The sequence below is a fragment of the Arvicola amphibius genome, chromosome 1 (assembly GCF_903992535.2).
Source record: "Arvicola amphibius chromosome 1, mArvAmp1.2, whole genome shotgun sequence".
Classification (NCBI taxonomy): Eukaryota; Metazoa; Chordata; class Mammalia; order Rodentia; family Cricetidae; genus Arvicola; species Arvicola amphibius.
Window position 1 is genome coordinate 139,604,934 of NC_052047.1, and position 144,179 is coordinate 139,749,112.

Below are 144,179 nucleotides of genomic sequence, written 5' to 3' on the forward strand. Positions count from 1 at the left end.
TATTGCTGTGAAGAGTCACCATGATCGTGCTTATAAAGGAAAACATTTAACTGGGACTGGCTTACAGTTCAAAGGTTTAGTTCACTATCATCATGGCGGGAAGCATGGCAGCATGCAGGCAGACATGGTTCTGGAGTGGTATCTGAGAGTCCTACGTCTGGATCCCCAGGCAGCAGGAAGAGAGGGCACTATTGGACCTGGGCTGAGCTTCTGAAACCTCAAAACCCACACCTGATCCAACAAGGTCACACCTCCTAATAGTGCCACTCGCTGTGAGCCTTTGGGGGACAATTTTAATCAAAGCACCACATATGACTTGACCTGGGTTGTGCCCCTTAATGGCTTGTTTCAGTCCCTTATCCAATAAGGAGCCAGCAGCTCTTGGAGCAGAATGAGAGTGAGCAGGGAAGGAGCGAGAATTAGGGGAGACGACCCTTCCCTTGGCCACTGGTCTCCCATTGCTTATTGATGGCGATGGCTGGTCCCTGGGAGCTTCATCTCCTGAGGTGAGGCCTGTGTCTCCCGTGGGTCCCGCTTTGCTGACACTGTCACCCCAAGACACAGTCACACAGATGCTCCTATTGCTTCCTAAGAGTGCTCACATGGAATGAACACCAGGGCAGGGCTTACACAGCCAAGTTCAAGGGCAGGCTGTGTTGGCTTTGCCTGATGTGTAAGCGGTTTGATCAGGTCGATTGCTGAAATTGTAAGCCATGGTTAATAATGATCTCAGCTGACAGGATCTAGAATGACCTAGGAGACAAATCTCTGGGCATGCCTATGAGGTATCTTCTAGGTAGGCTTCATTGATGAGGAATGATCCATCCTAAATGTGGATGTGGGTGACACCATTTTGTGCTCTGAAGTCATGGACTGAAGAAAGGATAAATTAAGCTATGAGCTGGCGTTCATCTTTCTGCTTCCTCACTCAGTACAATACGACCACTGCTTACATGGGAGCTGCCATGCTCTCTTGGCCATCTTGGGCCGCACCCTCAAACTGTGAGTCAAAATAAATCCTCCCTTCCTTAAGTGGTTTTGTTATGCATTGGGTCACACTGGTGGGGAAAGCAACTGACACACCATAACACAAGTGTCTGGAGACTTTTGCAGGCATGGTTGGCCTCTAGCATCTATTTTATTTTAGTAATAAAAGGGTCACAAATAATAACAACTAGGAATTCTCTGATTCAAGAAGAATTGTCCCTGGCCGGTTTCTAAGTGGAGCCGTCTGTCTGCTTCCTCAGAGCCTATGTCCTTACTTCACAGCCAAGGACACTTGTGCTCAGCGAGCGACTCACTTCAAGTCACACATTTTGTCAATAGTTAAGGTGTGCTTTTTACCTTTTATGTCTCTAAAGCTACACCAGACTCCCGTTAAGTAGCTGTCTCCATCTTGTTCCGGCTCTACCTATCCCCTGGGTCTTACATCCCACACGACTGCAAAATCACCAAGTTCTCATTGTGCTTAAACAACGTACTGAGGCATCATGAGGCAGCTGCTCAGTCTCCCTGGGGACCAACTCCTTGGCTGATGTTTACAAGGATCCGAAGAAGGGGACCACCGTGTGCTGTCAGAGCCCAGCATTTGCAGCAGTTGACACAGTCTGAATTAAAGCCCCAGCCAGCCCTCCCACCTGACTGTTTAGTGAAAGGTGAGTCAAGCAGTGGTTCTCACTGAGCACCGTGTGCAGGTGGAGGGCACAGAGGGCATGGAGGGTGGAGGGAGCGGAGGGCACAGAGGGTGGGAGGACTTGGAAGGTGGAGGGTGAAGAGGGTGGAGGGCAGGGAGGGCAGAGGGCACGGAGGGTGGAATGGGAGTTGGCACCTGTCTCAGCAGTCCTTCAAGAAAGTAGCAGATCTCAACAGGGCATACGGAGACCACCCAAGGCCTCTGAGAGTTGTCTTTTTTGTTTTACTTTCCCACTCCAGAGTAGTTTTGGGCTTAGAGGAAAGTTGCAGAGATGGTACGGGGTCTCTGGGTCCTCCTCGCTTGGTTCCCCCATGTTTGCAGCCACCTCTCTGTTTGTCCATGTGCACTGCTGTCTGCACTCCAGACTTTATCTGCACGTCACCAGCTGCTCCACCAGGACTCAACCCAGGATATGACATTGCTCTGTCTCCTTGGCTGCATCATGGTTTCTCAGATTCCGCTTTTTAGAGGTGTTTTTCTTGATTTCACTGGCCTCTCATTACTGGTCATGGGCTTGCAGAATCTTGCTCAGCTTCTTGTTATGATGGCATGATGAACTTTCAGAAGAAGCTTACAGAGGGAAGTGCCGGCACCACACCCTGTCTGGGTCCCTGTCTGGGACCTGACTCAATGGTGTTGTTCAGCAGGCTTGTTTAGGATGTCTTGGCCAGGCGGCCTGGCTCACGACTCTTTCCTTTCTGCTCAGGAGCTAGTGGCTGAGTTCAGCTTCATTTAATGAGGAGAGATGAAAATGTCACTTGGAACATTGAATGATTTAAAGTAAATCCTGTTTCCTTTTCTATTACTTACTTATTCATGCACTCATCAGTATCAATAACGGCTCATGCATATTTTGTTTATATTTTGGGTTGTCATCTGGGGCCCTGTGCCACACAAGTCCTCTCAGGGTTAGCAGTTGGAAGGTTTTCAGGTGGCTTCCTTTGTCCTCTGTTTTGCCCTGTTCTTTGGTTTTTTTTGAGCACAGTGTTACTTCTTGGTACTTTAAGGCACTTCATGCTCATCTTTTACTTTTTCTGGCTTTAGAATCATCAAGCTGATGCTGCCTGACTGTCCACTTGAGGCCTGTCTAGCTCAGCAACAGAACAGACATGTATCCATACTGCTGTGTCTACCTCTAACCCAGCAACACTGGTCCTTTTTGGCCTCCTCCTTGCCCATCTGGAATAAGCTCTCTGCCTGGACATTCCCGACTACCTCCACCCATCCCCCATCACTCACAGATCTTCCTCAATATACAGGAAAAGCAGCCTGTCATGGACCTTGTTGGGAGTGAAGGAGTGGCTCCAAGATCCTGGCAAAGGGAACTGTGTTCTCTATGACTGAAGATTACAGGGAGCCGAGTGTGGCTTGGTGTATTAGGGTGCTGGACTGCCGTGGCTAATTAGGTGACTTGAACAATTCCAGCTCCTTTTCTCACCGTTCTGGAGGTGCATGCCCACGACCAAGGTTCTGGTGGGGTGGGTTTCCGGCAAAGTCTCTCCCTGTGATTTGCCGAAGGTCTTCTCCCGGTATCCTCATCTGTTTGTCTATGTGTGATTGTGTCTTGATTCCCTCATGTCATAAGGACAGGAGTCACCCAGATCAGGGCCACGCATGATGAACCTGGATATGAATCTGTTCATTACAGAACTGTCCTCAGATGCAGCCCCATTCTGAGTACAGAGCTCCAGGACTTACGAACTTAAGAGGCCACAGCTGAGCCCCCATCACCCATGAAGGGCCTAGGGCACTCGAGGAAGTGGCTGTGAGGTGACAGTTGAAGGACAGAAGCACAGTGGAGCTCGGGGTGGACAGTTTGCTGTGAGTAGATACTAGAGCTTTTGGCAGCCCATGTCCCCATACAGTGGCTCAGGCCTTGCCTCTACTTTCTCCTTAAAATATTGTTTAGAGTCTCCCTTTGAGAAGTGCATCTAGTTCCCATTGAAGTCTGGAAAGCATAGTGTTTTGGGTAAAGTGTCACCAAGAGCAGCATAGTCAGCTTGGTCAGAAAGCTGGTTTCTGGGAGCCCCAGCATGGGACTGTGAGGAGGCAGAGAGAGCATAGGAACCTGGGAAGCAGAGCCCAGAGAAATGTGAACAGATCTGTGTACCAGACTTTTTCTTTTGGGCCACCAGCCATCTCCCAAATCACAACGTGGAGACTTATAAGTTTTGAATGTTTGACCTAGCTTAGGCACGTTTCTGGCTAGCTCTTTAACTTAAATCAACTGATTTCCCTTTTGCCCCAGGGCTTATTACCTTTCTTTTATATATCTTAATTTCACCGCTTCTCTAGGTCTGTCTGGCATCTGCCTGGCTTCTTGCCCTGGGGATGTCCTATGTTCTCTCCTCCTTCTCTCATTCCGCCTCTTCTTGAGCCTAGGTTTCTTCTATTTATTCTCTCTGCCCAGAAGCCCCGCCTACCCCTCTCCTGCCTATCTATTGGCCACTCAGCTTTTTCTTAGACCAATCAGATGCCTTAGGCAGGCAAGGTAAAGCAGATGCAGCACATCTTTACATAATTAAACACAGTCCTTACATCCTTAAACAAATGCATCATAAACAAAAGTAACATGCTTTTACACCCTTAAAGAGATATTCCGCAGCATAAACAAATGTAGCACATCTTTGCCCAGTTAAAGTCACATTCCCCAGTAGATCTGTCAGACATACCTTCTTATTATGGGTAGATGGGGAGGGTTCAGCCAGTCAGCAAGCTGCACCTTCCTGATTAGGGCCACCTGGGAACAAGCCTTCCTTAACTGGGAGAGAAGAAACCTTGCTGCGGTCTGAAGCGCCCATCCCTGCACAGTTCTAAAGAGTCAAGTGAGTGTAATGGCATGCAGTGTTTAAATGTGATTAGCCCGAGTCTCAGAAGACATGACAGAAGGACAGCTGCGCGTGGTGGGTACTCTTCATTTTCAACTGGTTTACAGGCCCGCAGAGCATGAGCCAGCCCAAGTTTCCAAGTGGCAGATTCATCAAAAGTAAGGCTCGTTAATCAAACCTAACGGCCTCTGATATGTTTCTGTGAGTTTCAGATTCATTTGGGATAATTGTCTTCTCAATGTACGATTTTCCTACAGAAGTCAGACGATGTGTACAGTTGGAGGGAGACTCTCAGTAGATGGATGTCTGAGTGTAATTTTAAAGAAGGCACATGGAAGGAAGTTTGATTAAATGAACTTTTACGGCTTTGGTTTTCTAAACAATGGAAGTTAATTGCAGGGGAGTGTGCTTGCCCCTGCGCGGAATCTTCCATCCAACCGAGCAATTCGCGAAAACCCAAAATGTTAGTCTTGCATTTATTCATTATGCAAATACAGCATATAAAATATTCCATCAAGCACTTTCAGTAGTCAGCCAAACACATCTTTTTTATTATTAGATCAGGAAACTCAAATACAGTTACTGTTTATTGGTTTAATTAACATATTGAAAATACAATTTGGTTTAAACTTCTCTTGTCAAAGCTGGAAACAGCATCGGCGGTTTTATAGAGTTTGAGATTCTATTCTTTAAGGCAAGTAGCTGTGCTTCCTATTAATGTCCTTGTTATTTATTTAGGTCCAGCCAGAAAGGCAGCTGTGGGTTGAAAGCATTCATTTAGAGGCCAGTGGTGTTTTCTGTTTGTCTGATGCCAATCTAATACTGCCCACTAGGAAAGTAATTTCATTCTCCTTGTTGGGACAGAAATCTCTAAAGCAAATTACTATCGGACGTTCCCGCCCTTGAAGGCTGTGATAATAAGACCCAGGGCTAACACAAGTCTCATGCTCAGGCTGACTTTCTCAGTGGCCAGTGCTGAGCAGGGCTAGGGATGGGAGTTCAGTCTAGGCAGATAGCCCCCCTCCAAGAGGAGCGGCAGTGAGGAGGTGGGAGGAGTATCTGAGTGGAAGGTGAATCAAGAGATGGATAGGAGTCACCTGTGCAGTATCTGAGCTCCAGGAGCTGTTCTGAGCCTCGGGGTGTGTGTGTGCATGTGTGTGCGTGTGTGTATGTGCGCGCGCGCGCGCGCGCGTGTGTGTGTGCGCGTGTGTGCGCGTGTGCGTGTGTGTGTGTGTGTGTGTGTGTGTGTGTGTGTAGTGGAGGGGAGCAATGACAAGTCTTGAATATCTCCTTCCTCAGAGCCTTTTCAAAAATTCAGATATTTATTTTTAGAAGAACGAGGCTAGCATGAAAGCTTTGGTCATTAACATGCCCCGGCCCGGAGGGAGAGACGGAGGTCTCAGGTAGGGGAATGGGAAGGACTGTCTTGCTGAGGCTGAGCAGATAGGCTAACTGGGAAAGAAGGTCCCAGGGCTGTATAAACAGACCTATCCCCAGGGGAGTCAAACATTTTCAAAGATCACCCAGACAAAACCTTTTTATTATTATATCCAAAGTTCAAATGCATTTTTTATTGGTTTCATCAAGATGTTGAAAATCGGTTTGGGAGTGAACTTAGGCTTTTCCTCATCCAAACTCAAAACAGCAGCAGCCAGAGGAAAAGGAGCCCATGACACTTATTCTGACCTCTGATCTTCCCACCCCAGTCTCTCTGCGAACCCTAAGGCAGGTACATTTACCCTACAGAGGTGATACTGGGGTTAGGAGCTGTGCACTTGCTGAATTCTTTCTCTGGAAAGATACTGTGGCAGTTTGAATAAAAATGGTCTCCATAGGCTCACAGGGAATGATTGGAGGAGGTGTATCACTTGGCTTTGAGGTTTCAGATGCTCAAGCTAGGCCCAGTGTCAGTCTCTTTCCCAGTTGCTTGCTGGTCCAGATGTAGAACTCTCAGGTGCCTCTCAAGCACCGTGTCTGCCTGCATGCCACCATGCTTCTGCCATGATGACAATGGACCAGACCTCTGAACTGTAAGCCAGCCCCGATTAAATGTTTTCCTTTATAAGAGTTGCTGTGGTCCTAGTGTCTCTTCACAGCAATAGAAACCCTAACTAACATAGGTACTGACCATTCAAGCTTGTGAGCAAGCTTCAAGACAAGTAGCTTCCATCTTGAAGTAGGGCAGGAGCAGGACTTTGAAGGAGTGCCTTAGAATGAGAAAGCTGGCTTCCCCATTTCAGCAGCTTGGGAGAGGCCCACAGCTCTGGGCCTGAGGTGGGACATTCAAGGGTTGCCTCAGAGTTGAACCTTCTCCTGCCACCGTGATCCAGTTCCAGGGGCCTGATACTTGGCATTGTGATTGGGCCCTACTGGGATGCCAGAAGCCAACCCACCAACCTTCCCACTTGCATTAGAGGTCCATCCCAAGCAACCCCAGCTCTTCGTGGCTCCCTTCTCCTTTCTGTCCTCTAAGGGAGCCCGCCTTCCATTGCCATCATGACAAGTCTCTCCATGAGGAAACCATAGACTCTTTAAGAACGGTTCAGAGAGCTCTATGCAAGGCCTGTGTGGTGCCTCTTGTTGTTTGATCCTGCCACCTTGGTCAGGATGATACCTCTGGACTCTGGAGTGTCTATCTCCTTCTGGGGATAGACAGATTATGGCTTCCTGTTTGTCTTGTCCCTGTATCCCTCTACAGGGCCGTTAGAGTTTTGTTCTGTTGCCACGCTAAAATACTCTCATCAAAAGCAACTTAGGGAGGAAAGGTTTTTATTTCATCTTACAGGTTACAGCCCATCACTGAGGGAAGTCATGGCAGAAGTCAAGCAGGAATTTGAAGCATAAATTCCTTTGTGGTTTTATTGCTTATGAACTTTCTCCCAGGTCCACCGTTAGCTAGCTTTCTTATACAGCCCAGAATTGCCTGCTCAGGGATTGGTACCATCCACAATGGACTGATCCCTCCTATATCAATTAACAGTCAAGACAATCTCCTGCCCAAGACATGACACAAGCCAACTAATATGGATAATCACTCAATTGAGTTTCCCTTCTCAGATAGTTCTAGGATGAGACAATTGACAGCTAAACTAAGACAAAGGGTCTTAAAGAAGTTTCCAGAAACTGTTGGAGCAGTGGAAAGAGTCTCTGAACAAGTGACAGGTTTTATGTGCCTCCTACACACAGAAACAACCAGGAACGCTCCAGGCCTCTAACACACAGGGCATGCCAAGGCTCTTTGTTTCCCTAAGTTAAACTTGTTTCTTGTTTGCTGAGAGTGAGTCTTGAACTCAAAACCTCTTTGCCTTTGGAGTGCGGGGATTATAGAGGTATGCCATGAAGCCCAAATTAAATCTAGTTTTTAAATCATCTAGATGTTTGGCAGACTGAAGCAAGTCTGGGGGGATTTTGGAGGGCCCGCTTTCCCTTGGAATCTTACAAGGACTTGTTCATTGTCAAGTGCTTGAGACAGCATGGGAAGGGCAGTGATCCTAAAGTGTGCGGTGATCATTGCTTCTGCAGGAACCCTGCCCTCTTCTTCCTGGGAGTCAGCTCTCCCTAGGGTTGTAATCTTATATTCTTGAGTCAATATCCCTGGGGAACTACCTTCTCTGGGAACCCCTTCCCTGGGGATCCTCATCCATATCTTACTGCTAGGTTGGAAGCATGGATGATGGCAGACATGCTTGGTGCCAGAAGACCATGTCTTCTGTGTCCTTATAGAGAGCGGGGGTGGGGGGATGTAGGGGAAGCTCAACCTTCTTTGCTAGGGCAACATGTTTACAGAGCAAACCAAGGACAGAGCCATTCACCATGTTGGCCTCCTGCCACAACAGAGATCAAGGCATCAAGCACCGGTAGCCAGGGTCACAGCCTTCTCTGACCATATTGGAAGCCCACATAGGCCATCAGGCTATGCTGTGCTGGAGGGTGGGGCAAGAATCCCCTTTATCAATCTTCCATGTGCCACACTGGGGTGAGAGCTGCTTATCTCCTACCTTTGTCCTCGCCTCTCCCCTAATTGAACCATCCATCTGCCTCCCACTCAGCTGTGCCACTGGGCCCACCTAGTCCTCCAGGAAAAGCTTTCTCTCTGTCCAGCTGCCAAGCATCTGTATGTGGCTTCTGATCTGAGCCTTTCATTGTGCTGTGAGTCACTCACAGTGGGCACAGACTTTTGCTTCCTTGCCCAGGTCTCTGGCTCTGCCTGGGCTTTACCTCCCTGGCCTCCCACTAGAGGGCTGCTTCAAGTCTTGCTTGGGGACCCCAGTTGGAGCCCTTCTGTAGGCCTGGCCTCATCAAATGCACTGTAGACCTAGGCCCTGATGGTGGCCACCTTCTACTGTGAGTATAGTGGCAGCCACATTGTGACTGGGCCTACTGTCTGCCTTGGACCTGGATGCATCTCCATACAGGAAGACTCTTAGCTAGCTATCAGCAGCATTGCCAGGACTGGGGCTCTAGGAGCTAAGTTTGTGTGTTGATGCCATATGTTGTCACGTCCGTGTTTCAGGGAAGGATCTAGAGCATGTCTGAGAGGCCTGAACAGTGCTGATCTCCTTTCTTATAGTTCTCTTGGATGGACACGGGGTCCAGCTGTCAAGTTTTTCGGACTCTGGCCTTGGGATGTCTTGTCTCTGTCCCTGTGTGCTATCATGGTGGCCGCAGGTAAGTCTGATAAAATATGACCCAGTGCCTTCTGAAACCAAGCTGTCTTTCCGGGGTAACTCCTGTTGTCTGATGGCTCTTGTGGAACCCCCTTGCACTAATCTCTCTCTGCCCTTGCAATTCTGAATCATTGAGAATGAGCAATCTCCGACTTCTCTCCAGCTCTATCCTTCCTGAAGTTCAAATGAAATACACTGGTGCTCACTCCAGGCCCCCAGGGCTTGGGTGGCCTCACCCTTAGAGAAAGCTAAGAAAGTTCCCAGGAGCTTGTAGTTTGGACACCTTGAGGGCAAGGAGGAGGCAGGAAGATCAGCACAGCTGCCTCTCCCCTGGCCTGTGCCACGCGGCAGTAAACTTGTTTGTTCAAGCTTCTGTGTCAGAGAACATACTGAGGACATCCTAGGGTTGATCTTCAATTCCTGTCTATCCTCTCACTATCTGGGTCCTTGTTTTCAATATCAAAATTAAAATCTACTATTTTATTATTTTATACAGATTATTTTACCTGCATATATGCCTGTGAATTATATGTAAACAGTGTTCTAGGAGACCAAAAGAGGGCATCAGATCTTCTGGAACTGGAGTTACAGACAGTTGTGAGCCATGACATACATACTGGGAATCGAACCCGTGTCCTCTGGAAGAGCAGCCAGTGCTCTGAACTACTGAGTCATCTTTCCAATCCCACCATCTAGTTCTTGTTCACCCACTCTGCAACCTCGATGACGTCAGGTCCTGTAATCTACCGAGTGGGAAACACATCTGCTAATTGAGGTCTTCAGTTCAGTTAATTGGAAGCTGATTGCTCCTGAGGCCACAGGCTGTCAGTCACAGGGCACATTTATTTGAGGCCGAGTCTTTCTTTGCTTGTTCTGCTCTGGGCAGCCACTGATACTGGAGGAAAGGAAGGCAGAGGGGCCTGGGGAATCAGAGGCTGTGGAAAACTCCCTCATTATCATAACATCTTGTCCCTTCTTGTTTATGTGGGGGATGTGGCCAGCCCTCAGAGCTGGGGAGCAAGGAAAGGCTCTGCTTGTTCCACTAGGGCTCCGGCACGTTTTGGGGCCCTATAAATACGAGGTTGATGTGAACTACTTTCTCTCCATAAACTACTCCCCCCCCCCACTGCTTTGTTCTGCATTTAAAGTGTCAGCAAATCTCTTATTTGATGATCATGTTTCTTTTTCTAGTACCTCCCCGCCCTTCCCATTTGTACAACCTTCTTTGCTCTGGAGCGAGAGCCTGTTCCCCGAGCCAGCGTGCTTCTAAAATATAAACAGAAAAGCTTTGAAAATTAACAGGACATCTGAGGCTTGAGTTAGTTGTAAAAATTCTCCAAGAGTACAGTCTGTGTAAACAAATGCCTTGGCTTCGGCTCCAGCTGGGTTTTGGGGAGTCGTTTAACTATCTCTCCGTGGCTCTCAGAACTAGCCTTACTTTTCAGCCTGAGCCAGCGGGAGAGCAGAGGCGCTGGTCTTAGGATTTGGGTTTCAAAGCATTGGGGAGATCCTAGCTGGGAGAGGCAGAGACAGCCTTGGGGCCTTCTGAGTGACAGCTTGGTGGTGGTGGTGGGGGATACAGAACACAGAGTTTGGAGAGGGAGAAGGGAGCCTTTGGAAGGCAGGCAGTTGCAGAGGAAGGGTGGGGAGGTTAGTAGGAGATGTGGTCATCCCAGATGAGGGCTGACTGGGCTTGAAGCAATGAGGCCAGCGGTCCTCAGGGCATCTGGTGAGTGTCTCAACACTAAGCACCGGTGCTTATGCTGTCTCCTTTGGTCCTCAGGGGAACCTGATGGGACCAATCTTATTAATACCTATGGAACACGGCTGGGCAGAACTTGCTTCTCAAGAGTGGAGAGAAGAAAAAGAAGGGTTAGCAGGAGGACTAGGCAGGTTCTAGAAGGGAGGATGCCAAATAGCATAGCTATTGGTATCCAGGAAGTTGGGAGGACATGGGTGCAGGAGATTCATGTGTGGTGACAAAGCTTTGGGAAAAGTCAAGGGATAAAGCTGGGAACAAGGGAGACAACTTTTGCCAGCTTTGAGGGTCCCAGGCTCTGCAGACGAAGCGTGTGAAGACACAGTCTTCAGGAAAACACACTTTGTGCCACTGGGTGACCCTGTTCCCTCAGACAGGTGCTATTGGTGCAGCATTTATTTTTAGGAGGATTTCCTCCGAGCACTGGCTGCAGACAGAGTTCCGGTAACATGGTCTGTGGGTATTTGTAGCTGCCTCAAACACCACAAGGGTAATTAATTTCGTTTGGTTGCAGGTCATTTTAGATGAGTGGGAATCAAATGTGGAGAAACAGTGTGCTGTGTACGAATGTGTGCTTCCCTGGGAGAACGGTGCCTCCATAACGCACAGCCATGCTCAAGGCAAAATGTCCCATGGTATCCTCCTGAAAAGGGGCTAATCCCAAGTGAGCCCACACAGAAGGACAGGAGCACCATAGTCACAATTTCTGGCAGACATGTGACTGGGATCAGGCACCAGAGGTTAACTCAGGCAGGGATCTTTGTGCTGGATTGTGGTGGCCACCTCTTTCTTTGAGTGACATGCTCACTTCTGCGGCACCCCAGGCAGAGCCCACCCTACCTTTAGCATCGGCCAATGTTCCTTAAAGAAGAGAGTCTCTCTAAGACGTGGTACCTTAGGTTTGGGTGCTGCTGTACAGGGATGGGTTTGCTGCAGATGGGGCAGCAGGGAGCTCACCAAGGAGACTCCAGGGTCTTCCTAGGACCCTGTTGGGAAGCAAGAAAATCTTTTTTGAGAAAGGAGACGTGGTTAGAGGGAGGAGACAGTGACTGAGTCAAACCCATGATATGTAGAAAAGTAGATTCAGAGATACAGTTTGTGAACACAGGTCAGCTTACCATTCTGGAAGGCTTGAGTCAACACTAGATTTGGGCTTAGCCCTGAGTGAGAATCAGGAGTGAATGTATTTTCTGGCTTTACATACACACTGAAGGCTTCCCATGACAGCAGGTGTAGATGGATTTTTCACTGGGCAGCCAGCTCACAAAAAATGACATGGAGACTTATTGCTAATGATGAAAGTTTGGCCTTAGCTTAAGCTTGTCCTAATTAGTTCTTATAACTTAAATTGAGCCAGGCGGTGGTGGCGCATGTCTTTAATCCCAGCACTCAGGAGGCAGAGGCAGGCAGATCTCTGTGAGTTCGAGACCAGCCTGGTCTACAAGAGCCAGCTCCAGGACAGGCTCTAAAGCTGCAGAGAAAACCTGTCTCGAAAAAAAAAAATAAAAAAATTAAATTGACCCATATCTTTTAATCTACATTTTTTTTTAAATAACATGGCTTGGTTACCTTTACCAGACTCCACCTTCTTCCTGATGTTCTCTCTCTTCCCAGAAGTCTCCTCTATTTCTCCCGCCTAGCTATTGGCCATTCAGCTTTTTATTACACCAATCACAGCAATGCATTTTCACAGTGAACAAATACCTCACCACAAGCATGCACTTAGAAAATCAGGGGGAGAGGTCTTGGAGAACAAGGACAGTTTGAATGGGTGTCCTTGTCTGGGGGCAGGGCATCTAGGATCCTGGAGACTTTCTTTCCTTTACCTGGCTGACTTGGAGTTAGCTACCTGCATATTTAATATTTCATCTGCTTTGATAGGTCCCCAGAGGCTGACATAGCAAGGCTACCAAGCCACAGAATAAATGACCTTAGTACCACTGCCATTAGATCCATATGGATTCATAGTCAGAGTGCAGAGAATGGATCTGGACTCTGCTCCATGTCTGTCTAGCAGCTGTTGAGACACGGAAAGAGAGAGAGAGAGAGAGAGAAAGAGAGAGAGAGAGAGAGAGAGAGAGAGAGAGAGAGAGAGAGAGGCACTAGTGACTGGCTTCTGCAGGCTGTGTTGGATAGAAACAGTGTAGGATGCTGGATGAAGCAGGTACAGTTCCTGCCTCTGTACCACCATTCCTGCCTCTTGATCAATGATACCATCTGCTCCTGGGTGGCAGTGGAGCTGGCCAAGGAGCTGTGACTGTTCCCTTTCTGGGCAACTGCTTAGGCACACACTCCAGCGTGCCTACACCACGTGCCAATCTCAGCCCTTTCCAGAAGAGCTTTGCTTTCAACTCTGCCTAGCCGGTGCCAACCACTGCACTGTGTCTTCCATCCTAGCGGGATACCACAAATGGAAGTGTCTAAGAGCAAGGGCATCCGTGTCCCTACCCTGCCACAACAGGTCACCACAGCATCTGCAGCTGGAACAATACACTCTGACTGTTTGCATTTCTGGAGAGCAGAGGCTAGCAGCAAGGGAGGAGTCTATGTCCAGGGTCGCCTCAGCTGAAATGAGGGGCTGGCTAGGGCCGCTGGCCACCTGGAATTTGTGATACTCTAGCAAGCTCACTGAATGCTGGCAGCTATGCCTTTTCTCTTTTGGTGCCTGCCATGAGGGATTGCATTCTCCTTAAATTTCTGTTTTATCTATTTCCTCTTTCCTCTTCTGTGTCTTCAAGTCTCTGTGCTGACTTTACCCAGATAGCCTGGGGTAATTTGATCAGTGACATCAGTTCCCCTGTGTCTTAGTTAGGGTTATGGCTGTTGTGATAAAACACCTTGACCAAAACATCTTGGGGCGGAAAGGGTTTATTTGGCTTACACTTCCACAGCACTGTTCCTCATTGAAGGAAGTCAGAACAGGAACTCAAATAGAGCAGGGATCTGGGGGCAGAAACTGATGCAGAGACCATGGAGAGGTGCTGCTTACTGGTTTGCTCCCCATGCTCAGCCTGCTTTTTGATCTAACCCAGGTTCAGCAGCCTAGGAATGGTTCCACCCACAAGGGGCTGAGCCTGCCCCCATCAATCACTAATTAAGAAAATGCCTTACAGGCTTGCCTACAGTCCAACTGTAAAGAGACAAGTTCTTGGTTGAGGCTCCCTGCTCTCCAATAACTCTAGCTTGTATAAAGTTGACATAAAACCAGCCAGCACACCATGCTGAACAGAATGGCGGAATGATGCCAGAGAACACAGGTCAGGAGCCTTCCTGCCGTAGTGGGCATTGCAACTGTCCACACGCAGTGGAGAAGCAGACCTCTGCCCAGCTACCGACATGGCAGGGGCTCTCACTGGCCAGGACAATGATGTGACATGAACCCTAGTTCTATCCTAGTCCATTCCCAGTTCTCCTTAATCTCCTGGCATACTTCCCCCTGCCCACTTGCTGTATGGCCGTGGACAAGGCTGAAAACCTTTATGTAGGGCTCAAGCCACAGGCTGCATGCCACACATGTGACCCCCTATCGCAGGCGGGGTGCCTGGAGGCTGCTCTTCCGCTCATGGCTACCCTTCAAGCACCAAAAGAGCAAGTGAACATGGCCGTTTCTTTTTTATTTTTATTTTTTTAAAGATTTATTTATTCTGTATACAACATTCTGCCTCCATGTATGCCTGCAGACCAGAAGAGGATGCCAAATCTCATTACAGATGGTTGTGAGCCACCATGTGGTTGCTGGGAATTGAACTCAGGTCCTCTGGAAGAACAGTTAATGCTCTTAACCACTGAGCCATCTCTCCAGCCCATGGCTGTTTCTTAAACGTTCTTCATGGAAGAGATTCTGGGCTTTATGATTCTCCCGTGAATCTTAAAAACCGTTCTGGTTTGGTTAGACTTATTTCTCTACGGGTGTGAGCGTGTGACAGAACATGCCTGTGGAGGTCAGAGGGCAACCTGTAGAAGTCAGTTCCTTCCTCGTCCTATGTTAGTCCCAGGAACTGGATGCAGGTCACTTAGTGGGAAGCACCCTTCTCCACTGAGCCAGTCCCTGCAGTGACCCTGCAGGTAGCAGTCATAAGCCTCATCTCTAGTCTCTCTTGGGGATTAACAGACACTCAAGGGTAAATTATGAGATGATGTGGGTGGTCTCTGGAACGTGGTGGGAGTGTACAATTGCTCTATTGATACGCTTATCTTCTGAGGGCTGCTTGAGCGCCATGCATGCAAGCTTCTTCTTGGTGGGGAGGAGGAAGGACCGGTTTTATGGGTCAATATGACAGGGCTATGGAATAGAAAGGGCCCAGGATTAAGTTTGAATCACAAGGTTATGCGGAAAAGAGAAGCTTAGGATTGAGCTCAGGAAATATAAGTTGTGACCCCAATAGGCTGGTATACAGGGCAGGTATGGGGATGGGGTGCAGGTTAGTTTTCTTGTCAGCTTGACACAGCACAGGCCCCTGGGAAGAGGGAACCTCAACTGAGAAAACGCCTCTTCCATCAGATTGGCCTGTAAGCAAAGTCTGTGTGTGTGGGGGTTCTTGATTGAAGTGGGATGGTCCAGCTCACTGTGGGTGGTGCCACCCCTGAGAGGATGGCTTTTGGATGGTATAAGTAAAAAGGCTGAACAAGCCGTGAGGACCTAGGAAGCAGCCCTCCTCTACGGCCTCGGTTTCAGTTCCTGCCTCTGGGTTCTTGTCTTGAGTTCCTGTCCCAACTTTCCTCAGTGATGGATCTGTAACCTGAGTGCTGTAAAGTGGGAGAAACCCTTTCCTCCCCATGCTGCATCTGGCCATGGTGTTTATTACAGCAATAGAAATGTAACTAGGACAGATGGGGTGTGTTGGGAGGGGCTTGGATGTTTGGCTCAGTGGATGTGGATGGGCACCGGGGCATGGCCCTGGATCATACTGCTGGTTGATGAACAAGGAGTCAATTGGAAGAGTTTGAAGAACCAATGTGCAACACAAACACAAGAGCACCATCTGGCCTGGGACAGGGACGGGCTGGCTACAGGGACAAAGGACTTGAAGAGATTGAGCCTCAGCAGGGACCAAGACAAGTGGTGTGTAGCATCCGTGCTACTTACTACGTGTATTATGGTCCTGTAGCACCTGTATCACGCGTACTACAGTACTGTGCTTGTAGCGTATTACCTGCACCACGGGACAGTTCACAAGCTGAGCAAGGCCTGGAGATTGACACACACACACAGACAGAGAGACAGAGACACGGGTCACCCTTGAATTCCCTAAGAATGCTCCCTTTATTGTACTCATGGGCAGCTTATATAGTGCTCTGGCCACTCCCCAGCTCTCCGAATCTTTCAGCTGCAGATCCACCAGAAGCCACTCCCCTGCCATCAGAGTCTCGTGCTCAGAGCAGCTGCAGGCTGCTCAGAGCAGAGAAAAAATGTTGTTTACAGGAAATTCAGGGTCTGGTGGTCAGCAGTCCCCAACAGGGGTGTATGAGCCGTGGGAGCTGGCCATTGCAAGAGAACCATTAGGCTCAGGGGGAGGAGTTCCACAGGCAGAGAGCCCCCCCCCCCCCGAAGGAGGAAGGGGAGGGGGAGGACCCACATTCTCCCTGCGGCCCAGCTGCTTTCCCTGCAAAGGGCATTTAGCAAAGTGGCTTTTATGTCCAAATTAGTTAGCAAAAGTGGTTTAAATCTAAGGGAAGTCATTTCCTGTCACTTCTCCATCATTGTGAAGTTGCTTCTGGCAGCTGGCCACCAGATGGCCCCGTGCTTCGTATTCAGCACAAGCAGACATCTGACAATGGCCAATCAGAAACGAGTCCCTTTTCTGCAAGCAAAGGAAGGATGGGAACATCAGCCCTCTTTGATGAATCAACCTGAAACCTAAGCCAAACTGTTCTTAATATCTGATTCAGGAACTCAGCTGTGTTGAGGTATAAAGTTTACACAAATCAAAGTGCTCGCCTATAGTTTGCATTTAAAAATATTCTAATTAAAAAAGATGTGTGTGTGTGTGTGTGTGTGTGTGTGTGTGTGTGTGTTTATGCTCATGTGTATGGTACTGGCAGAGGACAGAAGAGGGTATGGTTTCCCCTGGAGCTGGAGTTACAGGTTGGAGTTAGATACTGGTACTGGGAAGCTAACTCAGGACTTCTGGAAGTATGTGCTCTTAACCACCGAGCCAGCTATTCAGTCCCTATGTGTGGGTCAAGGTAAGTCTTGATATACTTAGACACCTAGGCCCCACAGACACATGGAAGATACTGAACCTTCCCTTCTAACAGACAGAGTCCTTGGCACCATCCACACAGGCTTCTCCTGGCCCAGAGAGGTGCTGGAGGTGAAAAGTAGAAGCTCTGTAGCTTTAAGTGGAGTGATCAGAGATTGCATTTCACGCCTGGCTATTTCTCTTTTTCTGAACACGTTTGAGATGCATCCATACTACTTCACCCAGGACCTTAAGAATTTCTCCTGGCTTCTTCGAGAAATGATTTTAGCTTTTGTCTGTACGCCTACGACTGATTTGAGTTTACTTTGTAGGAGGTGTGAGGTGGGGTTGAGGGTTTTCTGCTTGTGCCTTACCTACAACCAATTGCCCCAGCACCTCTAGGAAGGACTGTCTTTGGTGCATCTTTTCATAAGTCAATGCTGTCTTTGTTGTAAGTCTATCTGTGGCTCCTCATTCCACTCCATATTCATGTCTGCCTTTCCCCTAGTACCACAGATTTCTCACTGCTGAAGCTTTACAGGAAGCTGAGACTAGCATGTCTCGCTGGGAGATTTAGTGTGCTTTAACACTACAGTTTGACTTGCCAGACAGAGTGTTCCAAAATAAACATACAGTTCATGGTGGGATAGTGCGGGTTTGTTTTTCTCATAATTACATATGAAGTTGAGTATTCTTCTTTCAAGGTCTGTGAAGAATCGTGTTGGGATTTTGATGGGGATTGCATTGAATCTATAGATTGCTTTTGGTAGAATTTATTATGTTGATCTTACCTATTTAAGAGCATTGGAGATCTTTCCATTTTCTGGCATCTTCTTTAATTCCTTTCTTCAAAGACTTAAAGTTCTTGTTTAACTTGTTTAACAGGTCTTTCACTTCTTTGGTTAGTATTACCCCAAGATATTTTGTTATTTGTGGCTATTGTGAAGGGTGATGTTTCTCTGATTTCTTTCTCAGCTTCTTTATCATTTGTATACAGGAGGGTTACTGATATTTTTTAATTTATCTTGTATCCTGCCCACATTACTGAAGGTATTCATCAGCTGTAGGAGTTTCCTGGTAGAGTTTTTGGGGTCACTTATGTATACTATCATATCATCTGTAAAGAATGAAAATTTGACTTCTTACTTTCCAATTTGTATCCCCTTGATCTCCTTTTGTTGTCTTATTGTTCTAGCTAGATCTTCAAGAACTATGTTGAATAGATATGAAGTGTACAGCCTTGTCTTTTTTCCGATTTCAATGAAATTGCTTTGAGTTTCTCTCCATATAATTTGATGTTGACTGTCAGCTTGCTGTATATTGTTTTTATTATGTTTAGATATGTTCCTTGTGTCCCTGGTGTCTCCAAGACCTTTATCATGAAAAGGTGTTGGATTTTGTCCAATGCTTTTCAGCATCTAATGAGATGATCATATGGTTTTTTCTTTCAGTTTATTTATATGGTGGATTACATTGGCAGATTTTCATATGTTGAACCATCCCTGCATCTCTGGGATGAAGCTAACTTGATTATGGTGGATGATTTTTTGATGTGTTCTTGGATTTGGTTTGCCAATATTTTATTGAGTATTTTTGCATCAATGTTATTGAGGGAAGTCGGTCTGTAATTCTCTTTCTTGGTTGAGTTTTTATGTGGTTTTAGTATCAGGGGAACTGTAGCCTCATAAAAAGAGTTTAGTAGTGTTCCTTCTGTTTCTCTTATGTGGAATACTTTGAGGAGTATAGGTATTAGCTCTTCTTTGAAGTTATGGTAGAATTCTACATGGAAACCATCCAGCCCTGGGCTTTTATTGGTTGGGAGACTTTTGATGACTGCTTCTATTTTCTTGCAGACTATAGGTTTATATTTAAACTATTTAAATTGTTCACCTCGTCTTGATTTAATTTCAGTATGTAGTACCTATCTAGAAAATTGTCCATTTCTTTTACATTTTACAATTTTGTGGAACACAGGTTTTTGTAGTATGACTTAATAACTCTCTAATTTCCTCCGTGTCTGTTGTTATTTGCATGTTATTTGTTAATTTGCATGTTCCCTCTCTGCCTTTTGATTAGTTTGGATAAAGATTTGTCTATCTTGTTGATTTTCCCTAAGAACCAGCTCTTTGTTTCATTAATTCTTGTATTATTTCTTTGTTTCCATTTTATTGATTTCAGCCCTCAATTTGATTATTTCCTGTCTTCTACTCCTCTTGGGCGAGTCTGCTTCTTTTTTTTTTCTAGAACTTTCAGAAGTGAGCTGTTAAGTCACTCGTGTGAGATTTCTCACTTTCTTTATGTGAGCACTTAGTGCTATGAACTTTCCTCTTAGCACTGCTTTCATAGTGTCTCATAGGTTTGGGTATGTTGTGCCTTCATTTTTGTTGAATTCTAGGAAGTCTTTAGTTTCTCTCTTTATTTCTTCCTTGACCCAGGGGTGATTCAATTGAACACTGTTCAATTTCCTAGAGTTTGTAGGCTTTCTGAGAGTAGTGTTGTTAAATTCTAACTTTAAACCATGGTGATCCAATAAGATCCAGGGGGTTATTCCAGTTTTTTTTTTTTTTTTTTTTGTATCTGCTGAGGTTTGTTTTGTTGCTCAGTATTTGGTGAGTATAATTATACTTCTTTATTTAAGATTTATTTACTTTTTAAAATTATGTGCATATATAAGTATCTGATGTAGGTATATGCCCGTGACTGCAGTTGCCTACAGAATCCAGAAGAGAGTGTTGTATTCTCTGGTGCTGGAGTTCCAGGTTCTTGTGAGCTGCCTGACATGGGTGCTGGGAACTAAACTTGGGTTATCTGCAACAGTAGTACATGCTCTTAACTGCTGATTCGCCTTTACAACTCCTTATTTATTTATTTTTTTAAACAAACATGTTACACTTTAGTTAATTAACTGATTAATTGTGTGTGCATGCACATGTAAACACATTAGCCCCATAGAGCATACATAGAGGTCATAGGAGCCAGCTCTCTCTTTTTACCATGTTGTTACCTGGAATGGAACCCATATCATCAAGTTTAGCAGCAAGTGCCTTGACATGTTGAGCCACCTTGCCAGCCCTATAATTATATTTCTGCTATGAGCAAATATTAATGAACAATTGAATAGTGAAATGAAATATAGTGTATAATAGCACCCGCTTCTGAAAAAAGTATTTTCACACTTGTACTATCTAAGCATGGTCTCATCATCAGTTTGACATACCTGGGAAGAGGGAACTTCAACTGAAGAATTGCCTCCATCAGTTTGGCCTGTGAGCTTGTTGTCTATGGGGCATTGTCTTGATGGCTAGTTGATGTATGAGGGTCCAGCCTGCTGCGGATGGTACCAACTGTAGACAGATGGGCCTGGGCCATATAAGAAAGCTAACTTAGTAAGCCAGAAGGAGCAAGCCAGTAAGTAATGTTTCTCCACTATGGTCTGTGCTCCAGTTCCTGCCTTCAGGGTCCTGCCTTGGCTTCCCTGGAAGACAGACCATAATCTGTAAGCTAAACTAAAACCTTTCCTTCCCAAAGTTGTTTTAGGTTGGTCTGTGGTTTGTCATAGTAACAGAGAAGCAAGGAAGGACAGCGGTTCCGTTGCTTGTGAATAAAACGCTTTCTTTCTCTCTTTTATCTATATGCCTTTTATGAAGTTTCCTGCTTTTTGCACTTGCAGAATTTCCAGTACAACGCTAAATGAAAAGGTTGAGAGGAAATCTTGTCCCTCCTTGCTGACTCCAAGTCAGTCCTTCAATGCAGGTGTGATGTTGACTTGGGCTTTTGTAGCTGCCTCTGTCAGGATGAGAGAATTCCATTTCTAATTTGCTGAGAGACTTTATCATGAGTGGATGTTGATTTTTGCCAAATGAGTTTTCTATCTCCACAGAGGGTCTGTGTTTTTCTCCTTTATGGAGAATGGCATTGTTTGATTTTAAAATGCTAAACCAACTTCATATTCCTAGCTTAAACCCCAGTTGTCACGATTCATCATCCATTTTGCATAAGTCTACATTTCATTTGCTTATTTTTTTTTTGCTAGGGATTTTAAGCATGTATACATAAGCATATTGAACTATCATCCTTACAATATATTTTCTGTAATGTCTTTGTCTGGTTTTGTTAACAGAGTAATTCTAATTCTACTAAGTGTGTTTCATCAGATTCTGTTTTCTGGAAGTGTCTGTGCTGTTTCCTAAGTGTTAAGTGGAATTCACCTGTGAGACCATTGGTCTTGGAGTTTCCTAACAGGAATCCCTATAGCTACATATTACATTTTGATTTAGAACTATCCAGGGCATTCCAGAGCTAGTGTAGCTCCGTTCTAAAGACTGGTTTCTCTGCACTCTCTTCTGAGTCTGCCGTGATGCTCAGACTTCTCTCATCTGCCTGGAGGAAGATGGTCAGTTTGAGTTCAGTGTGAACTCTGAGTACCATTCTCCTGCCAGCATGCTGCTCCATGGTTTCCTTGGTGAGCCTATCCTGCATATCCTGGGACTCAATCTGGCCTTCCCTGTGTGCTGACTAGCAGACAGTCAATCTGCTGGGGGTCCATTTATAGAGGTGTTCCTTTGCAGAGCTCCCTCCCATATGAACTCTGGCCCCAAGTTCAGCTGCTCTGCTCTCCCTGAACACTGATATCTTTACCAGACAGAGGCCAACCTCTGGATGTTTCTTAGCACCCGAGTGGCCTGATGGCAGCCTCCTACCACACCTCAGGCCCTGTAAGGCCTGCCTCATCTGCTCTCTCTTCAGTCAGGGATTACAGTACTGCACTGTTTCTACTTATTTACTTGAAAACAGTAGTTTGATGTATTTTGTCTGTGTTCCTAGTAGTTTCCTGTCGCCGTTTGTCCTTCACGTCCAGGGACAGAAGTTTGAGTTTCTGCAGTTCTGTTGGAAGATGGCAGCTGCTGGGGCTGTGACTACTGTATTCCTTGCAGGGATGTGGAGCTTCGGGGTGAGAAGGGAAACTTTGGGAGAACCATCCTGTTGATGGTGGTAGATGCTTGATCATGTCAGGGTCAAGTTATAATGTAATCCAACCAATGGGGAAATGACCCCACCAAAGGAGGGGGGGATAACCCAATCAATGGGGAAGTAACCCAACCACTGGGGGAGTAATCCAACCAGTGGGGGAATAACCCAACTAATGGGAACAGCTAAGTCCTGGACATAGACAGAACACAGGGCCTTACACACTAGTTCTCAAGTGGTTTTCTGCTTTGGATGCCCCTAGACAATCTTGGGGGCTTGGGAACACATGTGCCAGGGCTACTCCTGAGCAGCAGAAGTAAAAGGTTTGAGATAGGCGCGTGCCATATGCTCTCAGGTCATTCTGATGTATTCCTGGTTTAGGAGCATCGGTTTAGGAATATTTCTTATCTGGCCAGTGTGATGATCCGTGTTAGTTGTCAATATGATAGGCTCTAGAATCAACCAGGGGACAAGCCTCCAGGCCCACCTGTGAGGGAGTTAGCTCCCGCATGTGCCTGAAGGATTGCGTTTGCTTAACTCAACTGGGAAAGAAGATCCTCCCTAGAAGGGGGCAGCACCGTTCTCCAAGCCTGTGCACAAAGATCCGGATAAGAAGCAGAAAGTGAGCTGAGCACAAGTAGGTGCGATTTTTTTTCGCTGCTTCAAGATCTCACTGCCTTGATGTCCCCACTATGATGGACTCTATCAAACCATGAGCCACGGTGATCCCCTTCCTTCTGAAGTTGCCCTTGCTAGGGTATTTTACCACAGCAAGAGGAAGAGTAAGATGGAACATTTTAAAATGTGAAACCAAGGGCACAAGAATAACAACAACTCGAGGCATGTTAGTGCTTCTTCCCATGCCGAGCTGGACTTTAATCTACAGAGCTACTGTCCTTAGCTCTGACCATACATGGGACAGCCTACGATGAGATGTAAGCTATTTCATTCTATTGCAGGGGCTCTTTACTCTTGTTCTTGCCATTTGAAAACCTTGTTTTATATTGAATTATATATATATATATATATATATATAGTGTGTGTGTGTGTGTGTGTGTGTGTATGTGTGCATGTGTGTGTCACAGCATGCTTGTGGAGATCAAAGGACAACTTGTGGGAGTCTATTATTCTCTTCTATCATGTGGGTCCTGAGAGTTGAAATCTGGTTGGCAGGCTCCTGTGCCTGCTAAGTCACTCAATGGTCCTAGTTTTGCCTTTTAGATGGTCTCCCTGGAGGCAGGCAGTGGGAGGATTCACGTGAAAGCCAGGATGGATACCTTATGCCCTGCTATCCTGAGACATAGGAGGTAACCAGAACACATGGAGAAGGTTGATGCCATGTTTACTAGCCCTTCTTCTGCATGGTGCTGGGCTGGTGGACACTGGGGATGGCACTGACAAAAAAACATAAAGAGCAAAATAAGGAAACGAGAGTGAGAAGGAAAGGGTAGGAGAGAGGGGGTGGTCACCATCTTTCCCACGAGGATGATGAGCTGCTGGAGCTGAGTCTCAAGGAAGTGAAGTGGAGCACAAGGGTGTGGTGGCTGTGCTCTCTGCCTATTGGAAGCTGTTCTGGGACCCGCCTTTCCCTACTTCAGCAGAGGAGAAACCAGCTTCTTAAGTGGGTTAAAGGGTCTTAGTTCTTTAGGCTCAGTGGCTATATCTCTGGATTAAGCTGCTAGCTGGTGTATGAGCAGCACTGAGGCCACACCCACTGTGAGGGTGCACGGGGCTTCGGCCTCTGCTACCCACAGCTTGCAGCTCTGGAACCTTTCTTCTGCCAACCCTCTCTACCTCCATTGGCTTCTCCATTTCTTTCATACCAATTGTCTTTGCATTCTATTTTTTTTTTTTTTGCCTCATCCTTCTCCACTTTCTCATGGTTCATTTTCTGGAAATGTGAGTTCTTTGTTCCCGTTATTCTCATAGTCTGGGTATATTTGCATGTTAATGTGTGTGAGTGTTTGTGTATGAATGTATGTGTGTGCATGTATATGTGTGAGAGGTTCTGTGTGTGCATGTAAGTGCCTGTGTGTATTTGTGCATGTGTATGTGTTAGTTACATTTTCCCTTGTCTTTCTCATAAATCAGTAATGATGGCTGGTGACAGGAAGGTCTGCATTCCCATCACGAGTGTGGCTACCTGTGGTCTCTTTTGATGGTGCCCCACTCATGGCCATTGCTTCCCAGGGGTATTCCAGGCACATTAGGTCTGACAACTAGGGTCATCTCTTCATCACACCTTTCTTCTTGTTGGAAGCACAGATTAGAAGCTTCTCGCTGCCTTTTCAGTTATTCCAGAAGAGCGTCACATGGAAAAGACAGGGAGAGTTGTTGCTTCTCCTTATCCCATAGATTCAAAGGCCTTACACATTTTTCCAAAAGAGAGTTCACCTTACTTGTCTCAGTTAAAATGGCTGTAGAATCCAAACTTTCTTTAGCTCACTGTCTCCCTTTGCCTTCTGGTTGAAATTCCATTTCCCAGTTGTATAATGTAGGTTCTGGCTTGCATTGTGGACAGGGCACAGCCATGTCCAGCCCTTTGTCCCCCTCCACGTCCCCCCTACTTGATCTCTCAATCAGTTGCTGATTCCTACATCCTTTTATCCTGACTCTGTTCCCCACTGGGGAATACAGCTATCTCACTGGGACTGTTTCCCATTGGGGAATACAGCTATCATCTCAGTGGGACTATTCTCTACTAGGAATGTACAGTTATCTTTCTGACACTGTTCCCCACTAGGGATGTATAGTTGATTGTTCCCCACTAGGGATGCACAGTTGATTGTTCCCCACTAGGGATGTACAGTCGATTGTTCCCCACTAGGGATGTACAGTCGATTGTTCCCCACTAGGGATGTACAGTCGATTGTTCCCCACTAGGGATGTACAGTCGATTGTTCCCCACTAGGGATGTACAGTTTTCTTTCTGTGATTTACAATTACCTGAATGAATTCCTAAGAGGTTTAGTCATTGAATTAAAACACAGTTATAGTCCTTTGAATTTTAAGAATAAATTTTTAATTTTGGCTTATAGGTACATGAAATATTTACCTGTTTCCACAGTCAAATCTAACCAACAAGGTCTGCTCATAAAATCTATGCTTGCTTCCCTGCTCTCTTTTCCCCAAAGGAAGGCATTATAATTATCTCTTGATTTAGTTTTCCACTGTTTTGTTCTTAGACACTCAAACTTACATTTGTATGCTCTAAAAATACCTCCTTTTCCCTCTTCCTCCCCGTTTCACTTGTCCCTTTCTCCCTCCCTTGTTTTCTACCCCACTTTCACTTCTGTGTGTGAAGGATCAAATCTCGGGCCTTGTGCCTAATAAACACATGGTCCGCCACCAAGTGCCACCTCAGCCTCTTTCCCCTCCCTGACAGGACATGCTTTTTTTTTCTTTTTCATTTAAGAATGTCTTGGAAAACACTCCATAGAAATATATGGAGAAATCGCCTTTTCCCAGCTGTGCTCCGTTCTGTGCTTGTATTATTGTTGAATCCACCATCCCCCATTAAGAATGTTTTGTCTAAATATAGGCTCTTCCCATTAAATGGTCTATGTGCTTATGTCTAATACATGTTATGACATCTTCTTTTCCTCCTCATCCCTTCCTCTTATTTTGAAAAATATTTATTTTTATTTGTTTATTTTTCTCCTTTATTCTTGAGGTTATAATATAATCACCCCCATCATTTCCCCCTTCCATTTTCTTCCTTCAAGCCATCCCATATAACCCTCCTACTCTCTTTCAAATTCATGGCCTCTTCCTTGATTTACTGTTATTGAATGCATGCAAGCATACACATCTATATATATATATATATATACATATATATATATATATATATATTCTTAAATATAACCTGTTTGGTCCATATAATGACACTTGTCTGTATATTTCGAGGGATGACTGTTTGGCACTGGACAACCGAATGTTGTACTCTTCACTGGGGAAGACCACCTCTCCCACTTCCAGGCTTTCTCCATTGCTTTCAGTTCTTTGTGTAGGGTTAAGGCCTTGTGGGCTTTTCCTTGCCCACCTTGGTATTGGTGTTGGCCTTGTTCAGCTCACATTTGGGCCGTCATGTTGGTGAGACATTATGGGTGTAGCTTCTGACATTGTTAGGAGACACACTCTCACGGCAAACTCCCTGATCCTATGGCTCTTAAAACCTTCCTGCCCCATTTTTTGCTGTTTCCTGAGCCTTAGGTGAGGGAGTGTTTGTAGGTGTATCCATTGGGGACTGGGCTCCACAACTCTGTATTTTGTTTGGTTGTGGTTTTTTTGTATTGTTCTCCAATATGTTGCAAAGAGGAGTTCCCTGGATGGGGCGGAAGACTACACTTAGGTATGGGTATAAGGATGAATGTTTATAGATTATTCTTAGGGATTGTGCTGGCTTGGTAAATAGTGGTTGTAGATTAGATTCCCCTCCAACAACCATGATTTCAGTAGAACTAAAGAGCTATGTTTCCAGAACCAGGCATAGTCTTCCTCTTATTGAATGGGTCTTAAGACAAATTAGAGAGCTGTTGGTTTCTGTTGGGAGCATGAAAATCTTCGTGCCCACAGATCTCCAGGGAAACCAGGAATGTTAATTATGCATAGGTGTTTCCTCAAAGGAGGAAATACCTGTTCTTCCATCTAGAAGGCTGGGAATTGGGAGTAATTAACAGCTTGGTGATTGGTGTTATCTGTTAGACCAGGCCATATCAAACCTTCACAACCAGAACTAGAGGTAGCTAGTTGCTTAAATGACCCTTATCTGTATATCCAGAGGCTCCCCCAAGTTCTCACAACCAGGACCTAATAGCCCAAATGTTCACTGAGCTATCTGTCTGACAAAGACCATGCCAGATCCTTCCCTAATCCCTTAATCTAAGACAGGTAGCCTATCTCTAGAATCTATTTTCTTGGAAGAAATAGCAAACATTTTGAGTTGAGTTCCAATGTAATTATGCTTCCTTGTGCGGGGGGGGGGGGGGAATTGTATTACGCCAGAAAACTTTCCCCCAAATTATACTGGGTTTGAATAGGCTGGTAAAACTGCCTGGCATTAGACTTTCTAGAAGTCAGGCTAAACCAAGTTTTCATTCTCACCTCTTCGCGGTTCGTTTCCCTGCCTGCCATGACACCTGCAGGGACCCCTCTCAGGTTACACCCAAGGGATGCAAACCATGCTGCCCCTTTAGGGTAATCGTGCAGTGTGTGTGGTTCATGGGCATCACAGCTGGGCAGGATTTCTGGTTACCTCCCTCCTTTGGAAGCTTGTACGATGCCTTTTCCTGGTATCACATTCTGAATTAGGATTCTCTAAGGAACAGATCTGATAGAATGGACCAAGACATGGGGGCTTTATCCAAGTGGCTTCTAGGCTGCGGTCTGAGTGGTCCTCTCCTAATAGGAAGAGCAATGATTCAGTAGTCGCTCAGTCCACGAGACTGATTGTCTTAGCAGCCTGGTGCTGGAATCTCATGGACGTCATAGAGAGCTGCCAGTTTTCACTCCACGCTGGAATCCCCAAGAAGTGGTTTCTAGTGAAGAAATGGCTCAGAAATAGACGAGAAGAACTTGCCAGTGCGAGTGAGAGCAAGCAGACAGAAAGCTGAAGTTTTCCCTTCCCACGTTCTTTTTGTGGGCGGCCACATATTTTAAATTCTGTGTACCTGTGTGTATAGGTGTGTGAATATGTGCGCATGAGTGCAGGCGCTCTCAGGGGCTGGAGGAGTTGGATCCCCTGGAGCTAGAATGACAGGTAGTTGTGAGCCACCCAGCACGGGTGCTGCTGGGAAGAGAACTCAGGTCTTCTGCGAGAGAGAAGTACGTGCGAGCGCTGCTGAGACCTCTTTCCAGCCCGTCCTCCTATTTTGAGGTGCTGGACTTGATCCCAGAGCCTAGCACCTGCTGGGTACACTCTTTACTGCTGAACTATGTCCTGTCTATAACAGGTTTCCGGAGACACAGTCTGTGGATCCAGGTGTCACTGCTTGTTTAAGCTCTTGAAGCTTTGCCGCATCCCCCCACCCCTCCAACGGCTTTGATAGTCATGCGGTAAAATAAGAGATTAGGCCATTTCTATCGCACTTGCTAGCTCTCGGCTCCCAACAAGCACGGTGTTGTCCTCATAAACCGAAATTGTTTTTCATTTTTTATTTTTATTGAGAGGTACTATTTGTCCATCTTTATGGCGCACATTTGGTAATTCAACACACCTTCAAATGAGTCATAAGCAAATCGGGGCAATGAGTATTTCCTTCTCCTAAGACATTCATCATGTTTATGTGAAGGGGTGTTTGTGAGAAACCGTGGATTCACCTGGGGAACAGCACTTCCCCACTCCGGGAGGCAAATGGACACATCACTATCTCCTGTGATAACCTATTAGGCTGCTCAGGTGGAGGCAGCACACCATGGGGGGGAGGAGAGAGAGAGAGAGGGAAAGAGAGAGAGAGGTGCTCTGCAGATGGCTCAGCCATTAAGCATATTTGTTGCTCTTCCAGAGAATCAGCATTTGGTTCTCAGAACCTTTGTCAGGTGACTCACAACCACCCATAACTTCAGCTTCAGGACATCTGCAATCTGACACCTCCTTTCCGGCCTCTGTGGGCACCTTCTCTCCCTTGGGTATATACATACACAAGCCCCCCAACACTAATACACACATATACTACACACACCAATACATCTACCACAATGCTACATGTATGCACTGTGCACACCACTACACACACACACACACACACCACAATAAATCCTTTTTTTTAAAGAGAGGAAGGAGCCAAGGTACTTCTCCACAACCCATCTCATTTCAGTTAGCTACCATCTCTTAAAGGCTCCATGTCCCAACGGTGCAGAGTGCTGGAAACTAAGCCTTGTAGACCTGACTTGGGGGCATTCCTCATGCAGGGTGTACCACTTTTCCTGCATGATCTGTTCTTAGTTCATGAGGGCAGGAACTTCTAGACTTCTGAAACCCTGTGGATTGTACAGCTGAAACGGCTGCCAGCAGAATAGAAGCATGAGCAGGGCAGGAGAGTAAGGGATTAAGCCGCTTAGCCGTCAGCATTACGACTAAAAACAAGACTGTAGAGCTCGGTTTCTCTCTAGCCACACATCATGCCACACTGAAGTCGGAGCAGACAGCTGTGTTTTGGGATTTCCCTACATCAGCAGGTTTTCTTTGTGTGCTGGGGCCGCCAGCTCGATCCCCTGTTAAGTTTTTCTTTTAGGTTGTTTTAATTTTTAGGGATGGCCATTTTTTCTTTTTCATGTCTGTATTACATAGTTCCAAATTCAAAAATTTAAACTAGGGGACACCCACTCCTATTCACCAGATGGCTCTGACTCCTTTTTCTCGCTCTTCAGCCCTATTGAAAATGCTTGCCTTGTTTCTTTTATTTTGAACTGTTTTTTGATAATACATGTAAATGTTCACACACCCTTTGTACAGCAGACTTTATGCCCCAGCGTGGAGGATGGGTTAGCTTCTTGCGGCTGTTATAATGGTCCTCAGTTGTGCTAGATACATCAGAACTCTATTTCTTCAAAATTCTGGAGGCTAGGGCTCCAAAATCATGTTAACAGGTCAGTATTCCTTCTCAGGGGCCCGGGGAAGAATCCTTTCTTCTCTTTCAGGTTTCTGGCCAATGCTTGGCACTCATTGACTTATGGCTCTGTCGCTCACTCTAGCTTCTGCCCCCATCATCAACTACCCTTTCCCATGGTGCCTTTGTCCTAAAATTTACCTTTCCCCATGAGGATACCATGGGTTTGGATCCTTCTCTACTCGACTAGGACCTCCTCATATTAACTTTCCTTAAACCTCCAAGGAGCCTATATTAGAGTTTTCTAGAAGGACAGAACCAACAGGATGAATATATTCAAACATATATAAAAGAATTTATTAAGCCAGTTTATGTTAGAATAGTATCAGCAGCTGTCTCATGCTGCTGAGGCTGGGTACCAGTAGGTACAAGTACCATAGGGCTGGGCTAGGTGCTTCCATAACCCCAATCTGATGCCTAAAACCTACAAGGTTCTGGAGAACCACTTAGTCACTTGTGGAAGCCTGGAAACACCGAGCCTGAGACCAGCAATGGACTGCTATCATCAGCAATGGGGTTAGGGTTAGTCAATTCGGTGGCAAGAGGGAAGAAGGCCAAAGGGCAAAAGACACTTGGTCTTCCTTCCACCATGGCCCTTTTATCTGGGCTGCTACCAGAAGGGTCCTTCCACACTCAGGATGGCTTTTCCATATCAATTAAAGCAGTCAGGGCAATTCTTCCTAGGTAAAACCCTGGGCTGCAGCCCAGAGCCATACAAGCAAAAATAACTCATAAAGGGGCTCTCTTCTCTGGTCTCATCTAGAGCTGCCCGGGTTAGCAGACCCTTTGTGCATCGCAGAGGAAATGTCATGGTTGAGAAAGAGAACTTTGACAGTCAGATGTACCAAACAGCAGTGAATGTCATCTCATGGCCCAAGTTCATGTGCCTTAAAATAAGTGTTCCAATAAACAGGGCTGACCTTTTAATGAAAACCCAGGGCAGAATGTCACCTGATATAGTCTGGTCTGTGACCAACAGAGTAATTTATTGTGACTTGCTGTGAAAGCACTTCCAGGAAATGCATCTGGGCTGGAGGTCACCATGTCGGTAAGCTAACAGGCTACTCTGCGATAAGAGCCATGTGCTCTGCTGGCAGATTTAATATGATTTTTATCTTGTTTATTGATGCTGTCAGTACAGATAAAGGGGCTTAGGTACTCCAACAATAGGGATTAGCCGGGCAGGGTGTTGTTTGTATTAACGTAGAGTACGTGGGGATCCTGTTTTACATTTAGAGGACCAGGTACTCAATGCCCCAGACACAGAAGGATTAAAATCAGGATTGGGAATCGGCTGTCATTGCATAGCAGCCTCTTTTGGGTTCTAATGGCCCATATAACCACTTTTCTAGAAATAATCCTGACTGTGGGTTTGCCTAATGGTGCATGACTTACCTGTGAATTCTGCAGTCCAGGCAGCCTAGCCAATTGGTGAGCTCTGGGTTAAGTGAGAGAACTTGTCTCAAAATGGTGGAGATGGATTGCCCTGGGAAGGGGAAGTAGATGAGGTCTGTGTAAACTGGAGGTGGGGAAGGGGTAGAGGGGAAAGGATGGGGGTTAAAAACATGAGGGATTGGGATGGTTAGAGTAGGGAAGGGACAGAGAGGGAGAGCAACAAAAGAGATATCTTGATAGAGGGGGCCATGATGGGGTTAGGGAGAAATCTGGTGCTAGGGAAAGTCCCAGGAATCCACGAGGATGACCCCAGCTAGAGTCCTAGCAGTAGAGGAGAGGGCACCCGAACTGGCCTTCTCCTGTAATCAGATTGGTGATGACCCTAATTGTCATCATAGAACCTTCATCTGTAACTGATGGAAGCAGATGCAGAGACCCACAGCCAAGTGTAGTGAGGAGCTGCGGGCTGCGTTCCTGCTGCCTGGCTCTTGGCTGCCTGGCTAGCTTATACCCTGAAATAACAACACACAAACTGTATTCATTTAAACACTGCCTGGCCCATTAGTTTCAGCCTCTTACTCACATCTTGATTAACCCATATCTAATAATCTGTGTAGCACCACGAAGTAGTGCCTTACCGGGAAAGATTCTAGTGTATGTCCATCTTGGGCCGGAGCTTCATCGCGTCTGGCTCAGAGAGAAGAGGCATGGCATCTGTCTCACTTAGGAGAGGCGTGGCATCTGACTGAGCCATCTACCTCACTTCCTTCTTCCTGTTCTGTCTACTCCACCCACCTAAGGGCTGGCCCATTAAATGGGCCAAGGCAGTTTTCTTTATTAACAAATGAAATCAACACAAACAGAAGACTCTCCCAAATCAGCTAAGCACTGTGCTAAGCTCTGGGGGTCCAGATGAAGAGAGGGAAGAGGGATTATTATATAAGCAAGGAGTGGGTGTCCAAGATCATGATGGGAAAACCTGCAGAGACTGCTGACCCGAGGTTGTGGAAGCTCATGAACTCTAGACCAACAGTTCGGAGGCCTGCATGGGATCAGCCTAGGACCTCTGCATGTGAATGACAGTTGTGTAGCTTGGTTCATTTGTAGGACCCCTAGCAGTGGGATCCCTGGTGCATGAACTGACTCTTCTATTCCCTATGGTGGAACGCCTTGCTCAGACTTGATGCAACATTGGGGAGCTTGGGGTCCTGCCTCAACTTGATATGCCATGCTTTGTTGACTCCCATGGGAGGCCTTACCTTTTCTGAGATGCGAATGGGGGAAGGGTAGAAAGGAAGTAGAAGAAGATAATGGGAGGAGAGGAGAGAGGGGAAACTGTGATTGGTATGTAAAATAAGTAAAAAATAATAAAAATTCAACCAAAGATAAATAATATGGAAAGGCAAGAGAGATGGATTGGTGATGAAGAACATTTAACTGCTCTTGTAAGGGACCCAGGGTTGGAACCTAGCACCCACATGGAAGCTCACAAACACTTGTGATTCCAGTTGCAGAGGATCCGATGTCATCTTCTGATGTCTGCAGCCTCCTGCATGTGTGTGGCCCATATACATGTACTAAGGTGCACATGTATACACAGACAGATAAATAAATATTAAAAGAATAAGATCGAGAGCAATCGAGGAAGACACCCAACTTGACCTCCACCTCCACATGCACACACATGCACATACATGTGCTTGGACACACATAAACATAGTACACACACACATACACTATACACACTCAAAATTGTGTCTATAGTCTACTTTGGTGCCCATTTATGGGAGATGCTTAAGAACTTTGGTGACTAAATTAGAAGGTTTTCTCAGGGTCTTGAAGTCTTGTGGGAGTGTTGGTCATTGACTCCTGGTCTATTTTACTAAGCTCCTTGAAGGACCAGTTCTAGCCCGTCGCCCAGTGACAGAATTGTGGAATTGTGGAACTGCTGGCTCGAGGCATGGAATAGACAGACACTATTCAAGCAGGCTCTGGCCACTGCAAGGAAAATAATGAGAAGCAACACTGTAGTTTTCCTCCTCCCAGAGGCTTATTTTCTCTCCTTTTTACATAAGATTCCCCATCACTACTTTTTTTTTTTTAAACCAAAACTAACCTACTAAACGTAGCTTTGCAAAAATTGCTTGTTCAGAACTTTACAAGCTGCAAAATGTATTATTGCAATCTGTAGTTATATAATAAACAGCCACAGAACTATGTAACAATTCCCAGTATGAAATAATCATAAAACCCAATATTACTTTTCCCCGGCATAGCCTATATTTTTTAATAAACTGTCACTTCGCCTGCTCTCTGCAAGCCCCACGCTTCCTGTGCAGCCTGAGTTGTGCGCCTTGTCTCATCTTGCGTGGAACAGCAAGAGCTGTATCGTATCTTCCCAGGCGAACTGCCCAGGGATTTACAAATGATAAACAAGTTCTCTTTTAAGTCAGCCTGAACTTTCCAGAATGATTCAAATGCCAAGTGCTTCTTGGGAGGACACAGACAGATGGCTGCCCCAGTAGAGTGGATTCCCTGGCCTCAAATGTGAGAGTGCTGTCCTTTGAAAGAGGTCTTACCAGTTGTGGCTGTGGCCTAGGGTGTGGCCCAGCCTGGACACTCCCTTCACCTGGGATCCCCTCCCTGAAGTCTACAGGGCTGGTCACTTGCTGCTGTTCCAGCACACGACAGGGTATCCTCTTGCATAACCTGTTCAACCTTTCATTTTCTTTGTATATATTTAACAAATGGTGAGAGGTGTCTTCCAGAGCTGTGTGGGGGTGAGAACCAGCTTTAAGAACTCAAGCTAAGCCTGCTGAGCTGTCTTCCAGCTCCACTCCAGGTTTTGGAACCCTTGTTTGCTCTCAGATGGGGAAGGACTGTATGCAGTAGGACAGAGTGCTCCAGCTCTGGCTTCTCCACCTGGGGGCAGCAGGAGTTTAGGATGGAGCCGGGCTCCCCAGGTTTCTATCTCAGTTTGAAGTCTTCTTTCCTTCTTTGCATCACAGGTTTGCTGTGCCCAGCGGAGGGGCATTTTTTTTTTTTTTTTTTGCCTGTGTTGCCTGCTTTGTGTTTAACATAGTTCCCACGGAGCCTTCTGGGCTGGGGCTGGAGCCTTCTGGGCTGGGGCTGGGGCTGGCTGCTGCTGAGGGGCTATGATCTTAGGGACAGTCTCAGGGATGGGATTGATGGAGAATGAGCTGCAGGGGACTCTGGAAGAGCCTGTGTGGTCTGCTGTCCTGGGCCTGGAGTGGTGGCCTCCTTCCTCTGTGTGGGGCCAAGTGCTTTGCTGAAGACATCTAAGTTGTTCCCTGATGGAGCAGGCTGACCACTCTCTCTCTGCTTTGCTTTTTCATCCCTCTTGGTCAAGTCAGAACCCACAGGGAGCGTGGAGGTCAGGAATGTCAGGTCAAGGAGCAGTTTGCACACAGCCATGATGGCTCCATTCAGCAGTGGTGAGGGGTTAGGAGTCCTGGCAGGTCCTGGAGCTTTGTGCATTTTAGAAGGCATTGCTGGAATGCCCAGGTGGAGAGAGGGCCTTAAAAACATCTTAACCAATCCCGGTTAGATTTGAACTACCGGCCTCTTAGTTAACATCTGGAATGACCTCACCAGTTGTTTGAGAAACAAAGTTGAGCCCACATCCTTTTAGCGGAGGAAAGCCACTCTGTAGAGAAAGGTACCAGGAGTGACAGATTCACAATGAAGTGACAGCAGCAAACTACAGTGTTACACAGTCACTAACGGCTGGCGTCTGGATGGCAGGCAGACAGTTCCTCTAAGGATGCATTGCTGCAGAGGAAGCCTTGTCCTTCCCTCTAGCACCGCGGCGGCTCTCAATCTTCCTAATGCTGCGACCCTTTAGTACAGTTCCTCATCTTAGGGTGGCCCCCAAACATAAAATTGTTTTCTTTTCTTTTTTAAAATATTTATTTATTTGTTTTGTATACAATATTCTGTCTGTGTGTATGCCTTCAGGCCAGAAGAGGGCACCAGACCCCATTACAGATGGTTGTGAGCCACCATGTGGTTGTTGGGAATGGAACTCAGGACCTTTGGAAAGAGCAGGCAGCATTCTTAACCACTGAGCCATCTCTCCAGCCCATGAAATTGTTTTCATTGCTAATTCATAACTGTGATTTTGTTACTGTTATGAATCATAATGTCAATCAATATCTGTGTATTCTGATGGTCTTAGGTGACATCTGTGAAACGGTTATTAGTTTCCCCCTCCCCCCCGCAGAAAAAGGGTCTCAAGCCACAGGTTGAGAACCCCTGCTCTAGTAGTCTGGTGTTTTAGGGCCGAGCCTGCATTGTTCTTCTGAACAGCGTATACACCTTGTGACTGACCCACACCTGTGCTGCCTGGCTCGGACTGGAAAAGGTGGCAACGCTGGAGCCCATAGCTGTCAGATTCCTACATTTGGAAACATCAGTGGAATTGCTGATGGAGCTCTGGCGTTGGTAGGAAAGGCTCGGCCCTGCAGATCTCCAGGTGGGATGTACCCTGTGCTTGGCCGGCCTTAGCGCAGGGCTTGCTGTTAGCACCTGTGCTGGCCAGAGTTCCCTCTTCTCTGGGAAATGGTGGGAGAATACAACACAGAAACTCTGGTAGCCACTCTGCGGGGCATTTCCTTGGATGCATCAGCCCATTTTGCTGAGTGCTGGGCTCCCAGGTTTGGCTCTGTGCATTTAGACATTTTTATAGAGAGTTTGTTAAACAAATGAATAGTTTAGTTGTTGTTGTTGTTTTTTTTTTTATCAGATCAGCAGGTCAATTATTAGCAATTCAGTAGTGGAGGGCAAAGCCTTCTTCCCCTTATCATCTGCTCCAGGAACAGCACAGACATTGGTGTCTTGGGTGCCATTTCACGTAAATGATGTCATATGAAAGCGTTTTGAAGACTGGGAATGTGGCTCAGTTAGTAGAATGCTTGCTTAGCTTGAATAAACCTCTAGGTTCAATCCCCAACACCACAAAAACCAGGGGCGGTAGAACAAACTGTGATTCCAGCTTTCAGCAGGCAGAGGAAGGAGGGTCACAAGTTCAAGGCCATATAGCATATTCTAGGCCATTCAGGGCTGTATAAGAACCCACCTGCAACTCTCCGCAATAAAAAGTCACCGGCATATGTGTGCCCATGATTGAAGGAACACATTCTGGTCTGCTTATTGTACTTCTCACCCATCATGCCTAGAATGACTCTTTTGTCATTCTAGAATTGCCACTTAGGTATCCCTTCCCTGTCCACTAAGAGCTACCAGGAATAACATCAAATGCATGACCCATAATTTGAACACAACCCTTGGTGGTAGCTCTGAGTCAGTTCTTGCTTCAGATCCTGGCACAGAACCTTGAGGCTCCACAGAGCCACGGCTGTTGCTTAGAGCATCCTCCATGTTCAGTACCAGGCTCAGATTGACAGGTCGGGGGCTTGAGACTGCTGAAGAGTTCTCCAAAGAGAAGGTCGTGATGACGGGCACCAGGCCTCGTGTGCACAGTACACCTTAAAGGGCCCTTTCCTGATTCTTGCCAACAGGGACAGCTAGTCGCCATAACCTCAAGTTTAGGAATCCAATAATTATTCGGTGGTTTGAATTTTTTTCAAGACAATGCCCCGCTATGGAGCTCTGGCTGGTTTGGAACTCACTACATAGAACAGTTTGGCCTTGCACCCACAGAGATCTTCTTGCCCCTGCCTCTCAAGCAGCTGAATAAAAAGGCAAGGACCACTATATCTCACTAAATGTTGCTTTAAAAGAAGAGTTATGCAATGGTTCTGAAATAAGCCAAATCCAGAAAGACGTGAGGGCACTAGATTTAAATACATATACAATGTCATATATCTGACACATACTATTTCACAATAGTACAAAAGAAGGGAACTACTTTGCAGAAGGGGATCAGTGGGAGGGTGAGGGGAGTCATGGGAGAAGGATTGGGTACCAACATGAGCAAAATGTGATGATCTGTATTCATGAAAATGTCTCAGAAAAACCCATTATTTTTTATGCTTACTAAAAAAAATGAAAGTGTTTTCTCTCCTACCCCATGTGAGAAGGGATGGGTAACTGATGGCTTCTGCTAAGGGAGAGTTTATCTATCTATCTATCTATCTATCTATCTATCTATCTATCTATCTATCTATCTATCATCTATCTATCTATCTATCTATCTATCTATCTATCTATCTATCATCTATCTATCTATCTATCATCTATCTATCATCTATCTATCTATCTATCTATCTATCTATCTATCTATCTATCTATCTATCTATCATCTATCTATCTATCATCTATCTATCTATCTATCTATCTATCTATCTATCTATCTATCTATCTATCATCTATCTATCTATCATCTATCTATCTATCTATCTATCTATCTATCTATCTATCTATCATCTATCTATCTATCTATCTATCTATCATCTATCTATCTATCTATCTATCTATCTATCTATCTATCATCTATCTATCTATCATCTATCTATCTATCTATCTATCATCTATCTATCTATCTATCTATCTATCTATCTATCTATCTATCTATCTGTCATCTATCTATCTCTATCTATCTATCTATCTATCTATCTATCTATCTATCTATCTATCTATCTATCTATCATCTATCTATCTATCATCTATCTATCTATCTATCATCTATCTACCTACCTATCTGTCTATCTGTCTGTCTGTCTGTCTATCATCTATCTATCTATCATGTATTTTTTTCTAGGATCATCCCTGTAGGGCTGCATTTATTTATTTATTTTAAAAATACAACAAAACAAAAACTATCATATCAGAGTTGGGCAGAACAAACAGTAGGAAAAGAGTACAAGAGAAGGCATAAGAATCAGAGACCCCCTCATTCAAACACTCAGGAATGCCCCCCAAAGCTAAACTGGAAGCCATAATATATATGTAGGCCAGTGCATGCTGCTTCAGTTTCTGTGAGTTCATATGAGATTTTTTAATGTTAATTTAGTGGTCCTTGTTGTCTTGGTGTCTCTATTCCTTCTGGCTCTTACACTCTTTCTGTCTCTCCTCCACGGGGTTCCTTGAGCTCTGAGGGAAGGTATTTGATGGAGAGTGTACTAAATGAGTATACTAAACACTCATTTAGGGTTAAGTTCTAAGTTCTTTCATTCTTTGGGTAATGTCTGGGCGTGGGTCTCTGGATTTCTTTCCATCTGCTCCAGCAGGAAGCGTCTCTTATGATGATGAACTAGACACTGATCTAAGAATGTCGTTATATATAAGAATGTCGTTAGAAGTCATTTTATCACTACTTTTCTTTTTCCTCCTCCTCCTCCTCCTCTTTCTCGTCCTCCTTCTCCTCCTCCTCCTCCTCCTCCTCCTCCTCCTCTTTCTTGTCCTCCTTCTCCTCCTCCTCCTCCTCTTTCTCCTCCTCCTCTTTCTCCTCCTCCTCTTTCTCCTCCTCCTCTTTCTCCTCCTCGTCCCTCTCCCTCCTTCTCCTCCTCCTCCTCTTTCTCGTCCTCCTTCTCCTCCTCCTCCTCCTCCTCCTCCTCCTCCTCCTCCTCCTCCTCCTCCTCCTTCTTCCCAGTAGTATTTGGTTTAATCTTAAGCTCCTGGGCTGTCTAGTCTCTGGTTCTTGGTCACCTAATCAGTATCAGATATGGGTTCCATCTTGTGGAATGGGCTTTAAGACAAATCAGACATTAATTGGTTACTCCCATAAGCATTGCACCACCATTGCCCTTGTGTCTTTCAGGCACGACGTCATTGTTCTAAGGGTTTGTGGCTGGCTTGGTGTTTAGATTTTTCTTTTGCCAGCATGCAGGGTATCTTCCTGGACTAAAGACTCTAGAGCATAGCAATCAAGGCTCTTTGTAGGCACCAGCTTGACTTCTCTATGTTCAATGTGTTATATAGGTGTTGTCTTCAGCAATGGGGCCTTGCATCTGTTTTTGGAGAGCAACCTATTGTCTTGCCAACAACTTGAGTTGCTTGGGGATTCCTATGGGACTTCTTTGGTCAACAGCTTGATAAGATCTATCGCAATCCTGGCATTGGAAACTTCATTTGCTGACAAGAGATGGCCAGTTAGGACTCTGTCTCCCCCATTATTTGACAATTTCATTTAGATCACTTTCATAGATGTATATATTTTAGGAAGTTTATACTGTACTAGGTTTCAGTTGCCCCTTAATTTTAGTTGTCTGTCCCCATATTCCCCCCTCAACCCTTCTCTTCACTCCCCCTCCCACTTGTCCCTCCCATTTCAGTCCCTCCATACGTCTTATTCTATTTACCTGTCCCAACAAGATCTATCTGTTCCCTCTATTCTGTAACTGTATACCTACACTCTGTGGCTCTATGAATTATTATATCTTGGTTATCATTGACTTAATAGCTAACATCTGTATATAAAAGAATACATACCACATTTGCCTTTCTGGGTCTGAGATATCTCACTCAGGATGATTTTTTTTCTCGTTCCACCCATTTGCTTGCAAATTCTATGTTGTCATTTTTAATAGCTGAGCAATATTCCAGTGTGCAAATGCATCACATTTTCTTTATTAATTATTTTGTTGAAAGACGTCCAGGTTGTTTCCAATTTCTTACCGTTATGAATAAGGCAGCAGTAAACATGGTTGATCAATGTCTTTGTGGCAGGATGGAGCATCATTTGGGTATACGCCCAAGAGAAGTATAGCAGAATCTTGAGAAAGATTAATCCCTATCTTCCTCAGGAGCCATCACACCGATTTCCATAGTGGGTGTACAAATTTGCACTCTCACCAGCAGTGGATGAGTGTTCCTCTTATTTCACATCCTCACCAGCAGGAGCTGTCATCTGTTTTGTTGATCTTAGCCATTCTGACAGGTGTAAGATGAAATCTCAAAGTAGTTTTGATTTGCATTTCCCTAATGGCTAAAGATGTTGAACACTTATCTAAGTGTTCTTCAACCAGTTGAGTCTCTATTGAGGATTCTGTTTAGATCTGTACCCCATTTTAATTGGGTTATGTGTTTTATTGATATCTAGTTTCTTATAAATTTTGGATATTAGCCCTCTATTGGATATGTAGTTAGTAAAAATCTTTGTCCATCCTGTAAGCTGACACTTTGTCTAAATAATGATGTTCTTTGCTATGCAGAAGTTTTTTTTTGAGGTCCCATTTGTTAATTGTTTATCTTAGTGCCTGTACTAACAGTATACTGTTCAGAAAGCCTTTTCCTATGCTAATGAGTTCAAGGCTAGTCCCCACTTTTTTTTTATTAGGATCAGTGTATCTATGTTGTTTTATGTTGAAATCTTTGATCCACTTGGAGTTGAGTTTTGTGCAGGATGATATTTATTTTGAGTCTTCTACATGCAGTCACCCAGTTTGACCAGCACCATTTGTTGAAGATGCTGTCTTTTTTCAAGTGTATATTTATGGCCTCTTCATCATCAAAGATCAGGTATCCATAAGTGTGTGGATTTATGTCTGGGTCTTCAGTTAGATTACATTGATAAACATGTCTTGATTTGTGACAATACCATACAGTTTTTATTACTATAGTTTTGTTGTACAGCTCAAAATCAGGGATGGTGATAACCCCACCAGTTCTTTTATTATTCAGGAATTGTTTCAGATATCCTTGCTTTTTTTGTGTTTCCATATGAAGCTGAAAATTGTCCTTTCAAGATCTGTGAAGAATTATGTTGGGATTTTCATATAATCAGATGTTTCTCTCCAGCCTGTCAGTTCTCAAATACCTGGCAGCCACTTCCCAAATTTCCACACAGAGGCTTATATTAATTATAAGTGCTCGGCTCATAGCTCAGGTTTGTTACTACTTAACTCTTAGACTTAAATTAACCCATAATTCTTATCTATGCTTAGCCATGTGGCTTGGTACCTTTTCTTAGTAAGATATTCTCTTCTTGCTTCCTCTGCATCTGGCTGGTGACTGCGTCTCTCTGCCTTTCCTCTTCCCAGAATTCTTAGTCTGTTCGCCCCACCTCTACTTCCCGCCTGGCTACTGGCCAATCAGCACTTTGTTAAACCAATTTGAGTGACAAATCTTTACAGTGTACAAGAGGATTATTCCACAGTGTTTTGATGGTGAGTGCATTACATCTGTAGATTGCTTTTGGTAAGATGTACCTTTTTTTACTATGTTAATCTTACCAATACGTGCATGAGAGATCTTTCCATCTTCTGGTATCTTTTTCAGTTTCTTTCCTCGTGGTTTTAAGTTTTTAATTATGCAAGTCTTTCACTTGCTTGATTAGAGTTACCCCAAGATATTTTATTTTATTTGAGATTGTTGTAAAAGATGTTTTTTCTCCTGATTTCTTCTCAGTCTATTTTTCATCTGTATATAGGAAGGCTACTGATAGTTTTCAGTTAGTTTTACATCTAGCTGCTTTGTTGAAAGTATTTATAAGCTGTAGGAGTTCCCTGATGAAAATTTTTGGGTCACTTACATATTTTATCACATCATCTGCAAATCAAGATACCTGACTTCTTCCCTTCCTACTCATATCCCTTTTGTCTCCTTCAGTTGCCTATTTGCTGTAGCTAACTCGTTGAGTACTATATTGAATAGATAGGGAGAGAGTGGACAACCTTGTCTTGTTGCTGAATTTAGTGAAATTGCTTTCAGTTGCTCTCCATTTAAGTTGATGTTGGCTATGGGCTTGCTATAAATTACCTTTATTATGCTGAGGTTGGTCCCTTGTATCCCTAATCTCTCCAAGACTTTTTTTTTTTGTATGACTGCTCTGTCTGCATGTGTGTCTGCAGGCCAGAAGAGGGCATCAGATCCCACTATAAATGGCTGTGAGCCTCCATGTAGTTACTAGGTATTGAACTCAGGACCTCCGTAAGAACAACCAGGGCTCTTAATCCCTGGGCCATCTCTCCCAGCCTCCAAAACTTTTATTATAAAAAGGTGTTGGATTTTGTCGAAGGCCTTTTCTGCATCTAATGAAAGGATCATGTGGTTTTTGTCTTTCAGTTTGTTTATATGTTGAAGTACATATTGATTTATTGGTTTACATATGTTGAACCCTCCCTGCACCTCTGGAATGAAGCCTACTTGATCATGGTGAATGATCCTTTTGATGTGTTCTTGGATTCTGCTTGCTACTATTTTATTGAGAACCCTCACATCCATGTTCATAAAGAAATTGGCATATAATTTTCTTTCTTTGTTGAGTCTTTATTTGGTTTGAGTATCAGGGTCACTGTGGCATAACAAAATGAATTTAACAATGTTACTTGAGGAGTATTGGCATTAAGTCTTCTTTGAAAGATCTGATAGGATTCAGCCATAAAACCATGTGATATTGGGATTTTTTTGGGGGGGTTGGGAGACTTTTTTTTTAAAAAAAAGATTTATTTATTTATTATGTATAGTGTTCTGCTTGCATGTATACCTGAAGGTCAGAAGAGGGCACCATATCTCATGATAGGTGGTTGTGAGCCACCATGTGGTTGCTGGGAATTAAACTTGGGACCTCCGGAAGAGCAGATAGTGATCTTAACCTCTGAGCCATTTCTCCAGCCCAGTTGGGAGACTTTTAATGACTGCTTTTATTTCACTAGGAGTTATAGATCTGTTTAAATTGCTTATCTGATCTTGATTTAACTTTGCTAAATGGTATGTATCAAGAAAAATTATCCATTTCTTTTAGATTTTCCAATTTGATAGAGTACAAATTTTTATATGTCCTTATGATTCTCTGAATTTCCTGTGTTTTTTGTTATGTCCCCTTTTCATTTCTAATTTTGCTAATTTGGATATTCTTTCTCTGCCTTTTAGTTAATTTGGATAAAATTTGTCAATCTTATTGATTCACTCACAGAATCAACTCTTTGCTTCATTGATTCTTTGTATTGGTTTTGCTTGTTTGCTTGTTTCAATATTTTTGATTTTAGCCCCGAGTTAGATTATTTCTTAAAATCTACTCCTTTCGGGTGTGATTCCTTCTTTGTTCTAGAGATTCAGGTGTACTGTTAAGTTGCTAGTATGTGATTTTTCCAGTTTTTTTATGTATGCACTTAGTGCTATGAACTTTCCTCTTAGAACTACCTTTATTGTGTCCCATAAAGTTTGTGTGTTCATTTTTAATTAAATTTTAGAAGGTCTTTAATTTCTACCTTGACCCATTTTTCATTCAGTAGAGAGTTGTTCAATTTTATAAATTTGTAAGCTTTCTGTTATTTCTGTTGGTATTGATATCCAGCTTTAATCTCTGGTGGTCAGCTGGGATTTAGAGTGTTATTTCAATTTTTTTATATCTATTGAGACTTGCTTTGTGTCAGAGTGTGTGGTCAATTTTGGAGAAAGTTCCATGAGGGGCTGAGAAGAAAGTATATTCTTTTGTGTTTGAGTGAAGTGTTCTATAAAAGTCTGTTAGGCCCATTTGATTTATGTGTTGGCTAGCTCCAACATTTTCTGTTTAGTTTTTGTCTGGGTGACCTGTGTATTGGTGAGAGTAGGATATTAAAGTCTCCCACTCTCAGTGTGTGAGAGTTAGTATGGGACTTAAGCTGCAGTAGAGTATCTTTTACAAACTTGGGTGCCCTTGTGTTTGGGTCATAGATGTTAAGAATTGAAATATCTTCTTGGTGGATTTTTCCTTTGATGAGTATGCAGTGTCTTTGCCTATCTCTTCTGATTAGTTTTGGTTTGAAGTCTATTTTGTCAGATATTAAAATGGCTATATAAGCTTGCTTCTTAGGTCCATTTTCATGGTATATCTTTTTCTAACCCTGTACCCTAAAGTGATATCTATCCTTGATGTGAAGGTATGTTTTTTGGATACAGAAGAAGCATGGATCCTGTTTTCACATCTATTCTACTAGTTGGTGTCTTTTTATTGGGGAATTAAGACTGTTAATGTTGAGAGATATCAATGACCAATGATTGTTAATTCCTGTTACTCTGCTGTTATTGTTGCATGCGTATGCACACACACACTTCTCTTCTTTTGACTTTGATGGTCTGGGATCATTTATTTCCTGAGTTTTCCTGAATATAGCTAACCTGCTTAGGTTGAACTTTTTCTTCTAGCACCTTCTGTAGGGTTGACTTTGTAAATATATATCTATCTATGGTGACTGAAAGTTTTACTGAGTATAGTACACTGGGCTGCCATCTGCAGTTCCTTAGAGTCTGTACCACATTTGTCTGAACCCTTCTGGTTTTAAAAGTCTCCATTAGGAAGTTAGGGGTAATTCTAACAGGTCTGTCTTTCTCTGCTTCATGGCCATTTTCCCTTGCAGCTTTTAGCATTCCTTCTTTGTTCTGTACATTTAGTGTTTTGGTTATTATGTGCCAAGGGGTCTTTTATTTTATGGTCCAGTCTATTTGGTGTTATAAAAGCTTCTTGTATTTTTTTAGGCATCTCCTTCTTTAGGTTAGGAAAACGTTCTTTTGTGATCTTATTGAAAATACTTTCTGGGCCTTTGAGCTGGAATTCTCCTTCTTCTATTCCAATTATTCTTAGTTATGCTCTTTTCATAGTGTTTCAGATTTTCTGACTGTTTTGTGCCAAGAAATTTTTAGATTTAAAGTTTTCTTGGACTAAAACATTTACTTCTTGTATTTTGTCTTCAATGTTGAGATTTCCTCTTCCATCTTTGGTATACTATTGGTGAAGCTTGCCTCTGTTGTTCCTGTTTGAGTTCCTAAAGTTTCCATTTCCAGAATTCCCTGACTATGTTTTCTTTATTGATTCTATTTCCATTTTCAGATCTTGAACCTTTCCTTCCATTGTTTATGTCTTCATAGTTGTCTTTAAGTGGCTTAATCATTTCCTCTGTAAGGATCTCTAACATCTTAATACAGGATGTTTTGAGGTCTTTTTCTTGTCTTTCAGCTATGCAGGAATAGTCAGGGCCTGCTGTCATAGGGATGCTGGCTCTAGTGGAGACATATGTCCTGGATACCTCTGATTATGTTTTTATGCTGGTATCTAGGCATCTGGATTGGGAAGGTTGTAGTTCTAGATGCTTCTATCTGGTCTTGTCTTTATCGGGTGGGTGTTTTCTACGTTGGTTTCTGTTTTCTCTCTGGTTCTTAGGACGGGTGTGGGGAGTGTGTTTTACCTGGTAGGAAATTTTTCTGGGGTCCTGATAGATTGCAACTCCTTCCTTGGCAGGAATGGCCTTTCAGGAGAGTCAATTTATTTGCTGGTGTGGCCTCCGTCAGGCTGCCTATGCTCTGGTGGATGACTCACAGCCATGTGCACATGGGCAACACTGCCTGGAATTTGGTTGGTTTATAAAAAAGAAGAGGACATGGAGTTGGAGTGGAGAGTAGGAATGGGTATGATTCAAATGCATTGTATACATGCATGGAATTATTAAGAATAAACACAAACTCTTACACACAATAATTCCTCCTTAGACATTCAAATTATGTCCAACAGTGAGAGTTTTGCACATCTTAAATAATATTTCAAATGAAATAGCAGGAGCCTCCCATCTCCGCTCCACCTTGTGGCCACAGAAAATAATTGATGGCCTTACTCAGTTTCTCCCTGAAGGATACATTACCTATGGCTGTTTTCAAGACAAAGGAAGCATTTTCTGATGTGCATCTGAGAAGTAAATAGGGCTGAGCCAAACCTTTGTAGAGCCTGTACTTGGTGCTGACATCACACTCTCAGATGTGTGTAGAAGGAAGCAGTGGGGCTGCGTCCCGCCACCCGGCCACCGGCTAGCTTTACCCAAAATAATTACACGGAAACTGTATTCTTTTAAAACACTGCCTGGTCCATAGTTTCAGCCTCTTATTGGTTAATTCTCACATCTTCCTTTAACCCATATTTAGTAATCTGTGTAGCACCACGAGGTGTGGCTTACCAGGAGAGATCTTAACCTGTGTCCATCTCGGAGAGGAGAAGCATGGAGACTCACTATGGTGACTGAAGCGTCTCCCCACTCCTGCTACCCAGCATTCTGTTCTGTCTACTCCGCCTACCTAATTTTCTGTTCTCTTAAAGGGCCAAGGCAGTATTTTTATTAATAATGAAAGTAACACATAGACACTCCTCCATCAAATGTGCTAACTTCTCTACTTTTCCAACATAAGAAATGGTTCTCAGAATGGTCATGTGTCTTGTCATGGCCACCATCTATGGGTGGCAGAGCCAGAGGGGACCCTAACTACTGTGCTTTACCTAACTCCAGTTAGTGCCAGATTTTTCTACATGAGGACTCTGTAGCAGATGTACTTGTAGCGCGAATTCTAGTTAATATTAATAATAAAAACCAGAGTCAGATATTAGGAGATGAAAGCTGAAAGATCAGGGAAGCAGAACAGTCAGCTACTAGAGTTTTTTGTACCTCTACTGAATCCTGAGATGGAAGGGGACAAGATCCTGTGTATGTAAATCTTCCTCAGAATGAATCCTGAGCTCCCGTCTCCTCCAACCTTATATTCCTCTCTCTGCCCAGCCATATCTCTTCTCTTCTCCACCTCCCTGGTGCTGGGGTTAAAGATGTGAACCACCGCCACCTGGCTCTGTTTCTCTTTTGGACTCGATCAATCTTGTGTAGCCCAGGGTGGCCTTGAACTCACAGAGATCTGTTTTGCTCTGTCTCCCAAGTGCTGGGATTAAAAGTGTGTGCCACCACTGCCTGGCCTCTGTGGCTTGCTAGTAGCTAGCTCTGCACTCTGATCTTCAGGCAAACATTATTTGTTTGATTGCAAGCAAAATATCACCACATATATGGAAGGCTTTTCTTTGTATATGGGTGTGTATGGAGTTGCTGAGCCAGCAGTGATCCCTGTGGAAATGGGGGTCAACCTCATGCACAGATTTTACCTAAGCCACCATTTCAAGCTCTGTTGCATGCTCAACCAAAAGGTTTCCATTATGCTTTTCAACTTTTCAAGCCAGGGGGTGGGGTGAAAGCTGGAAATGAAGTCATGTACATGCCTGATACATTATTAATAAAGCAGACAAAAAACAAAAAAAGCAATAAGAGTTTTTGAAAAGTAATTTTAACTTTGATGTAGCCACATAGATTTTAGAGGGGAAATAGGGTCATTTTAAACCATGTTCTCTGAGTCTTCAAATGAGGCCGAGAAATGTATAATGAAGCCCAAAGGAAAGAATTTTGACAGGTGAAAACCTAAATCTCTTCCCGAAGAGTAAAATATTTGGTAAAATATTTTTCTTGTAAGTGTTCTCAGCAGTGTAGGGAATTCTTGAATGACAGCTTTGAGTCATGCCCTTTCAGACGTGCAGGGTGGGTGATGCTGGGGCTGTGGGCTGCAAGGGGCAGTTTCTGTCTCCGGAGGGTTAAGGCTGCCCTGCCTTCAAAGTCTGAGCTGTCTCAAGTGTGAGGCACAGGACACGCTTGTCACCTGCTCTTAAAGTGTCCGGCTTTGGAAATTCCCAAGTTGATAAAGCAATTAATGGCTTGATTACTTAATGTGGATTGCTGGGGACTCTTACAGAAGCCCGGTGCTGTTCATTGTCTCATAGCTCTGGCAGTTATAATTCTAGAGCCAGGGTTTCTTTCCTTGTGCGACTCCAGGGATAATCATTCCTAGTCTTTTCCAGCTTCCTGGTGACCCTTGGTAGTCCTGGGCTTGTGACATCATCACTCCTGTCTCTGCCTCTGCCTTCACATATGACTCCCTTCACCCCCACTGCACATTTGAATATAAACCATAGATATGGGTGCAGGGGTCATCTTAGCTCAGTATGACCAAATTCCATCTGCAATGACGTATTTCAAAATGAGGTCACATTCTGAATGGGAGATGGATGTGACTCTTGGTGGTCAGAGCACTAATCCATTACACGTATTTATTTATTTAATAAATAAAGCATCTAGCTTACAGAAAAGTAAATCCAGTGTGCATGTGTTATATACAAAGTTCATTTAAATGAAGGAATTTGGATGTCTTGAATGTCCACGCCTAGTAAGTAACTGTGAGACTACACTTTAGCTCCTGTAGCAATTGCAAAGGCAGGACAAATCAAAGAAGTGGGACCACCCCTGAACAGCGACCATGGAGTCAACTATTTCCAGTGTCCTTGGCCTTTAGAGGCTCCATGGCCTTTATGGCATTGACCATATCGTTGTCAGAGACTTGACACTGGCCTCGTCGTATTTCCTCCTAGTATCTAGGGCTTTGAGTATGTTTCAAGTAGATCCCATCCGTGTCCTACTGAGTATGCAGAGTGGGCATCCCAGGCCATAGCATGGAATACACGAGGGTTGCCATCCTATAGCAGGTGGCATCGTGCTGAGAACACCACAGTGCTGAGACTGGGGAAGTTTTGGGATAGTCCCGGGGCAAGGACTGCATGCAGTTTTCAGAAGTGGGTGGATGTGTGACTTAGTCTTACCAACTATTAAGAGTTTAATCCTTAAAGCCAGAGTAGTGGGTTCTTTTTTGTTATTTTCCTTTAATTACCTTATTAATATTATATATTTTTCTTATTTTTATAACCAGTTGGGTTTTTCTTCAATCATAGTTTAACAACATAGAATTCTAACACTATGGGCAGTATATCAAACTCCATGTCCCAAAGTTTGCAGAGGTAAAAGCTGCACTTCTGAGGGTGAGGAGGGCAAAGGACTGGCCGTGGTTGAAGGTGGTTGAAGATGTACTATGAGTCAGGGAAGGAGAGTTAGGCCATTGTGGGAAGAGGGCCCTACTTTCCTCTGGATCCCTCTGGTTCTGATAATAATGCTTCGTGTGGCATCCTGAGCAGGTCTTCGCTGTTTTAGGGGCACATTTGTATCTTACTTCTGTCAAACTAAGTTCCTTTCTTAGATGAGCAAACCTCAAGGGGGCTATGTGAGGTTAGGCAGCTCTTAGCCCATGCACCTCCTGAAAAGCACGAATGCTCCTGGGGTAAGGTAGAGTGACCTGCTATCTGATAGCTAAGGTTGAGTCAAGGCTCTGCCCTATGGGCTTCTTTAACCATAATTACCTCCTTAAAGTTTCCACCTTAAACTGGGTCATGCCGGAGGAGACAGGGCTTCTGCATATGTGTTAGGTGACTTTTCCTGAGGTGTGAACAAACTGACCCTAGATAGGACACCAATGACAGATCCAAGTAGTAATTCATAGAAAGACCAGCTTAGTGGACAAATGAGTTTATTAGGACATCATAGTATTAATGCTCAACTTGAAATACCCTAGAATAACCTGAATAGAGTCTCAAGGTTGGAATGTGGACATATCTGTAAAGAGACTATATTAATTTATGTGGGAAAGCCCAGCCCACTGTGGGTGACACCATTCCCTGGGAAGGTAGTCCTGGACTGTATAAAGAAGAAGCTAGCTGGGCATGAGAGAGAGAGAGAGAGAGAGAGAGAGAGAGAGAAATATTCCTGTATTCCTGTATGATTCCTTCTTCCAGATAGACTGACTTGGAAGTGTAAGTCAAATAAACCCTTTTCTTTCCTAGGTTTTTTTTTAGTCAAGGTGTTTTATAATCATCACTTACAGGTCTGGGGAATAAAGAGTGATTTATAGGTCTGTGGATGACTCACAGCTGCATTATGGAAAAGCCCCAGCAAGGGTGACAGTTCAGCAAAGCCGCATGGCTTTGGACGCTGTCTGGTAGAAGGCCTCCTGAACTGCTCCACTCGCACTGGGCACTGCAGCTTATGCTTGGCAGGCTCACTACTGGGGTCATGGGACTTTGCTTCCTTTCACAAGAGCCCGCTGCACCCCTGCCCCTGACATCTATGTCTCTGTGACCTACACAGTCCTCTGACATCCCGTCTGGTCCCACCATCTGCACTGATCCTCTTATTCTTTTCTGGGTTCAGGGCAGGAAAAAAGAAATCAGTTAGCGTTTGCTCTGCAGTATCCGAGCAGAAGTCCTGTAGATCTACAGCCTGCCAAATGTCAGGGATGGCGAGCAGATTAGGGGACCAGCATGCAGGCAGCAGCAGCCATGCCTTTGAATTCCTGTGACCCAAACAGCCTGCCTCATGTGTGTTTGACTTTATCCCCAGCAAGACCACAGAGTTAAACTTCTTTTTCCCATAGAAAACCTTAGAAAGGGTCTTCAAAACCGGAGTACAAAAGTTCAAATAACACACACATGGGATGGTGAGTGTTGTCACCTGACAGGCTCTCAATACCTAAAGAGATAAGCCTCCATGTACACCTGTGAGATGTTGTTTAGCTCTGAATATGCCTGTAAGAGAGTACCTGGCTGAGGTTCATTGATGCTGGGAGACCTAACTCACCTGTGGACAGGACCATTCCCTGGGTGGGTGGGGGGTCTTGGTCTGGGTAAAATGGAGAAACTGAGATAAGCATAAGTGGTCACTGCTCCCTGCTTTCCAAGCATGACTAAAAAGTGACCAGCTGCTGCCTTGACAGCCCGTCCCCATGATGGACATCCTTGGGCTCTTCTGCTGCCTTGACACTCTGTCCCCATGATGGACACCCTTGGGCTCTTTTGCTGCCTTGACACCCCATGTCCATGGTGGACACGGTGAGCCAGGGTCAGTCCTTTCTCCCCTATGTTGTTTTGGCCAGACTATTTTATCACAGCAACAGGAAGTGACCGGCACAGCTAACCAGTTTCATTTTGAACATAGGGAAAATACAGCATGGAGGGGAAGGGATATCAAGAGGCTAGGAGCATCCAATAGCAACAAATAGCGAGTGCCTTGTTTCTGGATAAATGGAACCCAGGAAAGTGATGCAGAAAGGCAGACGCTTAGCCCCGGTCTGTGTTATCATCTGCTATAGATTTTGAGATGTGAGAAAAATATTGCTTATTCTTCCGTGCTGTCGATGCGGAGTTTCATACACCATTGTTTCACTTGGGTGCTGTGTTCAGGCCTCTGCTTCCTGTTCTTTTCTGTTGCTCAGACTCATGTTATGACCTTAGTATCTTATCTCATCAACTATCAAATAATAAAGCAAGCCAAGAGGGGATCCATTCTAATTACTTCCTTGAAGTTTTATGGGTAATGTATATGGGCTTCGCAAGCCTGCGGGTGAATAACCTTCCCTACGCCGGAGCACTCCATCCTCTGATGAGCATAATTAATGCCCGAGTCCATAAAAGAGCTATGTGTGCCTCATAAAACTCAGAGAAGGCATAAAACCCCTCTTGTGCCCAGGGTTGCCATGGTTACTGTTTGGGGAACACTTTATTATCGATTCCCAGCCCCCTCCCCAGGGTAGTCATCCACAGATTTGTGGGTTTGTGGGTCTCAGTGTACCTCTGGTGCGCCTCTTGTTTTAGCTCTACTGTTGCCAGGTGGGTGCCTGGAGGCTGCCCACTAAGATGTAGGAATGTGACCAACTGTGTGGTCATGGGGACATCTTGGTGACATTGGAAGTTAGACAAGATATGTCAATGTAAAAGGTACTAGATATCAACACATAGACAAGACAGACCTGTGAAGGAAAGGGGTACTTGAATCTGTGGCTGGTTCCACACCTTCTGAAGGCCAAGTTCTTTGAAGTCCAGGGACTGACTGAACTGTCCTGGCTGAACTGCATGACAGGAGTGCTGGTCCTTATATTCTTGATTTCCATCCTTGCCTAAGCCAGTGGACCCTAGTCTGAAGGTCAGTAGAACGAAAGCCATGGCTTGAACTCCAGAGTCATACAGAATGGGGTTTAGTGTCCATGGACTCACAGAGCTGGGGTGGAGCCTGGTTCTGATCAATGCCAACACTAAGACTTTAGATTAGTCCCATAGCCTCTCAGTGCCTCAGTGTACTCATCTGAGAAATGGAGGCAGTAGTAATACTGTCCTTGTATTCTTGTGAAAATCAATCAAGATGAAGCGTGGTGTTAGCATTTAGCATGAATGCACAACGGACCAGCTCCTAGTTGTTATTTTCTACTCTCCTTGTTGGTTTTATTTTTTTCCCATGGTTTATTTTTTTATATTTAAAAATTTCCATCTCCTCCCCTCCTCCTCCCCCTTCCCTCCCCTCCTCCTCCCCCTTCCCTCCCCTCTTTCTCCCCCTTCCCTCCCCTCCCCTCCACCCATACCTCCCCTCCCTCCCTCTCAAGGCCAAGGAGCCATCAGGGTTCCCTACTCTATGCTAAGACCAAGGTCCTCCCAACTCCCCCCAGGTCCAGGAAGGTGATCGACCAAGCTGAGAAGGCTCCCACAGAGCCCGTCCATGCAGAAGAATCAGAGCCCAGCGCCATTGTCCTTTGCTTCTCAGTCAGCCCCCACTGTTGGCCACATTCAGAGAGACGGGTTTGGTCGCATGATCCATCAGTCCGATTCCAACTGGAGTTGGTGATCTCCCATTAGTTCTGTCCCACCGTCTCCATGAGTGAACGCACCCCTCACGTTCCTGACTTTCTTTCTCATGTTCTCTCTCCTTCTGCTCCTCATCAGGACCTTGGGAGTTCAGTCCGGTGCTCCAATGTGGGGCTCTGTCATTTTCTTCATCTATCGTCAGGTGGAGGTTCTATGGTAAGTTGACCCTGTACAGTCACTTTCCCCTTGGGCTGGCCCTGAAAACTGGGCCCTTCTCAGTTGATGATGATAAACTTTCAGCTTTCTGCTAGTCTGGACAAGAATAATGGTGACCATGGCCCCTTAGAGGGGCTGTGGAAAGATGAAAGAGGAGGGGCTGGGGAAAACCTTCAAGGTCATTGGGTGTAAAAACATCCCCACACAACATCTTGCTGTTTTTCCCTTGGAGAAATATATCCAGAATTTGCCTGTCAATGGCTCCCATGGCCATGCAGCAGACAGAGCTGCAAGGGAGTCAAGCAATAGGTGTGCTGGCTCCAGTTTGGGAAGGTCCGATGTTGGTGGGTAGCTCTGATACAGCCATACTGAAGACGGATATATTGTGCATGCCTCAGGAGGGCCGGGACTAGGAGAAGAGAACAGTGCTTCTCTTCCCAGAGCAGAGTCAAGAAGAAGTGATTTGGAGCAAGGTGGATGAGGAAAGGGGCTGCAGCCAGACCCTGACTTTTAGCCTACATGGGCAATGTAGAAGAGCCTCACAGGCCTGACTTTGAATCAGAGGAAGAGGGTGCAGGGAGGGCTCAGCCTGAAGTGTTGATGCCAGTGGGCAAGGAAAGAGGGAACAATGCTGGCAGATCTGCCTCATGCTAGGCTTGCTTTCATGGGTTAAGCTAGTGCCCCTGAGCAGCGTCACTCCTGTACAGTGGCAGCTGCTCTGCATTCTGGCCTTCAGGATCCACATCCATCTGCTGCGGCACAGCCCTCCTCCCCTCAGTGGGGGAGGCCAATCAGAACAGAGACAAGCACAGGGTGTTCTGAGTCACTATGCATGGTGGTGCTACTGGTGACCCTATAAGGCAGTGCAATGATATCCAACAGTTGCCTATGGGTGTGTGAGGAAGAACAGGCCCGGCTCATGACAGTACCCATACCCATGTGATGTGTGTTTGGTTGTATGTTATAGATATGTCTCTAACCCTTATAGCTTTTGGTGAGAGAAGAGTGTTTCTCTGTAGGTAAGGAACCCAACTTTGGGATGGATCTATGAGCAGAGCTTCTCGTTGGGGGGACTGTTGACTCCCTGTCTCTCACTTGCTGGGAATGTAACCAGGTTTCTAAGCAGAGAGCCCTGACAGGAGGGCCGATTCCATAAAGAGGAACACTTGTGCCCCTCCCTTGGCTGGCTACCAGACCATTGCTTCTACTCACTTGCAAAATTAGTGTGTTTACCAGAAACACAGTGTGTAGTGTTTAAAACTGACTCCCAAAGGAAGGATGTGTAAGACTTCCACCCCATATCATCCACAGGGAAGAAGTCAGGGACAACACAGTCCACCAGGCCTGAAATGGAGGGGAATCTCACACCTCACATACCTGATTCTTTTATCTTTCAAAATGTAGGCTCTTTACCATTTAATTTTCCTTAGCCTCGACCTGAATGAAAACTATTTCTGTTACAGGAAGAGAGACACCCTGGGGTCCAGATCCCCTCCAACATGGAAAGGACTGGTTAACCTGTCTTCCACTTAAATTTACATCTCCTCTAGCCCTTTGCTTATGGTTTTCTATGAATTTTTATATGGCCACAGGCACAGGAGGTAGGAAATTAGAACCACCCTAGTTTGGCCAAACTGCAAATAAATCCATTTTCCATTACCGATTTCTATTTCCTAATTTCTCTTAAAATACAGGGGAAGTAGGTGGCAGGTTTATAGATTGCAGTACTCATAGCAGGAATATATCATTGGAATTCTTCCATGCCCAGGCAGCTCTCCAGTCCTGTGGACCTCACCAAATCTGTGCTGATGAACATGGGAATCATCCAAATACATTAATTTAAATGGAACAAAGCCAAAGGTCGTTTCGTCAATTACATCAGTCACATTTCATATGTGTGAAAGCCACTTGTGTCTAGGCTGTCTCTTTGGAGTGGAAGACATTGGTGCAGAAAGTTGTGGCTGGCAGCGTGGGACTAAATGGCCCAGGATTGTTATCTTAAGCGAGCCAGTGGCTTTTTAAAAGGTTGATCGTTTATTACTTTTCTCTTTGCTGTGACAAACTATCTTTCAAAAGCAGCTTGAGGAAGGAGAGGTTTATTTTGGTCTGTGATTTGTGGGGATAAAGTCCACATGGAAAGAAAGGCGAGGGGGAGGAACCCGATGAGGCTGGCCAGTCATCCTTGACTGCATCCACGTCAGGGAAGCAGAGAGAGACCAATGCTGGTGCTTAGTTCAGTTTGTTCTTTTCCCCTTTCATTTCAGTATGAGACCCACATCCTCAGCACCAGTCCCACCCATGAGGGATCTTCCCTCCCCAGTTAAACCTCTCTGGAAGCATGCCGAGGTGGGTTTTCTTGGTGTTTCCAAATCCAGTCAAGTTAGCAAACACGATTAAGCAGTCTATTCCCCTTCTTGGGGAGGGAAGGAACTAAAATACTTGACCCGTCCATCTGAAAGGCAGAGGTTCTTTCTGCTCACTGGGCTGAAACTCTGCTAAGACCACTCTGCCCTAAGGGGACGGGGACATATTCCCAACTTCTGGAAGGCCTAGGATGCACGTTCCTGCGAGACTCTGCCATCCATGCTCCCTGTGTTTGTCTTTGCATGCAGGGTCAGGCCTTGGTCTGCTTTTTTCCTTGCAGGCAGGAAAGGGATATAAATTCCTGTTTGAAGCCTGGTTTGTAAAATGCAATTTAACACTAATTAAAGCGCTGTTTCCATTTTCCCAAAATTGGTCGTATGTATTATTTCCTGTGGTTGCTCTAACTTGGTGCCTTAAAAACCATAGTTGAATTTTCATGTGTAGTTCTGGGGTTCCGAAGTCAGGAATTACCCTCACCGAGCCAAAAGGGGCCTGTATGGTGGTGTGCCACCCTCCCTGGTGCGCGTGGTGTGCCAGGGAGAAGCCTTGCTTCTTGCCTTTTTCAAATATCTGGAGCTGTAGTCCTTCCACGCATGGGTTCCTGGTCCCTTTCAGTCTACTTCTTCCCTCAAAAATGATAGCGTGTCAGCATCTCACTTCACTTGGAACACACACAGCCTTCTTCCCTTGTCTTGAATATCCCTGTCCCCTCCTTTTAAAGGACCCTTCCAATTAGGGCTTATGTGGATAATCCAGTATAATCTTTTCGACTTTGGGGCTCTTTGCGGTTAAGACATGGGGCAGCAGCACACCTGCCCAAATCTTGGTGAAGCATGTGTTTCTTACCCCTCAGGGGTCCTCAGGACAGCTAGATGAGTCTGCTTGCTCTGGACTAGGCTTGACTGGGCTCATCTGGGCTGACTTTTGTGTCTGTGGTCATCTGGCAGGTTGGTTGGTGTAGGTTGGTCTCATCAGAAATAACGTTCTTCTACTCTGTGTCTTATAGCCCGGCATCTCTGTGCACAGACTCATCCCAAGGCTCATGTAGCTTTGCATCCCACTGCTGCTACAGAGACCAGTGAGGAAGCAGAAACACAAAGTACTGTTTAGCTTCTTGGAACGAAGTTCGCTGCTGTTGCACTGGTCAAAAGTGTCCCCAAATCCAGCATCAGAGGGGACCACAAAGTTAGAGGGCAAAGAAGAGGAAAGAAAGGTTCCCTTATCAACTCTGCAGGCTACAGTGGCCTCTAGAGTCAGGATCATGACTTCTGAGTTCTGTTTCTATTTGCTCTGAGTCCTTGCTTCCTTATTGCATAGGATACCAAATTCATGTCATTGAGATGCTATGTGTGTCTAATAAAGTAATACAGTAAAAGCCCTCAGTAAAATGCTGGGGACATGATTAAAGCCAATAAATATAATCTACTAATTATCTCCACAGGAAAGGAAATAATGAACAATGTGCACAGCCATTACCATTTTTGCTCGTGTCGCTACGGAGGCCATTTTGCTGTCAAAGCTCCCTCTTCTTTCTTCCTGTGATGGAAGAGGACACATTAGAATGTGAACCTGGGAAACATTCAACTGGAAGCCTTCATTGGATCTCAATTCAAGCAGAAGCAGAGATGGGCTAGCTAGCAGAACTGTTTAAATGGACACAAATCCAAGAAGAGGTGTGTGCACTTTGTCTTTCAAATAAAATCTAATTTTGTTTTTTTTTTTGTGTGTGCTCCCATGTGGAATTAGTGGTTTTAATAGCAGATTTATAATTGGCCTTAAGTGTCACTTATTAAAAGCAATGATTTTACACATTGGCATGTCAGATGGAAATGCACAAAGCCTGTCTTTAAGAGTTAGTGCTTGGGCGCCTTCCCCCCTTGTGCCAACAGTGCCAGGCGAAGACGGGGTGTGATTATGTTGGAAGCCGCCCAGTGTTTGAGCTTGTGAAGAATGAAGGCTTTTGAACTTTAATTTGGCGTTGAGTAACTTCAGTGAAACATATCTAAAGCGAAGAGGCTTTGGGGAATTCTATTGTTCCTGAACTTGGAGGAAAATGGGATGAATATGCAAGAAATGACAGCCGCTCAAACTAATTCCACACAGCTGGTGCCTTCCCAAATCAGATTTTTCGGTAGTTTCTCGTCTGCTGCTTAAAGGCACTGAGCTGGTGAGGCTGGGCTTGCAGGTGCACCTCATCTTCAGAGCTTTCCTGAGGACCAGTTGGCCTCAGCCAGAGATACCAGATGTGCTACCATGACAAGGAAGCTCCACCTTTCTCCTGACTTCTGTCTAGAACCCTCCAGGGCGTTTCCCAGCAATCTGAGAAGTCCTTTCTGACAACCCTAACTCCCCTTTGTCTTTGTGTCTCTACAGGCTTCTGTGGGGTTCTAGAGAAATGCTTGAAATTATAATTGGTTTTCCTGAGCCCCCAATCCATGCTTTTTCTTTATTTATTTCTGCATCTCTTTTATTCTTCTTCTCACTTGAGTGACCATGGTGGGGGCCAGATGTTGGGGTGACAAAACTCATGGTTATCCTCAGAGAAACAGGAATCCAAATTTCATGGCGGCAAAGCACAGATTCTGGACTTAGACGGGGAAGGGCGATATCTCTGTACCTTTGTAAGCACAGTGCCTGCTACGAAGACATTCCTTGATTGGTGTTGCTTGCTCTATGCTTGGTGACTAGCTTTTTAAAAGGATGAGACTGTAATTCTCAAGTGGTGAGAATTAGCTTTTTTCCCCCATGGATCTACCAGTCCATGGTCTCAGCATGGGTCTACTTTGGTATACTTCTGTAGGAAGTAGGTTGGGTTTTCCCTAAGCAGATGCTAAAGACAGAATTTCAGGGGCAGGAACATGAGTTGGGTAGAAACAGAAGCGGAAGTGTAACCTAAACCATCCCGGCAGGGCTCTGAGTTATGTGACCCATCTCAGGTCATGGCATTGGGCTCTGCCACCCTCACTTAGATCAGTCTCTGACTTCTCTAGGAAGGCTGTCCCCAAACATAGTAAACAGCTGACTCTCTAGAAAGGAAGCCACTGCCCAAAAGAACTGTCATCCTCCATAGTATAGTTGCTCATTGACTGAACACAGACTCGGGCAGAGGTGTCCTGGCTGGTTGGTGGGATCTAGAGGGATCTTGCTCACTGTGACCTCAGGTTGCACGGCTGTCTGCAGATGTGCCGCCTCTGATGGTAGGCAGGTAGAACTGGCTTGCAGAGCCCCATCACTGCAGCAGGTCATCCGAAGAGGTAAAAATACTGCGGAGCATCTCTATGGCTACCACAGCTGGTCCCTTGTACCTCTGTAACCATTTTCCTATGTATATTATTGGAGAAGGGGCTTGAAGACCTCAGAGTTCTCTTTTCTGGAGGAGAAAGGGAGTGAGGAACTGTTCTTACAGTTTTATTGACCTTAGAGTCAAGTCTGAAGCTCACTGATGTCCCCTTCAAGATCTCTTCTAGATAGGTACTGCCTCAACACAAGCCCCAAAGCAGCAAGACCAGTTAGCCTTGGGACAAAGCCTGTAAGACTGTGAACCACAGTCAAACTTTCCTCTTCCTAGGTTCCTTATCTCAGATACTTTGTTACCAGAATGGTAACAAGTTTAATCATCATTTGCTAGTTGCACATTTGGCTCATTAAACAATGAACAAAATTTATTATAAATGAAATTATTTGCTAGTGCTTAGAATATATAATCATTTACTGTGATTTCTGGCTTAATTTTTGCGGTAAGGTTTTTGATAGCACAACTTGAAAACCTGGATTTCACAGGGGAAGTAGGTATGAAGTATTTAAAGGGAGGATCAGCTCATCAAAGCTTTCCTACTGGGGTGCCAGGGCTGCCTGAGTGTAAGCAGCACAGACTGGTTGACTTGGCTGGTGGGATTTCCTCCTGCTAACTCTGGAGATTGGAAATCCAAGACCAAAGCATTAACTGGGCTGTTTTCCCTAGAGGCCTCTTCCTCTGTGTGGTGGTTTGAATAAAAATGACCCTCAGAGGCCCATAGAGAGGGGCAGTATTAAGAGGTGTGGACTTGTTGGAGGAAGTGTGTTACTGGGGGTGGGCTTTGATGTTTTGGAAACTCAAGCCAGGGGCCCACTCTCTCTTCTTGCTGCTTGCCTCTCTGGATGTAGAATTCTAGGCTCTTTCTACAGCACCATGTCTGCCTGCATGCTGCCTTGCTTCCTACCATGATGAAAACGGACTAAGCTTCTGAATCTGTAAGCCAGCTCCAATTAAATGTTTTCATTCATAAGAGATTCTGTTGTCGCGGTGTTTCTTCACAGCAATAGAAACCCAAACTAAGATGCCTTGGTTGGTAGACAATGTATGTCCCCATAGGCTCTATATGTCCCTACATGTTCTTTGCTCTGTGCTATTCTCTTAGGAGGACACTTATTGCCAAGTACAGTCATATTCTGAGGAGCCAAAGGTAGAGCCACATACCTGAATTCTTGGAAGACACAGTTCAACCCCCAAAAGAAAACTTCTGCGGTCTCGAAGGTTAAGTCATGCCAGGGCGACTGGCATCAAGTCCCTTAGAGAAACGAGCGATGCACATGTTCATCCCAGAACCATTTTGTTTGTAAGCAATGATGTCATTGAGTCAGGAATATCATGCAGCCTAATGACAGGAAACAGGTTTGATGAGGTAGGCTTTTTGTTCTGTTCCAAGGGGAGGTCAGGAGGCTGTTGTCACCAGAAGCCTCTTTTGGTCCCCTCCCTCCATTTCAGTGGAATATTAAATTATTATGAAATCTCTTCGTCTCTCACTTAGCTTCTTGAGGATGGTTTGGATTTCTGATGGGTGGAGGTGGCCATGGCCTCAACAGCTACCCCTGAACATTGAAGACTTTGAGGAAAGTCAGACGGTGTCTGGCTTTGTGTCTTCCAGCTCAATAGCCAGTGCTGGGGTCTGCACTCTCTTACCTAAGGCCTGTTTGTGCTACCAGGGAATACTTGATCTGGTCTCGCTTATCTCCTTAGAGAAGTCTTCTGCTGGTGACTGACACAGAAGGGTAGGTGAGGCCCACGTTCCTGTGTCTCTAGGTATGGGACACTTTGGCTCCAGGTATCTTCTCTGTGGGACATCATAGCTCCCCATGGGATTAAGCACTGTGTTCCATGCACGACTTGACTAGTGAGTGACACTGTTATTTTGTCTTCTCCTAGTTCACTGTCCTGCTGTCCCCTCCAAGCCTGCTACTTCTTGGATCACAATTTCAGGCAAAAGCTCAACACTCAAATATTTGTGTTAAGGTGGACTTCTAGGAACCCCAGCTAAAGACTAGGTGACTCTCCCACTTTTTATAATGCTCCAATGCCTGTTCAAAATGAACTACCTTTTTAATTTTGTGAATGAACCTTCCTACACCCCACATCTTCCAGAACACCTTATCCCTACACTGCTGAGCTTTGAGGAGAGCTGAACCAACACTACACTGTCATTATCTGGGAAATACTCTGGGCCTGGAGACCGTTTGTGATCTTTTACCTGAGAGGCTAAAATACCAAGGCCACCCATGAAGTGACATGGGGCAGGAGATGGTATGACATCCATATACCAATCTCCTTATTGTGGACACTATTAAGGCCTCTGCCCTCCAAAGCTGTAAATTAGCTTTTCTCCTTCAAGTGCAACCCTGTGGGAGAAACCTGCTTCCCTTTGGCCATTCACACTGTCTTTCCATGCGTTTGTCCCCTAATTCATCAGACCCTGACCTAGTGATAGACTGTTATAGAACTTCGAATTTACCCTAGAAAGACGAAGACTCCAAATGAATAGAGGAGTGAGAGGTGACATACAACACACATTAACCAGCGGTCCCCATTGCTGGTTATCTCACAGCAGAGGATAGAAGCAACGGGCGGCCAGTTTTCAAGAGGATACCTAAAGGAGAACATTGGGGTTTAGCGGAAGAGCACAGATGTCCCTGTGAGACACGGACACATGGTCCAGCAACCCCACTCCTGGGTTATGCCCTGAGGAAATGACGTTATCATGCTGAAGAGGAACCTGCTCTCCCATGTTCACTACAGCACAATCTGTGGCCAGGATGTGGAATCCGTTGTGTGCATCATGGATGGGTGGTTAAAAAAGTACAAAGTGTTATTATATACACAGTAGAATACTACGTGCAGTGGAAGCCTGTCATTTATACCTGAGGAACACATGCTATTGAGTGGAATAAACAGAAGTCACAAAGACAGATCCCACATGTTTAGAGTACAGCTAAAGAAGTTGATTTAATAAAAGAGAATGGTACAGTAGTGATCAGAAGCTGGGACGGGGCAAGGCAAGGGGACTTATAGAAGAAGCTGGTTAATGGGTTAAAAAAAAAAACTATGGTTAGGTAGGAGGGATTAGTTCTGTGGTCCTGCTGCACAGTTAGGCAATGGGAGTTAATGCTAAGATACTGCTTTTTTTTTCAAAATTTAGGAAATGGTTTTTCACTCTCTCCATTACAAAACTGATACATGTTTAAGATGGTAGCTATTTTAATATTGTAATTTGATCTTTACACGGTGCACAGGGCACATGATCGAAGCATGGTGCTGTGCTCTACGAATGCAACTATTATGTCAGTTAAAAGCTGAATAAAACCCCTCAGTTCTCCAAAGCAGCCCACATAGGGTTTCTCCTCATACTGAAGCAAACTAGAGCTGTTTTCCAGATGCCAGGTGGACCCAGGTGTGTGAACCTGGCCCATTTGCCAGGAAGCCAGTAACGGTGTCTGGGCCTGATGTATGACCATTTTCTTATGGAGGGGGCTCTTGGAACCACATTTCTCTTTCTGTAAGAGCACCATTTTTATTCTTGAGAACGTCATTTTCATACTTGGTTGAAAATCCTGCTCCACTCTGCTGAGGAAAGCAACCCTACCACTGCAGCACATGCCCTTGGGTGTTAGGGGAGATTCCCCCAGGTCCACAAGGGAGTGTTGAGGTCTTACAGCAATGAAGAGGAATCGGCAGTCCAAAAACACAGGTGTGGCCAGTGAGTGCTTCCAACAGAACAGTCCCCCTACTTATGGCCGAGAGCTGACCTCCCAGACAGAGGGAGGCCTGCTGTATACAGCAGGAGATATGTTCATGTTTTATTTATGAAACACACCTTTCAAAAAACCATTAATCTAGAACTTTTCATTAAATAGATTCATACTTGTATGCCCCCCCTCAAAACCCTACCAAGGTGGAGAAAGAACTAGAACTTAGTTTTTATTCTGTGACTGTGATCTAATACTCCGAGAAAAGCAACTCATTTTGGTTTACAGTTCCAGAGGTACAGTGTCCATCACGGTAAGAAAGGCGGAAGTGTGAGCTCAGCCGATCACATCGTACCAGCAGCCAGGAAATAGAGAGAGAAGAGGGAGTGGGGCCTGAGTGTAACTCCTTAAGGCCCACCCCGGTGAGCTTCTTCCTTCAATGTGACTCCAGCTTTGGCAACACCATCCGGGGAGAACATGAGTTGAACTCTTCTTCTCTTCTTCTTCTTTTTTTTTTTTTTTGCTAATGACAAAATGCATAAAAACACACAAGTACAGTTAGGTAAATGTAAAAAGTGGAATGAAAAGTAAAACCACCAAGCTTTTGAAAACCATGATCAAAATACTACTAAAAGACATTAAAAGATAAAAAGGGGAAACACAAGTAATAAAGAGGAAGTTTTGTGGCAGCCCCTTCCTGGGTCATCGAAAGTTGAAGTCACGCAGACTGGGTGTGTGTGTTGGATTCCCCTGAAGTTAGAGTCTTTTGTCTTTCCTAAGATTTAGGATGCTGCTGATCCTGGATGAGTCAGGTATTCTGTGCCCGGCAGACTGTCTTCCTGTTAGGAGAATTCCTCCATTGGGTACCAGCAGCCTTGTTGACCTCACTTGGCTTTGTGGTCTGTGGATTTCGTAGGTTCTCTTGTGCTCCTGATGCTCCCCAGTTTGTACACCTTGTGGGAGCTAACGCGCTAGCCGAGGATGTCTCTACCTGTGTTGCAGACTGGGGGGATCAGAGCATTGAGAGCTGTGCAGGGTGACCAGTACTGGTGCTTTCAAAACCTGGTGAAATTGGATACTCTTTGGAAAGTCTAAGTTTGTGGAATCGGAATGCTCTAGTTCTACTGGAGCTTCTGGGTTCCCAATCTGGCTGGCAGTGAACCTCATGGCAAATAGATGACTTCAGAAACTGGGCCATTGACTGATCCCAGACGCTGCATTGTTAGACACTGCATATGCAGACGCTGCATAGGCTCAGGGCACAGACTCAGCAGCTAGCCACTGGGGACGAGGCACCACACACTGATCTTCACTGCCTGGACTCTCCTCCTACCGCCTGAAGGTCTCCAATGTGCCACACCCTCTCCTTCTGCACAGCTGCTGCCTGCAGCTGTTTCTGTTGTGATTGAAACTGCCAGGCTGGGATGGCAGCCCACTCTTAAAAAACAGGTTCCCTCTCAAAATGATGCCCAGTCACAGATCTGTAAGTCCTATCAGAGGAGTCACTGTCTCTCTGAACCAACTAATTCCAGGCTTACAGGAACCACGTTGGCTTGTCCTGTGGGTAGGACTGCTCATGCCTTCACCAAGGCCATCCGGTTTATACTTTGGGTGAGGCTTCTGGGGTTCCTGCCTCCCACCAGGGAGCCTGGAGCTATGTGCCACTTTCTCCCTTCTGCTGGGTTGCCTTCTTTTTCTTCTCTCCAGCAAACCTAACATCTCTTTTGCAACATCAGATGTTCGTCCAATATTCTGCTTCCAAAGAGTTTATATTTTGTCTTTAGGACTTGGCTCATTCACTTTGTCATGCGGAGGCGGCTTCTAGTTAACCCTCCAATTCCATTGACTATTAATCGGAACTTTAAAAGGGATAATCTCACTCCAAGAGATTTGCTTTAGGGAGATACCTAGAAAGTGTACAAAGATTAAACAGTAAATTGTTAATTTACAGTATTCTGGAAGTCTGCCAGGAGGGAATTGACTATATAAATTAGTGAAAAAAAAAACCCAATACCTTCAGAAGACAGGAATCTGGAATCTGCCCCCACTTCTTTGGCAGTTGACAATGGTGGCCAAGGAGCAAGATCACCTGGACTCATCTCTGAGCTGTGCCCCCTACTAGCCGAGTGTCCTCAGGCACATATGAAGTGCTGTGGGCCCTGCTTTCTCATTGGAAAGCATGGTGTTGTGGGGATTATGCTAGCCCTTGTAAGGCGTATAGGACTTGGCATTCATTCTTCTGCCATGAGAAGAGATCTATAGAAATTTGCCATCTCACATGGCAAAGCTCTGTAGACATAAACATGCCGTGGGATAGTATGCAGATGATCATTCTAATTTTGCATCCTATGCGTATGTACACGCCACACTTGTACCAACATGTCAATGCGCTTGTTAGGAAGTACATGGTACATGGTTTTCATCAAATCATGTATTTAATCAAGTGTCAGGTGTTTCTGTAACCCTTGGGAATACTTTCAAATTCCTGATTCTGTCACATATTCACTTGCTGGGCAGCTGCCTATTGAGCATGCTGTACCAGTGGGGACTAAGACAGCCACTCTTGTCACAGAGATGATGAGGACTGGGCATATAATTACCTTAATCAAATTCCAGTAGGAGTGAATACGGGGCAGGGCAGCTGCCTGAGAGTGCAGAAGGGACCTAGCCTGGAGCTTGGGAGCCTTGGCTAGAAGTCCTTTGACCTGAGAGATGAGGGAATAACAAGGACACAAGGAAGGAGGAGCAGAGTCTTAAGGCCTTGAGTTACCATGTGCCCTGTAAGAGAAATGACTAGGAAGCCCCTAGGATAACGATGGGCTCATGTGGCGGGAGGATATTACGGAAGCGGAAATATAGTTAAAGCAGCCAGCCAGCCAGATACTCAAACAGAGGTTGGATGCAATTAAGCTAGGGTGTGAACTCATTTCATTAGTTTCTCAGAGCAAAATGGTTGGGCGAGAGTGTCCAGAGATACTGCCAGGAGGCCCCGAATTCATCGAGGGGAGAAATGAGGTGGCCAGCGTGAGGATGCTGCTTCCAACGGGGAGAGGAACCGACTTCCTGGAGGGGTGATCTAACTGAAATCCAGGAATTTTCCCAGTTAGCTCTCTTTAAAAACAATTCAGCCAACACAGTCAGCATGGCCAATGGACACAGGTGGTGGGAAGCTGCACCCACATCCCCTGGAGAGCCACCTTGTGGCTGCGTTGCCTACATTCTGTAGCAACATCTATGCCGGATGTCTAAGGTCCAGGTCTAGGAGACATCCAGAGGTGAGCGCTCTCTTGCTCTGCTTGCTGCGTGATGGTCTTTTCCATTCAATGTCTGTCTCACCCATGCAGACCCCAGGTGACTTCAGCACCATGTACCTTAGAAGATGCTGCAGCCCGAGAAAGGGCTTCAGGCCTACCTTGTACTTTCTGCAGTGGAGAGGACCACTAAGCTTAGGGGGGGAGACAGAGGAGGGGACTTGGCAGGCCTTGTTCACAGCTGTGTCCCCAAGCTGGTGGTGTGATGCTAGTGTCCTAGCTAGAGGTCAGCGGCAGGTTGATCACCTGTAGCTCTCCTTGTGCAAGCATCAGAACAAGCCTGCCTCATGACCCCTAACAGCTGTCATTCTGGGCTGGACTGCAGCCTAAAGTCAGGGCAGTATAAACTCAAGGAAAAGAGGTAATTGTTCTCCCATGGTGATCCTTGCATGCTCGAGGTGAGACGCGAACACTGATTATACCTGCTATACCTTAACAGCTGGGAATTTTTATTGGCATATATTATATACGTGCATGTGTGTTTAAGGCTGATAGTGCTGAGTACAGCTATTTCAGTTTTGGTTTTGTTAGTATAGCCATTTATGTCTCTTTTATCGACGTTTACCCTGAAGTGTGAGGGCTTGGCGTATGGTGTGGTGTTGCCCCCAGTGGGTAATGGTGGAGGTGTCCGGGTACCTTACAGATTAAGCAGAGGGTCAGAAGCAGCTGTGAGCAGAATCCCGTTCCTGTGTGTGTAGCCTGGTCTTCTAGGATGGGCCTACCGCGTGTATGAAGTGTTCCCTCCTGAAGGACCATTTGCTGAACTGAAAGTCAATGAGAACTCAGAAGGGGCCCTGTGCTGGTTTTGCTTCAGTATAACAGTATGCAGGGGCCTTCTGCTAGCTTTGTTTCAGTACAACAGTATGCAACTTCCAGGGCAGAAAGCAGCTGGAGGGAGAGCGATTTCATTTGTTTGTAGTTCGTACATCCCAGCATCAGGGAGCTCGAGGGAGCTGGTTCAATCACATCCAGGCAAGAGCTGAGAGACAATGAATGCATTTATACTCACCTGTGCTCAGCCCCCTCTCTACATTTCTTTATACATCCCAGAACCTAAAGCCAGAGAATGGCAGCCGGCAGCGGGCAGGCTTTCCTACCTCTGTTAATATGACTGGGACAAAACCTCCACAGACAAAGGCAAATCTGATCTGACGATCCCTCACTGAGACTCTCTTCCCAGGTGATTCTAGATCATGTCAAGTTGATTAGGAACATTAGCCAACCCAGGCTTTGTAGAACTGAGAAAGTGAAGGAGGAGATGAAGAAAAAAAATCATTCTAGGAACTTCTCCCTAAAGTTGACTCGGTCCCGAGTGCTTAAGCGAAATTGATTTAAGGATAATGGGTTAGTTTGTTCGTCGGAGAAAATTTTAAGATAGGAGAGAGTTCAGGCTAGGTTCGAGGAAGCAGCTATGACTGTTGAAGAGCTCATACTATGAAAAGAACACCCCGTGCCTCCCATGGGACAATAGGAAAGGTGACCTGTTGGCAAAATCCCATCCGTTAGAGTCTTTAGATTGTGAGCATCCAATTTATTTAAAAGCATAAAGCCTAGGCTGACAAAGCAACTGCCTAGGAAAATGTTTCTTTTTTTTTCTTAGGGTCAGCATATGGTCACTGTAATATATGGCTGTGTTCTAAGGGGGCCGAGTTCCCTGCTGAGCTGGTGACAGAGACTGGCAGCAGCATCCGTAGGGTACTGGTTTTGAAGGTGTGAAAGATGCCAAGACTGGAGGGGTCATGGAGAGATGCTGGATCCGTGCAGTGTGGAATGTGGTTGGAGTCCTGGCAAAGAGGCCCCTAGAGTCCATTAAAAAGTGATGCCTAAGCTGCGTTGGTGACCCTAGCGTATTGAAGATGTCAGGACCATAGGATGCGCCCAGAGAAAAGCTGCAGGCATGGCTTGGAGATGGTCCAAGAGAGCTGCCAGGGTGGGGCCAGCCAAGCACTTTGGAGTTCAGTCTGTGTCATCATAAACCTCAGGTATCAGACACCCAGTTGCAAGGCTTGATGTTTTCCCTGATGGGTTTTGGTATTGCTTTGGTCTGATTGTTCCTTGTTGTGCCCTGGTCCTTCCATTTTGGAATAGTGAGTGTTTAAATCATGCCTTTATATGTTGTAAGTATGAACCTGGTTTTCATTTTATAGGAACCCACAGTGAAAAAACTTTGGTCTTTTCAAGGGTCGGGATTATTAAAGACCATGAGTTCTTTTAAAGTTGGATTAAAAGGGTTTTATAACAGAAATGACTCTATGGGAACAAGAACTGGAGGGTTATGGCTTCAGAGGGATACTTTTGGGTGTCAAGTTGGCAAGGGGTGGCATTATAATAGTTAATGTTAAATGTTGCCTTGACAGAATTTAGAGTTTAGAACTAGGAGGCAGCTCTCGAGTGGGCCACGCCTGTGGGGTCGAATACAGTAGTCGCTGTGGGAAGACCCATCTTGACTGTGGTGGGACTATCCCACCCACAGGGGCTCTTAGACAATAAAAAAAAGTGAGCTGAGCACTGGCTGGCATTCATCCTTTGTTTACAGGTGATGGATACGGTGTGACCAGCTGCCCAAGCTCCTGCTGCGCTGGCCACCTCACTGCGATGGACTGCACCTTGAATGATAAGTTCAAGTGACCCCTTCCTAAGTCGCTTTTGTCAGAGTACTTTAGCACAGCAATGGGAAAAGAAATCAAGACAAATTGTGCAGAGACTAACTTAGCTACAGTGTCAAAATAAAAAGGAGACTATACAGTTGTCTTTTAGCTATGAGACAGTGTTTTGTGGAAAAGTCAAAGACATGTAACCTTCCCTTGTGAACCTCATGTTTGTGAGTCAAAAGAAATCTAGTTGAGAGAGTGCAGAGAACACACACCACACAATCAGAACTGCACGGAGCTGTTAGCCCTGGACAGATGAGGCGATGCTGAACTGAGGCCATCACTCACCCTAAAAGCGAACTAAGCTGAAAACCACCAACAACCAACATCCTTGCAACAAGATGATGTCTACATGGCAAACTGTTGACCCCAAGCCTGGGAAGACAGAGAGGAGCATGGGAGTCACTACGGAACCATAGACAGAAATTCACATAACTAAAATGTACAAATGGTGCCGCCCCAGTCCCCCTGCTTTAGTCTTAGCTTATCCCTAGACCTTTGTTCAAATGGGTTCCAAACGCATTTCACGGTGGCCTCTTCTGGATGTCACTAAACGAACAGGTAAGAGCATCCTGGAATACACTGTTCGTGATCTGCTGAGGATGACATCTCCAGTGTCACAAGGCTAGAATGCCAGCAAGTGACAACAGCTCTTTTTCTCACACTGTCACTGGTGCAGAAAGAAAATGAAAGTCAACCAAGAGTGCCAGGATTGACCCCCAGTGAATTAGCCCTGGGATAGAGAATGGAGTTCAGGGAGATGGCTCAGTGGTAAAGTTCCTGTTGTGGAAGTTTGTAAACCCGAGTGCAGACCTCTGTACTTACCTAGAAGCTTAACAGTTGTGTGTGCCTGTAACCCGGGGGAGCCAGGCTAGCCAAAAACGCAGACTCAAGGTTCACTGAGAGACTTTGTTAAAAAAAATACATGGTACACAGTAGAGAAGGATACCTGATGTTAACTTCTGGTTTCCATACATATAGGTACATGTATGTACACACACACACACACACACTACATACACACATAGACACATTTACACACACATTCACATACATGTACACTTACACAAACATATGCTCACACACATTCACATGCAACACACATACCAAATATACATATACATATACACTCTCACGCACCCACACACTCACATACACGTACACAGACCTACACACTCACACATATACTTACGCATGCATACATTCTCACACACACACTCTCACATACATGCACTCACACACACATATACACACTCACACACATAACCACACATATACTCACACATTCACATACACTCACATTAGGAGCATTTAGGAGAAATCCCTTACAGGTGATTTGGAAGTATTCATTGTGTGAGGAAGAGGGGAGAGTGAAGCTTCGTCTGGGCTGTGTTGAGCTTGAGGTGTCTATGCTGGCTCCAGAGGCAGTTGCCATGGTCTCCAGTCGAAGATATCAAGGTTGGCACAGACATAGAAGGAACCTGGAAGAACCTTCCTTTGGCTTTCCGTAGGTGACATACTTGGAGGAAACTCCATTTCCCATGAGCCTCAACCATGAGACTGTTCATTTTCAGGATGTCATTTGGTCTAAGATGTCTTTAGTCTTACCTTTGCAGTTTGAAAAGAAAGTTGGGTGGGAATGCACTGAATGGTTGGTCCTGCCTCTGCAACCTCTGCCTCCACATGCCGTGGCTCTTAATGGGATTCTCATCAGACCAGGCCATTTCATCCCTGAGTGTGCTGAGACCTTGATCTGTTGGAGCGTTGCTTCCAAACCTAATCCTTTGAGTTCTGTGGCTGGGTGTAATCCCGCTCGCTGGGGAGTGGCTCCCCTACTTCACAGCTAATCTTCATCTGACCCAGTTGTGGATTTTCTTTTGAGGCCACTCTCACTTCTGTGGTCTCTGAAGGCAGCTCTCTGCCACGCCTCATTTTAATCCTGTAAGCAGCGCATTAATGTCTGCCTCGGAGGGTATTTTCTCAGTAGTTATCAGGTGTGTGCCCTGACTTCTTACATAGCAATCCTTGCTCACTACGCATTTCCCTTCTTGATTGGGGTAAACCCTCAAGGGATAAAAGCTGACCTCGATGTCCTCCTCAGATTCCGAGACTCCCCAGGCTGTTACTGATGAGTGTTGAGCAGCCACATAACCCTGGGCTAACATTTTCTCGACTCTGACATTTAGACGTAAGGCCTTGTGCTTTACCAGGTTGCAAGGACAGAGCGAGGTTTACACACAGGACTCCTGACTTGGGGCAGGTGACCCCCATATGGGATGCTTGCTACTTCTTAGACTTTTGGTCAGATTGTTGGGTGGGGCTTGTGAAGGTTTTCATCACATATGAAATGAGCTCTTTCTTTAAATAAATTAAATACAAGGTGATAGCTCAGACATTTATTATCTGTCATATTCGAAACAGTCAAATATATTCCACAAAATTTTCTTAGACTCGGTGTAAGAACTGTGCAGACCGGCTATGGCGACTCCCTGCCTTCTTGTGTTCTGCACTCTGAGGCATTTTTTTTTAATGTTCTTTGCCTCACCAACCCTGCTCTGGTAAAGGGCATAGCGCTGGCTGGCTTCCACATCCTTTGTGGTCTTCCTGATGTTTCCAATGCTTTGGGGTGACTGCCCTCTGTGGTCCCAGATTGTCTCCACCTTAGAAGAGTGACTGTTTTTGCTGACATCCCTTCATCTGCTCACTACCTAATGATATATTTTGTTTCCCATGAGACTATGGATAAAGAGGGCAGGTGCTACATGTAGGGGACACCAGACAGGAGCAGAGAAGCGAGGACAGCAGCAGGTATGGCATCCCACCCGGCCTCATCACAGCTTAAGAAAAGCGTTTGGCTCCTGGGGGATTGGAGGCCAAAGCATGAACCCTTAGCATGTCAGTATGAGAAGGCAGGGTGAGGGGGCACAGAGGGGCATGCTGGTTACTCTGCTTATACTTTGCACATGCCCTGGTATTCTGGCCCCACATGCCCTTGTGATATGGGAGAGTCTTCTGTTTGTGTTGATTTCATTCGTTAATAAAGAAAACTGCCTTGGCCCATTTAATAGGCCCGCCCTTAGGTGGGTGGAGTAGACAGAACAGGAAGAAGGAAGTGAGGTAGATGGCTCAGTCAGATGCCATGTCTCTCCTAAGTGAGACAGATGCCATGCCTCTCCTCTCTGAGCCAGACATGATGAAGCTCTGGCCCAAGATGGACGTATGCTAGAATCTTCCCGGTAAGGCACCACTTTGTGGTGCTACACAGATTATTAGATATGGGGTTAATCAAGATGTGAGTAAGAGGCTGGAACTAATGGGCCAGCCAGTGTTTAAATGAATACAGTTTGTGTGTTGTTATTTCGGGGCATAAGCTAGCCAGGCGGCCAGGTTCTGGGCGGCAGGAATGCAGCCTGCTTGCTCCTCACTACACCCTTGCATTGTGGCCCTATGTGCCCTTGCATGCTGACCCACCTTTCTAGCCAGATCTTCTAGCATATCCACTCTGATGGATTTAAAGGACCTATGCTGTCAAAGAGTCTGACTGTATTGATTTCTTTGTTGTGGTTCTTACTTCTGTTTGTAATCTTTTTAATTGAATGTTGACCATCACGTATACAATGGGGAGAACTGTGTTAAATAAAAGTTGCATTGGAAGTGGGCTTGTCTCTTCCCCTGGAGAGGCCATTACTGTGAAGGGGTGATGAGGTACAGAGAAGAGATCAGAGAATGGGATCTCCTGGTGTCATCATGGTAACTGTAACTGTACAGCCTTCTAATTCTTCCTGCAGCAGTTGTTAGTCTGGGTGGCTGACAGGGCTGGGGTGATGGGACTGTTCCATGCTTAGGTCTCAGCTAAGAATGCATGTATAAACTCACCTCAGGGTTTTTTTTTCCTCCCAGGTAGATGCTGTGGCTTGTGACTTGCTTCTAAGCTCCCTGTGATGGGTAGGGACTGCTCTGGTTTGGTCCTGCTCTATCGTCTTTGAACCTGAGCTTGAACCATCCCTGTTCCTCTTCAAGATGATGATCAAAGTCCAGTGGGAGATGCCTTCTGTCCACCTCTCCGGAGGCAGCTGACTCTCCTTGGCTTTAGTGTGGGATTCTGGGCTCACACATCTTCTTGCCCTTCCCTTAGTCTCACAAAGGTTAGCGTCCAGGTTTTTCCAGTTCATTAGATGTTTGGTCACTCACTGGTCATGGACTTTTGTGTTGTGAGGTAGAAGGACTGGGGGTAGGATGATCTTGATTGCCAACCTTCCTGGATTGAGAGCTGACTCAGTGTTTAGTACAGTACAAACACAAGGGGCAGAGACACCATGAACCAAACCCTCTGGAACTCTAAGCCCAAAAGAGCCATTTCTCTCTTGACCTGTTCTGTCAGATACCTGGTCACAGCAATGAGACAGCTCTTAGTACAGGCCTGGGGGTGGCTCTGTGTCTACCCCTGTGCTTGCCTGTGTAGCTGACCTGGCTCTCTCTTTCATCCAGACTCATTTTCTCATAAACACCCCTGGGCCGTATCTAGGACACAGACAGTACCTCATGGTGGTCAGTGCTGGCTTTCAGAAATTGCTGAGCTTTTGTGCCGATTTGTTTTTATCTTTACACAAGGCAGACTTCTTCCTGTGTATTTTCCAGCATGTCTTGGTGCTCCTTGGTGGCATTTCAGGCTTCTTAGCTTCCCTGTGATCTGAGCATTAGACAGCTCCAGGGAAAGCCTGAAATACAGTTTATCTGGCTTTTCTTTTTGCTTGAACGCGGTTCTTTCCAGATTCCTCCATCCCTGGTGTGAGTGAGAACAGAAACGACAACTTTCAAATTATTTCTTTCTTGGTAAAATTTGCTCATGTGTAAAGATTGTTTCTTGTGGTCTAAAAAATGCCTCAAGCATGGTTACTTCCCAATTTATAAAGTTAAATTAATTGATTGGTTGATTGATTGTGAGCGTGTGTGTGTGTGTGTGTGTGTGTGTGTGTGTGTGTGTGTATGTGTGTCTATCCATCCATACATATGGAGGTCAAAAGACAAGATGTGGGAGTCAATTCTCTCCTTCCAACCTCCTGGGTCCCAGAGATCAAACTCATGCCATTAGGGTTGGTTGCACGCGCCTTTGCCTGCTGAGCCAACTCGCTGGCGCCCCACTTGGCAGTTTCGTCGTGATGAAACACATTTGTTCACGTTAGGTGTTTATTATTTAATACATAACTCTGTGGTAATGCTGTTTAAGTTACAGGGTCACATCTTATTTTTAAAACTAGTTATACTGGCTTCAAAGAATAGGAATGATTTTTCATTCGTCATGAGGTTTGATTCTTGTATATTTTTACTTAAAAATTTGGGCATAAAGTGGAGACTGGAAGGTGAAGGGATGTTTAAGCATCCGTCTACGTCAGCTCAGCCCTTCATTGCCTTGCATCAACAACAGCCTTTGAGGATGGATCAATTTCAGGAAGAAAAAAAAAAAAACCACCTCCCAAGCAAAGGTTTCTCAAAAAACTTGCCTGATCTTATGAAAACTGTTATTAATTTAAACCGAAATTTATAAATGTCAACCAAGTCCTTTGGTCTCCAGGGATGGCTAACTCAGGGGCTTGCAGTCTGGGGTTAGTGTGTCGGAATGAGGACAATTAGGTAGCTATTCCAGGGTCCAGCAGGACAGAAAGTTAACCAGCTACAAACCTTGGTGGTCCTGCCATCACCGAACTCCAGCCTTCTTATTGCCTTATCGTCCAGCAGGATAGAAAGTAAGCAAGGGTCAAATCAATCCAGCTGTCCCCCTAGATCCAGCCCCTGGTGACCACTCTTGAGGTGCTCGGTGTCCCCACTGCTGGTCTTTCACGTTCACCCTTTAGGTGTTTCCATTCATGTTCTGGGGGTGCCGTGATAACACCAATGGAGGCATCCATTGACAGCATCCACATACATATGAGACTGTCCCAGACACAGGAGAGACAGCAGGAACAGTCAACATTCACCCTGGGAGTTCCCAGACACAGGAGAGACATTAGGAACAGTCAACATTCACCTGGGAGTTCCCAGACACAGGAGAGACATTAGGAACAGTCAACATTCACTCCAGGAGTTCCCAGACACAGGAGAGACATTAGGAACAGTCAACATTCACTCCAGGAGTTCCCAGACACAGGAGAGACATTAGGAACAGTCAACATTCACTCCAGGAGTTCCCAGACACAGGAGAGACATCAGGGAACAGTCAATATTCACCTGGGAGTTCCCAGATGCCAGTAGGGACATGGGTTAATATCAGAAGAGAAGGTCAGTGAGGAGACCACGGAGGAGGGAAGAGAAGAAACACTAGTATCTCACTCTCCAGAGAGTGGCTGAGGATTGTAGGTTTGCAGATTTTAGGGTTTCAAATACTTTCCCTTGAACCTGTTTCCAGGGTTAAAAGGTCGAAGGAGAAGGAGTGGCAGGTCAGTGTCCCCATGCTTCTGCCATGGCTCACATGCATTGAGGGGCAGGGTACTAGGAAGCAAAACTTACTGATGAAGGAAGCGACTAGATCTATATTTGCTTCTCTGAAGCACTAGGAAGCAAAGAGATCCGTGTGGGTCTTCTTCCTCCCCCTTCCCACTCCCAAGTTGGAACATCTGGCAAAGAGATGTGTGCCTTGGACAGCACAAGTAGCGACTTCTCAATGAAGGTGAGGTCAGGGCAGCAGGGACATGCACTTAATCTGTGGATAAGCTGATGACTGTCGGAGTGAGCAGACACATTAACAGAGTACAGGTTTCAAAACTCATCTCTGAGTCTGGACATTAGGGCCTAGGACCCAAAATGACGGTGCTAATTGAACACAGAGGACCTTGCCTGGCAGTGAGCGACTGTGTGCATACAGTTTGGATGAGAAGGCCAGCCCTAGGCTGTCTCACACTGAAGGCCAGAGACTGATTCCCGTGCTCTTTTCTGTTGTGCCAAGATGCACATCCTTTCCCAGATCAGAAACCTGTTAGGTGAGCACTGAACACCTCAAGTCCAGGAAGCCCTAGATGGAAGAGGCTAAGCTTCTCATACCCAGTGTTCATGTGGGCAGCATCTAACTGTGCCCCGGGTCAACAGAAGGACTGTTCTTCATCATCACCTAGATCAACTATTCAATCATTCATTCATCAGCACCTGTTAACAGCATGGATGGAATGGTGAGTACCACATTCCAAGTCACTGTGGACCTATTATTAATTGGTAACTGGCATCTGGTCTAGGGTCCACACGGTGTCAATGTAACTCGGTCCAGCAGAACAGTGTGGTCCATTTCATGTTTGTTGGATTAACACAGCCAGCAGCAAACAGCACAGGTCCAAAAACAGATACAACATTGAAAACATTGTGTACCTAGAAAGCAAAATAATGACAGAAGTATGTGGATCTCTGCCCCCAAAACTATAGAGTCTGCAGAAAAATTTAAAAGACCCAAGTAAATGGAAAGGCAGAACATGCTCACGGATTAGAAAGCCATTATTGCAAAGGTGACATTTCTGCCCAGAACGAAACAGAAATCCATTATGATTTCAAAGAAAATCACAGAAGTCTTGTATAAGTGCACGAGCTGATTTAAGAATATGGAAATGCAAAGCCCACACATCTCCAGCACAGCAAATGAGTGGGGCGGGAGGGTCTCCCAGGTGGCGGGGCATATTTAGGAAGGTACAATGACTAAGTAGTGATGGAGGGAGGGATAAATGACACCAAGGGAGAATCTGGGAAGCTTTTGTGGCAGGCTGCGTGGTGGGGAGCTGTCTTAGCTAGGGTTTCTATTGCCGTGAAGAGACATGGCAACTCTTACAAGGAAAACATTTAATTCGGGCTGGCTTACAAGTTTAGAGGTTTAGTCCTTCATGGTGGTGGCGGGCAGCGTGGCAGCACTTAGGCAGATGGGGTGCTGGAGGAGGAGCTGTGAGTTCTTCATCAGATAGGCAGGCAACAAGAAGAGAAAGTGAGCTGCTGGGCCTGGCTTGAGCTTCTGAAAACTCAAAGCTTACCCCCCCACCCCCAGTGACACACTTCCTCCAATAAGGCCACTCCCTGTAAGCCTATGGGAGTCATTTTTGTTAAAACCACCACAGGAGCCCTTCTCAATGTTGGGGCACACTGGTACCAATGACAAGAAACAGTGTAGCATTTAATGGCTTTGTAATGCCACATTAGAAGATCCATAGATTCAAATGTGAAAAATACTTTGGAGGAAAATACATTATTAGGAAAGAATTCAGCTACCAGGATTTCAAAGAGCGTAAGTTGTAGAAATCATTTGACAATATTATCATGAAACTTTATTAATAGAGTTAGGAAAGTTTCTGTTCCTCAAGGTGTCACGCTGACTCTACAAAAGCATGATCATTTGAATCTGAACTTGATCCACAGACTCATGTGTTGAACACTTTGTTTTTAGGGGATGGTAATGATTTTAGAATTTCTGGACACTTAGGAAGTGGAGCCTTGTGGGAGGAGGCAGGCATCTGGGGCATGTTCTTTAGAGCTGTGTCTTATCTCTGGCCCCTCTCTGAGTTGCTTTCCGATGTAAAATGCTCTGCTCCCCTGTGCCCTTCCTGTGGTGATGGACAGCAGCCCCTGAAACCAGGGGCTAAAATAAGGAAGTCTTTCCTCCAAGTTGCTAGGGTATTTTGCTCATAGTTCTGCAGCAGTAACTTAGAAAAGTGGTACCACAGAGTATGAGTCTTTGCTGTAACTATTTGACAGTATATATAGCAACCTTTGAACTGATTTTTTGGAAGAGTTTGGGAGAGTTGGAAGAAGCAGGTGACAAAATCCCTAGGGCGCTATAAGCAGAAATTGTTGAGCAATTCCAGTGGAAGCTCAGAGTACCATATTGCCAATGAAGATGCGGACTGCATGGACTTTGTGCACAAGGGTTTAGAGGGAAATGATCCCTAGACTGTAAATTGGACTAGAGGCCAACGTAGACTTTATTGAGATTTTGACTGTGTTACAAGGCTGAGAGAGGCCAAGTTGAATAGTTAAAGACTGATTATTTTGGTATAAGATATTTCAAAACAGTATAACATTTGGGTTATGGTATGGGTATCTCTGATTGCTTTTAGTCAATTTCACAGTGAGTATTAAGGGTAAAATTAGAGCAGAAATAATAGAAAAGAGGTAGTTTGGTGCTAACGGGAGCAGGCTTAAAGTTTCAGACACAGTGGGTGTTGAAGAGATAGATAGATAGACAGGTAGGTAGATAGATAGATAGGTAGGCAGGTAGATAATATGAAGTTGATAAAGGAAAGGCAGAAGGGAACAGGGGAGGATTTGGAAGGGAATAAGTGGAGGTAGATTTAATAAAAACAAATTACATTTATGTGTGGAATTCTCACATAATAAGAAAGAAAAAAAGCCAAATGGGGAGTGCTTTGTGTAAGAGCAAAGGGAAGAAGCTGGAGGGTGTCTCTGGAATTGGCTGGATTCGCCTGTCTCGGAGTAGAGGATAGTTAAGTTTTAACCTGTTTGAAAGTCTGCTGTACAGAGGGCTCCACGACACACTGCAGATTTCTAGACTCCTAGGACAGTTTTCCTCAGCTGTCTAGGCACTCAGAGCTGCTGCAGCTGTAGTCCAGAGGGTCCAGACCCCTGCTAGAGCTGAAGACAGACCTTGGTAGCATCCATGCAGGTCCTTGGTGGCAGGTATGCAGAACACAAGAGTTGTGGGTCATGGAAGCTTCCACTCAGATTCTGAAGGAAGGGCTGAATTTTGATATTCAGAAACTCACAGCTAAGAATTTACCCTGAGTCTCTCAAACTTTCAAATAGTATTAGAAATGTTGAGGCTTTGTGGAATCTTGGAGATGGACCGAATGCATTTTGCTTTATGAGCAGAACAGTGTTGTCCATGGGCCTTTGGGAATGGGAATGCAATGTGCTGGTCTAAATAGCACGTTTTGAATGCATAGTCCCCAGCTGGTGGTGGAATTTTGGACCTTTTGGATTTTTCAGGAAGCAGATCCTTGGGGTAGGTATGTCCTGAGGGCTGTGTCTTGCCAGAAGCTCGGTTCTGCTATGTCTCTCAATCCCACCATAATGGACTATAGCCTCTGAAGGCATCAATTAAAATGAACAATTTGCATTATTAACTTGTTCTTTCAGGTATTTTGTCTCATCTATTCAACAGTGCAGGCACAGATCTGGAGATGGACAAAAGGCTTATACAAAATATAGAGGAAGTACTTTGTATTTATTTTTTTCTTTTTAAAATAAATATTTATTTCTGAGGTGCTCAGAAGAAGGGATATTCTTTTGCATTGGGTGAAATGTTCTGTAGATATCCGTTAGGAGGACTTGCCTCATAACATCTATTTGATCCAGCATTTCTCTATTTAGTCTATATGGATGACCTGTCCATTGGTGAGCGTGGGGTATTGCAGTCTCCCTCTATCAGCTTGTGAAGGTGGATGTGTGATTTAAGCTGTAGTAATGTTTCTTTTATAAACATTGGTGCCCGTGAGTTCGGGGCATAGATGTTAAGAATTGAAACGTCATCTTGGTGGATTTTTCCTTTGATGAATATGTAGTGTCCTTCCCATCTCCTTTGATTAATTTTGGTTTGAAGTCAATTTTGTTAGATATTAGGATAGCAACACCAGCTTGCTTCTTAGGTTAATTTTCTTGGAAAAATCTTTTTCCAACCCTATATTCTGAGATAATATCTATCTTTGATGATGAGATTTTTTTTATGCAGCAGAAGGATGGATCCTATTTTTGCATCCATTCTGGTGGTCTGTGTTGTTTTATTGGGGGATTGAATCTATTGATATTGAGGGACATTAATGGCCAATGATTGTTATAATTCCTGTTATTTTGTTGTTGTTGTTGTAGTGGTGGTGGTGTGTGTTTCCCTTCTTGATTTTGCTGCTGTGAGATTATTTATTTCCTGTGTTTTCATGGGTGTAGCTAACCTCCTTGGGTGGGACTTTTTTTTCCTAGTACCTTCTGTAGGACTGAATTTGTAGATAGACAGTGTTTGAATTTGATTTTATCATGGACTATCCTGTTTTCTTCATTTATGGTGTTGAGTGTTTTGCTGGGTATAATAGTCTGGGGTGGCATTTGTGGTCTCTTAGAGTCTGCAGGATATGTATCCAGGTCCTTAGGGGTTTTGGAGTCTCCCTTGAGAAGTCGGGCGTAATTCTAATAGATCTACCTTTATATTGCTTGCTCCTTTTCCCTTACAGCTTTACTGTTCTTTCCTTGCTCTGTATGTTTAGTGTTTTGATTATTATGTGCTAAGGGACATTTGTTCTCTGTTTCACTCTATTTGGTGTTCTGTATGCTTCTTATACCTCTATAGGCATCTCTTTCTTTAGGTTAGGAAATTTTTCTTCTATGATCTTGTTAAAATATATTCTGGTCTTTGAGTTGGAATTCTTCTTCTTCTTTTATTTCTATTATTCTTGGGCTTTATCTTGTCGCAGTGTCCTAGATTTTCTGGAGGGTTCATGTCAGGAATGTTTTAGATTTAACATTTTTTTTTAACTATTTCTTCTGTAATACCTTCAATGCCTGAGACTCTCTCTTCCACCTCTTGACTATGTTGGTGATGCTTGCATCCACAGTTTCTGTTCGCTTACCTAGATTTTCTGTTTCCAGAATTCCTTTAGTTTGTGTTTTCTTTATTGTTTCTATTTCCATTTTCAGGTCTTGAACAGTTTTATTAATTTCCTTCAGCTGTTTATTTTTTCTTGGCTTTCTTTAAAGGATTTACTCATTTCCGCCATTTTTTGTTTGTCCTTTCTTTGATTTCTTTAAGGGATTTATTTACTTCTTCTTTAAGGACCTCTCTTATCTTCATAAGGTGTTTTCAAGGTAGTTTTCTTGTGCTCTCTGTGTTGGAATATTCAGGGTTTTCTGTAATAGGTATTGAGTGATTGGTATTGTTAAACACTGTTGGTAGCAGAGCAGCAGGGCAGAGATTTGCTAATGCCTGGTCATGCATTATGACCAGTATGAGCCAGTAATTCCTAGATGGGGCAGTACCCACACATTTCCCAAGAGAGGTCTCACAACATCTAAGAGGAAAGCAGTGGGGATGTTGGGTTGGGGACATGAGAAAAGACAGGAAGGAAGAGTTTGCTGAGGCATTGCTGAAGCCCTATTTCTGGGCTAGGCACTGGCTTCTTATCAGTGTGCTCAGCCCTGTGCCCTCCTGTGTTGAAAGACAGCAGCCTCTGAAGCAGTGAGTCAAAAATGAACATTTCCTCCCTTCAAGCTGGTCCCTGGGGTATTGACCGACATTGGCCTCAAGAAGGAGAAGGGCCTGGTGGTTTTCTTTGTGCCCTAAAGAGTTGTAATGGGTTTCCTGCTTCCACAAAATGTTTTGCTCAAAAAACTGAGAATATTAAATAAATAAAGGGTGATTGTGGAGCAAAAGATTATAAAGGGGTGAGAAGGAGCTTGCGGGTAAAGAATGTGGCTACTAGGTTGCCTGTGCCAGAGGTTTCTTGGGTGTGGATACCTGGCAGAATCAATGAGAATCCGGATGAGATCCTCCGAGCTTGTGACTGCATTTTCTTGTAAATTAACTTTGTTTTAAGGTCATCAGCTCACACACACACACACACAAAAGACTCAGAGACTTATTATTATAAATGTTCAACCTTAGCTTAGGCTTGTTTCTGAATAGCTCTTATAACAAATTCACCTGTATTTTTAATCTACGTTCTTCCATGAGCTCATTACCTCATGCCCATGGTGCCCATCTTGGTTATTCTGCATCTGGCTATCAACTCTTCTTTCTTCTTCCCAGAGCTCTCTGTCCCCAGAAGTCCCACCTAAACTCTCCCTGACTAGCTAATGGCCATTCAGCTCTTTATTAAATCAACCACAATGACACATCTTCACACAGTGTAAAGGAATATTCCATAACATCACTTGACCCTACAAAAGGATTTCTGCAGACGTAACTCAGTGTCTTGACATAAGGACACACAGTCCTAGGTTGTCTGGGAGTGTCCAATAGAATCATTACATTACTATAAGACAACAGCAGGTGGGTGGATGCACAGATTGGCATAGGTCAGATGATGAGGGGGAAGGGCCATGAGTCAAAGCACACAGGTAGCCTCCAGAAACTGGGGATGGATTTTGCGCTGGAGCCTTCAAAGGCACTGGCTCTGCCAGCAACAGAACCACATTTGTGTTGCTTTAGGACCCCAAGACTATGGCCCTTTGTTCCAGCAACAGTAGGATGCCTACCATCTGGTGGCTAATGCCGTGACAAGTGTCTCTGCCCTGTGCTTAGACAGATGGTCACAGGCATTCAGAGACAGCAAGAAAGGCCCCCAGCTCTACACTGGGCAATGGAGAAACTGGGAACTGTGGCTGTGGTATGACCTCTTGGGATAGTCGAAGAGCTACATAAGGTGGAGGAGAAAAGCTCAAGGCTAGATCCGCATCTAGCGTGGAGGTACCTGCAGCAGGGTATCATACTTCTGAACCAAGAGATGTGGCTCAGGTTGCAGACAGGCTCCGAGGTGCAGCCTCATCCTGCCACAGCTGCTTTGCTGCCTGGTGCTCCGTGGTCCCTCTGCAAGCAGATGTAATTTATATCTCTGAGTCTTAGACCTCCCTGAGGAGGAGGAATGCTCATCAGCCAGCCCCCTTTCCCTCCCGTATATGTGGACATCACAATAAGCAGAGTTTGTGCAATCTATTTATGCAAAACACTGGGTTTATTGCTCGCCAAGATTGAAATCTGCGGCAAGCACTTGCTTTGCTGGTCGGCTGAGCAGCACGTTTGGAGAATGTGTAGTTAACGATACAGTATAAAGCAGAGAGCTCGGTTCTTATAATAATTTTGTTATGGTCAATCTAAACCTAATATCCTTTTTCATGGTATTTTCTGCTATCCTAAATCTTTCCTTTGAAAGGCAATAATGGGCAGGCCATCAGCAGAGCTTATAGGGAAATGACTGCGCTTAGAGCAACCCTGATTAGTGGCTGATGGCCCCGCACTTCATCCCACGTAAGGTGACGAGTCCGAATGACCTGCATCCATGGCCCAGGTTGTTTATTTCAGCTTGGCCCAGCCGTGTCTGCACAAGGAGGGATTTGGTAGCATCTCAAAGGATGATTGTGATAACTGGTACTTCTGACAGATGTTCAAGTCCTGATGCTGGCAGCCCCAGACTGGAGGGGTCACCCCAGAGGAGAGCAAATACAGGCATCTAGGAGGGGTGGGAGGACCACTGGCTACTGGGGGTTTGGAAAGGGATGATAACTTTGCCATGGGGGCTACTCTATCTGTTTGCTGCACAGGTAAATGTCTGAGAGCAAAATGCCCTTTGCAGAAGCCTTGGCTAGGTTGGGACGGGGGTGAGGTGGGAAGGCAGGAACAACACAAGCTAGAGTCATTTAGTTCTTGCCCCAGCTCACACGCTGGGAATCCCATGGGATTTCTAGAGGCCCAGAAGGAGATCTGCAAGGCAGGAATCATGAGCAGACTTGGCACATGCCGTTAATGCCCAGACTAGCAGCGGTCACCCATGTTAGATTTTCACCCTACCACAGGACCAGCTGTAAGCCTCACAACTGTGGGATTTGAGAGGTTAACTGGAGAATGATTCCTGGCAGATCTGCTCCCCTTTTCTCTTTGGAAGGTGACCAGAGACTTGGAGATGGTTCCAGCTTCAGAGGCAAGAGTGTAAACTTACGTACCCTGACTGACAGTGTCTTCTAAACAAAAGACTGCACATGTCACAGGGCAGGGCACATGCTTCTGTCTCCTGTGGTGGCCACATCTACACTTCGCCATTACAAGATGGCGCCGAGTGCTGAAGTAAACAAGTATATGGCGCGAACTTCTCGCGCCACATCTGCCTAGCAACAGGTTTCCACCAATCCTTTTCTGCCTCGTCACCTTATCAGTAGACACGCCCCGTCCTCCTGTATATAAGCCGCCACCCAGCCCGGCTCGGGGGGGGGGGGGGACCCCCTGCTTCCAGCTCTCCCTCAACCAAGCAGCACTTCAATAAAGTGTGATCAGAGAAGAATCCTGTATCGGTGGTGATCTTTCCCCGCTGGTCGGGGCTCGCTCGCCGCAGTCTCCTGAGAAAAGAAACTGAGGTTTGCATTCCTGTGAGATGTTCTTCCTGAGAGACAACACTGGCCCTCAGGGGTCACCTGTCCTGTACTTGTATGGACATGTTTAGGAAGTGGCAGACATTTCACAAGGCAGAAGGCAGCTTCAATCTATGGTCTTAGTCTGTTGGGGTGGTTATAAAAAAAACCCACCTAGGCTGGCAGGGCTACAAAGCAACAGAAACTTGCTAGTTTCTTCTTTGGTGTGCATGTGCTTGTATGTGTATGCACATGTGTATATGTGCAGGTGTGCATGTGTGCACACACTTATGTGCATATGTGTGTCATATTGTGTCGGGTGTGCAAGTGGGTCTGGGTGTTTCTGCATGTGTGAGCAGAGGTAGATTTAGGCATCTTTCTTGATCACCCTCCACTTTTCATACTGGGGCACAGTCTGTCACTTGAACCCAGGGTTTGTTAGTTTGGCTAGTCTATCCAGCTAGCTTGCTCTAGTGATCCTGTGTCTGTCTTGAGTGCTGGCATTAAGGGAGGTTGCCCCACAGGTCTGGCATTTTCGTGAGTGCTGGAAAGCCAAACTCTCATCCTTATGCTTGGGTGATAAGCCAGTTCCTTACTCCCAGAAGCTTACTCTCTTGCATCTCTGGCCTAGAGATCCAAGTTTAAGGTGTGGAAGGGTCGGCTCTTTCTGAAGCATTCCTCCTCAACTTACACACAGCGCCTTTTATTGGGGTGCTTGAGTGGCATTTCCTCTGGGCACATGTACCTCTGGGTTTCTGTGGGTCCAAATCCCTTCTCATCAGATGTCAGTTAGATTTCATTTCCCATTATTACCTCTTTAAAATCCCCTCCCAAAGTACAGGTTCTAGGGTTTAGGTCTTCATAGTTGAATCTCAGAGGGCCCAAAGTATAGCAAGAGGGGGCCAGGCCTGCTTGTTTGGGTTTCTGTCCCGCCCAGTACCCCACAACGGTTTAGCCCCAAAGAAAATCATACATCGGTCTCTAAAGTTATAAAGCTGATTGGCCCATTAGCTCTAGCCTCTCACTGGCTAACTCTCACATCTTGATTAACCCATTTTTCTGATCTATGTTAGCCATGTGGCTCAGTACCTTTTTTCAGTGGTTGCAGATCACATCCTGCTGCTTCAGTGATCTGGGCAGGAGTGGGAGGAATCAACTTCCTCCTTCCCAGAATTCTCCTGTACTCATTACATCATTTCTACTTCCTGTCTGGTTTTCCCACCTATACTTTCTGCCTGGCCAATCAGCGTTTTATTTAAAATGTGATTGACAGATTACAGACAATTCTCCCACACCAAAGCACCCTGTCAGCCACTGGCATAACGATGATACATCTGTCAGCCCTTGGCATAACAATGCTATGAAACAGCCAGCCTCCAACGGCATTTGCCATTCATTCTGACCTGGGTGAAAGGAATGCTGGTCTGCAGGTGGGGTTGCTTTGGGAAGATTTGGACTTAACATGGTCCAGGCTGCAGGATGGAGTCCAGCTGGACTACCTGGGGAACAGAGGCCCCTCCTGCCCCACCCCTTTCCCAGTGATGGCAGGAGGAAGGGCCAGGGCTTCCAAGCATGCGCTAAGCCTCCTGGACAAAGCAAGTCTTGTACTAGGATTACTGACTTCACTCACGAGGTCAGCCTGATGACCGTGCCTTTTGTTTCAAGCTGCAGCTTCCTCATTTCTAATTGGTTATTTTTGATGATCTTGTCTCAGCTTGGAGCTTAGAGGACTGTGGAACTTTCGGTCCATGGTGCTTTCTTCTGAGTCGCTCTTTTATCGTGCTATTGTTGGCAGGGGGTGCATGTGATTCTAAACTCCACTCTTTCCCACCCCACGCTCATCCAGTGTGTTGCTGTAACCTGCTGCCCCGGTTATCTCGGCTCCTGTGATTCTCAAGGTGTAATAGAAAAGATTATAGAACAGATAAAAGCCAGGGGGTGATGGTGTCCTGCACGAGTGCTTCTTTTCACTTGTCAGATCCACAGAATGCCCCACAGTGGGGGTTGTGTGGGGTGTGTGTGTGTGTGGGGTGGGCTTTGCCAGCCTCAGAAGTCCACACTGGGTGGGTGCAGATTTGTGCTGTGGATGTAGGTCACTTCCCCTGTTATTGAAGTAGCCATGGGCCTGCTTTAGAGAAATTCAGCCTTTCTCTCTGCTGTCTTCTATTTTGGGGATCAAGTCTTACCTTCGTGTTGCCTGTTATCTATTCCAAAAGCAAATGTGTTTGCTCTTTCCGAATAGTCCTTGGTGCCCCGCAGTCCCCTGGCTCCTTAGCTGAAGTCCCTCCCTCCTTTGCCGCCCCAGGTAGCAGTGAGACAGGGCCTGGGCTTGGGCTGGCTCAGCTCTCCTCAGCTGCTTGAAGCGCCTCTGTGCTTCAGTCTTGCTCTCTGATGACAGATACACTGACAGAACCTTCCAGATAAGAAGAGAAGTAAATGCTTTCCCACACAAGTTTGCATAAATGGGGGCTCAGCACATGACTCAGGAGATGTATGAAAGGGGTAGGATTTGTGCAGTGCTGTCTGGAGGGTGTTCCCAGTAGCCCTAAACTCCGGTCTCCTTTTTGAAGCAGGACTTGGGGGCTGGACTCTAAGGTAGTAACTGTCCTTAATGTTTCCAGAACCATCCTTCAAGGAGCAAGGACACATAGTGCTTTCTTGTCTCTGGTTCAGGGAGATCTTCTTGTCTTTCCCCAGGTTCCTGGATTGTGGGCCCTTGAAGGGAATGGGGACCATGCTGTTCCCTTCCAGAGTCTGCAGGCTTCTACTCTGAAAACAAAGGGATTTTCATTCTATTTCAGCCTTGAAAAGCCTTTGCAATCAGTAACTTGACCTACGGTTCCAGAATGCATTGCTGTGCTTTAAACAATTTACCAAGGTGCAGCCTTCCTTCCTGCTTAGCAGGTGGGGGAAGATATGAGAGAGAGATTTCCCTTAAGTGGCATTTGAGACCCCAAGTCTTGACCTAATGCATTAAATACTTGATTCTCAAAAAGCTATGAGGGGAAGAACAAGGACACTCACAGTGACGTGCACACTGAGCATGGTCATAGACCTTGCAGCCCAAGATAAGAGGCTTCAAGCTTTTCTTAAGAAGGATATCATTATTGACAATTCTATGGAACCTACATTCAGAACTTGTTTTCCAAACTGCATCAGGATGAAAACACACACACACACACACACACACACACACACACACACACACACAGAGAGAGAGAGAGAGAGAGAGAGAGAGAGAGAGAGAGAGAGAGAGAGAGAGAGAGAGAGAGCTATCGTGACTCTAAGTTATAACTCCATTATACCAGACCCTGGATATAAAATTCTTTATTCCTCAGAGACCTTGGTTTTTCTTTTCCTTTGACTGCTAGACTGAGACCACTCATTTATGGTGGGTGGTGTGCCCTGCACAGTCTGTAGATTCAAATGTGGAACAGAGATTTGGAGTGCTGTTTGGTCCTGTCTGGGTACACAGCCCATCACGACGAGCTCCTGGAGTCTATACACATCATTATCTCCCAGGTGAGGCTTGAGGAAAGAGATTACCATGATGTGAGCTTTGAAACAGAAGCTTCTTTCCTTCCAATCGTGAGCAGAACATCCAGTCATATATCTGACCTGGTAGCATGACAGAGAACAGGAAATAAGAGTCCACATCTACAGGCCTCTCTCTGAGAATCCATTTCTCAAGAGCTTCTAGACAGTAGGTCTGGAAGACGAGTGTACATACATACAGTCTTTTAGTGTGTGTTCAAGGGTATGTGTGTGTGCATACCCCCACATGTGTCTGCATGGTGGCCAGAGGTTGACATCAGGCATCTCTCTCAATTTCTCTCTATCTTATTTTTGGAGATGGGGTCTCTCACCGAACATGAAGCTCATCGATTTTGATAGCCTGCCTGGCAGTGAGCCCCTGGGATCCTCTAGCCTTAGAGTTACAGGTACACACTGACATTTTATATGGGTTCTCGGAGACTGAGCAAACATGGTACCAACTGAGTTATTTCCCAGCCTCTCCCCCCCACGTCCCCATTTTACAGATTCCAGATTGTGAGGCTCAAATGCAATCACCTTTACTCAGTAATGCATTTAGCCCATGGTCTGCTATCAGCCACAGGCATATTGGATCCTTGCCCCATGACTGGTACAACCCCCTGTGCCATCATGAATATTTTGGTTGATTAACTGTGGCTGGAAATCACCCAGCTGGAACAAGTCCCTGGGAAAGGAAGGACAAAGGCCAAGGGCAGATGTAGTTTTCAGATGTGGTTTCCTCTTGCTCCCTGGTCTGTGGTCTGTGATGTATCATCTCAATTTATGCCCCCATGAGCAGTGTACTTTGAGCCTTTGCTGTTCTGATATGTGGGATGCTATATCCATGGTGGGTTTTATTCCAGAGTCCTTGAAACATGTCTGCCATTCTCATAATTTTAAGGCCACCTCCTCTGTCCTGCCACCTCTGTCACCATCATGGAGAAGCTGCATCTTTACCTGTTCAGCATTTGGTATTCAGGTGCCTGGCCCACTAGCTGGTAATGGGAGCAACCAGGAAGAAAGTTGTAGAAGGGGCCCCAATGACCTGGTTTTTAGTTGCTGGCATTAAAAGATGTTGGGACTCACCAGCGCAGTGCAAACCTGGTGATTAACTGTCTGTCTACTATCAGGGCTGTGTCTGCAATATGGCAGAAGAAGTATGAGGAACAATGGGCAGCAATGATGATAAATGCATGGAGAGATTTACGAGCTCTCACTCCTGCCTGAGAAGAGAAGAGAGCCTGTGGACAGAGTAGGTGAAAGGCATTTAATTTCAAATGCTCTGTCCTTGCCAGTGGGAGGGCATCGTCTGGGGGAAGTGCACTCTGGACCGAGCGTTTGTTGACCCTGCACAGAGGACACGCCTTTCCCGCCATTCACTCCTTCCTGACCCTCTCATTGCACCTGGAGACGGCTCTGTGATGAGCGTCCCACAAAGGGGTCTTAGTTCTCAGGAAGGCCATGCCACAGGGGCCAGGACACCACTCAGGAGATCCTCTGAGAGTCCAGCTCTAAAGATGGGCCCAGGGAAGGAGGCCCAGGCTGCCTGACTCCATCTGCTTGCCTGTTTGTCTGCTCTGTCTCGTCTCCACATTTCTCCTGGGCAGCCAAATCCGGCTGGAGACCTTCAGCAGTCTCCTGTCCTACTGGTAACATCCATCAGTGAGCTCCTGAGTGGTGCCTGTCAGACAGGCCTGGGTGGAGTCTCTCTTGGTGAAGATGAGTAAATGTGGGCTCCATGTGTGTGTGTGTGTGTGTGTGTGTGTGTGTGTGTGTGTGTGTGTGTGTGTGCACGGCAACAATTGCCATGGAAATTTCGTTTCTAACAGAAATGATGCCCATATGGAAAGCCCCACATTTGGAGATATGTACACTGAGGCGAGATGGCCATCCACAAGCCACAGAGATAGACCAGGATGGATACTTCCCCTACAGTCTCCAGAAGGAGCCAGCCCGACCCAGACTGTCTGGCAATTTGAACTGTAAGACCCCCACCATCCAGCCTCTGCTGTTATATAGCTCTCAGTCTGGGGTACTTTAATATGGCAGTTCTAGGAAACGAAAATGAATTTGAGTTAGGTTAATGGGCACAAGTACTCTGGGACATCCCAGGACTTCAGCAAGGTTTGCTGAACGAACTTGGTGGTCCAGGAACCACAGCACCATGTCTAGACTCCGAGGTTACCTGATGGCACAGGTCAGAATTTCCCTGTGGTAAGGTTGCCATGTGGCTTGTCTTCCTTCGGAGAAGTTTCCAGAATAACGGATTTCTGCCAAAGCTGTGTCTAACCCAACTGCTGCTTCCAAGCCCATTGATGGATGTGAATTTAGGCATTTTATCTCAGGCAGGTTCAGAGGCCTGGCCAGACATTTAGCTTGAATTTGGTCTCACGAAGATCCCGAGTCACCTGGGAGTCCAACACTCAGCTCTACCCTTCCTGCTGGCAAAGATCCTCCTTAAGCCTCCTCTTCCCCCAGGCTATGCTGCTGCTTCCCTCTCAGCTCCTCTTCCCCTTCCTCAGAGGATGACTCAAAGGCCACCTCTACTTGTCCTTCCATAGTGCTCTGCGCAGACTGCTCCACACACCTTGAGGCAGGACCTGCCTCTTCCTTTTTGCTGGTCAACCTTCCTAGACACACTCAGCAGCATTTCTTCCTTGAGTCTGGTTTTCAACCTCTGTCTTCTGAATGGGTTTTCTTATAGTAGGAGCACTGGAAATCTAGTGTTCATAATTGTGATCCAGCCTAAAACACAGAGTCATTTGTGCTTATTCTTTCTCTACCACCCAACATGGGAGAGGCTAATGTAATGAGGTTTACTCTGAGGTCCCCCTGTTTGTCTATTTTGCAGGTATCTGTTTCTCTCCCACCCTCCTGTACCCTGGACTTCCTGTATAGGCAGGTAAAGGAAGTGTTGGTCTGTAGTAACTTTTTCTTTCAATTTTCTCTCACAGGCTCCCCCCCCCCCATTCATAAGTTCTTCTTTGCTACCATTTTTGAGAGTCACATGGTCTCTTGCCTTCAGAAACCTTATGATAGAGCTCAGCATTCCTTTTCTACATTTGAATGATGGCTGCATTCCCAGAATTTGACTCTTTGCAGGGCTTGCAGTACATAAGGCACGTACGCATGAAGCAGGAGCAGCAGGAGAAGGTCACAGAGGTGATGTTATAAGGTCAAGGTGTTGAGTGGCCCTTAAGGCTCCTGGTCCTGACAATGCCATCACTGGTGGAAAGCCCAGCCTTGTGGACACTGCCCTGGCCTCAAGGCTAGTATCTGACCCGAACCGTGTGGCACCATCAGAATCTTGCCTCATTAGCATCATGCCCTGAGATCTGCCACATTGGCTTCTCCAGTCTGGCCTGGGGTAGGGTGGGGCATAGTGTAGCAAAGCCATGGGCCAGGCTTTTATTCACTTGCATGTTCTCTAAGTGGGTAAACAAGGCAGAATGCTCCCTGTCTCTGTAAGGGCAGCCTGACATGGTCAACCTTGAGCTGGGCACATTGGGAGCTCCTGCCTTCAACCTACTCAGGTGCTGGAAAAATCCAGCCCACCTTTGGCCCTTTCTCAGTGCACCTGCCTGGAAAGGCCTGTTGTGTAAGTTGTTCTACATTTGAGGGGAGAGACAGAGGGAGAGGGAGAGACAGAACAAGATGGATAGGGGAGGAGAGAGAATGACAGGGAGAGAGAGAGAGCGAGAGCAAGAAAGAGAGAGTGAGAATATGAATGTATAAACAGTACAAATGTGAACATGAAGGAGTATGGAGACCAAGTGAGTGTCTGTGATTGTGCAAATGTGTATAAATGAAGGTGCAGGCCTAAGTGTGAGGGCTTGTGGGTGTGAACTGAGCATGTTCACGCACGTGAATATGCAAATAAGTGTGAATGTAGGCAAGTGAGAGAACCAAGGTATCATGTAGCTGTGTTGGAGTATAACTGCTGTATTGAGAGTGTGTGTGGAGAGTGTGTGAATGTGTGTGTGTGTGTGTGTGTGCATGTGCGCACAGAGTATGAATGTGGGAGGGCATGGGCCTGCCTATTATGGTTATATGCTCAACTGCTGAGGATGGCCTTTCCACTCTCTGGACTGGGTTGGAGCTGAGCCCTTCCGCTTTACATTAACGGCAGAACCAGCCAACTTTTGGTTCCAGTGGCCTAGGAGCATCCAGGTTCTGACTCTATCTGCTTTAGCTATGCTGCTTATCACTGTGAACAAATGCCTGAAAAGAGGCAACTTGAGGGAGGGAAGATTTACTTTGCCTCCTGGTTTTGGAGGCTTGAGCCCATCATGGCAGCAGGCGGCTCCATGGCGGTGGGAGTTTGCAGCAGTCAGCAGCTGCTTACTCACATCTGAAGATCAGAAAGCAGAGTGGGGATGGGAAGTGGGGTGAGCTGTAGACTTCATGCCTGCCCCCTTACCCCCCCGCCCCCCGCAGTCTGCTTTCTCCCTTGAGAACCTCTCTTCGTAATTGTTCCACAATCTTCCAAAAGCAGTGCCACCATCTGGAGACTAAGTGTTTTAACACGTAAGAGGTGTGTGTGCATTTTTTATTTGAACTGCCATTGGAGGTGACTGCCTGCAGTGCTGGAATAAAGATACCCAAGCCCTGCATAGGAAATGATACTCCTTCCAAACCAGGAGCAGGGATGTGTGATACTCCTTCCAAACCAAGAGCAAGGATGTGTGATACTCCTTCCAAACCAGGAGCAGGGATGTGTGATACTCCTTCTGGATCAGGAGGCAGGATACCCCAAGTCAGCCCAGACTCAGAGGAAGACTGCCAGCACAAGCAAAGTCAAAGGTCTGGTTCTAAACCTAGCTGGAGCCCTGTACATGCTGGGCTGCTTAGCAACTACCCAGAGGCTTCCGGTTCCATGGTTAGAAACATAGCAGGGCCTCCTGGGGCCACAGCTGGAGTCAAGGTGTGAGTTGGGGGGAGACGTCAGAAGGGTGGCATGGTGGGAACCCTTTGACAGACCCCTATGGATGTCAGATAAAGGTTTGGGCTGAATGAGGATACATCTTCCATCACGGGGATTTTGACAGGGGAGGATTCCTGGGGGAGCTGTATGAGCAGGAACCATGTCCTTCACGGGACTCTGCAAACAGGGTTTCCAAGGGTGATTTTCCCACCAGCTGGGAGTTTAGCCTAAAGATAGAGCCTGGTGTTAGATCCTGTCACGAGCATTGTGCCACTGTGCTGGCTTCTCCGGAAGTCACCTTGCATCTTAAGGGCAGACTATCCCTTCAGGAATGTGAGTTGGTTAACTGAGTACCACTGTTGTTTTCTGGGAGAAAAGAAAATGTTTTCAGAATGTGGTGTTATATTTCGTTTTTCAGCAAATTACCCCAAATTGTTTTCAAAGTTGTATTTTATTGTTGATAAATTGAAAATGTCATCTTGAATTATTTCTTTTTCGTAGGCCGCACTATCTTAATTAGCCAGGTAAATGAGGAGAATGTTCTTTTAAATGGGCCTTTGTTACCATGCTTGTCACAGTGGACGGCAGGGACCAGCAGGGAGGGCAAGGCTGGCTCTGGGTGTTTCTCATCACCTCCATATGCTGATAGTGAGTACTGGCCGCCACACCTGTGGCTCTCAGATGGCTAAGCCAGGCTGGGAGTACAGCTGGGTATACCCAACTCAACAAGCATCTCTCCGCTCAGCATTCACTACTGCTGCTTCATTAAAAAAAAATTAAAAATGCATGGTGTGCACTCGCTTCTAACAGCATTGTTCTGGAGGTTGAGGCAGGAGGACTGTAAGCTCATGGCCGATGTGGGCTACAGAACAAGTTCAAGGTCAGCTGGGTCTATATAGCCAGACTGCGATGTAGCTCAGTGGTAGAACACACATGTCACACGCACAGGGCCCTAAGTCCAACCCCTCGCTGTTAAACAAATCAGGGGCAAATGCGACCTGGGTGTGGCTGGAAGTTAGAAGGTCTAGAGTAGAATGTCCCATAATGTCACCTGGGAATCATCTCCAGCAACTGGAGCCGTTTCAAGGCCCCAGGAGTCTCCAGGATGGAGTTTTGCAGGGCTTAGGAAGGGGCCTGAGATGACTAGGGAGTGCAGGCATCTCCAGGGAAGGATGCAAGGGAGGCAGACAGCCCACCTAGTGACTTCCACCACACACCAAGGGGCAGTGACAGCTGTCCATGTGACATTCCAGATGTTCCCCCAGTAGCTTCCTTAGCCTTTCTAGGAATGAAAGGGCTGGTCGCCAGCTGTGAAACATTACCACCACTGTCCAGGAATGCCCTGTTCATCCTCTCCATAGCAACGGCTTCCACATAGCTCTCTGCAGAAGTCAGGTTCCAGTTCAAGCGCCACCTGTCAAGTGCTCTGCTTCTAAACCGGGCTGGCTCCCTAGAGCCACTGCGCAGGTGGCCATGGGCCAGGGGATGTACAACCACACAGACCCGTTGCTGTACAGCTCTGGAGACTGGACACCCAGGTTAAGGTGTCAGCAGGACATCTGGGGCTTAGGGGAGCATCTGTTCCGTGCATCTTGCAGCTTCTGGCTACCGCCCACAACCCGAGGCTTATATTCCAATCTCTCTGGTCCGTCTCCATCTTCACACGGCCATCTTGCTGTTATGACTCTGTGTCATAACAACAACTCCATTTTCTTCCTCTTAAAAAGTCCTACTTAGTTTTTCTTGTTTATAATTGTGTGTGTGCTTTGTGGGAGCATGTGACTGACAGAGAGTGGCTTCTGGGTATCCGTTCTCACCTTCAACCTGTTAAGGCATGCTTACGGCATACTCCAGGGTAGCTGGCTGGTACGTTACTGGGTGATTTTTCTGCCTCTGCCTCCCATATTACATTAGCCGTGCTGGATTGCAGATGTGTACCACAACATCTGGCTTTTGCATGTGGGTTATAGGGATCTCCTTCCAGGTCTGAGGTTTATATGGCAAGCCAGTACTTTTACTCACAGAACCGTCTTGCCAGCCCTAATATTTTCCTTTGATTCAAGAAGGCGCCAATTCACTGGGAAGAGGATCCGCCTTAAATCCAGGCTGATCTTTTGCGAGCTAACATGGTTAGATCAACAAAGCCCTTCTTTCTGAACACACTCAGACTCACAAATCTCAGAGCTAGACCTAGGCTGTATCCTTTGAGGCCACTATCGACCCAGAGCTTTTCGTTCCCTCATCTTGCCTTGAACTGTTGCTGTTGCAAAGAGGCCGAGGGGGTGGTAGCTTGTCCGAAAGGTGCCCAGTGTGGCATATGCTGAGAGGGTACCTCAGGGCCTGGCACCCCGGGCCTTCTCTGCCTCTACCACTCACTGCTAGGGCTGGATCTGGGTATCCCTGTCTCTTCAGCATCAGTGAGTCTTACAGGTAACTCCTTAACCCCTAAGACGTAGGTTAGGACTGGATCTGGCTTTGGGAGGAAGGCACCCTTGCCTTGTGGTCCTTTATCTCTCCTGCCTTTTCCCACAGTACCTTGCAGAAAAGGCTGTGGCTCAGGGTGTTTGCTACAACTCTCTCTAATTAGTTTTACCCTCAGGGATAATTTTTTTTCCTAAGCCCGGAATGGAACAAGCACTAAACGATTATAGAAAGCTTAAATTTTTTTCTTCACAAATGTAACAGAAAAAGTATGAAAGTTAAACTAAAGCCTGAATTGTGAGGACAGAAATCCCCCACCTCCCTAGCCCCCCACCCCTGCTCCCTGAGTCTTCAGGGTCAGGAGTGGTGCATGGGCTTGGCGTCGGAGTTGAAGGCATGGTTCTGGGTCCTCTGTATGCCAGCGGTCATGCTGCACGTTCCCGCTAGGAGGCGCTCTAGACATGGTTTCAGCACACAGCACCTCCAGGGACTGGCCACCTCCCCTTGCTGCTGGCACATAGGTAAGCAAGAGACTGAAAGATCGATGTAGCCCCCAGTTTACCCTCATCAACCAGTCACAAAGCAGTCAAGGGTGGCGTATTTTCCCTAAAACCCCCTCCTCTCTCGGATCCTCTGGAAGAACAGCAAGAGCGCTTATCAACTGAACCATTTCTCTAGCCTGTCGCTGGTTTCCTTTTAACTCAGCTGAGACTCCAGCCCACAGAATGATGTCACTCAAAACTCAGGGTCGATCTTCCCATTTAGATGAACCCAATCCAGAAAATTTCTTGCAGACATGTTCAGAGGTTAATTACCGTGGTAATTCCAAACCCCATCAAACTGACAAGCAAATTAACCAATAACAGCTTGCGTTCTTTGCACAGTTTCTTTCTTTCTTTCTTTCTTTTTTTTTTTTTTTTTTTTGGTTTTTCGAGACAGGGTTTCTCTGCGGCTTTGGAGCCTGTCCTGGACAGTTTCTTGATACAAAATAACACTTTGGGAAGATCAGCCCAAAGCCTTGGACGTGGTTTAAGCTTGAGTGAGAACAGAAAAGTTTTGGATCCTGACAGAGACGGTGGAACTGCTTCAGAGTCTAGCCTGCAGGTGCGCAAAGAACCTTAGAAACTCGGTCATGTGACTAACTGTGTAAAAGCAAGAACTCTGGAATAAAGGGAAAAACTTTACAACACTTTGCAAGGGAATGGAATATCATCGTGAAAATGTTTTGCAGCTAAAAGATTTGCCTAACCTAAACCTAATTTTTCTTTTGTAAAAGAATGTATTTTAAAACTTCTGATCTTTTCTATGATGACAAGAGGGTCTTGGAGCATGCTGCCGGGGATATATGTCTGCAAAAATCAATACATTTAATCCAAACCTTCAAAGTGAAGATGATATTTAGCCAACATGTGAGAAATATTTTTTTGGAAGGGACCTGGGCTATGGAGAAGGCATTAAAACTCCCAAAGCCGATGTTTGGAATTGCTATTCGATTTCGCTGTTGACATCTATATGAGCCATACTTGTATCTATGGCTCTGAGGAAGCAGAATTTTCTAACGTAATTCAGTTTTCCAAATGAAGACTTCGAGCACATTTGTGGAACTAGAAAATGACACTAAGCATTTTAGCCGACGAGGGAAACTGGATGATACCAGTCAAGCTTTATCCACTCCTGGTGGAAGTTGTCCTGTTAGGAGCCTGCACAGAGATGTGAGCAGGATCCATGCAGCCCAGGACCCGGTTTTGTGTCCCCTGGAATATGGTACTCTGGCTTTTATGTTTAATGCCTACAGATCCTAGGTTCAGTTCAAGTTAATAGTCCTTGAGTGTTCAGGCTGCGTGTGCACTGGGGCTGGGAACACACGTGGAAAGGAGCAGGGACGTCTCCTGAAGAATGAAGAGAGCAGGAGAAACCCTACACAGTCTGTTCACTGGCGGCTCTATAGGGAAGAACTTGCACTGTTGGACTGGCATGGAGGTGACCTCTGGTCCAGATAGGATGCTGAGGTGCGAGGAGAGAGTTACCGGCCAAGGGGGAAGAATGCTATTGCCATCCACAGGCACAGCAGATCATTTGTTTAGGGCTTCCTGTGCATTTCCCGAGATCCTCTGGGCCAGCCATGCTCAGAGCAACCACCTGGGAGGAGTAGGGCTCTGTGGGCCTGTAAACAGGCTACCGATTAAAGAGCTCATCTTCAATCTCATTTCTCTGGCATAGGTTGGCCTTGTCAGGGGCTGCTGTGTGCAGATCATCACAGGCAGAGAAGCTTAGCCAGCTGTGCAGCCAGAGAGTGGAACCTGATCTCAGAAATGATGGTGCTCCCAAGACTGGAGCCCAGGGTCCTGTTCTCACCAAAGGTGCTCTTCAGCTGGCACCCTGATGGAAGAGGAAAAACCGGTTAGACAAGATGACAGCCTTGAGCCCACTGCTCAACTTCAGGGACAGAGCTTTCCTGCCAAGGGACTTCCACAAGGGTGTCTGCAGCTCTCCATCCGTTTTGGGTCTACTCAGCTGTCTGTGATGGTGGTTCAGGGCCACTACCACATTTGGTGTGACCGCATCTTCCTAAGAGCCCATGGCCTGGTCATTGCCATACTTTCAAATAATCTGTAACACTGATTTATTATTTTCTATAGTGCAATAACCTGAATCAAACAAAATATACCTTGGATTAGTATTTTAATATAAAACAGAGGACTTCCCTGCAAAACAAATTTTATGCTCAGCAGAAAAAATTTTGAAAGTGTATATATATACACACACACACACACACACATACACACACACATATATATATATATACATGTATATATATACATACACATATATGTATGTATATATAAGTTATTCCTATGTACAATAATTTAGGTGGGGTTGCTGTGGAAATAGTTCAGTAGGTAAAGTACTAGCATGAGGACCCGAGTTCAAATTCCCAGAACTCACACAAAGCTGGTCATGGTAGCTTGAATCTGTAATTCCAACACTCCTACGGCAGATAGGAGGCAGAGACAGAATCACTGGATGGTGGGTTCAATGAGAATTGTGCCCATAATCTCGGGTTATTTGTTCTGCAGTTGATGGTGCTCTTTGGAGGGTTTTAGGTGGTGCAGGCTTGCTGGAGGAATTACATCACCGAAGGCAGGTTCTGAGATTAAAAGCCTTGCACCACTTCCAGTTCTCTCTCTGTTTTCTGCTTATATTTGAAGGTGTGAGCTCTCAGCTTCCCTCCCCGCCACCATGCCTGCCACTTGTTGGCTATGCCTCCCACCATGATGAACTCATATCCGTCCAAAACTATAAGCCAAAATAAACATTCTCTTCCTTAAGTTGACTTTGATGATGAGTTTTATTATAACATAAATGTAACTAAGGTACCCCAGACAGTCACTGGCCAGATAGCCTGGCATAGACAGGAATGAATAAGAGTCCCTGTCTCAAGAAAGGTAGAGATCAAAGATTGACATCTGTGGTTGCCCTCTCACCCTCCACGTGCACACTGTGACATAATTATGTTCACATTCACACAAACAATATACGAACGCACAAACATACCTTAACATATATCAAATATACAAACAAAGGTTTTTTTTTTGGGGGGGTGGGTAAGACATAGCCTGGGTGGTTTCATGCTACTCCTAGAGAACAGAGAGGGGACATGGGTGCTAGCAACCAGGCTCATGTGATGACAGGGTTGTTTTTATTAAATCAATGCCATGGCTTTCACCACTGAGCTATTGACACTCTACTTCCTTCTGAAGCCTGTTGATCTTGAAAGGAATTTTATGATTGACAGATTCACAGAAACTCTGGAAATAGGTGTTTTTGAGTTGACGGAAATCGTGTTGAATAATCTGGGTTTGGGAGAAACCACTTCGCTTATAAACAGTGTAGGTGTTGGTTGATCAAAGGCCCCTTGTCCCATCTCTGCTTTAATTAATATTAATGAAGGTTGGTAGCCAACACATAACTTGGAGCACAGCAGAACGTGCGCGCTATTTAGACTAACTGAGGATTTAACAATCTGTGAAGTCGGTGGCATGGGTAATAGCTGATAGAGGGAAAACCGCAAAGGCGGAGGAAGGAGTGGACGGGAGTTGCTGCCCTGGATTGTCTGTTTCCTCAGTTCTCGGCAGTCTGGAGCCTCAGAGGACAGCCTGGTGTTGAGCACACACCAGGATTGCCTTCCTCTCTCAGAGGACTTTGGATTTGCTCACTGTTTTCCTGTGCGGATCTTTCTCTGTTTGACTCGTGAGGATGGAGCTGATGAGCCTGTGGTCCTCTGCTCACGTCTTCTCCTAGGCCGCAGCTAGCTGCACTGTGGCTCCCTCAGGAAGCCCTTCTCAGATATGTCTGTCCTCAGAGGAGTAAGGTTTACAATTAAAACCCCAGCTTCTTAGCCCTTGAGCTAACCCTGAGCATGCCGAGGAAGGCCTCCTCTGGGCTGGTAGACCTAATTAGGTTTAATTAATGAATTCCAGGAATAGCTAAGTCCTGGAGAACCGCGTGGGCCCTAGGGAAGGAATGGGAGCTTCCGTCTCCCAGATATGTCATTAATGCCTTTTGTCACGTTGACAGCACGATCGCATCTCTCCTGCTCTGTTTTTCTTTGATCCTTGAAATGAAGCTTTGATCCCGTTTCTCAGTTATCACTGAAGGGGTTCCTGGACCTTTACTGCCGGAAGGTAGATTCCTTCAAAGAGTCCTGATTTTGTGGCAGGTTCCAAAACTGTGCTTGTTGCAAGAGCTCTGCCTCTGAGCAGCCTGGGCTCTGCCTCTGAGGGTTGGTTGGAGCTTGAGGCAGGAATGAAGGTGGTACTCACCATGCCTCTCTCTGCAGTATGCCCAACAGCGATTCTTAGAGACAGTGGTGGTAAGAGGGTGGCCATCAGCTCAACTCTGATGTCATTCCCTGGGTTAGCTCAGTCCCTGGGTGGAGAGCAAAGTCTGGTGACAAGGACATTTGCTGCAAACAGGACCCCAAGATCCCCACATTTCTGTGCTTTTGTCTGTTAATTCTGGGTTCTCAACCCCTCCCACTTTACAGGAGATTCCTGAGAACAATGCTTCTTAAACTGGGTTGCAAGTCTGTGAAGGGTTGCTAAACTAAGTGTGTTTGTGTGTGTGTGGGGGGGATATCTCTAAAAATTTGTCAATGGTAAAAGGTTTCCAAACTTGCAATAGCAGAAAAAAAAACCAAACAAAATAAAACAAAACAAAATTAAAAATAAAGTGTCCCATGAAGTCAGGTTGGTGTTTGCCTGCGCCACTGCACAGGCCGTTCCACTGCAAGGTTGTTCTGCTGCATGGGTTGTCTTGCTGTATGGGCTGTCCCGCTGCACAGGCTGTTTGGCTGCACAGGCTGTTTCCCTGCATAGTGTGAACAGATGCTGCCCAAACCCTTCAGTGCAGACTGAAGACTATTCAGTGTTATGACTCTCAGTGTTTTACCATGCTTTCCAAGTCTTCTGCCTGCATAGAAGCATATTGGTTTGACCATAGAAAACAAGACTTACCTGATCTTCCTACTGCTCTTTTTCAACGTGTATCAGATAAGTTTATCTTTGGATTGTATTGCAGTAGACAAACAAGCACATGCATCGCATTAGTCTGCAAATTTGCCTTCACTTTTAATAAGAGGTGGAATTACACGTATGCCTTCCGAAAAAGAAGGGTTTTTAACAGTTTCTTTATGATTTGTTATCAATATTTGGTTTGCATTTTATTGTATTACTATATAGCTGTTTTATGTGTTTCTACATAATGGGTCTTGTAGAAATTAGGGGCACTAAGGGCTGTGAAAAGGCTTAAGAAGCCTGATCCTAGAATATCTCAGCAGAGCACAGGACTTGGGGTGGTCTCTTCACTAGAGGGTATAGATGGTGAGGCGTGTTGGGCAGAGTCTGTAAGGCTCTTCGGCTTTGGGGTTTCAGCCCTCTGAGATGATCCCATGTGTTCACTAACCAGGAAGCCCTCCCCATCTCATGCCCCAGATTCATGGGTGTTTAGAAACACAGGCACAATTGCTCAAATCATGTGATATGAGCGTCTCCAGCCCCTCCTTTCCTGGAGATCAGAGGCAGAAGCTTCCAGTCCTCTGACCCCTGCTGGAGTTTTGGAGACTGGTCCTCATCTTAAGGTACCCATCCCTCTCCTCCAGGAACTGTCTCATTTGCATAGCAGATTCCCCATCCCTGGTGAAACACCTAGGTTATGTGAAGCTTTGGATTCTAGGCTAGAAAGTTGGCTGTACTGGAGCGTGCAATTGAGAGCAGCTTGGCTTTAAACTCACAGAGATCTGGCATGTTGTCCTGAAAGGAGTGGAGGAGGGATGTCTGTCCACAGAGCACCTTCAACAAGAAAAAGTCGCAGACTCCCCTTATGGATCATCTGGCCCTGGTCCTTGGCACATGCCCACCTTCTCAGAGGAGCCATCCCAGGAAAGGGATCCATCCTAAATGGGTGCCCTGCTGGTTATGTGCCATACCAAACACTACTTAGTCTTCAGAGAATCTCTAGGCTTCTTTCTTCAGAGGTAGAGACAGTAGGCACCTGGTTTTAAAGCTCATGCTGATATAGCTTAGCAGCAGAGCATTTGACCTGTATGTGTGAGGCTCTAGGTCCTACTCAATAAATAGATAAAGATTGACAGACAGACAGACAGACAGACAGCCAGCCAGACAGACAGACAGACAGACAGACAGACAGACAGATAGATAGATAGATAGATAGATAGATAGATAGATAGATGAAGCACAAACATAAAAAAACACATCTTGTTCTCCACCATCAAAGTGACTGGCCGGTTGGCCATGAAGGCACAGGAGTCTCCAGGGTCCTGTTTAGCTGGTTCTCCTGCAGCCTCCCAACTGTCTCTTCTTTTGTTCTACAAGAGTGAAAATAGAGCAATGGGCCAGCAAGATGGCTCAGTTGGTAGAACGCTCCCTGTGCAGACCCAGAGACCTGAGTTTGATTCATGGGACCCACGTAAAGGCAGAAGGAGACAAGTCAGTCAACAAAGTTATTCTCCAATCTTCACATATGGCATGCATGCCTGTACACACTATCACACACACACACACACACACACACACACACACACACACACACACCACACACCAATAAAAATTTAAATGTTAAAGAAAAACATTAAGTACAGCAGTAATTCAATAAGAATAGGTAGAAAGAGTTACTAGACATCATTTTACTGCCCAGGTCCTGGCTGGCTCATGTTTTCCCTTTCTCTGGTCCTGTGTGTCTCTTCCGGAAAATTCTTCTTCAGACTGAGGTGACCTGCTGAAGGTGACTTTCTAAGACATCTTCCTGCCCGACCCCCACCATAGTTTTGGTCTTCTTGCCCAACCCTTTGCTGGGGTCCTCTTTTAGGACCTACCATGTCCTAAGCCAGCACTGCTTGGTGCTGCCCTCCGTGGGAACTAAATAGCTTGCTAGGTTTGCTGAACTCAGACAGGGACTCAGTTATCCCACCTGACTGCTCTCCCATGACCTCAAAGATGGAGAGAAGAGAGATGGAGTGACACAGGCCAAGCTTCGTGTTAGGACTGGGGCCTGGCGGGGGGGGCGGCGGCTGGGGCAGGTTGAGTGGGAGGCATGGGGGAATGTCCCCAGGTGGGCTGGGGTAGGATACGGTAGAAAGGCTGGCGCCAGGTGTGGCCACTACTGGGGAGAGTGACATTCTGAGTGTGCTCAGTGGCTCACAGTGTCACTATGAAGCCTCTTTCTTCTTTCTCCTGCTTCCCTCTCTCTTCAAAGCCTTCTTGCAACTTCAAAGCTATTATTCTTCACCACACGAGATCCAACGCTGAAAACTCCAGAGCTGAGCTCCCGTTTGCAGGAACTAGGAATGGGGGGACACTCAAGATGAAAAGTCTGGTGACCGTTCACGCTGGGTGTGGGCTGTGATGAGTAGCTGTGCTTCCAGTGTGCCCTCTAGGAGCGCATTGCTGTCCACACCCTTCTTACTCCTGCTCTGGCATTCTATGCCCTTTTCCAGAAGGATCCAGGTGCCCCCAGCAGAATGTGCACAGTGTCTTCCCAGGAGGCACTTCTGGCACAGGCACCCTCGCCTGTCGGAGCTTAGCTAGAGATCAAATGGAAAATCTGTAGATGAAGTTTTCAACTAATGGCGTCACCTCCTCTTAGGAGGAGAAAACGTGTTTGAGGACAAGCTTGGTTTAGTGGAGGAAGACTGATTTGTCCATTCAAAGCAAGGAAGTGATATGGGAGTCCCCTCTGTGTGCTGTGATTACCATTAATGAATAAAGAAACTGCTTTGGCCCTATAGCAAGGCAGAACTTAGGTAGGCAGGGAAAGCTAGGCTGAGTGCTGGGGGAAAGAAGGGTGGAGTCAGAGAGAGGCCATGGAGCTGCTGCTGAAGATAGACGTGCTGAAACTTTGCTGGTAGGCCATGACCTCGTGGTGATATGCAGATAAATAGAAATGGGTTCAATTAATATGAAAGAGTAAACAAAGTTTGGGGGGGGGGGGCTCTTCCACCGGCCTTGCTGAACTCCAGGATTTAGGTGTAGCTCTTACACACAACCCTGCAGAACCGGGATGCTTCTGCTTCGGTTTAGGTATAGCTCTTATGTACGGCCCTGCAGAACTGAGATGCTTTGTTTCCGTCCCAGCATCTGCGCTGGAGCTCCCGTGCCATTTCATGAGAGGGGCAATGCTTGGGTGCTTGTGTTGGCCATCTCTCCCGCCATTCGTTGAGGAGCTGCGGGGGCTCTGTGTTCCTGACCCCAGGGTGGATTGTTCCATCAAGATTTCCTCCTCCCCTTTCTTTTCAGAACTTTCTTTGAGCCAATTTTGTGTCCTTTGCTAGAGGAAGAAGACCCCTGATGCCAGGTGACACCCAGTCTGTGACCCTTGCCTGGTAAGAAGGGGTTGGCGGTGCCAATACAAGTGATTCTTGAAAGAGGACCATGTTAGTTCGTCTATAGAGCCAGCACAGCCTGGAATGACCTGGGAAGGGAATCTTACTGAGGAACTGCCTAGGTCAGGTTGGCCTGTGGGCGTGTCTATGGGGAATACTGTTTAGTGTTAATTGTGGTGGGCTGGTGCAGAATATTTCCTTTACACTGTGTGAAGATGAGTCACTGTGATTAGTTTAATAAAGAGCAGAATGGCTATTAGCCATGCAGGAAGAGGTTAGGCAGGACTTCTGGGGACAGAGAAGACTTGGAGAAGAAGAAAGGTGGAGTCCTAGCTAGACATGGAGGAAGCAGGATGGGCAGGACAGAGTAAAAGTAACCAAGCCATGAAAGAACATAGATTTAAAAATGTGCGTTAATCTGAGTTAAAAGAACCAGTTAGAAACAATCCTAAGCTAAGGCAAACCTTTCATAATTAATAATAAGTCTTCATGCCAGTTTTGTGAGCTGGTGGCCCAAAGGAAAGTCTGACTACAGTGGAAACCTGGGCAACACCATCTGTAGGTCCAGATTACAGGAGCTGGAGGGAGGAAGGTTTTGCTTCTTTGCTTGCTTGGTCTTTACTCCCATGGTCAAGTTCATTTATGCTACTGCTGTTGCTGCTGATGCCTTCTCTAATATGGAAGCCAGTTTCTTTGGGCTTTCAATGTGTACTAACAACAACAGAGCTCCAGGAATTTGGGTTTTCAGCACTAGGTTGAGATAGCTGAGGTAAACAGTCCCATGGACCGAGCAACTACTGGGTGCTCAACTTCTCAGATAGGAGACAGACTGTTGGACTACTCTGAACATATTGTGTAAACTAAACCAGCACACAGGTCCACAGCTGCCTCTGAGAGACTATGCTCAGTAGAGACCTTTTGATATTTCTTCCTCTTCTGGTCCTGATCCCAGCCATTGGAACTGGGACTCCACAGAATGGAGAGGATAAAGAGGAGGGTTAGAGTGGGAGGTGCGTGTTGATGGGTCTCAAGAAAGCCCTGGATTAAGCCAGGGATCTCCGGTTTATCGAATGGTTTCAGTCCAAGGCTGGACTGCTGTTCTTTTGAGGGTCACCTGGGAAGCAAGGTACCTGGCAAGGCAGTTCCCTCTTGAGAAGATGAGGGTTGTCTGGAGAAGCTATGTGAACTTCCCATTGAGAGATGGGCTGTTCACACTAGGGACAGACATTAGGGTGGACCTAGGCACCAAGGATCTAGGAGCCAGTAAGAAAGGAGGCAAGAATGGGGACGTTGTCTGACAGCTGACAGCCCCCACCTCCTCTCTCTCTCTCTCTCTCTCTCTCTCTCTCTCTCTCTCTCTCTCTCTCTCTCTCTCTCTCTCTCTCTCTCTCTCTCTCTCTCTCTCTGTGTGTGTGTGTGTGTGTGTGTGGGAGAGAGAGAGAGAGAGAGAGAGAGAGAGAGAGAGAGAGAGAGAGATTGAGGAAAAGGAGGAGGAAGATAGATGGAAAGAGGAGGCAGGAGGGAGCTCCAGCAATGAGCACAGCTGTCTCTAAGCAGGACAGTGTTGACATTTGCCAAGAGAGATGGAATCATATGGGAACCAGCTGGTCACAAACCAGGGAACTAGTTTTATGCAGTATTTTTGCTTTGTTTTTTATGGTTGTGTTATTATTCTTTTCCCAACCAGTTTTTAGAGTTGCACAGAAACTTTATGAAGTTGAGAGCCTGTGGCTATGTTATGTGCGGGCACAAGCTTAACAACACAGACAAGTCATGGTCACGCAGATGCTCGTCCTGCTGTGAGTCTGTTCCAATCACTGTAGACTCTCATGTAAGCAAGGGCTCAGGTCCCACTATGTCTGGTGGAAGTTCTATCTGGCCCAGCTTGCAAAACTCTGGAATCTTCTGGGAATGGCCTGTGTTTCTAGGGTTATAAATCTAATTGTTTGATTAGCCAGGTGCTATCTGGCAAGTAGCTAGATGGTTGGGTTGGGCAGGTAATATCTGCTCTCCTGATAGCATGGCATGCCTCAGACTAAGAGAATCATCAGTAACTACCTGAAATGGACATGCAGATATAGGGGGCAGAGGGTGGATGGCATTGGGGTGATAGGTTGGGTGGTGACTCCTGAAAATCTTGTCTGCCTGGAACCTCATTTGAAACTTGATTTCATTTGGGCAGGGAACTTAAGATGAGCTTATCCTGGGTTCCCTGGACCTTCCATTAAATGACAAGTCCTTGAATGAGAAAGAGAAATGAGTGCAGATGTAGAAGGAGAGGCCTGTGATGATAAGGATGCACTGGAGTGATGAAGCCACAAACCTGGCAATGCAGGGGCCAAGGGTTCTCTCCTCGAGTGTGACTCTGTGAGGTCCTACCCACCACAGACTTTGGGCTTGTGGATTCTAGGTCTGCAGGAAAACAACCTTTGTTTTTAATTCTTAAGTTTGGACTGGCGAGATGACTCAGGTGAGGCTCTTGCCATGCAAGCAGGAGAACCAAAGTTAGGACCTCCAGCACTCACTAAAAAGCCTGGAAGGCATAGGGGCCTGTCTAGAATGCCAGCACTTGGGAGGTGAGGACAGGAGAAGCCCAGAGGAAGCTGCCTAGTTAGACTAGCTGAGTCTGTGAGCTCTGTCTTCAAAGAGAACCTGACTAATAAATAAAGTGGAGAGTGACTGACGAAGACCCAACATCAACCATTGCTACTGCATACATGTGTGCATACATACACACACCCCAGCACACATACACATGGAAACAATGAGCCCCAAGATTGTGGTGATTTGTGAGGACATCTATGAGAAGCCAATGCAGATGACCACTGCAGGCAACAAGGTAACATTCTGGATCTTGTGGTCACCTTTTCTTGCCTGGCATAGGTTGGCAGCAGTGGGGGTCTGTGTATCTTGACTTCTCTTACCATTTTGATTTCTGAGAAAGCTAAAGGCAAAGTTGAGAGTGAAACAACTTCACAGAAATGAACAAGGCAGACAGGAGGAGAGGCTGCTGTCATGGGATGCAGTGGCCCCCAACCTGACCCTGGAGGACAGTGACAAGTGAGACAGGAGTTTGGAAATGGAGGGATGGGCAGGAAGCTCTGGGCTGGGTTTTGAACAGGTAGGTTCATAGACCCTACTGAAGGGTTGGCTGTGGGCAGCTAGAATGCCCTGGTGGGTCATAGAGAGAAACTCAATGATTTCCTCCCAATCCATCTTTCCAAATAGGCATCAGGACTTCACAGCATGCTTAGGACCAGAAACTGATATCCCACTGATGTCAAATAAAATGGACCCGAAGTCAACTCCCTTGAATTTGAGGGACAGTTAAATGCTGAGTCAAATCCCGTGCAGATCAGACTGCTGGTGACCCTACCTGTCTGTCTGTGTCAAGTACGTCTGGGCCCAATGCAGTAGGAGGCCGCTTGTTCATTTCCTGGCCTCCCAGACTCCCAGACTCCCAGAATAACCACACAGAAACTGTATTAATTAAATCACTGCTTGGCCCATTAGCTCTAACTTCTTATTGGCTAGCTTTTAAATCTTAATTTAACTCACTTCTATTATTTTATATTTTATCAGGAGGTTTGTGGCCTACCGGCAAGGTCCCAACATATCTGTCTCTGCCTCCTTTCTCCCAGCATTCAGTTTAGTTTTCCCCACCTGGCTCTGTTCTACCCTATCAGGCCAAGCCAGTTTCTTTATTCATTAATCAATAAAAGCAACACATATAAAGAAGGACTTCCTACATCAGCCTGAGAAGGAGGAAGCCAAGCACATATCTGTCGATTCATCAAATTTCCTGAGAATGTTGGACACCTGAAAAGTGAGTTTGGTCTCAGGTTTCTCATGATGTAAGTCCACTCAGATGAGTGATGCTTATTGGACACTAATAATGTCCAAGGCTTTGCTGTTGGTGGTTGGAACACAGGCTGTGCCGTAGAGGCTTGGATACGACTGTCAGACAAGCCACTACCTGGCATTCACACAATGACTGTGGAGGCAGACAGATGCTAGACAACCAAACAGCATCAATATCACCTCCTGCACCCTGACCCCAGCACGTGTCAATTATCAGGAAGCCAGAGCAGCGATACACAACTCAAAGTGGTTGTTACCAAGTCATCTGAGGAAATGACATCTGGACAAGCACACATGGTGGTGACGGAAATAGCCATTTAGAGGCCTGGAAGAATAGCATCCCAGAGGACAGCTTCCTTGGGGAATTTCTCCTCAGGCACACAATGAATGGGAGGCTTGCTCATATTTCTGTGCTTTCTTCATTTTGAAGGCAAGAACCACAGTTTTTGCCTTGTCAGGTTTGCAGGAAGCATCTCAGCAGGGTCTCATCTTCTGTAAGTAGCTCTCTCGCCTGCCTCTGTGTCTCAGCTAGGGAGACCTTAGTCAGACTTTTCATAGTGGAGTGTTGATTGTGAGTTCATTGGCACTGGTGCATGTTCAGGGGGCAGGTAGATCTTTTGCTTCCCCCAGCATCTATCTGTAGCTTCCACAGAGGGAGATTAGAGCCATCAAGGAAAAGTGGCTGGGCTTCCCAGGCAAGGAAGGGTGTGTGAGGGTGTGGAGGGCACAGCGCTGCACTTGAAACACGAGGCTCCCTCCTCTCAGGGGAGAAAGAACTTTATCTTCTGGGCTCAGCACTTCCCATTCGATCCTGAGAAATCCTCTTACTTCTCTAAGTTCCAGTCTCCTTGGCAGCTATCACAAAGGTCCAGATTCTGTGTCTAGCAGAAAGGAGATGGAGGAGGAAGGAAGGGCCAGGGTGGAGCAGAGGACTCTGAGGATACAATGCAGCCACCTCCTTCCTTTGGCTCCTCAGAAGCAAAGACAGTAGAGCCGAGGGTCTGACCTATGATAATGGTGGGTTGGCTGTCACTGGGCCAGCTATATGTACTTATGTCCCTTGTAGTGTCCAGGGCCAGGATGCACTGATCTTAACCAGGCACAGAACCAGCAAGATTGGCCCCCTAAAGCTGCACAGTCCTGAGCTTCTCTGAGGGTGGGAGTGTTAAACACAGCCTTCCTGGCCCACAGCAACTGAACACACTGTCAAACTCACGTACATAGGCAAATGGCAGCAACCTAGATTTCTGCCAGTACAGACCTGACTGCCTCTTCTTGGCAGTCTTCCCTCTGCTGCAGATGATGGGAGATTTACAGATCCGCAGTCCCTCAATCCCTGGCTTCTTGGCCTCTCTGACTGGGCCTCTGGGACTCCTGGGGAAAACAGTTTTCCTACACGGCTGATCCCCAGATTAGAGAACCGAGCAAAAGCCTGCTTAGGATGCCAAACCCTCATTTCTATCAGGGTTCTGGACAATTCATGGTTGTCCCTTATTCTTTGGAAAGTCCTTCTTGACTCCACTTGGCTCTACAGGGCTGTTCTCTGATTCTGTCATTGCACCACGCATAGACTCTCAGGGTGCCCTAGCGAGCAGGTGACTCAGGGTTATGGTTTCCCTTTTGCAGGTGGGGAACTGAGCCAGGAGGAGCCTGTTCTGGAGTCTTGCCGGAGTGACCTAAGAACTGCTGTAGCTCCAAGGCTGGTTCTCGTCCAGAGAGACTCTATGTGTGTGGGGATCTCATTTAGGAAGGAAGAGAAAAAGAACATACTGCAGGACTTTAATTTGCTAAAATGTACCCCCTTCCTAATCCCCAGACTAAAGACACCTGGCTTTGCATGCCCATCCTCCCCAGCCAATGGTGGCTGCCTCTCCCTAAGACTGCATGGAGCCCTGGGCCTTGTGCTATTCATTAAGGTGTTAATGGGGACAGGAAATAGAAATTTCCACGAGCTGATGAAATTAAGACTTTGCCATTAGCTGGCATCGCTCGGCAGGGGGTAGGAATACATCAGCCTACATGTTTGAAGAATTGGAAGCAGAAAAGCATTGTGGTCTGTGCTAAGGGGACTTTGGGGTGTAATATTATTTAAAACCAGCCAGCTTACTGTGATGTCTGGGCTGAAACCCGCTCTTCACAGGCTAATGAAATCAGGGCTTCGGAGCTGACTAATCTCTCTGTTCTGATTAGAATATTCAAGCACTCTTCTCAGAAGCAGGTCAGCCCACTGCTGGCGGAGAACCCAGACTGGATCCCGCTGAGGGGATGTTCCGTGGTGGCCTGTGTGTGTGTGTGTGTGTGTGTGTGTGTGTGTGTGTGTGTGTGTCTGCCTAGATAATCAATGTCAGCGGTACTCTGAGCGGTGGGATAAAGGGTCACTGGATGGACAGGGGCCGAGTGCAGCCTCCTTTGCTGGACCATCTCTACAAGACAAGCGTGTCTCTCATTCTGTGTCCTCCTCCTGGAATCTACAAGTTACACCAGCCACAGGGATGGCAGGAGTCCAACTCATTACCTGTATAATTTATCTTAGGTGCTGTAGAACTGTCCAAGCCAAGAATGCACGCAGCTTCGCTTTGACTTATCTGCGAGATTTAAACAGACAGTCAGGCTCGTCACAGAGAGGTCTAATCTAGAGGGGAGATAATTAGGGGAGAAACAGGAGAGAGCACAAATTAGAAAATAGGCCAGAGTGAGAAGTCATTCAATTAGTGTTGACCTAAGCAACAAACAGATTCTCTGGGTTGGGAAAACAGAGAGTTTGCAGGAAGATCCATATGCCCCAGCAAACCACACACATGTTCAGTGGCAGAGGCAGGTAGAAGTATTTAAAGGAAAAGTGAGAGGTGCCCGCCTGTGCCTGCCTGTGTGTTCTGGTGTGCCTGCTGACATCTTCCTGCCTGTGCCTGCCTGTGTGTTCTACTGTGCCTGCTGACATCTTCCTGCCTGTACCTGCCTGTGTGTGCTGGTGTGCCTGCTGGCATCTGCCTGCCTGTGTGTGCTGGTGTGCCTGCTGGCATCTGCCTGCCTGTGTGTGCTGGTGTGCCTGTTGGCATCTGTCTGTTTGTGTCTGCCTGTGTGTGCTGGTATGCCTGTTGGCATCTGTCCACCTGTGTCTGCCTGTGTGTGCTGGTGCACCTGCTGGCATCTGCCTGCCTGTCTCTGCCTGTGTGTGCTGGTATGCCTGTTGGCATCTGTCCCCCTGTGTCTGCCTGTGTGTGCTGTTATGCCTGCTGACATTCATCTGCCTGTGCCTGCCTGTGTGTGCTGGTTTGCTTTTTGGCATTTGCCTGCCTAGTGGTCTGTGTGGTGCATTTTCCTGGAGTGAATTAACAGTCTCATCTGACTATGACTCCTAATAATCTCCTCAACCTCTTGGCCTCCCCCCAACCCTCTTCTTTTCTTGGCTTTGGAACTTGGACCTCACAGTCACTCATTGGCTCTGAAATAAATTCTTATTCTCCTTGAGTAGAGAGCTCCTTATTTGTGTTAACAGATTAAAACTGAACATAACACCAGTCTAGGGTTGACAAGATTTCAAAGCCATGTCAGGCAAAGCCCCAGCCCACCTTCCTGACCAATGAGCTACCTTCTTTCCTCCACCAGACCCCTCCCTTGAAACTGATACTGGCTCAGCCACACCCCAAAGGAAAACACTCTCAGTAATTGGAGCCTGGTGCTATCTGTGACATCAGCTCACCCTAGCCAAGCACTGCAGAGATGGCCATCACTCACACCATGGTACTTTGCATCTAATCCATGAAATAACCCTAGAGCTGCCTGCAAGTGACTTTGCCGTGGTATTTTTGTGTGCAGCGATGGTGGACTTTATGCAGAGTGATATCTAGCAGCCTTTTAAGATACTTCTCATTAGGGAGTTACGCATGGGAACTCTTCCATTGTAGCTCCCTGGTTTATTGTCTGTCTGTCTGTCTGTCTGTCTGTCTGTCTGTCTGTCTGTCTATCCATCCATCCATCTATCTATCATCTATCTATCTATCTATCTATCTATCTATCTATCTATCTATCTATCTATCTATCTATCATTCTATCTATCTATCTATCTATCTATCTATCTATCTATCATTCTATCATCTATCTCTATCTATCTATCTATCTATCTATCTATCTATCTATCTATCTATCATCTATCTTTATGTCAGGGTTGATACAAGCAACTCATTTTTTTTTTTTTTATCTACCTTCATGTTGGAAGCAGTATGTGCCACACGGTGCCCAGCACACTGCAGAATGTACCTCTTCAATAAGAACTTATTGAACTTTCAGTTCAGCACAGTTTGAGGCAGGAGTCAGGGTTGCTGCGAACTCATCAACACATCTCTGGGGTTGTTTCATGGATCAGAAGCATGGGCCCATGGTGTGAGCGGTGGGTGGTCAGCTTTGGAAGGCTTGACTGGGAAGGGCTAATATCAGGGGTGCCGCCAGGCTACTGCTACTAACTGAGAGCCTTTTCCTCTCAGGTGTAGAAGTGCCAGCATCAGTCTCAAGGGAAGAATTCAGCAGAAGGGGCAACACAGCTCATTCATTGATCATAGATGCTACCGGGCCTTGCTTGCCCGACTTGTCTTTGAAGTTTAGCTTCACATTCATGAATTTCTTCTCTTAGCCAGTCTGCAAGAAGACTAAAATATAAACATCACATTATGGGCATCAGATGAGCTGTTGAGGACCAAATATTCCACTCAGGGTCTGACTTAGACACTGTGAAGTCAGAAAGCGAGGACCTGGCGACTGGTACACAGGGCCTGTACTAGTTTTCTATTGAATCAACAACAAACCACCACCCACCCTCATCTAAGCCCCTTCTGACTATTAGGCTGAAGATCAAGCTTCCAAAGCACCAACCCCGGGGGACAAATGACACACAGAGTCTAGCTTTCAGGTAACTGCTCCTGCAAATAAGAGGTATGCAGCTATTAGAACAGAAAACATACAACAGAGAACACCCAGCATAGGGCATCTGAGATGAAACATCTGGCACAGAGCACCCAGCACAAAGGAGCCAACCCTTGTGATTTTTCAGAAGGGCAGTGTCTTTGGCTTCATTCATTCACTAATTTGCTCCTTCTTTCAACATGACCGTATTTAGCATATTAGACATGACTTTCAAAGGAGCCTACATGTTCCCTTCAGATACAGAGGACGTGAAATGTCCCAGTGTCCGTGTCTTTTTGCCTTTCCTCATGATGATGAGTTAAATTCCATCTCTTAATGTTGAATATGAGTTCATTTGTTAGTGAGACCAGGCAACTAGGACTGTTGTTTCTTGGGGGCATGGCATCATGTGGTCCTCATGCCCGTAGCAACAGCATTGTTGGGGCAACCTCATTCTTGCCCCACCCCCACCGTATTGCACCTGTGCCTCCGTGCATCAGAAGCTGGGGACCACCCTATTTGCAGCTTCCATCTGGAGATTCTGATGCGACAATCACAGGCTCAGATTTTCTGTTTCTTAAGTCAATCTGACCACTTGTCTTTGCTTAAATTGCCCATCTAACACAGGTTCACAGGCACATTATCAGAGAGCTTGGCACACATGTTGGAAGAATTGGGAACCAGGCTTATTTTTGCTTCACTGTATATCATATTAACCTCCAGTACTGTGGATATTTCAAGATTTGAAGCTCGCTACCCAGGGACTTCTTGTTGGAGCCACGCCCATCTCTATGTCACACTGCAAAGGTTAAACATTATAGTAGCATAGGTACAGCCTGAGTTTTTCTGAGACATCTGAACATGGACCAATGAGATAAGAGTGTTACCGCAGCCTCAATATGGCCAGCAGAGACTCATGAGTCCTGCTCAGGGTGCAGGGCACAGGATTTCCGCTCTTTCTCTTCCACCTCCATGTTTCCAGAATAGCTCCAGGGCCCAGAGAGCTACACCAGTAGAAGGAGCGATGAGCAACTGGGAGAAATAACAGGTCCTGTCTACCAAAGCATGCCCAGCTGTGACCTGTCCCACAGTTGTGTTAAGGCCAGGGCTCTGTCTTGCTTTTTCCAGGTTCTATTCCTGGGGTCTTCTCCTAACACTCCTCTCCTAAAACTCCTGCCTCCCCCACAAGTCTCAACATCAACATGATAAATGATTTCCCTCCGAGCTTCGGTCCATTGCCAAGTGGAAAGCTGCGGTCTGAACTCTGTTGTCCCTGGAGGAGGTGTGTGGGAGATTTCTCTGGGAAGAGGCCCCTCCTCTCCCATCTCTCCCCAGTTTGGAGGTATATGGAGTCTCAGGCACACACTCTAAGTGTGCACCTGTCTTGTCTTGAGACCCCGTGCTTTCTGGATCTTAGTGTGGGCTACTGTTGACTTTAACAACCCCAAACAACCGGCGTAATAAACCGTTCTCAGCACCGTCATCATTTGGTGAGCAAAAGGCAGGAAGCAAGGGTTCTTTCTGCCTCTACCTAAGCAGCTGATGATTTCCTAACCGGGACAGCTCCTCCCAGCCCCACCTCAGTGACTAACAGCAAGTGCCACTGCAAAGGCTCCGTGTTGCCCCAATGGAACGAGAAAATACAGCCTGCATTTCATCACTCGCTATGGTGGTTTATGATTCTACTCAGCCTTTTATGAAAACTTTACACTTGATGACACGGGTTGGAATGGCTGTAGCATGTTCTCCCTGTTCCTGCCAGGTGAACAATGACAAGGTGGTAGCCTGGGAGGGTCCAGATGGAGCAGGCTGTTGTCTGGAAAGCAGGACAGAGGGTTTCCAGGTGACAGACGGTGCAGTTTGAGTGTGGCCATCAGCTGCTTGGGGGATGCTTACAGCATGAGTTTTGACCAGGAGTATTGCTCAAAGTGTGGAGGGGCTTCCTTCTCTGTCTGTTGTTCGAGATAACCCACCTGTCCCTCCCCATTCAGCATGGTTTTGTGTGTGTGTGTGTGTGTGTGTGCTGGAAACAGGCACGGTGTGCAGTTCACAAAGGAGACCAACTGGACCTGGTTTGACATGGTTAGGGTTAGCTTTAGGGTTAGGGTTAGCTGCCTGTCTGTGCTGGAAGCAGAGGCATGGTGTGTGGTTCACAAAGGAGACCAACTGGACCTGGTTTGGTGTGTCCTGGAGAATTATTTTCTGAGACCAACAGGTTCTCATGTCTGTACTAGGGAAGGCAGAGATCGTGGTTGAGTCACTGCCTCCTCATTGATGTTTGAGAAACTTCTAGAATCTCAGTTTTATCTCAGGTAAGTTAGAAGAGGATAAGGTCACACTTAGGCATTTTAAACAGAAATACACGCCCTCGATTATGAGCTTCTTTGAGGAAAACTTTCTACATTTTCTCTATCTCTGCCTTGTTGTTCCTGCTACATTTTCCACTGCATCTCCTCTCTGTGGCAATTTCATCTATTTCTCCATCCTGGTAGAGCTTTCCCTGAAGTAGCCTTGCCTTCTACAGCCCACTCAGCTTTTCCCTTTCTCTGTGGTCTGATGGCTGCTACTCAAAGACAGAACCTTCAGAGGTCATTGTCACTCAGGTCTGCTACCATGCACTGTCCCATGCACTTGGGCTCCTTGGTGACAGACCCCTGCAGGAAGCTGGGCTGCCCTCCACAGCAGGAGAAAGTGTCTTGTTTTTGGGAAACTCAATCTGCTTTTGTTATACAGACACAAAAACTTCGAAACGGTAGGAATTTTGAGCCATGTGCTGGGCTCTGACTGATTTTCAAGGCTCACACACTACTGTTAGGGCTTTAAGTAGATGTGATTTATGAGCAAGGGCTCTTGGGACATGATGCTGGAGTTTCAGAAAGTTGTCTGGGTGGCCCTTAATGTGCTGTTTGGTGGGAAATCCTGTAAATGTTTCCTGTGAGGCTTAGGTTTCCATCCAGATAAGCTTCTTTGGGCTTCAGGAGGTGACCTGGTGGGTGTGTGAGCAACCACAAATCTGAAGGGTACTCATGGTTAGCTTGCTTCTGACTTTTTTTTAAGACTTAAAGATTTTGAATGTTTGTCTTACTGTAGATATTTAGTGATGTAAGAGGCCTCTTCTTGTTTTGTTGTTGTCTTTCCTCCAATCATGTTGTCCTTTAAAGCAGGACTCACTTCAAGCAAATGAAGGCAGACGGAACTGACTGTAGGTCTCCTTAGAGCCCTAAAATGAGAATGTATTTGTCTGTTGCCAAGAGATGAGAAAATCTAGCTGTATTTTTTTAATGGATTCTTTGGCATATACTCCTTGGAACTCATAGATACAATAGAGACCTCCTTAGCCCTGAGAGACATAAACACAGCTTTGAGAGAGTTCCTAACTACTACCCAACCAGCCAACCAACCAACCAACCAACTAACCCACCAACCAACCAACCAGCCAACCAACCAACCAACCCACCAACCAACCAACAACCATGGCCATCAACTTACAATTTAACCAAATTTACCAAGAACTGTTATCAGTCCTCAGACCTACCAAGTACAAGTAACTAATCCACTTACCAAGCAACCAACTGATGTGCCAACTAACCAATTAAGCAACCAACTAATTTACCAGTTAACTAATCCACCAACCAATCAATTCACCAGCCAAGTAACCTACCAACCAGGCAACTGAAAACAAGTTCTACTAACCTATAGATCATGAAGCAACCTACAGTTCATCAACCTATCAAACAAATGGTTAACCAATGTACCAATCCACCAACTGATTTGCTAATTAACTAATCAACCTCATTAAACAGCTAGCCTACCAACACCCCTACCATTATAGCAAACAATCCACCCACCAATCTATATACCAATCAATCAGCCAATAAACCAAAAACCTACCAGATACTCTACCACTCAGCCAATCAACCAATCTACCAACTGACCAAATAATCAACCAACTAATTATTCAGCCAGCCTACCAACCGAACAAAGTCCAGTGTTTTTTGGAGTTTCTTGTCCTCCATTGTTTTATGAGAAGCTTAGGGCACAGTTTTTCTTATTCTCATGGTTTCAATTTGCCAAACATGATTTAAGAGCAAATTCCTTGCAACTCATGAGCACCCTGCACTCTTGTGTCTCCTAAGGACAACACCGTGAATCTTGATGGTTAGGGTTTCCAATTCCTGGCATCTGAATTTGGCTGAGGCTCCAATTTGCCTGAAGTATTCGGTGGGACTTCTCTCGGGAAATACTTGGTGAAAATTGCAGTATGTCTTAAGAGACAGTTTGGGTGCAAATCCACCTCTAATTTCGACTCTCCTGGCAGAGAGAACCTTTCTCAGATACAGTCCAGCCTGCTGTCCTTCTCTGAGCAGTGGTGCAGTGGCCTTGGCAATGATGCTATACCAAATGCCATGACCCTGCTTCCTCACTATCCAGTGTCCTTTAATTTGCCAAGTTTTTGCCTCCCTGAATGATTTGGGTAAATATCCCATTCTGACCTTTCCTGGGGCTGAGTGTGGATGGCCTCCATTGGCCTCTGTTGCATATGGTCTCCCTGTCAAGTTTTAACCCCCCTGTAATCTCGTAATTCATTGAAACTCAACGTTTGTTCCTTCTCTCTCACTATAACTTCTGTAAAGACCTCAGTAGAAATTGAAAATGGGCAGACGAGTTGTTCTAGGGGTGTGTTAAGCCTCTTCTCTCTAATGAAATGTGTCTCTTCTGTGATGATCTCTGTTTCATGCATTCAGTTTCTTGTCAAATGTGATAAACAGCGGACTGAATGGGTTTTATATTACCCTTTCATCACTCGGTGGACTCTTTGCTCTAACACAGCCTCTCTTACCGTCTCCTGATGCCTCATTTAGCTGAAATGGGACAACAGGAGAGCCTGGCTGTGACTGATCTGAGCAATATAGAGCCAGCACGCAGACACTCTCGCTTCTCAAGTGCTCAAACTGCGCGGTCAGGTACAGTTTCCCTGTGTACTGTGGGATTTAGTTAATTGCTGTCTTCACTTAGCTTGTCTGGTTTCCAAGATCATTCCAAGCTGAGCATCTCTCCTCTGAACCATGTGCTCTGTTATCTTCTAGCCCTTTTCTCACATAACGTCTCTCTTCCTTTCTCTGAACTGCTATCTTGGTCTGATTCTGTCTTTACTTCCTGTTTATTTGGTGTTATACCTTGCATGGCTTTAGGTGACTTAAATATATTTGACTTAAACATATTATTTACCTGTTGAATTAGTTATTCATATCAACTTGAAAATATCTGTGAATTCCAAAGATAATCTTAGCAAGATTTCTCAGGCCTTATTTCAAGTTGTAGTTTGCCAATGAAATATCTACAATTGGCCTTTAACAGCTGAAGGAACCAAGCCTTGACCCTTAGAACCAGAGAAGGCTCTGGTAAGAGTATGTTGATGCATTCTGATCCAATTGCTGAGACTATTTAGCAAAGACAATTCAAAAAAGAGCGCCCTCATCATTTTATCTTCCTGCATCATGTCTCTTTTTATCAGGAACTTGGAGATGTAATTTTTTCTGACACATTGACGTTTCCTTCCTCTCCTAGAAATTGGCGTTGGCATTTTTCTGTATAGACACTGGACTTTAATGCTCTTGATATAAGCTCAATTGAACTCTTTAGCGAACTCATTCATTTATTTTTTGGTTTATAGCATGGAAGCCAGAGGTGAGCTTATCAATTTCTCCATTAGACATTTCAGGACAGCCAGGATTGCATGGCCCTTAGTTTATTCCTTTACTAGACTTAGTAAGAGAGTCAGTCTCTTGTTATTTCCTGGTGTTATGTGTTTGCAGTGGCCTTGTAATCTCATCCCATGTAGGTGCTGATGTGAGCACGTGTGTGTGTATATGTGTGTGTGTACACATGCATGTGCATGTATTTGGATAAAGCAATGATGCTTTAAAAATGGTTATTTCTATATGGGGGCTTGTAAAAAGGAACCCACATTAAAACAGAGGTGATTTTAAAATACATATTTCTAGTCATATGAAAAATAGTGAAGGGTTTGGTTCTTCAGTTTCAGTAGGAGTTCCTGGAGCTCCTGAGCAAAGTATTTTTATCTTTGTTTTTGGATTCCATGTCTTGCTAGCAAATGTGTTGGAAGTAACAATCTTCTAAACTTGACTCTTTCAGCATGAGAGTTTGCCTGGCTCCCCGGACTTTCTCCAGGGCTTCAGGGGAAGGCTTTTGACAGGGAGTAGGCCAGACAGAGGAGTGTCCTGACATTTGCCAGCTCCCATGTCACAGTGTTCACACTCTTCATTGAGGCATTGCCTGTCACCCTGCAATCCTTCCCTGTAGGTTAGACTGTGTCCCTTTCCACAACTAATATGTTGACATTCCAGTTTCTGACACTCATGAGTGTGACCTTATTTAGAAGTGGGCTCTTTGCAGACATTTTATTCTACATCCACATTTAAGATGGAGCAATTAAAGCAGGTGTATTTTGACAGAACACAGCCGCTGTTCTTATATGCTGAGACCCACATAGACGGGGGGGGGGATGTTATATATGGAGAGATCCTCATGGAAGACACTGGAATGAGGCTGTCTCAAGCCAATGAATGCTGGCAGCAGTCAGTAACTAAGAGGCAAGTAAGAATCTTTATCTAACACTCCCAGAGGGACTGTGGCTCTGCAGAAACCCTAATGGCAGACTTCAGGTCTGGAACTGTGAGAGGCCGAGTTCTTTTGTGAAAACCATCCAGCTAGATGTCATTTGTCATCAAAAGCTACACGAACCTCAGTTATACTTATTCATTCTCTTTAAAGCCAGTGGGCACTGGTACTGGATGCCCCTGTAAGTTACAGGGCTGAGTCTGGTTAATTCTCCTGAACCTGGAGGGCTGGAGACCACTGTCCTTCCAGCCCACATGCCTGTCGATTCCCAGCATGCTGTGTGCGGAATGAGAGGAATCTCTTCACAGAGAGGCTGGATCTGCCTGTGGCATGAAATTCAAATGCCTGTTATGCACATGGATAACAAACCCTGATGGTATCAGCTAGAGAGTCCTGATCGCCTAGAGAGACTATCTGAATAGCATAGCCTGGTAGCCTGGCAGATAAGCCCTGTACCAAAAGGGGTCATTGTCTGAGACAAGAGCTGGAGCACAGACTCTGGCTGGGCCCACATTTAGGAGCGAAGGAGCACAGGCAGCAGGTAGCTGATGCGTGGTTAGCTCTTGTCTCCCGGAACTGGCAGCCTCCTGGCAGCCCTGCATCCAGAGGCCCCAGCTGAGGTGCTCGTCATCATCCACAGCAAACGCCAGGACATCCATCCACACGTACTTTAAATCCAAAGAAATTTTACTAAATTAATACCTTTTCACTGCTAGTTGTGAATGCCACTCAGTATCCCAGCAGGAAAGAGTTGGTGTGCATGACACTGATTTTTGCTTTAGAAAATGGAATTTAGGGCTAGGCTGAAGCTGGAAGTTAACAGTCCACACAATATAGAGCAACCCAGCCTGCTGTCTCGATGGAACCCACAGGAATGATGGGGAGTATAAAGAGAGGTAGGGTGGGAGATGACAGAGAAGCTGGTGGCTGAACCACAGGGGAGTTGGAACAAACAGGAGAAGCCGACTGGGGTAAGCATAAGAGCAAAGCTCCAAGTGTGCTGATACTCCAGAGGCTTTGGCGACAAGGTGCCTCTTCTCCTTGGCTACACTTCTCTCTGTTCTGTGCACAGAGGTGGCGTAAATTTCCCAGCCCAGAGTATGGCTAGACTTGGGTCATGTGTGTGCTGTGATTTCAGGGGCAGAAACTTGCCAGATTATACTGCTTACCTTGGAAGCCTGGCTGAGGTCAATGCAGCTTCTGTTATTCCAATTGTAATTACTAATATTAACTCTCATATCACATATAACACAGTACCTGTTAAGTTTCTGTCTGTCTGTCTGTCTGTCTGTCTGTCTGTCTGTCTCTTTCTTATTTGCTTCTCTTTCTGAATAGTTGTGAGTTGCAGAATAAATGCAATCAAAGAGGCCATAGTGAGCTCCACGGGTTCAGAAGTGGGATAATCAAAACACACACAGAGCCTGTATTGAAAAGGGACTTCGACCAGGGAAGACACTGCCGCTGTAGAGAGCAGGCCACAGGAGAGGGAGAATAAAGGTGTAGCCAGTGGCAGAGATGAAAGGACAGGACCAGGACCGGATGATGTGCAAGCAGGTGGATGGTCAGACAGTAGCTTGGAAAGCGCATCAAGAACAGGAGTTGAGCTGAAAGGCAGCCCTGGGATCTCTGCCTGTTGATCCTCAATGCACACACCAGGGGTACAGTCATCCTCCACCCTCAGAATGGAGTCACTTGTAAACTGGAGTCTTTCAGGTCAAGGTTCAGCCTGAAAAACCATCCTTTAGATAATATAAAGTAACTCAGAGAGCAGGGCACAGCCTGACATGGACACCATGTGACTCACTTTGATGCAGAAGTGACTATGTAATGTTGAGGAAACCATTTGGGGCTGGATCCAGGTCACCCTTGTTCTATGGAACCTTAGTGTTCAGGCTGGGCACAGCCTAGATGATTCCATTTGAGAATGCAGCAATTTTGACCAGAGTTTCTGTGTTCTGAGAATGAATGCCAAGAAAGAATGAGTCTATGCCTTATTTATATGAGTAAACAGTCCCCATCTGCCATCACAGCAGGCGGTGCAAACTTATAATGTTTGCCAATATACAATAACACCCCCAAAGATACCAGATTGCACCAAACGACCAGTCACATGAGCTTATTCACCATGTCGTATGGAACCCCCTCACCTGGAACTGCAGCGAAGAAGCAACCTAAGACTCGTGTGTGCAGGCATCCTGACTGGTTGCCTGGTCACCTGTCACCAGACTTTTGCAGGTAAAGCAGCAAAGGGGCTGCTGCCTCTGTCTCTGGGCTCCAGTCTGAGCAAATCCTCCTGCCCGTCACTCAGTCCAGTTGCAGATCCGTATCTGCACCTGGCACCTTTGTGCCAGAGCAGGTCAGCACCCTGCTTCTGAGAGTCCCCAGATCCGTATCTGCACCCGGAACTTCTGTGCCAGCAGGGTCAGCACCCTGGTTCTGAGAGTCCTTCTACGGCCTTTGCAGACCTTGGCTTGAAGCAAACCTCTTTGAGCACTACAGACTCTTTGACCCTTAGTCATTGTGTAACTTGAATGCTTCTGCATCATGGCGAAGTGTCTGTGTGACCCCAGAGTGTCAGTTTGCAATAAAGGAAGACAAGTCCGCCGATGGCCAGCTGTCGTGGGAAACTGGGACAGCTTGAAGATTGCAGACAGTGAAACTGATGGAGCCTGGGAATTTATTGGTTATTCCGGGAAAGCTGCAAATGTGTCCATCTTTCTCATGGGACACACTCGTGGATGACATCAGATCTTTAAAGTCTCTGATCTTCCTGTCTTAGGAAAAGAAGCCCAGGATAGCCTGTGGGGGGTCAGAGCCATATGTAGCAAAGACACTGTCCAATCAAGTCCCCCAATGGACCAACCCAACATATCAACCCAAAACATCATCATGTAAGAGTTTCCATCTTCACTGATGGTAGTGTCGATCTGACATTGAATGTGGGTTGGTTTCAAATGACAGTGGCATAAAGAAGTCAAGCAGTCAGGAGACAGTGGCCGCTGAAAAGATAATATGAACTCTCACTTCTGAAGAGGTGTGTGTCACACTGAGGAAGCCCCATAGGAGAACCTCAGGGTTGGTTCAGAGGCAGAGGAAGTAGTCTCTGTGGGGATGGAATGGTGGAACTTACAGTTAGGAGTCTCAGTCATTTTAGTGGGCTCTGGGGCATGGAACTGCCCTTGACTAGGGCAGGGGGACAGTAGCCCTGAATGAGAGCTCACTGAGGAGGTAGCTGGGACTGTGGACCATGAATTGGCTGGTTAACACATGACAGGGGTGCCCTAGTGTCCATTGGCTCTAGGAATTAGCGAGTCCTGGGGAAGGTCTCCATCTCTAGGAGGGCTTCACCAGAATAAGAGCCCAGTTTAATGCTTAGCACATGGATGTTACAGAACCTGACAGCTCTGGGAGCTTGGCAAAGCAATACAGAAGGGTGAGGGCCTAGATGAGACCATGAAGGAAGCAAAGAATGGTCTGAGGTGGAGTCCTGAGGATTTTCAGTGTGTGGGGATCATGCATAGCAGAAAGGCGAGCCAGGGATTTCAAAGGGGTGTCCAGAAGTATAGGGAGGAAACAAGGTGCTGCAGGAGGGAAGAAATGCCGGGGAGCTAGACAACAAGGGAACTTCAAGAGTGGCTGAACAAGGATCCAATGTTTCATGTGGATCAGGAAGGAGAGGAAATGGCCAGTGGGCACAGCTCCAGGAACAGGATCGGACTTCTCCTCAGGGAGTGTGTGAGAGAGAACTGCCCCATCTGTCCACGGACCAGTGCCCCTCCCTCCCACCCCTTTCTAGTTTCTAGTTTTCCTTTCTGCTTGAGTTTCTTTCCTCAGTACATTCTGCTGTTTATCACACTGCCCCTGCTGCTCGTTCTCTGTTTAATGTCCATCCTCTGAGGGCACAAGCCTCTTCAAGGTTGAGGATTCTGTCTCTTAACATTCCAGGATGTCCCAAAAGTCAGGGCTCCCCAAAACTGAAGGACAAATAAAGGACTCAAAGATCCTTATCTGTAAGGGAGCAGTGGAGGCAGAGGCCCATAGCTCCCCACGGCAAGTGATCAGGACTCCTGCCTTCTGGAGCAGACAAGGCTGTACTATAAAGGGCACCTATGTATTGCCTTCCATACAGCTAGCCTTTGATGAAGATCAGGTTTTCTATAGATCTGACATACAATAAGTACCTAATAAATAGTCACTGAGGGACAAGTGTGTTAGTCACCTTCCTGCCATAGTGACAAGATACTGGAGAGCAATGAGTTAAAGGAATTAAAGTCATGTGGCCTCAGAGGTTTCAGTATACGTTAGTTCCATTGTTTAAGTTTGTGACTAAAATATCATGACAACCAGAAAGAGGGAGGGAGACAGAGAGACAGAACAAAGACATGCAGAGGAAGAAGAGAGAGGAGGAGAGAGAGAGAGAGAGAGGGAAGAAAGGAGAGATACACACAGGGCTGTGGTGTGTGCTATGAAGGCAAGATACACCTTTCAAAAGCATACCCCCAATGACCTACCTCATCCACTTCACGAATTCCTAATTCCCACTTCTCCCAATAATGCCATCAAACATTAATCACCAACAGAGGAATCTTATTGTCTAGGCCAGAGTCCTCATGATCTGATAACTGCTTTAAAAAATGTTTGTATTTTTAAAATTGTGTGTGTACCTGTGGGTATGTGCACACGAGTACAGGGGCCTATGGAGACCAGAGGAGGGCAGCAGGTCCCCTGGAGCTGGAGTTACAGATGGCTGTGATTCTCCCAATGTGGGTACTCGAGTCCTCTGTAAAAGTAGGAGGTGCTTTTAAATGCTAAGTCATCTTTCTAGCCCCCCCCCACCATTGCCAAGCCATCTTTCTAGCCACCCACCAATAACTTCTTAGTAACACCATCAGCTGGGGCCCAAGTGTTCAGCATATAAGACTTAGGGTTTGTTTTATATTTAAGCCATAACAACCAGATGAATAAAACTACATTTTGTACTAGCTGCTAATCTAACGCTGGGATATATCAATCTACTTCATGAAAGGAAATAACCTCAAATGTACCAAACTGAAAGCATTTAGTAGTTTACCCTCTAGGATAGCAAGCTATGTAAGGGAGAACACTTAAAAAAAAAACTGCACAAAGGTGCTGGGCGTGGTGGTGCACACCCTTAATCCCAGCACATAGACGTGAGAGGCAGGAGGATCTGACTTCAAGGCCAAATTGATCTGCACAGAAAGTTCCAGGACATCCAGGGATACACAGTGAACAGTCTCAAAAAGTCTAGACAAATGTCATTTTGCTATTGTTTGTGACAAAAGTACACCGCACGCCTTTGGCAAGCAAAGCTTAGTGCGGGTAATTGAACACTCACAAATGGGCTCTGTGTTGACTTTGGAAGGGCATCATCAGGCCCACAGCTTGATCTGTCAGCACAGAGGAATCCAGGCACTCATTACACAGGCAGAAATTCACACCCAGAGGCATGATGGGATCCTGGAGAGAACAGGAAGCCACCAGTGTCTGGGCATCTAGGAGAGCTTGTCCTTGCCAGAGGTCGGTCTACTTAAAAGTCAGGAACAATTTGTGACTCTTGACAGGTCTCTTAATATTAAGCAAAATACTGGCAAATCGAATCCAAGAACACATCAGAAACATCACCCACCATGATCAAGTCGGCTTCATCCCAGAGATGCAGGGATGATTCAGCATACGAAAATCTGTCAACGTAATCCACCATATAAACTGACTGAAAAATAAGAACCACATGATCATCTCTTTAGATGCTGAAAAAGCTTTCGACAAAATACAACATCCCTTCATGATAAAGGTTTGGAGAGAGCAGGGATACAAGGAACATACTTAAACATAATAAAGGCAATATACAAAAAAATATTAAACAACTTGCCATTCAGTGGGACAACTACTTTTCAGCATGCCCAGGTAACCCCATGATGTGGTCTGAGTGAGAAAGGCCCCCATAGGTTCATGAGTTTGAATACTTGGTTCCCAGTTGGTGGAACTGTTTGAGGATTAGGAGGTGTGTCTTGTTGTCACAGAGAAAGGCTTTTAGGCTTCAAGAACTTCCTACTGTTTTCAGTGTGTTCTCTGCTTCATGTTTGTGCACCAAGATGTGAGCTCTTAGCTTTTCCTGTCACCGTTCCTTCATTCAGCCATCATGGACTCTAACCCTTTGATACTATAAGTCCAAGTAAATACTTTCATACCGTGGTCATGGCATTTTGTCTCAGAGATAGAATAGTAACTAAGACACCTTGGCAGCTGGCAGCTGGGTAACATTTGGTCAGGGGGGTAAGTGAGGACCTAGGAGGACATACTGAGGACACAGCAGCCTCTGTTTCTCAGCTGGTGGGAACAAGGGATGTGCCTGCACATATGTTCATACTCCAAGGATGACCCAGGCCAGGAGAGGCTCTTACTTCTCATCGAGGACTCAGGCATGCAGCTCCATTATCCCTTGGACCTTAGTATCCTCTGTCAACAGTCAACATGGGACCTAAGGAGAGCATGGGGATCCCATACTGATGTTGACATTCTCTGCCCAGAGTTGTTTCATACCATTGCCCCAGCCAGAGATTACACAGTGTAATTCACAGGCAGGTGTGAAGAAACTAGAGGCCTTGTCTGTCTTCATTACTGCTATGGTTTTGGTCCTTGGGTTCAGTGTGGGCTCACTTACTGAACTTGTAGCCCTGGATAGTAGGGTTTTCATAGCATGATTAAGGACTGGCTTTCCAGGTATGGAAAAGAGACACCTGGAGGTTTCTTTGAGTAGACACCCCACCTTTCACGCTAGGTGAGAGGCAGTTGGCTTTGCCTTGAGAAGTTTTCAGCAGGGCCTAGTCCTAAGCTTGCCAGGAGAGATACTCATGTCTGGTCATCTCCCAGAGCACATGGATCAGAATCTCTGGAGAAGAGACCCTTACAGCCAGAGTCTGAACAGTTCCCAGGGGGTTCTTACCTGCTATCATGCGGAGAATCACTAGGCTGGTTGAAGAAGGAATGGCATGTCTCTTTCATTTTATACCCAATGCGGTGTCTAGGGCATCCTGATCCTGGATTCAGTTCTGCGAGCTGATACCAATCATGGCAAAAGTGCTTATGTGAGAATTTGCTAGTGATGTTGATATGAGATGTTGATGCTGGCTACTGGTATGTGGTTATGATGGTGGTGCTGATGTTGGATGCTGCAGCTGATACACAGTTATTCTAACATTCTCATGTCTCCAAGGACACTATCTCTCCCTTGTCCCAAGGGAAGGAACAGCACTTCATTCTGGAGAACTCAGGGATACCACTATATTGACCTGGACTGGCCCAGGCTTTTTGCACAGGCTTTTCTATAGATGTGACATGGGACCTACTCTGGCCGTAATGGTCCAGCCTTGATCCCTCCCAAGAGTAGCAGTTGACACGCCCTCTTTAACTCCTAAAAATCTTGATCGCCAAATACTAATAGTCAGCTATAGGCTTCTATCAGGGAAGTGCTAAGTCCACAGACTGCTTCATAGGCAACCACCCTGTGAGGAGGCAGACTGTTCAGGATTTAAGGGTATTGTAGGAGAGCATGGATACTTCACAGCCCCACCAGGTTGTATTGTATGAGAGGCTCAAGTTTCCCCAAGAGGAGAGCCAGACTGCTTAACTGAGGTCAGTAGCTTCTTTTTCCTCTTCCTCCTCCCTTCCTTTCCCTTTTATCTCCACTTTCCCCTCTCTTTCTCACTCTTATTGCCCCTCCTCCTCTTTCTCTTTCCCTCTATCTCCTCTCCAAACATAGAGAGGTCAAAAGTGTATGGCTGCCTTGGTGTGTGTGTGTGTGTGTGTGTGTGTGTGTGTGTGTGTGCTGTTAGGAAGGCCACTCTAAATGGAGGATTTTGGGTTGGCAGACATTTTAGAACTTGTGTTCAAATGGCCCCAGGGATCCCAGGTAAGAGCATGTGGCAGGTGAGGCCCAAGTGAAATGAGGCCCACCTTTGATAGCTTGAGGCTTTCTGGGAACTGGGATGTGCTTTTTGAGTTAGACCTTGAAGAACTGTTGATCTAAACAAAAGTGGAATCAACCCTCCCAGGTAAGCACTGGAGAAGGGCCACTGGAGTCCTCCCTGAAAGGCAGCCAGCAGGTGGGATTCCCCTGAGAACTAATTAAGGCTTCTTGCTGAAACGCAAGACCTGGCTTTGGAAGGTCTTCCCTGCACTTGGCCTAGGGCCTGCCAACCTCCTCCTCCTCCTCAAAGTGGCTTTGTCTTTTCCTCTTGACTAATTGCTATTTAAATTAAATGTCAGATAAATGGTTTCTGATTCAAATCACCAAATACCTCCCAGGTGCTCACCTTGGGCTGGGAGCAGGCTTCAGTTCAATTTTCCCTGTCTCTGCATAGGCAATTTAGCAACTGCTGGTAGAGAGATGCTAAATTAATTAAAGAGGTGATGGTAATGCAGATCAGGGTTGAACACTGGAAATCGGCTTGTAGCTGGAGAATGAAATGCCTCTTTCTCACATCAGTGGTTAGACTCAGAACACTGGCATTTCATTAGCACAGCACTGGCTGTTTGATGGAGGAGTGGGGTGGGGGGCTTAGGGCCCCAGAGAAATGTCCAGCAGTGAGGGCAGTAGACAGTTCACCCTTCTTTCCCAAGAGACACCATGGCCACAACAACACTTACAAAGGAAAATGTCACAGAACATTCCTTTACACTGTGTGAAGATATGTTACTATGATTGGTGTAATAAAGAGCATGGCCAATACCTAGGCAGGAAGAAGCTAGGCAGGACTTCTGAGGACAGAGAGGTCTAGGCAAAGAAAATAGGTGGGGTGGCAAGCTTGACGCAGAGGGAGCAAGACATGCATGAGGATGAGTAAAAGCCATGAGTCATGTAGCAACATGTCGATGAATAGAGATGGGTTAATTTAAGTTATAAGAGCCAGTGGGACAAGTCTAAGCTATAGGCTAAGCTTTTATAATTACTAATAAGTCTCTTTGTTATTTTTTTTATGAGCTGGCGGTCCACAGAAAAGTCTTTCTATAGGAAAACATTTAATTGAGGCTTACTTACAGTTTCAGAAATTTAGTGCAGTGTCATCATAGTGGGAAGCATTGAGGTATGCAGCCAGAGATAGTTTTAGAGAAATGGTTTAAGAGTTCTATGTCCAGATCTGCAGACAGCAGGAAGAGCTAAAGTCCTTGGATCTGGCTTTGGTTTCTGAAACCTCAGAGTCAGTGACATACTTTTTCCAACAAGGCCACCTCCTAATCCTTTCAAATAGTGCCACTCTGTATGAGCCTATGGAGGCCATTTTCCTTCCAACGGCCACGCTGGCCTTCTCCAGCACGGCCTTCTTGATCTCTTCTGGGCTCCACATCTTTGCATTCTCTGTGTTAATGGACGTAGATGCTGCATAATGAAAAGTGCAGGCTCCTCCCCTGGGCCTGCAAGGTAAACCTCTGCTAGCTCCGCCTTCATTTTGTACTTAATGTGTCTTTAACTTTGGGTTAGATCACTGTTCTGCTTTGCACATCCGTATGATGATCATTTAAGGAAGAGCTGTCAATATTTGCAGGGACATTGGAAGTCAGCTTTTACAAGCATCCGATCCACCTGAGTGGTGCCTACAAGTTTCTAGGCATTGCCTTAAACCTGAAGTCACCTTGGATTCCGGGAACAATGGGGCCTCACAAATGGATTTCCATGTGATGAGCTCACCCCCTAAACAGGAACAATTTCCCTGTGATGGAAACTGTCCCTCCCACCCCAAAGAGAAGCAGACTTTCTCCTCAGGCAATACAGATAAGGACAAAAATCATCATACAAAAATCCATCTTAATCCAAAATATCTTGGAGACCTGCTGTTGCCGCCTTAATGCAGGGAAAATAAAATAAAACAATCCATCTTGGAGGCCTGCTTTTGCCTCTATAGTCTAATAAAAGGGAGATACAGTGATAAGCAGATGGCTTAGTGGCTCTATTTGTTTTATGGGTTCTGTCTTAGTTGATTTATACCATGTGGTCACCTTAACCAAAGTGGAGATAAAGTCACATGCCATACTTCTGTCATCTGTATGATGAGCTAGTTACCAGACAAGATGGCGGCGAGCCACATGGTTGTTATTTACTCCAAGGGGAGCTAGGTCCTCAACCAATATGGTGGCAGGCCACTTGATCCAAGGCTAGCCCGTCAGGTACACACCCTTTTCCTAAACAAGAGTTGAATCCAAGTCACAGGCATGGCAAGTTATAGCAAATTAAAATGACTTGGACATCTTTTTCAGATCCCACTCAGTAAACTCACAACTCCTAACATACACAAAGTGAAAGTTTCATCAAGAGCTTTAAAGACAGTCAGCAAAAGCCATGCACAGGAGGGAGAATTCAGAGCCTAACACCTTACTGTTGGTAACCACTACGGGAAGTGCTTTACTTTGCAGCGGTTCTCAAGAGCAAAGTCCTGTCTCCTGCACCCTTCTGTTTTGTTTTTCTTCTCAGTGTCACAGAGCCTTGTGGTCATGATGCTGGTGGATTTTTCAAACATCCTCCCCCTAGCCAATATTTGTTAACACTCATTTAATTTGCTTATCCTGCCTTACAAATTATGCCTCTGAACAATTAGTCTAGGTTTAAATAGAAATATGCCTTCTGCTGTCAGTAGGTGGTGGACCTAGAGACTTGTCCGTCAGCAGGAGGAGCCAAGCGTTGACTTCAGCTTTCGGTGTCAATTCAATCTATTATCTGAGTTATTCCTTACAGATTTGACATCGCCGCCTTCACCGTCTGTCTGGAGTGTGTGGACTGAAAATGTTATAGAGAATTTTTTAAAAGGCTCTGCTAATAGGGCTAATTGTAGGCAAGTTTATAACAGAGGTCATTTACTCCTGACATGGCAGTAACTCAGGGTGTTCTAGAGCCCTCTAGAGAACCGACTGTTGATTCTAGAGTGCTCTAGAAAACGGACTGCTGATTCTAGAGTGCTCTAGACAACTGACTGTCGAGCAGAAATCGAGGCAGTCGTTGTCCTGGGAGTATTTTTAAATTGGAAATTAAAGATTATCTCTTTTTGTGAAACACAACTTAGAATGAAATTATCTCTCGGAATATAACAATTTGACGTTGACAAAAATAAATGTCGTCATGTTTTCAAATAGTAGATAAGGCCATTTAAGGGACTAGTTTCAATTTTTAAATTTTTACCTTACCAAATTGTTTCTAACCAACAATTATGTCTTACTCGAGAAAATATGGTTTTTGTTTATTAAATAATAGCTGGTATTATTAATATTTAAAACAAATATCAAAGTTCATCATAGATGGAAACAAGAAATAGCTCAGACACTTCCTGTTCAGATTTATTCCTTATATACTAACTTTAGCTGACCTCTCTTACAAAGCTTCCAGGTGCTTGTTCTTCATGCGGGAGTCTGATGTAAACAAACCATTAATTATAGTCCACCTCATCCTGCTCTGGTCCATGGTCCGGCCAGTTGTACAATTGCTTTAACCTTTCATTAACTTTGTATTTAACCTGGTGTTAGAGTGATTCACATTAATCTTGAGGTAGAAGTTTCCCTTGTGTAACTCTGTCACTCAGTGTTCCCCACAAAGGTGTCCGGTTGCTACCTCCTGACCGCTGTCCTGGGTCTTTGGCACCTGTTGAGTTTTATCACGGTCCCTTGGGTGGACTGGCTTCTGCGGCCCTCTTGCTACTGCTTTCCTCGGCACCCTTCTGCCAGCCTTGGAGCAGTTATGGAGAGATCAGTGCCCCAAACCCCTAAAAGTAGTGGGTGACCTCTGAAAGGGGACTAATCGGCCATGGGCCATCTAACTCATTCCTCTTCTTCTCACTCTGGACATTGTTATTGGGACTCAGAACTAAAACAGCCAGACTGAAGCCAACTTTGCATCAATTAACCTCTGTCTCTCAGCAGCTCAGATCAACTTAAGATCCTTGAGGACCAGCTCAGCTCTTTGCTTGCTGCGGTACTACATGATTAAAATAGAGCAGCTCTGATGCTGCCAAGGATGGGATCTGTGCTCTCCTTAGATAATGCTGCTTCCAGGCCTACGCATCCTAAGTGGTTTGAGATGGGACCAGACAAAAATTCCTTCTGGTTCCCTCCCACCCTGTCTTCTCCTCCAAATCAATCATTCCTCCTCATTATCCTCACACTTTATGTTCCCACCCTGTCTTTTGTATGTTTTACTTGATGAACGTCACTCTCTGCCCAAACAAAATGTTAGATGTAAGCTCTCCCAATGGCTCGCCCCCTACAACAGCCCCAGTTGTCCCTGACACATCTCAGTAAGACCTTTATAATGGATGGCGTCACTAGAGAGGACCTGCATCCCTTCCACTTCAGGCCAGATTCAGTTCTTTACGTTCGTCCTCTGTTTTCCCCCATTCCCTTCCTTTGATGCTCTGTAGCTCCCTGATACTTTTAGCCCATTTTGGTGCAACAGTCAGTCCTGGCAAAGGGACAGTCACCAAGCACTGTCACCCTGAATCAGCTCTATGCCCACTTCCCTCCTCTAGCCCACTCCATCTCTCCCACCTCTGTTCTTGCCCCTCCATGATCATTTCTGGAAAAATCTGTTTTTTTTTTTCTGTAAGCAAATCATCTGCTTCCATCACTTTAATGTTAATTTTCCAAGTCTCCTCGGGAATACAGGATGGCAATCACCTGATTCATCCAGCTGATCAAGTTAAGACTCTCCCCATATTAGGTGACCAGAAGACCCTCCCTTCAATGGTCCTGGAACTAACCCCTCCACCAAAGCTCCTTCTCAGCAGAAAACAGCTATGATGACCATGCCCTGCATTTTGTATATCCTCTCTGATTTAGGGATGGTAGTTTCCTGCTGCAAGACTACGCTTCCCAGCTTCCCTTGGGCACTATAAAAGTCATTTCTGCCTTGTAAGGGGCCACACCCCATCTTTCCTTGTAGTCATGCTGGGCATCTCCACACATGGGTGACGAAGCTGTACCCTCACTGTGAATAGACATAGCTCCATTTAAGTTCAGGAAAGAAAAAAGAGAAATACCAAGGTTCTTGTGTCTGGGGCGATGGACACAGGGTTAGAAGAAGTAGAGATTTTTAGGGAGGAAAGAACTGGGAATGGAAGTGAGCTGATGGTAAAGCCCCCGAAGCCTGAGGTCACAAAGCATGTGACTCTTTATGGGACATTTACATAACGCCCGCTTTCCCCAGTTGCATATGGAACTTTTCTTGCATATGTTTTGTTCAATAGATGAAACCTAAGGAAGGTAAGGCTCCAGCCTCTGCTGAGTATATTTTATTATTGTATGAACCTCTCTAGGGAGGGGAGGGCTTCCAGGTGTAGGAGGAGGCCGCTTGTTTGTCCCGGCTGCCCAAAACCAAAATTTACACAGAAACTATATTATTTAAAACACTGTTTGGCCTATTAGCTCTAACTCCTTATTGGCTAACTCTTACATCTTAATTTTAACCCAATTCTAGTAATCTTTGATTCGCCACATGGCTGTGGTTGACGGGCAAGATACCAACCAGCTGGTGTCTGTCTCTGGTGGGGCTCCATGGCTTCTATCTGACTCCGCCCTTCTTTCTCCCAGCATTCAGTTTAGTCTTCCCCGCCTACCTAAGTTCTGCCCTATCAACATGTCCAAAGCAGCTTCTTTATTAACCAGCGGTATTCATAACATACAGAGGGGAATCCTACATCATCCAGGCTTTCTCTGCAAACTGAATTCTTCCATCTGTTAGTCTTGGTACTGCAATTGTCATGTCCTATCTTTATTCTCTTGCCACATAACAGAGGATTCTCTATAACCAAAGTGCTGTGTAACATGGCAGTGAGGAAAAGCCTGGCTGGGGATCCTCAGCTATAGATACTTGGTCATTTTCCAGCCATCGGTGGGGGATCTGTTGAATGTGGATGATACTGAGCATGAGAGGATGATACTGAGACATCAGGACTGGCTGCTGCCCAGGTCCCAGGGTGAGGGTCCTTTGCTGAGTCTGAGTTTGTCGTGTGGTGGGATGAGTGGTATGGCATGGAGGAGTGGAGACAGATTCTGCTTATGGATAGCTGTCCCAGATCCTGGGCTCATTATGGGCTATAGCAGCTCTGTCTGTTGCTGAGTTCCAATGGTACTCATATTAGGGCTTGGTGACTGAGCTGTCTGGCTTGGTACTGGTAGGGTTGAATTACTACTCTCTCCGAATCACTGTGAAACTATGTCTCGAGAAGAAAATGTGAATACCTAGTCCCACCTTGCTTGGGTAATTTACAGCTGGAAATATCTTGTCCTCCTCAGTCCCACTGGCTAGTAACAGCACAGACAAGAGCTATAATTGCATTCAGCATGATTTTGCTGCCACTGGATTTTGGTTAATGGGGTAACTTACAATTTTACACTTCAAAATATCAGCAACCGCTCAAACTGAGTACATTAGGAGCAATTAGAGGAGATTATGGATTTGAAATGAAGAAGGAGATACATTAATATGTCTAATTACTATGTTAATTAGACATCCGGGCCATAATATTTCATACGTAAATGGTAATGTTGATGGAGCTGTAATTACTATTATTGGTAGAAATATTATGGAGTGCAAAATGAATCTCTGCTATTCTGCTCAGCAGTAAATAACAGTCTGGTCCTTGGGGGAACCTATGTGTAAGTCTGCCCATTCCCCGCCTTCCAGGGACTGAGTGACTCAGGAGTTGGTTAATAGGAAACTTGGAGGGGGGTGCTGCTCTGTCATTTGCTGCCTGTCTGTGAATGTCTGATGCATTCCTAGAAAGAATGTGGCAAAGGAATTCCAAGGAAGTTGCTTGACTTCTACCTTTTAAGGCCTTGGGAAGTCAGTGTCTTAAATTGTATGTCAGTTTCTGCAGTTTTCCAAGCCCAGACAGCTGCAGAATATTGGAAGTGGGTCTGAGGGGGCTGCCTAGGATGTCTGGGTCACAGAGGAAGAGGTGTGAGGGATGGATTAGAGTGACCAGGTAGAGTATCCCGGGTTTGCCGAGAGCTTTTCTGATTTTAAATCCCAATGTGGTGTTATACATCTGTAATTTTAGTGCTTGGCGGGGGGTGGGGCAAAGATAGGAGGGTTCCCCAAATCTGAGGCCATCTTGGATTATATAATGACTTCCTGGCTAGCCTGGGCTAAGAGACTCTGTCTCAAAGAAACAGAAAACCACATGCTGGGGTCCAATACTGGCTTGAAAAGGGAATGTAAAGTCATGCACCCCAGAATCCTGATCTGTCCAAGGAAAGCCATGTCTTAGGCTGTTCTGGGCTCCATGCATTGCTCTTCAGGGAATGAGATACTGCTTTGGCCTGTGGGATTGACCATATTATCCACTTATCCTAGGGTATGAGATCCCAGATGGCCGGTTCAGGCTTCTGTTTGCAAAGTGGCTTTGTGTTGAAAGAAGTTTCTGTCCTACCTGGTCCCACAGCCATTCAGTCCTGAATAAACACACAGAGGCTTTTATTAGTTATAAACCGTTTTGCCTCTTAGCTCAGGCTTATTGTTAACTAGGTCTTACAACTTAAATTAACCCATAATTCTTGTTTGTGGTTAGCCATGTGACTTGGTACCTTTTCTCAGTAAGGCATTCTCATTTTGCTTTCTCTGCATCTGGGTGGTGACTGCACCTCTGCCTTTTTCCCTTCCCAGAATTCTCTTAGTCTGGTCACCCTGTCTATACTTCCTGCCTGGCTACTGACCAATCAGCAGTTTATTAAACCAATACGAGTGACAAATCTTTACAGTGTACAAGAGCACTATCCCATAGCAGCTTTGTATTCTTTAGCAGCAAGAAAGAATAAATGAAAGACCTTAGATCTCAGTATGCTTTAATTTTGAGCGTGTGTTCAAAATTCATATCAGGTTTTTAAACATGACATTGGATTTTGCATAGAGCCTTAAGGCATTAGCTCAACCGTCATGCTGTAGAAGACAGAGTGTGGACACCCTGCTTGAGAGTCCTTGAACTCAGGGTGCCTTCCAGTTAGTGGTGGGAGCCCCTGGGTGACTTATCTGGTGTCCACTCTACTTCCTGTTGGAAATGTCATCCAGGACACACAGGCTGAACTTGAGTTGCTCTTCAAGTATCTGGCCTGTAGATGCTCACTTCCCTGCAGCACAAAGGAACTTTTCCTTTTGAGGAATCTACCATCCCCAGTGGATACAGGTGAGGGGAGGTAGATAAAGGGGCCTGAGGTTTCTGTGTCAGTGAAAAGGTGTACCAACTGGACAAAGCCATTGGCGCAGATGAAACCACAGGACACCATTTCTTGTGTATACTTTGAATCCTCCGCAAAGTAACAGGAAGCAAAGCAATGGTCTGGCCAGTTTCTCAGTTTCCCCAGTGTCTCTGCCGTCTCCTTCAATTCATTCAGAGTCCAGCTTTGCAGTGTATCAGGCAAGGCCTCCAACATCTCTGAACCCCACCTCTGCTATTAGTGGGCCCTGTTCTTTCCAACCTGGCCAGGCAGTGAGTTCGAAGCCATTAGAATTCAGTGTTACACGAGCTCTGCTTGTGGTTCCCAGTGATCTCTGCTCTGCAGAGAATGGGAATGAGTCTCATGGCTTCAGGAGACTTGCAGGCGACTGTGCCCTCAGGTGGGAACCGAGGGACTGGATCGATGTCTCGATGCCACTTAAGCTCCCTGCCATCAGAAGTACCCATTCTCCTTCCGCCTTATGTTTCCTTTCCTGGCATGTATCTGTCTCCAGGGCTGGGTCTCCAGGGAGCGCCAGGCCTCAGGACACACAGGTTCAACCTGCATCACTCTTCCAGTATCAGACCTGTGATTGCTCGCTTCCCCTACAGCATAGAAAGGACTTTAATTGCTCTCCTGCCAGCTCTGCCAGATGACCCAGCTAAAATAGTCTTCATTTCCCTGAGGGTCTCTTACCTGCCACTGTTTTTATGTTAACAACTGCTCTTAAAAAATAATAGAAAAAACCAGAAATTAATTTAGGATGAATGCAAGTAAAAGGGGAGTGTGGCAGAGGGGAATAGAAAAGAAAGCAGCCCACGGTGTAGGAAGGCTGGGAGGCCAGGCAGCAGGATCCTAGCCTAGTTCCTCTGTTGTGTGAGAGGTCACCATATCTGCCTCACATCTTTCACGACCAGTGGGCATGTCACCACACCCTAGCTGTGCCAGCTCGGGTTTCCTCATAATTTAGAAGCGTTCATTTCAAGGTTCCAGTGAAAGGCAAAGGAAGATGGAGAGGATGCTTTAGTCCCAGTCAACTTAGAGGGACATCTGGGCATGCCTGGGGTGCGTGGGCTTCCTGATAGTTGTTACGAGGGAGTTGGGGGTGTTATTCAGTTAGCTGAATATTAGGCAGAAAGAGCATGTAACTTAAAAGGAAGAGGCACTCGAGAATCCTAGCAGTGTTTTTGGTATCTTAGGGTGATGGATCATCTTTTCAATGAGGCTTTGTCTGGGCGGAGCTTTAGTGCTGCAGACTCCCGGCTGTGAAGGGGAAGATGCGCACTGTCAGTCATTCCTGTCCAGCTTCCCGTTCCTCAGAGATCCTAGCAGCAACTTAAAAAGAAAATGCTCTTGCTGATTAATTGGATGCTGGGAAATGATCTTCTCCCTTGTCTTTGCTACTTTTATTCGTGCTTCGAACGCTCAGCCTTCCAGACAATGTTCACGTTATTATGCATGTCTCGACTCTGCTCACTGACACTCAGAGATGGATGGAGCCGGCCAGCTTCACTTCTACAGAGTCAAGTACGTAGCAAACACCCATTACTTTCCTTCAGGGACCAATGACAGATGCCCAGGCAAGCTTTGGGGTCAGGGATGGGGTTAATCATGGCACCCTTAGCAAGAGGAGTGAAGGGAAGACTACCCTTAAGGTCTATGATTATCTCCTAGGCCCAGCCTGCCAGGTGGAGGGGCCGGCGAAGTGACCCCCCCCATGACATCACGGGCCCTAATTCTCTGACTGGCTTTCAGAGCCCCCTGTCACTGCTTGCTCCTTCTCCATGTCACGAGCAGCTATTTCACTGAGCAGCAGGCTTTCCCTTTTCTATATAAGTCAAACGCTGTCAAACTCTCTGTAGGGATGTTGGAGCATTCTTTTCCAGATAGAGATTTCTTCCCAAACAAACAGTCTCCTGCCATATGCTATTTATAGACACAGTAAGACTGCTGTCCACAGAATCCACTTAAATCAGGGTAACCCTTAAAAAAAAACTTGCAATATATGTCACGAATACATCAATAGTGGAGACAAAATAAAATCACAAGGAACACTCAAATCATACTAAAAATGAACAGGAAAAAAAAGGGTAAGGAGAACAAAAGAAGTGTTGAGGGGAGAAAAGAACCGGTAAATGGTGTTCTCGAAAGTACAACTAGATCAGTAACAGTGTTGAGGAAAATGCCATAACCACGCTAAACCTGCATAAAACACCTTAAAGGCAGGGGTGATCTGACTGATGAAAGGCAAGGCCGTGTACTGTGCTATGCTGAAAACACGGGTGGAAGTGGGGTGGAAGGGTGCAGATGGGTGTCTTAGGGCTGCTGTGACGAGGCACCATGACCAAGACCACTTCTAAGACAAAGCATTTAATTGGGGGTTTGCTTATGACTTTAGAGAGTTAACCCATTATCATCGTGATGGGGATAGTGGTAGCAGGTAGAGAGGCAGGGTTCTGACGATATAGCAGAGAGCTTTACATCCTGACCCACAAGCAGCAGTCAGAGGGAGAAGGGGAGAGAGAGAGTGGGGGGAGGAAGGCCTAGCTTGGGCTTTGGAAACCTCAAAGCTCCCCCCCCCCCCCCCGACATACATCCTCCAACAAGGCTGTACCTCCTAATCCTTTCTAAAAAGTTCTTCTAACTGAGGACCAAGCATTCAAAGGTGTTTGCCTATTGGGGCCATTCTCATTTAAACCATCACTGTGGGAGAGGAGGTAAGTGCCGGCTTAAGGAACTTTGGAGCAATCTCACACCTATCGATTAGTATAGGCCTCAGAACAACAGCATCTGGACAAGAAGGGATGTTATATGGAAACAGAGGTCAATTAGTCAAGAGTCACGATCCTGAGTGTGCAGGCAGCTAATAAAAGCACTTTAAGGATGTGACGTGCATACTGATTGGACTGTAAAGAGGAGACAGATCCATAATTACAGTGGATGATAACCTTCACCTTGTAATCAATGCAGCAAGTAAACAGAATCAGCAAGGGCCCGATACGGAGCTATGCTCTGCCAACTGATTTGATGACACTCAGGACACTATGCAGAGGCGGTGGCAGCCCTGGTGATGGCGGCATGAGGGGCTCCACTAAGCAAATGTGGGCCATCCATCGGGGTTTGCCAGCAGACACCAGCATCTCGTGATAACGAAAGAAGTTTAAGTTGCGGAAAGTGTATTCTGTAGTCAGGAAGGAATCGAATGGGAATTCTACAACCAAAGGATATTTAGAAAATGCCCTCATTAGGAAATCAAAGAACAGTCTCCTAAGTAGCTTCAGGAGCAGGGCGGGGGCAAAGAAGATGGGAAGGTGTTTCTCATTGAACAGAAATGAGAACACATCTAAACCCCGGGTTCTGTGGCTAACATAGCACGAGAGGATTACTCGGCATTAAATATTTATGTTTAAAAAAGAAAGGTTTCAGATGAGAACAAAAGTTTCTTTCTTAAGTGACTAGAAAAGAAGCGATCAATTCCAAACCAGCCAGAAGAAGGAAATGGTCCAGCTAACGGCAGCAAGGAGGGCATGGAGGATCTGATGGTCACCTTGGGGAGGACGGTGCTGAGGTTGGCTGCCTCTGCCTGCCAGAACCCCACCTGCTGCAGTGCAAGTCAAGGCTGTGTGCTCAGGTAGAGTTTCAAGGGGAAGGGAAAGGCTTGCTGAGCTTCTAGGTGTGGACACACATGCTTATCCTAGAAGACTCTACAGGAAAATGATGCTGTCAGCAGAAGAGGCGATGGAAGAGAACCCAGGAGGTGCAGAGTAAAAAAAAAAAAAAAAAACACAAGGAAGCAGCGGAAGAGGCAGAGCAGCACAACAGCTTACCCTGGGGAGAAGCAGAGCTTAGGTTTATGGTTCCTTAGCCTTCTGTGGAAGGCTCTGGGCTTGGATCATGAGTCCTTTGCTGAGCCACCCACTGACCAGGAAGACATGCATTCTGATTGGACAAACCATGGCCCCCGACCTTGGAGCTTGAGTCACAGGGACTAACCAGCCATGATGGGAGGTGGGTTTTCCTCAGAGGGACATGGGTGTTGTGACCAGAAGAGAAGGGTGGGACCTGGGAGGAAGTTAGGGAAGATACAGAAATAATATAAAAGGTAGATTGTTAAATCTACTTTAATACAAAACACCAACTATTAATCTCAAAATACTCTACACTGGTATGGATTTTGGTTTATTGATACAAATTTAAGGTCAACTTTGCTTAAGGTATTATATTTATGCAGCTCATTTAAAATGTAATCTATAGTTAAGAAATAAAAACTAATAGTCATCTATAATAGTCAAACTTATAGTCATGTTAGTTAGGTTTTCCAGATATGCAGAAATATATTTCAAATAGGTAATCTTCAAAAACTTCAAAGACCGACGCAATATGCATTTAAAATGTTTTAAGAACTTAGGACTTTTCTCGATAGTGAGAGACATCTGTTCCTGGAAGCACCAGTTACTCAAGAGGATGATGGACATCTAAGAAGCTCCTTAAGGAGTTGCTTTCAATGTGGCAAGGCTAGCCATTTGGGCAAGAAACTTCTCTTTCCTGGACTGCTTGACTGTATGCTGTATAAACTAGACATGTATGATTCCCAGGAGAGTGACTGCTCACCTTGCTAAAACAAGATGGGACAGTCCTTCAGGGTTCCTGCTTTATAGAAGAGTCGGCCAGACATTCTGTAGGACACAGAGGAAAGTGGACTTGGTAAACCTTCAAATATAGGTGAGACAGTTTCAAATATAGGTGAGACAGTTTCAAATATAGGTGAGACAGTTTCAAATATAGGTGAGACAGTTTCAAATTTCCTGCCTCACTGAGAAGTCTGCCAGAAATTCTAGGCCTATAGGATGAAGACAGATGCCCCAGTGCTGCAGAAGAACTTTGGGTGACTCTCTAGGCAGCCAGATATCTCTGTTATTTCTGGAATTGTGGAAGTTGCTTACAATGCACTTCCTGCTTCCTCAGGTAATATTTTCCCCTGGTGTCTTTGATGGAGCTGAAGACTAGATAGTTACAATTATAGTTTTTATTAGTTATAATAAAAGATATACTAGATATGAAACTTTAGACTCACAAGGATATAATAGACAATAGAGTACTTCTTTACTTTGTCAAATACTAAATATTGTAACTCCAGTCCTTGCTAATAACTATTTTGTTACATTTAAATTTTGCCTATGTTAAAGTTAAAGCCTTCCTTTTTAATTAAACAAGAAAGGGAAGATGATTTGGGATTGCCCCTTATATATGCTGTGAATATGTTTGTATTTACATTGGTTAATAAATAAGCTGATTTGGTCAATAGCCATAGAATAGGGCCAGGTCGGAAACCCAAGCAAATATAAAGGGAAAAAAGAAGGTGGAGTCTGGGAGATGTCCAGCAGCTGCCAGAGAGGCAAGATGACGGTAACAAGTCACAAGCTTTGTGGTAAAATATAGAAAAATAGAAATGGCTTAATTTATATGTAGAGTTAGCCAGTAAGAAACCTGAGATAATAGGCCAAACAGTTTGTAATTAATATTAAGCCTCAGAGTGGTTATTTTAAAAGAAGCTGTGGGGCCTGGAGGGATGAAAAACTTCCAGCTATAGAATCATGTAGAAGTTTGTTCATCCTCTCCTCTCTATTTATTATAAATTTCTGTTGCCACTGAAACGAATGATCACAAACCCAATGGCTTAAAACAGCCATTTAGTCTTTGGCAGTTCTGGTAGTCAGAAGTCTGAAATGAATCTGTCTGAGCAGACACAGAGGAATCTGGAGGGCCATGTTCCTCTGAGGACTCCAGGAAGCCCCTGCTTCCTTGTGTTGCATGGCTTTTGCAGGTGCCAGTGTTCCTCACCTTTCAATCCCAGCCTGGATCTCCCACCTGACACTGTGGGCAGAGTCCTTGCTCTAATGTCTCTCTGTACCTTTATTCTCTCTCTGGCCCTTTCTTTCCTCTACTTTGTCCCTTGCAGAGACCTGCCGGTGACTGTGGATCATCGGGATAGTCCTGGATAGCTTTGCCCTTCAAGCTTAATTCCTTTTATCGGCTTGATGGGTTCTGAGGCTCAAGATGTGGGCTTCTTTATGAGAATTGTCACCCTGGGGCCACATTTAGATCTGTCTGTGAGTCCGGAAGTGTGGGGTGGTGGAGAGAAGAAGAGGAACTCCGGGCCATGAGTCAGAGAATTCTAATGGGGTTGAGAAATGATGGTTGGGGTGAACCATGCCTGGGCTTTGCTCCAAGTTCATTGTCTGTCTGGGAATTTTGTCTGAAATTGGAGCAGAGAGATAGATCTTGAATGCCAGGCAGGGGAGGCAGACTACATGTGGAGGGTACTAAGCATCCTGAAAGGGGACTATTTGTCTAATTTAATTGATCTAAGCAAGCTCACCCCAAGATTGTCTCTAGAGGCAGTAATTGGAGAAATGGCTCAGAGGTTAAGAGCACCTGGCTCCTCTTCTAGAGGCCCTGAGTTCAATTCTCAGCAAGGACATGGTAGCTCACAACCATCTATAGTGTAACCCTGATACCATTTTCCGGCATTGCAGGGTACATGCAGAGAGAGCACTATAAATAAATAAATGATATGAATGAATGAATGAATGATATTTAGAGGCAAAATGATAACACACACACACACACACACATAACACACACACCCAAACCAAAGAAACAACAACACCAAAAGCTTAACAAAAAGTCCAGCAGGAAGCGACCTTGTCCTGACGTGATAAGGTGTGTGAAGGTCGTCTGGATAGAATCAGTTCAGATCAGGTTTGGGAACCAGCGGCAGCAGCTCATGAGAAATGGGAACTGCAGGCTGGGAAACTCTGCTAGCTCCTCCATCAGATCTTCTAAGCCTCTCACTGTGATCTCAGATGAACTGGGGTGATAATCCCCCACAAACAGGAGGTGGGTAGGCATGAAAACAAGCTCAGGAGCCATGAGCTGCTGTGATTTCCTCCTGGAGAGAAAGGGGAAAGTTCAGAAGGTCTTCTTGACTCTGTGGGTGGGCCAGGTGGCTCCACAGGGAGGCCTTGCCCAGGGATCTTCTGTTTGTTCTGTAACTAGAAGGAGAGGTAGGTGGATGTGTGGCCTGTCTCTGCCTGCAGTGACTAGCAGATGAAGGAAGCAGGGGAAGCTTTGAAAGTCATGGGCTGTAGAAGGGGAGTAGAGCCCTGGTAAACCTGCTGCTGTATATGTAGGCTGCAAGCCCGAGTTTCTCAGACAGCATGTTGGACTTTGCAAAAAATGTCTGACTGTTCCAGCAGCTTCTTTGTTGACTTTCTTCAGGAGTGGAGGCAAATGGTGGCATGGAATACCCATGACATTGCTTCAGTGGACACAGCTGCATGCCGAGGTTTGTTAGAGGAAACCCTATGCTCTGTGTGTGTGTGTGTGTGTGTGTGTGTGTGTGATGTATGCCTATGTGTGTGCATCCATTTATGTACATTCATGCTATGCTCTTGTGTGTGTGTTTGGAATCATGCATACAATGGTACAGGTGGAGGTAGTGGGACAACTTACGGGAGTTGTTTTCTCTCCAGGACTGAACTCAGGAAGGCAGGCTTGAACAGAAGCATCAAAACCCACCAAGCACATGCTGTCTGCCCTGAGTGAGCTGCTTCCTGCGTGGCTTGTTTTCCTTGCCATCATGCCTCCTCCCCAGTTCTCCTAGGCATGCATGTGTCCACTTCACTGTGTGTCTTCTCACAGCCCAGCTGCCTGGTGCGCATCTTGTGGCATGGTTTGTAACATCCTTCTTCTGTCTCTCCTCACACGCTGTTCTTGGTCACTCAGGACAGGCTCACCTCTGGTCTCTTTTACAAACTGGCCTCCTGAATCTCTGTTGCGCTACCCACTTTCTGTCTTTTCCTTTTGGTGGGGGGCCGAGAGACGTAAGAATAAAAACTCTTAAATTTCTCTGTGACTTCCTCTTCTCTTTTTATTCTGTACAAATAAGGGGAGACAACTCCAATGCTCTACCCTTTTGTTTTCTCACTGTCCTGGGGGAACTTGTCACGAGGAACTTGCCTTCACAATCTTTGGATATCTCTTATAGGCTGGGGAAGAAACCAAATATCGTACCTCTTACACTGGTACTGTTGCTGTCTTAACAAACTAATACCAGCCCAGTGTCTTAAAAGCACATGCTTATTATTGCACAGAACCAGACACCAGGATTCCTGAAATCTAGGCAGCAGTGCATCATTCTAGAGCCTTCTAAACAAAGCCCATATCCTTGTCTTCATTGTTTGTGTATTTTAGATGGTAGAGTCTTGACGGTATATCCCTTGACTCAAGGCCCCATCGTTATAATTCTCCAGCTCAGAACTTCAGTTGTACTCTCCCTAGTTGTGACTGTGATCCTCCTTATCTCCTTCTAGGGGCCTGAAGATTACCCTGGGATCCTAATATTACTTGGGAGGTTAATTTCCAGAGAGCCTAATTTAATGACAAATGCAATTCCTAATTGTCATGTAAGGTCACACTTAGATGTTTCTGGGGATTGGGTTCTATTCTAAGGGTTGACTGTTGCTCTGTCTGCCCTGGGTAAGTATTATTTAGTTTCAAACTACTTAAATGTTTCAGTTTTTAACATAATTCTATTTTAGACAAAGAGCAGAATTGGTACATGTATGAATCCATATCCTATTTTATAGATCTATCTTATAGCTACAAGTATAGTTGATTCTAAATAAAAGGCAACCAAGACAGACACACAGATTGCTGTCATTGGAGAGCTGTAGCACCATTAAATCTGGACAACTAGCTGGTTGGAGTGGCTCTATATGCTTGTTGATTTTATGTCAAGTAGGGGCTACGCAGCTGTAATCAACTTTCCTCTCATATCTGGTGGTTTCTGCTTCTTGGGGTTTAAGCTGTCTGTAAGTCTCAAACATTGATAGTTGTCATATCTTTGTAGAGAATTAAATAATCGACTCCCTTCACCATTATAAATGACTCACTTAACTGATGATATTTTGCTTTGAAGTTGATATCATCTAGCATTAATGTATCTATTCCACTTTTTTATTGGACATTAAGTGATCCCTTTTCTATCTTTTCACTTTATCTGTGTCTCTAGGCAGCACACAACATACTCTTGCTATTAGTCATTCCTGACAGTCTCTGCCTTTGAACTGGGCTGTTTTGTCCATTTATATTTAATGAGATTACTGATATTGTTGGATTTAAATGTACTCTCTTATCATTTTTTATCTGATACTTTTTTTTCTTGTTTTCTAAAATCTTCTTTTGGGTTAATTATGCATTTTTATAAGTCTAATTTATCTCTTTTGTTTTCTTGTCATTCTTACTTCTTTATTTTGTTGTTTAATGGTTGAGTTTGGGTTTGTAGTGTATATCTTATATTTCTGTGTCTACTTCCAAGTGATATGTTGCAGCTTCATGTATAGTGTAAAAACCTTATAAGCCCAAAGATTTGTGTTCTGAGTCTCTGAGTAATTTCCCTCTATTTTCTTCTTCCTCCTTCTCTTTTATTTCTTAATGCTTCTAAGTTGCTTTTCATAATCCTTCCAAAAAGCAGGACCTGGGTCATCACAAGTAACAACCCAATCCTGGTAACTAGACATAGTCCAGGAGTTATTTGAGAGAGTTGCAACTGGGGGATTGCTTCTGATCATCATCAAACTTCTTTTTCTTCTCTCTTCCTTCTTCCTTCCTTCCTTCCTTCTTTTCTTCTTCTTCTTCTTCTTCTTCTTCTTCTTCTTCTTCTTTCTTCTTCTTTCTTCTTTCTTCTTTCTTTCTTCTTTCTTTTCTTCTGTTCCTTTCTTTCTTTTTTCTTTCTTTCTTCTTCCTTTCTTTACACACAATTATAAACAATACTGTATATTTCTAGTTTTCATT